Raw genomic sequence first — 142,404 nt, 5'->3', positions numbered from 1 at the left:
TGCAGTTCCACTAGTATTTCACAGAAATATCTGGAAGATAATTTCCTTTAAAAAAAAAAAGTGTTTGGGTTGTAAAAGCCTGCGGTTGATTTCACAAATAAAACCCGGAGATCCCTCAGAGAGGCGTCGTACTTCGTGCAAAAAAATAAACAAACAAAAATCCTTCGCGTTTTCCGACACATCGGGCGGCGGCAGTCAGAGCGGCAACCTCTGTTCCAGCGGCAGACTGTCCAGCAGGCACTTCAGCTGCTCCTCGCCCAGCTTGATCTTGTCCTCCAGCTTGCGCTGCTCGATGATCAGGGCCGACTTCATCTTCACGAAGTGGCGGTAGTCGTCCAGGCTCGCCGCGTCCAGGTGGGTCTCCATGATGCCGGAGACCAGGCGCTCCCGCCGGTCCAGGTTCTCCTTCAGTTCCTTGGCGTCCTCGTGCTGACGCATCAGCAGCTTGCGTTTCTCCGTCAGGGTGCGCTGAAGATGTTAGGATGAAGGGAGTTTAGTGAGAAGGTACACTGCTAGATTTGGTGTGTTTGTATTTTCTTTAGCGAATACATTAAAATTGGTATCGGTATGTTGAAAAATAGCAATGTCAATTGGTAAGAAATTATAATGAATAAGAGAAAGAATAAAAACACAGCAAGAAATGTCTGAGAAATTTAGCAGGTTTGCAAAAAAATTTTTTTTCTTTGGGCTTTTCCCTTCAGGGTCTCCACAGCAAGTCACCTTCTCCATCGAACCCTCTTCTCTGGATCCTCCTCTCTCACATCAGCTACCTTCATATCCTCTCTCGCCAGGTCCATCAATCTTCTCTCTGGTCTTCCTCTAGACCTCCAATTCCAGCATCCATCTACCAATATATTTATTATCCCTCTTCTGTCCATGACCCAACCATCTCTGACCTTCTCTCCAAAACATCTACCATGTGTCGTCCTTCTGATGGACTCATTCCTGATCCTCTCCATCCTGGTCGCTCCCAAAGAGAACCTCGACATCTTCATCTCTGTGACCTCCAGCTCTGCCTCCTGTCTTTTGGACGTGGTCAGTGTTTGTGGAACATCTCACCAGTGCACCAGTGCTCTCCACCTTTCCTTTCCTTCTGGCTGATGTTCTTCCATCTCTTCGTACCTCTGACACTTTTCTCCACTCCTTGAACTCCCACCTCTACCTTGAGCTTCTCTGTTACCCCTACAGCACACCTCACCACTGTCTCACGGCGAGCATACATGTCTTGCACCAGTCTAACGTACTTCTCTACCACTCCAGACTTCCTCATACAAGACCAGAGTTCCTCTCTTGCCACCCTGTCATATGTTTTCTAAAAGAATAAATTGCGAAAAATCTGTATCAAACTAAAACCAAAGTTTGAAACAAAAAATCTCTGAAATTGGTTGCAAAGAAATGAATCAAATCCCGCAGAATGATCTCAAGGTCCGGAGTAAACAACAAATTTAATGAATCATAAATGGTTGAAACACCTACAAATTTTTTTTTTTTTTTTTTTTTAAATTCTGCAAAAAGTTGTGAAATATTTACAATAAATGTTTTTGGGGGGGGGGTTAAAAAAAAAATCTGCAAACCATGAGGGCTCCAAAGTAACAAATTTATTTTAGCAAATAAATTATCTTGGAACCCTCTTGGTGTGCAATTTTCATTTTTTCCCCAAACCTTTGCTTCGTTCAGATTTTTGATCCAGCACCAATCACCGAGTAGCAGATGTGCTTTTTTTTTGTTTTTTTTAATATTTGCAAAAAAAAATCACCAAAATCCAAGCATTCATACTGAATTACCACAAAAACAAATCCTAGCCTACGGCAACCGGTACTTTCACTGAAGTTGAAAATATAAGAGTATTTGTTTGTCATGAGCGCATCAGTCGGAGGTTTGTCTTTCCTCACCTTCTCCTCGGGCGGCGCTTGCTCCTCCAGGCTGTCGAGGGCGTTCTCCACCCGGGCGAGTCGTCCGGACAGCGACAGCAGAAGACTCACCACCTTGTCCAGGTCGCCGACAAACATGCGGAACTTGTCCAGCTGGTTGGGCCGGCAGAGACGCTGCACGGTGGCCTCCACCTCCCGGCCGAGGGCCTCGTTGTCCTCCACGTCCTCCTGCAGGCTCTGGCGGGCGTCGCGCAGAACCTCCAGCTTCCTGGCCAGGCTGGAGATCAACTCTTGCTGGAGACGCGAGAAACAAGCAAAGGGGAAAAAAAGAGGTTGGAGAGAAGAATCGTCGGCCTGATGTTTGTCCTCACTGGAGACGCTGATGGAGAAGACCAGATTTATATATATACTGCTCAAAAAAATAAAGGGAACACTTGAACAACACAATGTAACTCCAAGTCAATCACACTTGTGTGAAATCATAGTGTCCTCTCAGGAAGCAACACAGATTCATTTTGACTTGTTTTAAGGACATTACATCAAAGTTGGATCAGCCTGGAGTTTGTTTTTACACTTTAATTTGGAGTGTGATTCCTAATCCAGACCTCCATGGGTTGATACAACTGATTTTCATTGATCATTTTTGTGTGATTTTGTTGTCAGCACATTCAACTGTGTAAAGAGCAAAGTATTTCATAAGAATATTTCATTCATTTAGATCTAGGATGTGTTTAAGTGTTCCCTTTATTTTTTTGAGCAGTGTATATACATGCATACATATAGGCACACACACACACACACACACACACATATATATATATACACATATACATATATATACATATACATATATATATACATATATATACATATACATATATATATACATATATATACACATATATATACATACATATATATACATACATATACACACACAGACACACACATACATATACACACACACACACACACACACACACATATATACACATGCATACATATAGACACACACACACACACACATATATATATACATACACAGACACACATGTATACACAGACACATATCCACACATACAGACAAGCGCATATATACAGGCACACACACATATTCACAAGCATACACATATACACAGAGACACAAACACGTATATACGCAGACACACATATAAACAAACACACAAATACACACACATATATATACACAGACACAAACACGCGCACGCACACACATATATATACACAGGCACACACACGTACATACACAAACACACAAATATACACACAAACACACACATATATACAGACACACACATACACAAGCGCACACATATACACAGACACACAAACATGTATATACGCAGACACACATATACATGAACACACACAAATACACAAACATACACACATATACACCAACACACACATACATATACAAAGACACATGCACACACATATACACAAACACATGCACGTACACACACTAACACACATATACACAGACACACACACACCCATGCTAGAGATGACCTTAAAATGCACTTTCTATTTGATCCACACACACACACTGGTCCTCACAACCATCAGTAGCTTCTGACAACAACGATGAGGCTTTGCTTCTGCAAACCTTCTTCCCGGCCAGGTCCACGTCCAGCTCGTCGTCAGACTCGTCCTCCTCCAGCTGCTCCTGCATGTCCTTCATCTTGATGAGGAGCTCTGCTTTGGGGGCTGAGGTGTGGTAGTAGGAGGAGCTGGGGACCAGGGAGGCCACCGCCGCCAAACACACATCCTCCTCCTCACGCCTAACACACACACACACACAAAAAAGATAATTTTTAACACTTTTCCAGGACCATTGAAGCTCTGGTGTAATCCAGCTAATGGCCAGCAGAGGCCAGGCTGAAGGCCGCCCTTTGACCTTCATCACTCGTCCAGGAGCTCCATCAACTCAACATGAAACTTCCATAAACTTAAGTTAAATGGGTTTGTTTGTTTGATCAGACTATTTCAGTGGTGTTTCTGCAGAAGTTCTTGTCGAAGCAACTGGACTTGAATTTCTTCACTTGAAGACGTTTCACCCTCATCTAAGAGGCGTCTTCAGTGAAGTTCACCAAGACCAGGACGACCGACTGAGAACCTCCACAGACATGCTTCTAAAGGAGGAACCCGGTTGGATTCCCACAGGGGGGGCCTTTCCGTGTGGAGTCTCCATGTTCTCCCCGGGTTCCTCGGGGTTCCCACCACAGTCTGAATCCAACCATTGGAGAGAAGGTCCTCCAACTGCTGGGCTGCTCGTTTGCATTGGCAGTGTTTTCTGGACCCTCGCTCTTCCAGGAACAGCAAGTTGAGCTACGGTGAAATCGATTCTCAGCCCCACCTGGCGGTCGGCAGCCTGCAGCCCGCTGAGGCCCTCCTGCGCTGGTGGGCCCCCTCCAGGATCCGGTCCTCGGGGGGGAACAGCCCCTCCATCAGATCCATGGTGGTCTTCCTCCCGCTCTGGTCCAGGATGTCCACCAAGGACTTGTCTCTGCCCATGATGTCCCTCGCGAGCTCCTCTCTCTTGGCGTCCTCGTCCGAGGTCCGAGCCGAGCTCGGCGGCGGCTCGGACTCTTGACCCTGATCCTGATCCTGATCGGCAGGGCGGCTGTAGGCGCTGAAGAGGGACTGCGACGAGTTTTCCGGAGCTCCCAGATTGACGACGTGTGGAGGCGGCCTGAAGATACTGCCGGCGTCGCCGTTCGGCGGCAGGTAAGCTCGACCTTCTCGCTCGGTGGCCGTCTCCGTGTGGACGATCCTTACGGGGACTTTCCTTGGCGAGCCGCTCGCTTCCATGGTTTCTGCCTGCTTCGACTCGCTTCCAGACCTGAAATTGGAAATACCTCAGCCTGAGCAACTCGAATACCTCCCGCTGGAAAGCTCCCCGCCCGACATTTGAAGGTTTCTTCAAATAACAACATAACCTTTGCTTGCAAGAAGACTATTGGTTTTGGAAACCTTTGAAGACTTTCTGGAGATCATGTTAAGGGCACTGGAGCGCTGATGGGGTAGAACCCCCTGCGAGCATCGGCTGGGGGTATTGTTACCTCCGAGCTTAATTTGTTGTCATAAATAAATAAGAGACTCATCCAACAGGACTTTGAGTGATTTTACCAACGTGGAGACCAGAGATGGACACCTTTTACCAATTCTTTGACGTTGCCAAAAGAAACAAACAGATGATTCAATCAAAACACAGAGATGCACAGTGAACTGATGACCTGAGAGTTCATGGACAATCAACATGGACAAGCTTGACTCAGGAGTTTAGGTCCTTTTTGAAGGCCTTATCAGCTAAAACATGCTAGCTGCAAGCTAGCTGCAAGCTACTGCTAGCATCTAGCCTAGAAGGAACCTTTTGTAACACTTCCTGTTTCAAGTACAAAGAAAACTTGACTCAAGAGTGAATCAGCTTCCGAATTTTCCGAACTACAAGCTGTCACTCGGTCCATTTCTTTTTGCGAGCCTGGATGTGATCAAGAGCTAGGTACCGTAGCGGAAATTACAGTTAAGCGCCGCCATTCACCGTGTTGCTAAATTATATTTACCACTAAAGTGTAGTGTACAAGTTAAATTCAGCAATAAATTGCAGCATTAACTGCATATCTTAAAGGGTCTTTCAGGGTGTTCTAATTCAAGCCTGAGCTCCAGAGACTGAATTTTCAGGTTTTGTGAACAGTGTGCAATTCTTAGCATCTAAAATCCTCTCAGCCAAACATCTCATCTTGCCCCAGCAGAAAGAGCCTGTTATAATGTATTCATGCTTTTACAACTGCTTCTTGCACAACACAAATCCGGTGGACTGAGTTCATCTGAGCTCTCTTTGACAGTTAAACACTCGGACTGGAAACAACTAAAAATCACTGAAAAGGAAAAAATATTTATATGCATATATCAATGAAAGGACTGTAATTAGCCACTATTTTTTTTCCACATGCTTTGAACACTGTGGCTTAAACAACGATGCGGCTAATTTGGGGATTTTTTGGGGCTAATGACTTTCACGCTGCCAAATCTTCATCAAGAAGACGATGACTTTACTGGTTTTAGCGCGCAGGAGGAAGACCAAGATAGCGATCAGCTGGGGATAGAAAATGGATTGATGGATGGAGTTTTCCTTTCCCATCAGCCGTTGTACAGGCAATTAAAAGTTCAAAAAAATGTTTCTGTGTACAGGAACATCTTTCTGTGTAAATCACAATACAACGCGGACACCTGCGGCTTACAGACAAGTGCAGGCCATATATGTACACATAGGTTTGTTTTGTTATTTCGAGCCGGTGCGGCTAATATTCAGGTACGCTCAATAGTCTGGAAATTACAGTAATAGAACGTGTGTAAAATTAACTGCAGTTTGCAAAACCAAACAATATCCGCAGGGCTCAGGTGACCACCCAGGGTGGTATTGGTACGACTCAAAAGTCAAATAAAGTACTAGAGTAAGTTGTAACTTAAGACAACAAGCATATAGAGCAATGACAACAAACCAGCACCAGTGAAAACAAAGTGATTTGTAAAATCTATCCAGGTTGGAATGTCTCCACAGTCAAACACACCGTTTCTGCAAAAAAAAAATTTGCTCCATACAAACAATGGCAAAAGATTTGTATCCGTTAAATATAAAGCTTTAAAAAGGAACAGTTGGATGGATTCAATTCCTGACGTGCATGGTTTTGGTGACCACTAGGGGGCGCCACTGAGCCAACTGCAGATTTTATTTGAATTAAACGCCCCTTCCAATTCACCTGACGTGGTCTTTAATAACAGAAATTACCTTCACTATCATTCAGTATGTTTAGAAATGCCAAATGATGCAACAATATGGGACTTTTGGCTTCCAGATACCTGATATTTTACGAGGAAAAGGCTTTCCTTGCACAATGAGGTTCTGTCTTTGCGGCCTGCAGTGAGTACTGGATAGTGTTATGCAAGTATTCAGCTGAAAACGAAAACAATTTGGAAGTTATGAGGTTTAAGCTGCTTCAAGAGAGACTCGGCCGTGAGAAACCGGAATCGGAGTAAAAAGGACTAAAATAGCTCGGCTGAAAAACAGGAACGCACAAAGAAGCAGATAGGGGCGAGTAAGAAAAGAGTTTGGTTTTTCATAACCAGCAGTGACACGGTCAACCGTTTCTAATTAGAGGATGAATCAGTGAGTGGAAATGCAGCGGGGATCAGAGGTCACGGCAGCAGCGTGGCTTCCAGAAAATTACAGCCTCCGCTTCCATTTGTTTTGGGCAGAAGGAGGAAATCTGCTCCGAACAGAATCTGCTCTCTGCCGCCGTCGGCTCGTTACCGACATTTCCTAGCTTGTAATTAACGTTGTCGAACACATGGAGCGATTTGTAAATCTTCCTTTTCTGGCTTTGCCGTTGACATGCCGGTCTGATGTCCCCTCCTAAGCTGGCGATGAGAAGACCTTTACGTAACGAAGATCCTGAAGGGCTTCCAGATAAGCCGCTTACCTGAGCGTTGAGTCATTCTGCTCGGACACGGCCGGCGGTCTGTCGGTCAGCCTGAGCGGCGAAAACTGCGGGGAGGGGGAGCGCGCCGGTTCGGCGGCGGGGGGACCCAGCGACGGGGACGGCGAGCAGGACGGACGCTTCTCGTACTGGATCTCGCCGCCTCCCGGGCTCATGTCCGGCCCCGGCGTCCCGCAGGGGCGAGGCGAGCCGGCCGGGGTGGGGCCCCGGGTCGCGGCTCGGCGCTGGGTGTCCGGGCCGGACGCGGGCTGCGGATCCGACGCGTCCGCCTGGGCGCCGCATCGGAATTCCCGGAAGGAGGATGTGGTTTCGGGGCCTAAATGGGGCCTGGGTGGCGGCTGGAGGCCCTTGGTTTGCGGAGGCTGGGGGGGCGGCGAGGAGCCGGGCTCGGGACCGAGGCTACGGGAGGGATCCGGTTTGGTCCTGTGGTCAGGGAGGCCTGCCGGGGCCGGGCCCTGGTTCCCGGGGGCCGACTCCGGGTTGTGGTCGGCCTGGAGCCGCAGCCTGGTGTCCAGCTTTCCTCTGGAGGTCAAAGTCAAGACAAAGTTTAAGACATTTGTTTTCTGCAGCAGGGGGTCACAAAAACTCTGTTTACAAACTCCTAAAATAAAAGACTCGGAACCTTCTGAACCCCCTGGATGCATGGACGGGGGAGGCGCACACACACACACACACACACACTTGAGCGGTTTGTCTTGTTTATTTCGATTCCTGTCATTTGAAAAAAATTCAAGCTAACAGCTTCTTCAATTTGGCATTGCTATTATTATATATTACTTTTTATCATCGTAGAAGCAGTATCTTGCAGATTTATGTGATTTAGATTGTCTTGATAATGCCTCATTGCTTTTTGTCTTCCTTCAGGAAATATTGGGCAAATTTGACCAAGGTTTGATATTTTTTTTTATCAAATTATGAAAATAACTGAATCATACAAACAAGTGTTTATCACTTAAGATCATTAAGTCAATTACAGATTTACTGTATTACAATCTATGTCTATATTTATCTCTAAATATATCAATAAAAGAAAAAAAAAAAAATATATATATATATATATATATATATATATATATATATACACACACACACACACACACACACACACACACATATATATATGTATAAATAATAATAAAAAAAAACACTACGTATGAGATTTCAGGGATTCAGGGTCTAGAATAAGGCCAGAAAAAAAAAGTAGAAGAAATTTAAATATCTCACAGAAGTACCCAAACTTTATTTTTAACATATCTTGTCAAAGACATGTTAAAAATAAAGTAAAATGTAAATAAATCCTGTCACCATAATGTAGCAGCAAAAAAGTGTTCACTCTGAAAAGGGACCGAAAACGGGTTATCAAATTTTCTGCACATTTTCACAAATTTGGATGAATTCTTGAGTGATTTGGCAGAAATGAGCTTGTAATTCCAGAGCCTGCGGGTGGTCCTGGTCGGCTCCAACCACCGCTGGGAAGAAAAACACGTCTGTGTTTGGAAGAACAGTCATATCAGTGTTTCAGAGGAGCAGTTGATGTTTGTCCTCCTGACATGTTGTGCGATTGTTTCTCCGGCGCTGCCTGTTGACTCCTGGCGGTTTCAAAGGTGTGTCCACTTAAGTGTGTGTGTGACATTCAGGACAACCCAGAGGCTGGATTACATGTGTGAAGCGGCGGGGCAAGGCAGGTTTTAAATTTGGAATTCAAATTATTTTTCTTCACATTCCTTAAACACTTTCATTTAATCAACGTTATTATGAATTGTGACGAAACTCTCACACCTCCTGATTTGATTTGTTTACTGTCCTTTTTTGCACCCTACAGACAAGACAAACTACCTGGAAATAATATTCTACATATTTCTTAGAAATTGAAAATTAATACATTTGTCAAGGGTAGAGTGTTTTGTTTATTTTTCTTTGCAGTAATATCTCTCAAATGGCACAATTTCACGGGAGGCTAACGAATCTGATGTCCTTATGTAGCATCCATTCGGCGTTTCGAGAAGAACCTCAAAACTTTCAAAACTCCTGCAGTATTGAAAATGATCAATCTCTGCATCGCAACCCCCCTGTTATTTTATTGGTAATCGACAGTTAAACACATACAGCACACTTATGAGTCATAAAAACTCTTACCAAAGGTATCCTGCCTTATTTTGCTGGTCAGTCTAACTAGTCTAACTCAGGAGTCGGCAACCCGCCGCTCTTTCATCTTTACACTGCGGCTCCGAGTGGCTTGGGAAAATAAATGATTAATATTCAATTGTAGTGTATTTCATTTGTGTTAATTCCTTTTTTTGATCTTGAAATATTAAATAAAATTATTTTAATTATTTTGCGCCGCTCAAAATAAACGTCACACTCGCGGAAGCCGGTGTACCCGCCAGCCGGTAAAGTCCCGATTTGCCGATGCTGTGCGCAGAAGTTCGGGAGCAGAAGTCCCATAAACCACGTGAAATAATTATTTCTGAAAATATTTTGCAAATATTTATTTTTTATTGTTTACTGACTTTGTGATTTTTTTCCCAGTTTATTTCCAAAATTCAGGTCAAGGCTCCGCTACACACTCTGAAAGCCCAAAGCTCAAAATGAGTTCATGACATAAATAAAATGTAATTTTCTCTGTAATACTTTGTGAATTTCAGAAGCAACACACTACACACTTGTTTATACAAAGTGTAAAGGTAATAAAAAACAATATATACAGTGGTACCTTTATTTTAGACGTCAAAAAGTAATTGCAGCTCCCGGTGTTTTCTTTTCCAAGGAAACCGGGTCCAAATGGCTCTTTGGGTGTTACGGGTTGCCGACCCCTGATCTAACTGCACAATTGTTGTTCAAACATTGAAAGGAGCGACTGGAGTAACACTGGAGGAGGAATTCAAGCAGCGACCAAGTGTTTGCTGACACTTGCGGTTGAATGCGGCGCCTCCCGAAGGGTGTTTATGTTCCACGCGGCCCACGAGCCCGCGGCAACAAAAGGAGCGAAGGCATCGCAGTGAATACAGCTTGTGGATACGATGACCCTCGTTCCACCCGCCGTAAATCATCTACAATTGCAAGGGCTTTTGTACATTTCTGGGCGTAGTTGTTCCACCGGAGCCCGGGAGATAATATTCAACCTGGACGCGAAGAGAAACGATCGGGAAAGCAAAGGGATTTCCCTTCAGCTCGAGGAACCTGAGAGCGGAATGGGATATCTGCTCCCCGGAATCACAGCGAGAAGCTACATTCCACATTTGGATGAAACCTGACAGCAACTTCTTCCTGACGGACAATGACGACAGGAGTCGACACGTCAAACACGCTAGCTTCTGACCCAAGACCTCCACATTTGTTTTAACCAAATATCAACTTCCTTCCCACACAGAGTCTACGTTGAACCTCAGAGCTGCACGAGAACTCTGGGTATTCTTTAACACCGGCCAGTTACTAGCAAACGGCTGATTATGAAACAGTGAAATCTTATCCCCTTGTTTGTCCATACAATGAGTGGTAATATTTGCTCTGATTGAAGGTGCCAACTATCGGACGAAGAGAAGTGGAACAGTGGCGAAAGGAACAAAACAAGGAAAAATGTACATCGGATCATTCAGAATCAATTCATATGAACTCATCGTTTGTGTGTGAAAGAACCAAACCAGACAAATTCACAAGAAGTGATCAAACTTATTTATCCAGTAATGTCCGGAGAAATATTTCCATTCTTTAACAAGCAGAAAGCCACCTCGGACCAATAAAATCCATCACGCCTCCAAGTGATCGAAAGCCGACACTTGGCTATCTCTGCGTTGATTTGACAACAAAAACTCCACGATAAGCAAAAATGCGACAATACTAGCAGCCAAGAAAAGGACAATACATGTCTGCAGATTATCCGGCTGCTAGATATTACACAGATATTAATCTTGCTTGATAATCACAGGCTAGCAATCACAGATCAGGGCTAGTTGCATTAGCATTAACAGAACGGTACCACTGGAGAGGCATGAGATGTTCTTCATATCTGTGCTTCTGTCGTCGAAAGCCAGTCTGTTTGGCAGAATCTTTGCGTAAAATTGATCGGATCGGCTTATAAATACAAGATAATTTGTTTAAATCACTCACCATAGAGACATTGTTCATACAAGGAGAATGTAACTGGTTGAAAGGACAACTGGGAAAACTGAGGTACTGAAATGGCTGGCCTCTTGATTTGGGGAACCCGAATAAATAAACATTAATACTCTATATAAAACTCAAATGCCTTTGCTTAATTTTAAATTTTGGTTTTGCTGTTGGTTGGTTTTGTGCCGTCTTACCCGGTCGCTCTCTTGGATTTCATGAGAATGTCACCTTCGAATACAAGCATCTCACCTGGAGGCTTCACTGCTGGGCCGGGCTTTGGGGTCCCTCCAAGACGAAGGAAGATTCTGGAATCACACGAAGAGTTTCTTTCAGAGAACACGCCGGTGTTTCACAACATGAAACGTGTCGGCTTTTGGAAGAATCCCTGGATGCGAGAAAGGCATCTTCTACAGCTGTAAAACAGAACATGGGGTCACCTGGGAGTAGAAGTCCGCAGAAGGGGATGATCTGGATCTCTCATGGAGGCACACCGCCTTCTCCTCCACATCTGCATCCAAGATGTTTTCCGCCGAGTGATATCTCCCTTGCGTCTTGGCGTCCGACGACTTTTTCTGTTTGTTCCACGTGGCCTGGTACTCTGCGAAGGTGCCAAGCCTCTGCTGGTCCGGTAAGCCCTGCTGGCATCCAGCAGTCGGCTGGATGGGATCCACGGGTGCGAGAGCCTCCTTGGGCTCTGCCAGGGGAGTGGTGTCTTTGGATTGTCCTGTTTCACCGAGACCTCGGTTTAAATCTGTGGACTGGTTGGACTTTGGCACAGGCCTGGAAAACGCTGGTTTGCCCTCAAAGAACTTCTTTCGGTCTCCGAAAGACCCGGTCTGAAGCTCACCCTCCACACCGACTTTATCTATTTTATCAGGCTCTGAGAAGGAGTGCATCCTCTTGGCCAAGGGGAGGCGCTTTCGCCCTCGAATACGTCCGTTAGAGGTTTTCACAACAGATGGGTCGGGTCCGAGGGGCTCGAGGTCACGTCTCTGGAAGGACGTGGCCTGGAGGACTCGGGCCTGCGCCTCCTTCAGGTGGTCCTTGTAGGTGTTAGAGGAGGAGACCGAAGACGTAGAAGTCGACCTCCAGTCCTCGGTCTCCTCATCCTCTGTATCGCAGGTCAGAGTTGCAGCACTGCGGCTCTTTTGCAGCTGAGCTCTTTTCTCCTTGATCTCATTGCGCAGGGTGGTGGCGTATCGGTCACTGCGGCGATTCGCTTTCCCACTGCCAGAGGCCACGGTGTCGCTCAGGTCTTGGGTCGAGGCAGAGCCGCTGTTTAATGCCGGCGGCTGCCTCTCGACCAGAGTCCTATTCTCCTGGGCCAGGGAGTGGAGAAGAGGGGTTTTAAATGCGGATATCCGCTGGTCGTCCTGGAGTACCCACAGATCAGGCTGCCTCAGGAGACCGACTTTATGATCGTTATTTTGATGATTTGGAAACTGTTTTTTCATATCGTTAGTCTGTCCTTCACCTCTCTTGCCAACATTTTCTGGGCTACGACTTCGAACAGAGCTCTCTGAAGGTTGCTGGTCACAGTGAAGCCCATTACCCAGATGGGAATGCCCGTTGCGTTCTTTATTTTCATTGTAAGGCATCTGGCACTGAGGTAGGGAATACTTTGCCTTCGTGTTGGTCTTCAATGAAGCGGAGAAGCCTTGATCACCGCTGTTGACATAATGGGGCTTTTCTACTTCCCCCCTCCAGCCTTCTGCCGTGCTCTGCCTGGTCTGGTTCTCCAACGTCTGAACCGAGTGCTTGCTTGCCAGGCTGTGATACCTGTTGCGCCCCCCAGTGTCCAGGTTTTGGTTTGTGACAGTAGTGGACACGGAGGCCGTGGAATGCCGCACCTGTTTGCGGTTGTTGTACGCCTTCAAGGGCAGATCCTGCAGGCTGCGGTAGTAACTTCCCACACTCTGGGTCTTGATGGGAGGGGCCGACTTGGTCTGCAGATAAAAGGGGCTTTCATCACTGTATTGCCTCTGGTGGGCAGGGAGGTGGGTGTAATGAGACTGTCTGACGTCAGTGCTGGACAAGGAGAAGTGTTTGTTGGAGTGCAGCTGGTTGAGGTTATGGTCGGCGGCTGAACTCAGGTGGAGGAAGTCTTTGGAAGGCGGAGGGTTGAAGCTACGTCGCACTTCCGAGTTCATGCCATTTTGGTTGGTACCCTCCGCAGGCTTTTCAACTGATCTGCCAAGGCTCCTTACGGGTGCATCAGGGCCTTCGGAGTACGGGAACACTTTTGTGGCCGCGAAGCTGTCACTGCGCAGAGGGGGAGGCGGAGGAGGAGGCGACTGGGACTTCTTCTTGTCCGGAACCTGCCACACCAAGCCGACGCTCGGCCGAACTAAACTAGAAACCCGGGAGGGGACCTGTTCCTCCGCCCGCGTCGCCTCCCATCCACCGTTCCCCAGCAGTGGCTGCAGGTACCTGGGTCGATCAGCCAGATAAGCCCCCTCGTTCTGAAGGCCCTTGAAGAAGATGTTTTCCACGCTGGTGCCCTTCCTGCCTAGAGCGCTGGCATCATGAATGGGAGGGCTGGAGCCACTGGAGAAACAACTGAACCCAGAGTCCCCTTTGGCTCCTGGTCCGCAGACCCCTGCTTCGGCGATGCTGGTGTATTTGGTAGGGGAGATGTGACCCGTCGGGTAGGGATGGACCGGCCGCTCCAGTTTCTCCATGGTTTTTACTGAGCTGGGCTTGCTTGCTGTCCGGGGCTGGTTGTCGTGGTCTCCTTGAAACGAGGATTCCTTGGGCCTGGAACAAAAGATCAGGTGAAATCGTAAGCATGGTTTATTAGCACTTGACATATTACAACATTTCAACACAATCACCTGTCGCCATAAATCCATATTTTAAGTAGGTCTCCTGGTATTGTCTGTTAAATGCAGCTTTCTTTTTCTAAGTGGTCACAAGCTCTTTTCTCCACACTGGGCTTTTTCCCTTTTAATCTTTCCAAAACGTCTGTTTTTCCACTCAATTTTGCTAGCTTGTGGGTTTAATATTAACATTAACGTGACATGCGTCGAGAAGGAGTCAGACGGATGTTACGGGAGAGAATTCGGTCATTTTTCTAAATCAAACTTTCAGATTCCGATCATAAATAAAATGGAAATAATGTAAGTTACACTCTTTCTCCCAAACGGCCCCCGGACCGGCACTGGTCTGCAGCCCGGGGCTTTGGGGTCCGCTGGATTTGCTGACCCGGGTCCAGGATGTGGAGTTTAAGTAAATCCTTAACTTGTGTTTATTCATAGGATTGTACGATGATCTTGGATACAATTGATTGAATCCCGTAAATTAAGGTGGAAACAAACGATCAAAAATACCGACCGAATTCTCCTAAACCGAAAAGACTCCGAGTCACCGGCATTTGTTTGGTGGTTGTGTGTTTTCTGAAGATCATCTCACAAACCCGCGGGTTGACCTCTGCCTCAGGAATGTTTAAAGCGGCCAAATCGAGCCTCATCCCTTTTTTCAGACGATCGCCCGTCCCGTTTAAACGCACATACCGACCTCGCTTCATGTTTTGGCTGCCAGACGGGTGGCGGGGCGGCTTCTCCCCTGGTGGGCTCCGACTCCTCTTCTGTCAGCTTGGAGGAGTGCCAGGAATGGGGCCGCAAGCTTGGATCATTCTTCCTACAGACCAGTGGGGCGGCTATTCTGTTACACAATCCACGGCAAGGCAGCATTGTTTTGTTTTTGTTTCTCATTGGAATTACATTTAATGCGTGTTTATGGAACGTTTCCTCAGGGATGAGAAGTTATTATACTTTATCAATCCCTTGCGGGAAATTCGTTCTCTGCATTTTACCCATCATGGATGTAACGTAAGCAGTCGGCTTGCCGTCTCGCAGCGCCAGGGGAGCAGTTAGAGGTTTAGTGTCTTGTTCAACACACTAGGAGGCGGGAATCGAACCAGGAACGTTCGGTTCCAAGGACGATCGCCACTCAAACAGCCATTTGGTCTGTTTCGCCACAGTTAAGGACATTTTTGAAACTTTTGAAATTTGAAAGGAACAAAAATGATGGCATAGAACTTTTTTTTTTTGCCCTTAAGCTATGTATAAACAAAATGTGTTTTTTTTTATAGCTTTTTTTTAATATAAAATCAATAAACAGCAGAGGAAATGACATTTCTGCATGCAACAAAACATTATGAGGTCTTGGGAAAAAAAAAAAAAAAAAAAAAAAAAAGACAGGTTGAAGGTTACTTTTAAGCAAAATGAACAAAAATGATGGCATAGAACTTTTTTTTTTGCCCTTATGCTATGTATGAACAAAATGTGTTTTAGCTAATAACTTTTTTTTTTTTAATATAAAATCAATAAACTGCAGAGGAAATGACATTTCTGCATGCAACAAAACATTATGAGGTCTTGGGGAAAAAAAAAAAAAGACGGGTTGAAGGTTACTTTTAAGCTAAATACTCATCTATTTAAGTCCTTGTATTTATGAAAAAAAATAAAAATCTGAACTTAAAAAAACAAAAAAAGCCATCCTCTTTCTGTGTGCTGTCATCCTTTTACTGGCGCGTGCAGAAAGAGTGACAAAAATATTCCAACATTTAATTTAGATGTTACAAGATCACCATAATCTTCAAATTTAAAATGGCTTTTTAAAAACGAACAAACTAAAATAAAATACATTTCAATTAAATACTCCTTATGTTATTCGAAAGCCACGTGGAGCTGCATCAGGTGGGTCAAAGAGCCGCGGGTTGCCGACCTCTGGTTCAACGGTTTCCATGCAGTCGAGTCAATAAGTATTCAATCCCCCTCTGATTTTGCAAGTCGTCTCACTTAGAAATCATGGAGGGATCTAAAATTTTCATCGTCGGTGCATTTCCACTGAGAGAGACGGAATCTACAATCTGCTCATTATTCCAATTGAGAAGCATCAATTTGAGGTTGTTAGCTTCGCTAAAGACACCTGTGCACCCCAAAATCTGTCAAAAGTGTAGCAGCCAACATGAGTGAAACCAAAGAGCTGTCAAGACAAGAGACAAAATTGTTTACCTTCTCAAAGCTAGAAAGGGCGACAGACCAATCGCCAAGTAAGTGGTGAAACTGTTGGAGCCATTGTCAGAAAATGGAAGAGGCGAATGACGACGGTTGCTTAGCAACAGGCCTGAAACCTGAGAGATCTGGAGAAGATCCGTATGGAGGAGTGGGACTAAATCCCTGATGCAGAAGACCTACAGGACCCCTTTCACCCTTTGCACCAAATATTTAAATTGTTTGAATCAAGGGATCAAATACTTATTTGACACAGTAATTTACAAATAAATTGTTAAAAAAAAAATTAAAAAATCATACGTGATTACTGTTTTTTTTTTTAAAGATTTTGTCTCTCAGTGGAAATACACCAATCAGGATGCGGGAAGCCAAACTAATTTCAATCAATGAAGCTAAACTGAGAAAAGTTTTGATGGTATTTCACCTTTCAATGACTGTTCCATTCGAATACTTGAGATGATAAACAACAACAAAACTACAGACCACTAAGTTCAGACACTTACCCTTTGAAGCGGTTCTTCCTGGAAAGCATGATGGAAAAAAAAAGATATATGAATATTCAAAAATAGAGATTTACTGGACCGCGCTAAAGGACCGCCTCTTTTTTCCTTTGTTTTTTAAACTCCTACAACTAGACTTGCTTGGATGTGACATGAAACTTGACAAAGCTAGCAAACTGGGGCGAACAAGGAGGCTGAACATCACAGGACTGAATGAAACTTTAAGAATCAAAAAGCAAACAAAAGGAAATAAAGCTGCCACCACAAGGACGATACGACTAAGGGAGCACAAATGTAGGAACGTGACGGAGCACAGGGCACTATGTTCAGAAGGGTTCAAACTGGAGCCACGGCAGCTGGACGTCGGTACCTCATCGAACTTCGCAAAATCTTGGTGAGGAAGCTCCTCGCCACGTGAACCTCGCTTTCTGACGGCATTGTGTGTGGTGACACAACTTCGACCATTTTAGCCCTGACGGGTGGCGAGAGAGGAACGTGGGTGTCAGGAAACGAGCATCTACATTGCGAGAACTCCAAATTACGCAAGGTCATCGGTCAAAACCCAAGTCTTGTTCAGACCGAAGACAGTTGTAATTGGATAGTTAGTAGATAATGACTAGTAGATAGTAGATAACGCCTGTTAATTACTAGACCAGGTCGTTCTTTTTCTAAGTCCGTCCGACCCTCAGAAAAACAGGAGCCTAAAGTTGGGCAGGTGTCTGCTTTCAAATGTTTTAGATAAGGACCGCATGAAAAGGGCAGTCTTTTTGGAAAAAAAAAAAAAAAAAAAAAAAAAAAAAGACGCTATTTAGACAAAATAAAAACTCCCTTTACTCTGGGAATAATCACGAGAATGAATCAAATGCAAAACAAAAACCTATATTTGTCAGTAAATCTGTTGCTCAGAGGGGGATTAGGATATTTTACATTACATTGAACGGACTAAAGAGATCTGAGATTTCACTTAGACTAATCTCCATTTGCTGTTGGCGGGATACAACTGTTTTACAACAGGAGCGGCCACTAAATGTCTCGGCCATATGGACCAGACCTGGGCTAATGGCTGCAGAGCTTTGAGAAAACAAAACAGTGCCCCTTTAAGTCCTTTCAGCAGGGACGTCGAGGCCGAGGCGGGGACGGAGCGTGACAAAAATAAGCAGGGGATTTAATTCCAAATTATAGGGCTTGTTCCTTTTCAGATAAAACCGCAGGTTTAAGGAGGTTTGTAGTGCAACGGGAAGTTCAAAGGTCAAGCAGCGATCACAGAAAGCAGTACCGCAGGTTGCCCTCTATGACCTGATGGATGGAGATGGTTGGCTCTGGATGTTCTCCAGAGGATTAAAAGTTCTCCGACCGGCTGACGTAGCAATTTCAATTTATCACCGGCGACATTCTGGTTTGTTCCCGTGAAAGGAGTCAGCTCTAAAGTAGAATTAAGCTTATATTTTTGAAAATTGAATCCGCGTCGCCATGAACAAATTGGCCTACTAACAGTTTTTGATCAGACGAGCACAAAAACTCACAGGCTTTTCGCGGTGTTGTATTGTAGCGTACAACACCGGTTGTACGAAGTACTCTCGGTTCATCGTTCTCCGATTTTAACACTTTCCCCCCCCGTTCGTTAGCCTCACTATGGCTCCCATATTAAAAGCGCCAGATATATGTGAATTACAGTTGAACTGAAGGAGGAAATAATAGCTGAATGTGAGAGCGGTGTTGGTGCTACAACGACCGTCGATGCAATTCTGAAGAACAAAGATGCACTAAAGACGGCCAATGTAGCTAAGCAAAGATCTCCAGTCCTAGAAGTAAAAAAGTGATTAATTTGGATGGATGAAAGGTTATTGGAGATAGCGTTTGCAAGAGTTTCATATTCGAGAAGGCTTAGCTTTAGCGTGAAGGAAAGAAACACCAGAAATAGTAAAACTAAAGGTGATCTTTAATTCCTTTCTGCATTTTTTTGCCACAAATCAACTCATTAAAAACTTTGTTTTTAGGGGCCGAAGAACAAACGTCGATTTGGTTCACGGACGTAGTCAAAGAACGAATTAAATATGGAAGCTGAGGTTCTACTCTATTTCTCTCGTCATGCAGACCAAAGAAATTCATTAATTGGAATAAAATCGGAGATGGGCCAAATGACATCATTGTTCTTTTAATTGGCGCTTTTCCAGGCCGGAAGTTGGTTCCAACTCAGTTCTTTTCAGGGAAACAAAAACATGATGGGTCTCTAATTTGTGTTCGAGTCTGACAGTCGGATGCAGTTAGAACATTTTTTTAAAGCTGTTAGACCACATCAATCCTGACACTGTAAATGTAACCAGCAATGCTTTTTGTAATTTTGAGGAATTTCATTTTGTTGCTAAAAGGACCAACAGGAACAATAAGCTCCACTTCATGATTTTACAAATAATAATGCAAACATGTACGATAAAATATGTCAGTGATTATCGCGCCGGGCCCCACCGCTTCCCTGCACCAAAGGTCTTTTTAAATGACAGCTTTTGTCATCTGCCAGGAATTAACCTATAAAGTTTCATGATTGTCAGTTTGACTGCCTGGATCGTGGTCATGTTGTTGACCGAGCCCAACTGGGAGGTTACAAATGAACCTGTGTATGAAACGACATTCAGTTTGGAAAAACCCAATTATTTCGCCAAACACACCAACAATGGAGACCGTTGGTCACTGTTGTCTGGTGATGCCGTCCAATCGTTTTCACATCAGGTGTGCAAAGTTGTAGGTATCGGGGAAAAAGTAGATGGATCAGGAAAAAGAGATGTCTTCTACAGCTTCATGTGCTTTCTCCACTGCCCTTCTATATCGGATAAAGCTCTCACGTGTACAGGCTAAACGCAAAAGCGAGCTCTCAAACCAATAATCAAATCTACTTAATTCCACACTTTATTAACCTTTAAACTAAATCAAGCGTCTAGGTCAGCAGTCCCCAATCTTTTTTGTACTTGGGACCACTTATATGCATGAAAATGTTCACGCAGACTGAGACAGGGGGATTCAAATACAACGAATGACACCTTCACCGCAGATAACGCATAGTGCGCGGAGCTTGTGCGTCATGAACCCCTAACTTAGGTAGGAATCTTGATTTTTTTTTCTTTGAAATGCAGTTTTCTTCTGCTGGTCTCATCGTTTGCCCACTGGAATGTGTTAAATGCTTGCTGGATTCGGCTTCTTCACCTGACACCGGCCTCCCTGCTTTCTGAGAAACCACATCAAGTGAGGGTTGTGTTGCTGCTCACCCCCCGTCCCCTCATGGAAATGCAAATGTGGTGTTTTTTGCGACGGGGCCCACGCTCTATTGTCAGGAGATCTGGCTGCTCGGACGGGGAAATGTCCGGTTGTTGGACACCACGGACGAGGGTGAAGGTAGAGTCCATCAAAACATTACTACTCATGCCGTTAGATCACTTTTTCGCCTGAGATTTAAAAAAAAAAAAATGTTGTCGCTCTGATAAGATCATTAATTCTGGAAACAGGTGAAACACAAATGGGAAACATGCCTTTTTCTTATGAGGAAAAAAAAAATTATGGGAAGAAGTCATTACCCTTTGGGATAGAGGTGATCTATTTTTTTTTTTGGTACAAGTTATCTTTCTGCGCAAATAAGCTACCTGTCACGGGGGAACAAAGATATCGCTTTGTGGGAACAAATAAATCAGCTTGCGGGATCACTTTAATTCACCTTATGGAAACAAACTAGTGACATACTAATTACTTTAAGCAAACAAATCTTCTTGCGGCCACAAGGAATTGTTGTCAAAGAAAATATATGTAAGCTGTAATAATAAGCAGTTCTTTTGTAGCACTTACACAAGAACTGACAGATAACAATTGCAGTGTCAATGTTTTTTCCTCATTTCTTTGCAAACATTAGCCATGTCTTCTTCTGTGTGTTTGTTGATGGGTTTTTTTTGTATATTGTGTGTTTGTTGTCGTTCTGCTTCATTGTCTTAACCAGCCAAAGGGCCAGAGATTAGCCGGCAGCTAATCTGCCACGATGCAATCAATTTAGAAGAAATCAAACAATGTACCTTGAACCTTTTAAATACAATGACATGATAAAAGGTCTACAATATTATCAGCTTTTAAGGCAGTACTTCTTGGCAGATTTGCACAAAGTCAGGTTTCTACCCAAAAGTAGCATAAATTTGACCCATTTATGAAAATCATTAGAGTTGTATTAAGTATTTAATATGAGGCCTTTTTTGGGTCCACATTCAAGAATTGCGTTATTGAATTTAAATGTGAGAAATATGCAGAATAATCCACAAGTTCATTGATCAGAATGGACCAGAACTACAGCACCCTCTTCAGTTCTGCCTGTCATAAACTCTGCCTATTTTTTTTCTTTTTTAGCAAAATCAGAAAATCGTACAACCATGCTTTTTGTTACCTCCCGAGACCCAAAGATTAACTCCTGACTAAAAAACAGAAAGGCGCTGTTTAAAATCGTAAGCTGAAGCGCTAGTACAATGAATTTGCTAAAAAAAAGACAACAAATTGGGCTCTTTAAAAAAAGTGATGGGAACAGCAGGTGGACACTGAAATGGGAAACTTACCAACTGAATGCAATTGGAGATACCGCGCCGTCTGAGCCCGAGGACGGTCGAGGTGAGGAAAACTCAACCGCAGGGTCTTAAAAACAAAAACAAGCAAAAAAAAAAAAAACACCCCCAAACTGTTCACGTCAGCAATAAGAAGCACTCTTGACGCCCAAAACTCCCAACCGCCTGTCGGAGACCGACTCCGAGGAATCCGAGTTCCCTCGCCTCCCCCCTCCCGGCGTGAACACACAAACCCTCCCACCTTGCGGCGTGGAGCAGATCTCCTCGGGGATTAGACGGGAGGGAGGGGGATTTGAGACGAGGGGAGGGCTTATTGTCCCGCTCGGCGTCCTTGCCGTAATCTATGTTTGTGCTGAGACACTGCTGGGAAAATAACACAACACGGTGGTAAAAGGTTGGATAAATGTCACGCAAACTGTATTTGGAGAGTGTATTTTGGATTTCCGGGGGCTGAATATTCAGATTAAAACGGTTCCTATAAGTCTCAGGTAATTTGCTGATGTTTTACAGCTTTTTCCATTGGTTTTCCGAAAGGTTTCTAGGCTGTTCTCCCTAATTCTGAAAGCTGTATTACTAATATTTCATTGTTTGCAAATTCTAAATCACCTTTGGATCTCAAGTATTTTACAAATTCCTGATTTCTTCCAAATTCCCTGGCCAGCTCATAGGAACTCCGCTTTAATGACTCGTCACCAACATATGATTACACCTGCATTTTCGCTCATTTCCGATCACCGCATTCACTTCCGAAGCACTGAAGCTTTTTCAAACGCAAGTTTTACACCCCTCCCCTCCTATTTTTAAAATAAAGTCATTTTTATTTCGGTTTCATGTCCTTTTTTTTTTTTTAAGTTAGACTTTCAGTTAATTTTCATCACCACGGTTACAATGATCTGACCTGGAGGGAGAGAACATTGTACCTGCCAAAACATCCCCACGGTATGTTGTCCAGACCTTTGCAGTGAATCTCTGGATCAACTAGGGTTGGGTTTTGATCGCCTCATCGTGCCCGACTCGCCTGATATCGCAGGCCGACGACTTTAGCGGTAAATTCCAGCGCGACTTGACGTTTCACAACCCGGGTGTTGTGTGGAGGGTCTGATCGAGTGTCCTTGTCAGGAAACTGAGCGCAGACAGGAATGTTTGGCCCGAACCCACGTCTGTTTGGAGAAATACCAGGCTGAGAGGGAGGAGACGCTCCGGCACAAATCACCCTCCGCTCTTTTCCTTTGTGCATGCTGTTATTTTAACCTTTGTATATTTTCAGTGTCTGACAGTGATTCAGTGAGCCTTTCGCTAATTTGTTCAGCAAAGTTACTCCCCCTACGCTTCAGCACGAGAAGCATCTAGCAAGACATTACTCTGATGATTTCAGATTTATCTATTTTTACACTAAGAAAAACTAAGAACTTGTAAAAAAAAAAAAAAAAAAAACAAGCGCACAAGGAGTTTTTAGTCCTGTATATATTACTGATGGATTAGCGCTATGGCAAGGAGTTTTGTTCCTTTAAATCAAAGTTATGTACTAATTCCAGAATTTGTAAAAAGGAAGCCAGCATTGTGATTATATACATAAACAGCTGAGATAAATCAAATCTGTAAGAAATGTAGGGTTTTTAAAGTTCCTCTCTGTTTGAGGCCAGTCTGACAGATCACATACAGGCAATCTTTGTACTTTAAGACCTTAAAACACTTTATAGCCATGACTTTGACACTTTATAGTTTTATTTGTATTTCTTATTCTCCCTGCTTCCTACTACTTATTACTGTTATGTTTTACTTGAAACTCTGGCACAACAATTTCCTTCGGGATAAATAAAGTTGTTATTCTTATTTTGACAGAATCTGCTTTAGTTTGAGACTTGTGCAAAAATGGCAAAAAAAAAAAAGAGGCAATTTTTAAACAGTAAATAAATACATATCGCTTGCTGGAGCCATTTTATCCAACGTGGCGAGAATGGAAAAAAAAGAGAAAAAAAAAAAAAGATTTGAGGAAATAACTGCATGTATAATACAAAAATAAAAAAAAAAAAAAACTTTCACTCTGTAAAATTAAAATTTGAGCTTTATTTCAAATTTGATCTCTCCCTGCTTTGCCGACTTAAAGGGCGCTGAACACCGCGATTCACGGGTTTTGCCCCGGACTTGCTGATTCACCAGCTTGCTGCCGCCGGGTCCAAACGGCGGCAGCAGCAGCAGCAGCAGCAGCAGCAGGGCGGCGGGAGGCCGAGCTCGACCCGCTGAGCTCTCGACTCAGACGCACAAAAGAAAGTGCCGGCGTCATCACAGCTGGGCTTATCGGAGCGTCACCGCCCTCAGCGGGAACACAAAGCCCGCAGGAGAAGGAATGAAAGGCGGCGAACGCACCGAGGCCGCAACCTGAAGACCGGATCGCTGCGAGCTGACAGCCGTCGCTCGGCAGATGGGAAGTCCACATCTGCTCGGACCAGAACTTTAACACGCAGAGTATTCAAGGAGAATTGGGATATGAAACCATATCACAGTACCTGCTAGTCTGGACTGACTATACAAAAGAATCATTTCACGTACATACCACTTCCACTAATCCCATTTCTTTATTAGCTATTTTGTTTCCATTGATGGTAGGATTGTTGGAAATTATTTTCAAATGTATTTCTACCAGTTTATAGGGAATTTCTTAGGGATTAAGTCAAGATTTCTAGGTACTTTCTGAACTCTACTGCTCCTTTTGAGATCATTTTTCACACCTGACTATTTAAAGATCTTTGATTTCTTGATGTTAGAACAAATTCAGGCCAACCTCAGATATTTTGGGGATTGTTCTATTTCTGCTAATTTTTTTTTTTTTATAAATTCATTCTTGCCCGGTTTTGAATGAAAAGTTTTGAGGGTTTTTTTTTTTGGAAAGGTGACAAATTTACTAATGCATCCCTGATTTAAAATCAAAAGTGTATTAATTTTTGTTCTTTTTATACAAAAAGGCAAAGAGCAGAGAAAAACACAACCGTAAATGAAAAAGATACCAGTATAATAACACTAACGCTGGTTCTGTCTAATTACCTGCTCAGACGCGGTCATAAATCCTCCATCCCCTGTCCCAACTTCTCCAGGTCCCACCTAAACTTTCAGCTGATCCTCGGCGGCTTCATGAGCCAGTTATCTGGGATCTAATCCGTCTTCAGATGGAATCAAGAGCTCCCCGCCGCAGGAAAGCACGACCTGAGAGCAGCTATCTGCAGAACCCAGTCCGTCCGGGAGGAGGGAACAAATGTGCCACTAAGCACCGTCAACTCACCTAGGCAACATGGACCGTACCACTGCCGGCGCGGGGTTGGGGGGGGGGGGGGGGTCACCGGCCTCGGGTCAGGCCGAGGACCGCCTCACCGTGTCTGGGGAGGGGCGGTGGCTTGAGCCCCTGGTTTCCCCAGGTGACGGTTTCGCTGTTTTTACAAAGTGTTTAGCGGGAAGAAAGGGGAGGTTAAACACGGGAAGGACGCGCTTCACCCTGCCGGGGTTCTGACGGTCGAGCCGGGCTGAGCGCCGGGCCGTGGCTTTGCGGTCGCTAATTGGATTCAGCCTTAAAGAGACGAGGGTTTGCTTGTGACAGCAGCAGGGGCTCAACAAGCCCTTGACTAGCTATGGTTTGCAAATCAAACTCTCATCCCACTTTAATTGAATTCAGACAGTAGCTTTTTGTGCAGGAAACATTAAGTTGGATTTACACAATCTATTTACAGGTTGACCGTTTCCAACCAGCGACTCATTGAAGCACCTTAAGTCTGTGCAATTTCTAAGTTATATTTTATGTTCTGGTCTTTCAACCTTCGGGGAATCTTAATTTCCAGGACCCATTTTAAAATTTGAGGTAAATTATCTGATAATTGCATTGCCATTCATTTCATTAAATTACAGGTTGTTTGTTCAGGAACTTTGACTACCATATGGGGAAAAAATATCTTATGGACTACTTACACTTTAAACTGATGAACTACCTTTTTCCTTTTAATTCTACAATTGTTATACTCTGAAAGGATTTAAAAGATTTAATTCAGGAGAAAAACCCTCAAGAAGCTTTTCCCCTTGAATGCAGAACATTGAATTTCAGGGTGACTAAAAGGTCAGAGAGGCCAAAATGGGGAGCCTACAGCTCCCTCTGGTGTCACGACAGAAACTACTTGGTTCTGGAATTATTTCTGCATCACAAAGCTTATTGGATCACTTTTCCCATCTGGACTTGTAACACGCTGACGACACAGCTTTGAACAACATTAGCACAATCTGTTTGGAAACATTAAAAGGTTTGTTTTTGTTGATAAGCATGGGTTCACCTCTTAACTTGCATTAATCACTGAATAGGGGGTTGGGGGGAAAAAAAAAAAAAAAAAAAAAAAAAAAAAAAATCTGCACACCAAAAAAAAAAAAAAAAAAAGCTCCAAAAATAAAGAATTTACTCTACATGTAGTACAAAAAAAACATAAAAAAATAAAATTCACCACTGGAAATGGGGGACAGGACATAAACCAGTCCAGTTCAAACAAGACACATGAACCCACAAGGGTTAAATGAGGAATGTGATATTAAACGTTGTCAAAAGGCATGTGTGATTGTTGTCCATACCATGTTTTCTGTCTGTATGATATTGTTTTATTCTGTTGGTCTAATTCTTCCTCCCATGTATTTACTAGATATTTCATAGTGTATGCTGAAACCCCTCGATTGAGAACATTTTAGTTTCCATATTTGTAAGCAGGTGAAAAAGTATACATTTCTAGGGTCTGGTCTCGAAAATGGTGAACGACATGATATCTAACAAGGAAAAGGAGAATTAATCACACGATCATTTAACATGTTTAACACATTTCTTGTAAGCATCTAAGGAAGAGTGTTTGCCTGAAACATCATGCAAGAATAAGATTTTTTTTTCTATATGTTGAATAAATTCTCTTTACTTTTAGCGCATTTTTTGGTGTGCAAATTTTTTTCCAAACTTCTATTCAGTTGACTTTTTTGATCTAGAACCCATCTCTTACTGGGCAGCGGATGTGTGTGTTTTTGCCTTATTCTAGAACAATGGAACAAGTGTGACAGAGGAAAGGTCCAAATGTAATTTAAAAAAATAAAACATAAGTACTCCATAGGAGGTGAAACTATCAACCAGAACCAACTTCCTTGTACATGTGAACACTTTATTAAAGCAAATTTTGGGAAAAAAAAAAAAAATCAGTCAAACAGAAAACAATGCGAGGATTTTCCCCAAAATGACTAAAAATGACCAGGAATCCAGTCAGCAAATGGGAGCCCGCATCAGTGGAGCTGAACTGAACAGCTTTCAGACGGCGATGGTGTCATTTTGGAGGCATTATTTGTTCTCCAATCAGCCGTCTGATCCAACAGTACGGCCTTTTGTTTTAGCGGTAGACGAGCAGCGAGGGGCCCCTGATCAGGACCAAGATTCTTCCGAGTCTGGGGCCGAGCGCCGCCTCACTCCCTCCCGTCCTCCTACATGTCATGTGGTGAAATGTGTAGCTAAGGTAACTAGTTGTCTTGGCATTGCAGCTGTGACCTTTGACCTCATCAGGACTAAAACAGCCAAGCAAAACAGCACGACTACAAGGGTGCGCCATAATAAAACTTCAGTGTGTTTGAAGCGTACATGTTTCTGCCAAACAGGACTCTGCTTCACTTTTTACTTCACGCTTTTAATCATTTATCTCCACACCAAAAGAAAAAAGACAATTTAAGACTTAAATTCAAACATCTCGTTAGACTGTGGGGGAAAAAAAAAAAAGCAGAGGAGAATAAATGGGTTCCATTAAGCCACTAAGCTTTTACATTCAGGATAAATAGTACAGAGACAAAAACTTCATTATTTCATTCCTTATGATTTTCTGCTGACAAGTATTAATACCCACTAGTCAAAGAAAAAAAAGATTAAAAGATGTTTAAAGCCCACTAGCCTAAAACGGGTTAAAAAAAAAATCTAAATGAATAACAGAAAAAAATCCCAGAGATTTCCCATAAAAATAAATTACCCATGGACTTAAAAATGTTCAAAAAAATTAAAGGAACACTTGAATCAGAGTATCGCATCAAGGCAATTAAACTTCTTGGATTGAACTTGACAATTACTTTAATTCTCTTTTGGAAAGTGGGGGCTTTGCCCTTCCAAATGTAGAAACAATTTATCTTTGGAAATTGATGAGGCCTTGAAGGAACTATGATTCTCAACCAGATTGGGTGAAGATAGAAACGTCACGGTAGCTCCCTGCTAACACCAACCGTCATTGGTATGGTCATAGATAAATACGCATTGTTGGCATCTTTTGCAGAAGAAGGGTATGTGTGATGGAGGATCTTTACAAGGATGCAGTTTAAGTCATATTGGGAGTTAGCAATTAATTTCAATTGGAGGAAAAAGGGAATTTTAGAAATATGTACAACTAAGGAGCAGTGTGTGAAGTGTAAGAGAGAAAAAGGAGTACGGAGGAATCTAACCGGTGACAAAACCTTTGACTTGCCAAGAGGGATGTTTGTAATTCATTAATTTAGTGAAATATTGACCACCAAAGTGTGACTAATGTCTTCAATTAACATGGTAAAGAGATTTAAAAGATGAAATAAAGGAGAAATCATGTAGTTTCCAAAGTCGGGTGGGCCACGAGGGGTAGGAGAGGTAAATTTACCTATTACAAAATCACACAGATACAACTCCTACTTTTTTCTTTAATCTTTTCCAGAATTTCCCTGTATTTGACTCCTCGTGGATGAACCATGAGCAGTTGGCAGCCATTTAGGGGCTCCAGGGGTGCAATTAGGGGTTCAGTGTCTTGCCGAAGACTCGGCAGGTGAGGGGGGAGCGTGGCAATCCAACCAGAAATGTTTGGTTCCAAAGGACAAATGCTCTAAAGCCCTGAGCCACACTGTGCTGTTGGAATGAGCTTAGAAGAAGAGAAAAGATGTTTGAAGTGTACGAGAGAAAATGGTTCATTTTTGCATGCCTTTTGGGAATGGTCCGTGGTATAACCTTTCCGGAAAGAAGTATTGAAGAAAATGGGAGATCGGTTGGGACAAAGGTTACTGGAATCCCCAGTTTTGTCACCTGGGAGGTATCGTACTTTAGCCACAAGGAGGCAGGAAAACACAGCGTGCACAAATAACTGCAGGCCTCTTCACTTTAGCGAAGCAGGAACTGGAAGCGCATGTGCCACAATTTCAATCATCATTCAGCAAAACAAGACATGCTACACAGGATCCAGGAAAGTCATCTCGCTTTTGAAAAATGAAAGGATGAGTAGGACAGTATTGTGGCCTGGAAACGGATGTGAAATATGTCAGAAACAGATGCTGCAGCAGCACTGTGGCACAAAGTGGGAATGGAATTGTCTCCTCTAAAAGGGAAAGACTGAGTGGTCATTGCCTACTTCTCAACCTCCCCGGAAATTGCACTTTTCTCAAACACATGAGCCTGTGTCATAACAAACGTGAAATCCATTTTAGCCAGACACAGCATACCAAACTCAGTGGTGACTGACAATGGACCATGGTTCAGCAGCAGAGCACAGTATGACCTCAGGTATGTGACTGAGTCTTCTGTACGCACCGTCAAATTGGAAAGCTGAGGAGGGAGGAAATTAAAACTGAAGATCTTTTTAAGACGCGCATGCAGCCTGTTGCGCTCACTCCTGCTCGTTTTCACCTTTTCTTTTTATCTACTGTATTTTCACGACTATAGGGCGTGTTGAGCCGCATTTTGTAATAACGGTGCATTTTGTAATAAACGTCCAAAATGTAATAACTTTTTCATTTCATTTTGTAATAAACTGCCGCATTTTGTAATAAATTTTGTCCCATTATGTAATAATTTATTACATTTTGAGAAGATTACAAAATGCACTTGCAACTTCTTTATTCTCTAGGAAATGTAATAACACGGTGCATTATGTGATAATACCTATTGTTTGTTAAACAATGAATCTATACAAGAGTGACTTTTGTTGTGTTTTATGCTATTTCCCTTAGAGCTATCTATGTCAGGGTATCACACCTGGGTCCAATTCGTAATCGGCGCCAGCTGCAGCAGATGCCGCTAATCAAGAGCCCTATAAAGGGCAGCGGCATGCTCTGCCTGGCGCCGGGGGATTGTGGTTATCCCAGACCACTGCGGATCCCTGTCACGACCAGACCCCTACCCTGCCATGACCCAGTCTGAGATCCTGCCTTCCCCCTTCACCCTGCCCGGGGCCCGTCCTGGTGAGACCCAGCCCTGTGCAACTCTGTCTCGAGGCCAGGGGCTTACCAGCGACACCCTACCTGCCGTTCTACTCAAATAAAGCGCTTCAACCCAGATTCCTGGTCTGAGGTGTGGTTCCCTACCTGAGTCTACCCCCGTGACAGAATCCCCCGGCCAATATGGACCCGGGGAGCCCACCACCGGGGCCCGATCCCAGCCCCGAGGACAATCTGGTAGCAGCCCTGACCATGCGAGACTAGAGGCTTGGACAACCCGAGAGGACAATATGCGACCTAGCCTACTCTCTACACCAAAATCAAAACCAGATCCAGAACATCAACGCTCAGTTGGGCCAGATCTCCTCAATTCTAGCCCAGCTGGCGCAGCGACAGAACCCCCGGCCATAATGGACTCGGGGAACCACACCCACCCAATTTCATCGATGAAACGGTCAAATATAAAGCGACACTTTGACACACACCATGCCACATTTGCAGAGAAATATCCAGCGGGAGACGACAGAAAGAAGGCCTGTCGAGAACTAGTGTCCAGAGTGCAGCTAGTCAGCAGCAGCTCCGTGTCTGGACCAAACAAGGTGATTACAATTCGGCTAGCTTTGCTGGTTCTTTGACAATTCTAAGAAGCGGGAAGCCGTTTACAGATGGCGAATACGCCAAATCATTCATGCTTGATGTGGCCAACGAGCTTTTTGACGATTTTAAGGATAAAGACAAGATAGTCAAACGGATAAAAGATATGCCTTTCTCAGCAAGAACTGTGCATGATCGTACCATTATGATGTCAAATCAAGTGGAGAAACAACAGGTGAATGACAAATGCAGCAAAGTACACTGCTCACAAAAATTAAAGGAACACTTTTTTATTGGGCCTGGCATGAATTGAATTAAACCTGTCTGATAATTTTCTGGTTGGTTAAGCAGCTGAGGGCCTCGTGAATCGATTTCAGCTGTATTGGTGTTCATGGAATTAACAACAGGTGCACTTCTGTGGCAACAATTAGAAAACCCTCAAAACAGGACTGGTTTTAAATGTGGAGGTAATTTCAAGTTTCTCCCTCTTGATCTTTTTTGGCTGGTTTTCCACTCTTGCTGATTTTGGCTTGCGTAATTATCTCTACTGGCAGTATGAGGAGATTCCTTAACCCTACAGAAGTTGCACAGGTTGTCCAACTTCTCCAGGATGGCACATCCACACGTGCTGCAGCAATAAGGTTTAATGTGTCTCCCAGCACAATCTCCACAACATGGAGATTTCAGGAGACTGGTGGTTATTCTCGGAGAGCTGGAAAGGGCCGTAGAAGGTCCTCAACCCCTCAGCAGGACCGATACCTGCTCCTTTGTGCAAGGCAGAACAGGCTGAGCACTGCTCGTGCCCTACAGAATGACCTCCAGAGGGCCACTGGTGTGAATGTGTCTACCCAAACAGTCAGGAACAGACTTCATGAAGGTGGCCTGAGGGCCCGACGTCCTGTAGTGGGCCCTGTGCTCACTGCCCAGCACAGTGGAGCTCCACTAGCATTTGCTCAAGACCACCACAATTCGCAAGTCCACCACTGGCGCCTTGTACTTTTCACAGATGAGAGCAGGTTCACCCTGAGCACCTGTGATAGACGGGAAAGAGTCTAGAGAAGACAAGGAGAACGTTATGCTGCCTGCAACGTCGTTCAACATGACAGGTTTGGTGGTGGGTCAGTGATGGTCTGGGGAGGCGTATCCATGGAGGGACGCACAGACCTCTACTGCCTAGGAAATGGTGCTCTGACTGCCATAAGGTATCGACATTGTCAGACCCTACGCTGGTGCAGTAGGTCCTGGTTTCCTCCTAATGCACGACAATGCCCGGCCTCACATGGCAAGAGTATGCAGGCAGTACCTGGAGGATGAAGGAATTGAAACAATTGAATGGCCTTCACGATCCCCTGACTTAAACCCAATAGAACATCTCTGGGACATTATGTTTCGGTCCATTAGGCGCCGCCAGGTTGCTCCTCAGACTGTACAACAGCTCAGGGATGCCCTCACACAGATCTGGGAGGAAATGCCACAAGACACCATCCGTCATCTCATTAAGAGCATGCCTAGATGTTGTCAAGCATGCATACAAGCTCGTGGGGGCCACACAAGATACTGAAAAGCATTTGGAGTTGCAGAAATTAAGTTTTGCAAAAAATGGACTAGCCTGCCACATCTTCATTTAACTGATTTTATGGTGTCTACACAATTGCGCCCTCTGTAGGCTGAAAACTTTTATTTCCATTAAAAGACTTGGCAGACTTGGGTTCCTAAGACACTGCCCTGTCATTATTTGTATAGATATCCAACTTCATATTGAGATCTGATGTATCTAATGTGTTTCTTTAAAGTGCTCCTTTAATTTTTGTGAGCAGTGTATATGACAGCACACTTTCGCCACTGCAGCCTACCTCACCAGATTGAGTTTGACCCACCTATCCAGCCTGAGGACCCTGTTCTGACTACACCCCCTGTTCAGCCTGTCCTACTGTCATGACTCCCAAGGCCAGAGGCAAGGCGATCAAGAACTATCCTCCGCACCTGGTGACCACGCCGCACCTGGGAGCAATCCCAGTGATTAAGTGGAAGCACATAAAGCGCACCCGGATGTTCAGTCGTCGTCCGGTTTCGTTTGTAAGAGCTTGAATAAACCGCCCAGCAATCCTACGCCACTGTGTCTGTCCTCCTGGGGAGCCAAGCGTAACACCTTCCAACTGAAATGTTTCAGTCTATTATCAAAATGACCCTTGAGGATGACATGTCAATGCTTGGGACGTTTAACAGAGTGTCTCAACATTTTAAAGACATTGCAGACCGATTCCATCCATCCATCTATCTATCTATCTAAGGGAAACATTTAGCCGAAGCCTTAGGTTGGACATTGTTGGAAAGCACACAATTAGTGTGCAAAGGTGGACCTTGTGGACCAGGCCCCCCCTGGACCTTCGGACCCTGACCTTGTGAGACCCCCTGGTGGACCACCGGACCCCGACCCTGCGAGAACCCCGTTACGACCAGACCCAGCCGGCCGGTGTGACGTCGGACCCCGACCCTGCAAAGACCCCACATCCCATGGTTAAAAATAAAACATCCGAACATATTCTAGCCCTGGTGTGGTTCCCTGCTCGAGTCCGCCTCCCGACCCGTGACATCCGTGGGCTGAGAATATTAACCTCAATGAAAGTAAAGCTAAATTGAATATAGAGCTGCAAAAGGATTTGTCAATATTAGGCAGGATACATTTGATCAAAATGAAATGTTTATCTAGAAGTACAGGCGTATGAAAAAGTTTGGGCACCCTGATCATTTTCAACATTTTCCTTTATAAATCATTGGTTGTTCAAATCAGCAATTTCAGTTAAATATATTATATAGCAGACAAACAGTGATATTTGAGAGCTGAAATGAAGTTTCTAGGATTTACAGAAAGGGAGCAATAATTACTTAAAAGTAAGCAGGTGCATAAATTTGGGCACCCTTGTTTTATCGATTTGAATACCTTTAGCACTAATTATTGGAACACAAAATTTGTTTGAGCTCACTGACCCTTGACCTACATACACATCATGAGAAAGGGTATTTAAGGGGGCCCGTTGCAAGTTGTTCTCTGTGCGTCTTCTCTGAAGAGTGGCAACATGGGAGCCTCAAAACTACTTATGAACAATGTTCAAGAATCAGTGACAAAGTTGAAGTTGCGCCGGGGCTGGATACTTCAACAAGACAACGACCCTAAACACGGCTCAAATTCTACAAAGGCATTCATGCAGAGGAACAAATTCAACGTTCTGGAATGGCCATCTCAGTCCCCAGACCTGAATATTATTGAAAATCTGTGGTGTGATTTAAAGTGGGCTTTCCATGCTCGGAAACCATCAAACCTGACCGAACTGGAGATGTTTTGTAAAGAAGAATGGTAAAAAATACCTTCAACCAGAATCCAGACCCTCATTGGAAACTATAGGAGGCGCTTAGAGGCTGTTATTTCTGCAAAAGGAGGATCTACTAAATATTTATGTAATTTTTCTGTTGGGGTGCCCAAATTTACGCACCTGCCTACTTTTGTTTAAGTAATTATTGTACACTTTCTGTAAATCCTTGGTAACCCCTGGGAAATTTGGTATTTCTTTAATCATATATTTTGTTTTAAGGAATTTCAGTACTTTTAAACTTTACTGTTTTGTTCATGTTAAAAGTAATTTTGCTGTAGAGATTTGCATTCTATTTTTTGTACCAATCAAAGCGTCTTGTGGTGGAGTATGCAACTAGCAGTGTTTCTTTTGCAAACTGTGATTGGGCATTAAATCGTCTCGTCAGTTTTTCTGTTTTCCCAGTCGGCAGGAGGTCTGCAAGTGAGGTTCTGGCTGCAGCTGCACCTGCAGGACTTTCTGGACTGAAAAAGTGCAGGTTCTGCTTGATGTAAAGTGCCGGGCAGTCAAGCACTTTACCTGCGACAGTGACTGGACTGCGGCACGACAAGAAAAAAAAAAAAAAAAAAACTGTGACGACGCCAAAGAAGGACTTTGCGGTCGTGTTTGTCACGATCTCCTCTTGGCAGCCGAGAGGAGACACGGCTGGGTCAAATTCAGAATCTGCGCCAGCTACAGCAGCGGCCAGCTGCCGCTAATCAAGATCCCTATAAAGCAGACCTGGGCATTGTACGGCCCACGGGCCACATCCGGCCCGCGGGATGGCACTGACTGGCCCGTATGACAGACCTGGGCATTGTATGGCCCGGGCCACATACCTTTGGTTGACTCTGACCGCCAGTGTAAGGTTAATTGGAAATTACAAAATAAACACACTTTCTAATTTCACCTCATTCATGGGCTAAAGCTGCACTGCTTTTATTCTGAAGTCGTTTTTTTTTTTCCCCAATTCACCCACATTATGACGTAATGCGTTTGTCAAGACATGCGATTGAATCACAAGACGACGACTTTCGCCCTCAAAAACGTCCGCTCAGGCTAAAAAAAGAAAGGTAGATGCCAAATGTAGGATTTTCAACAAAAATTCGACAGCAAAGTATTTATTTACTGAAGTTGGAGGTAAAGCTGTGTGTTTAGTTTGCGGGGAGCAGATCGCTGTGTTTAAGGACTACAATTTGAGTCGGCATTACCAGACGAAACATGCAGAGAAATATAAAAACCTGACTGATGATGAAAGAGCGCGGACATCGGAAGCTTTGCTAGCTAAGCTGCAAACGCAGCAAGGCTTTTTTACCAAGCTTCATACATCCAAGGATGCAGCAACCAAGACCAGCTTTGTGATATCCCACAAAATAGTCAAAAACAGCAAGCCATTCTGTTAGAGTAATTTACCTTATGTGGCAAAACTGTCTGTATTATATTATCATGTGTGAGAACCATATTCTGTTTTTGCGAGCTGTACAAGCTGTAATCTTCAACCGTAAAGAAGAGTGAAAAATTGTTATGAGAGATAACAATACGGTCATGGATTCTAGACCCTGTTGACCGAATAGAAAAAGGTGGATTAGTAAACAGTGAGTTTTGGGAGGATGTTAGGAAGAAAAAATTGGTCCTAAAATTATTTTAAATCGCTGTACCACAAAGTATCTGTGTATACAAAATAGTGATTTTGTAGGACACAGATAGAAACTATTCCAAGATGGGAATAGGAAAGAGTACAAATAAATCAGGTCCAAGAGACGGACTTGCTAACAATGATTGGAAGTTAGTGGATTGGCAAAAACCCAAACATGTGGTGCCATTAGACAAATGGATAATACATTTTGGGTTCAAAGGTGAACTGAAAGTCAAGCCATTGTTAGAGTTAAGAGAACAGATAATGAAGAAATGTAAAAACAACGCAGGAAAAGCAGAAAAATGGGGAATGAGCAGTGTAGAATACTGGATCCAAATTGCACAAAAACGAGCAGATGGTATGCGGAGAGCGCAGTCGGGGAAACAGGCCAATAAGAAAGATAAAGGGGGGGTTAAAAGAGGAAGAAAAACTGTCAAATGATGAAAAGACAGATGTGATGTATCACAGGAAGGAAGATGACGATCCAGTGGTCAGAAGAAGGACCACTGGACCAAAGCCGTGGAAATGAGAAAGTAGATCAAAGCCGGGGGAACGAGGAAGTGATAGTGAGGAGGACAGTGAAGGTGATAAGCGTAGGAGTCGTAATCCAAAAACAACAGAGAAATATATATCCAGATCTTGGGAATCTGTATGAAACAGGGGAGGATGAGAAACAAAATAGAGTGCAAACTAGAAGTACAGACCCAGGTAAAAACGACCGGTCTAAAACATTTGGGAAGGTTTTAAGTCCAAAAGTACAAGATATGAAAAATGACAGAGAATTGTGCGCAGTTAAATGCGACGAAAAAGGTTTGTTTCCCATGGTAGAAGTAGCAAATCCTAATGTAGGAGTAAAAGGGGAAAGACGTACTATTCTAGTGTTCAGAACATGGACGCTGGATGATGTCAAAGCTGCCTTAAAAGGCATAACACCTCACAAAGATATAGAACGATGTGAGGAGGAACTGAGGTGTCTGATAACAATGTATCATCTAAACGGACAAGAAGTTCAAACAGTATTCATGCAACATTTTGGCCTAGATTGGCAGAAAATCAGAGGCGATTGGTCATGTCTCAGGAATATCACTCTGGATGGTTATTACGAACCACTTACACATGATTCCACGGTATTCCGTGATCCAGACATGTCAAACTCAGGCCCGCGGGCCAATTTTGGCCCGCACTACAATTATATTTGGCCCGCGAGATGATTTCAAATACGTATTACATCTGGCCCGCCAGCCCGTTATACAGCGCACGTACCGCTAAAGGTGCCTACACATTGGACGCGTCAAGCGCTGGGTGGCGTCAGCGCAGCCATTCATTGTGTATGTGCGACGTCAGCGACAGAGCGCAAGTCCGCGCTGAGGCGCAGAGCGTCACGCAAGGGTGGCGTTTGGCGCCTTGACAATAAAGGCTAGCTTTATTGTGGCACAGGAGATCGCCAAATCAGCCCGGCCCTTTAATGAGGGAGTTTGTAAAAATGTGCATGGTCAAAATTTATGAGGTCGTTTGCCTGGGAAAAAAAAAAAAAAAAAAAGGCATTTTTAAATGTTAGCCTGAGCAGAAATACTGTAGCTGAGCGTGCATGTGAACTTGCCACCAATCTACAAGAACAGCTGATGAGAAAGGGAGAAGATTTTGTCGCATACTCATTTGCTGTGGACGAGAGCAGCGACACCTCCGATACAGGCCAGCTGTCAATTTTTATTCGTGGAGTGGACAAGAATCTTTGCGTTACAGAGGAACTTTTAGGACTAAAATCAATACATGGCACAACGACAGGAAAAGACATCTTTGAGGAGGTATCCAAATGTATCGATGAAATGAAGCTGCCTTGGGATAAGCTTGTGGGACTGACCACTGACGGAGCACCCGCGATGTGTGGTCAAAAGAGTGGATTGGGCGGCAGGATGCGAGACAAGATGCGGGAAAAGCTGGCAGGTGAGCTTACAGTTTACTACTGCATCATACACCAAGAGGCCTTGTGTGGAAAAGCCTTGAAAATGGATCACATTATGAACACTAACGCAAGTGGTCAACTTCATAAAAGCAAAAGGTTTGAATCACAGTCAGTTCAAGTCTTTCCTTGAGGAGTTGGGTGCAGACCATAGCGACATGCCCTATCACACAGAGGTGAGGTGGCTGAGCCGAGGAAAAGTTGCGAAGAGATGTTTTGGGCTGCGTGAGGAAATTTGTCTTTTCATGGAAAGCAAAGGGAAAGACACAACAGAGTTCAGGGATGAAAAGTTTCAATGTGAGCTTGCATTTCTATGTGACATCATGAATCATCTCGACGCGCTCAATCTGAAGCTTCAGGGGCGTGCGCATGTCATCACAGACATGTACAACGCCGTGAGGGCTTTTAGAACCAAGTTGCGCTTGTGGGAGATGCAGCAGGGAAACCTGGCTCTTTTTTTGTCCTGCCAAGTCATGAAAGAGCAGTCCGTTACCGCCGTGATGCCTTTTGCACAGTTCGCTGAAAAACTCAATTCTACTTGGCACTGAGTTTGCCCGACGATTTGCCGACTTTGAAGCCCAAAAATGTAGATTTGAACTCTTTAGCAACCCCTTTGCGTTTGATGTGAATAACGCACCAAGCAATCTCCAAATGGAGCTTATTGAGCTGCAGTGTCATGACACGCTCAAGTCAAAATATGACTGTCGGTGCTACGCAATTTCCACCTTACCTCCCTGACACGCTGCCCGAACTCCATGCCCAAGCTGCGCAAATGCTCTCTGTTCGGGAGCACATATCTGTGCGAGCAACTGTTTTCGTTAATGAAGATGAACAAACCACATAGGAGTCGTCTCACCGATGAACACCTTTATTCAGTCCTGAGGATTTCCTCTGCGCAGAGCCTGACTCCAGAAATTGATGCACTTGCATGTAAAAAGCGATGCCAAGTATCTGGCTTGGACCCATGTGAATCAGAGTAAATGAACAGTGAAAAAAACTAAAATGGATAAATATTTTATTTACCGATGGCATGGTCTGTTCAAAGTTGAAAGAGATATTTTTTTTTTAGGTGTTGGCCTTGATGGTCTGTGATGAAAAGATTTAGGTTACAATTAAAATGAATAAAAAAAGATAGAAGCCTGATATTTTTTTCAGTTTTTGTTTTTATTATTTTCTTAAACCTGTTCTGGTTTCAGTATTTAAGCAAAAATTCAATTGTAATATTAGGATGGTTAATACAGTAGTTTACTGTATCTTAAAGATAATAAAAACATAAATAAATTAATAAAAAGTATGTTGTTCAAAATAAATTCAGTCTTATTGTACTCTAAAATTGTTGGTCTTTCTCTTCCATTTAGCTGTTTTTGGTATTAAAATATACATATGGCGCTCTTAGGATCAGATTTTAAAATATGTGGGTTTTTTGGCTCTCAGTCAAAAAGGTTCCCGACCCCTGCTTTATGCGGTTCTCCATCTGCCGTTCGTAAGGAGTCTGTGAGGAATCAACATTCAACTTTACCGTCCTTGAGACAGAGAAAAATTTGATATTAAACGAAAAAGGGTGAGAAGAATGGCACGGAAGGCCTCTGAGCACTGTGCTAAGCTAATGATCAAGCGTGCATTCAAACAAAACCTGTCACAACACTACAATGTTAAGGACGCTGTTTTGGTCAGAATGAGGGATGGTGCCCATCGAGTCTCCAAAAAGTATTACGTAACACGTGGTACAATTGTGGGGGGGGGGGGAAAAAAAAAAAAAAAAAAAAAAAAAAAAAAAAAAAAAAATCGAAAGCTCTCAAAATACAAAGTGAGTTTTAGGGACCCAAAGACCCTCTGACAAACACAAGAATGGTTCTTCGTGTCGGATATAACTAGTGCGACCCAGCTGCGAAAAAAGACACTCTTAAAAAAACCCAAGACAGCGCCATCAAAGAGAGGCCTAAACCCACTTTTGTTTCAGTACACACACATACACAGACAGACTAGAGGATTTTATGTCCATGGAGTTAAGCATTCGCTATGACCCTGACCCAGATGGAAATTGTTAGTTTGCAGCCATGGGTGACCAGCTATCCACCCTTGGAATATTTAGATCACCAGAAAGCTTAAGAGATGAAATTGTCCAAGACCTCAGGAATTATCCATACAATAGAAATGGAACGCTCTTGTTCAACTTTGTCGAGGGCAATGACTGGGATGGATACTTGGAAAGAATGGCCCAAACTGGAACCTAGGGTGACCACATTACATTGCAAAGAGCATCTGAAATTTTCCAGGTCCTTGTAATTTCCTCTCTGGGAATCTATGCCTCAACTATTGTATCAGAGTCAAACACATTGTCACAACAATCCAGTGCTAGTACTTGGTCATGTGGCAGAGGGGCATGGAAAACATTATCTGAGTCTGGAGGGACCAGTCACACCATTTATAGAGCATGTTTTGGATGCTCAAGCAGGACAGTTATATGACAACACCACACTTTCGCCACTGCAGCCTACCTCACCAGATGAGTTTGACCCACCTATCCAGCCTGATGAGCCTGAGGACCCTGTTCTGACTACACCCCCTGTTCAGCCTGTCCTACTGTCATGACTCCCAAGGCCAGAGGCGAGGCGATCAAGAACTATCCCGTCCTGGTGAGACCCAGCCCTGTGCGACTCTGTCCCGGGGCCAGGGAATCACCCTACCTGCCTGTCTACCCAAATAAAGCGCTTCAACCCTGATTCCTACCTCAAGGTGTGGTTCCCTGCCCAAGTCCGCCCCCGCGCCCCGTGACAGAATCCCCCGGCCACCATGGACTCCCCACACCCACCCAGGCCGGCTCCGGGGGGCGCCAGGAGGCACCCATTGGGGGGGGGGGGGGGGGTACTGTCAGGATCTCCTCTCAGCAGCCAAGAGGAGACACTGCTGGGATCAATTTGTAATCGGCGCCAGCTGCAGCAGCGGCCGCTAATCAAGAGCCCGATAAAGGGCAGCGGCATGCGCTGCCTGGGCCGGGGGATTGTCCCTGACCACTGCGGATCCCTGCCATGACCGGACCCCTACCCTACCCTGACCCCTACCCTGTTCGAGATCCTGCCTTGGCCCCGCCTGGGGCCCGTCCTGGTGAGACCCAGCCCTGTGCGACTCTCTCAGTGCCAGGGACTTGCCAGAGACACCCTACCTGCCTGGATACCCAAATAAAGCGCTTCAACCCTGATTCCTACCTCAAGGTGTGGTTCCCTGCCCAAGTCCTTCCTCGCGCCCCGTGACAATTCTTCCTCCTTTCTTCTATTATCTATTACTGTTATGTTTTTACTTGAAACTCTGGCACAACAATTTCCTTCGGGATAAATAAAGTTCTCATCTCTCATGTCAAATGTTCAGTAGGATTGCAGTGATAAATATGGCAGATCACCTATAATTTGGATGTAAAATGCAACCTGTCGGGGTACAAGTCAGCGTCCAGTCCCAAGCTCTGATAGATGTAGAGGATTGTGTCTGAAGGACGTTCAACGTAAAACTTTTGCCAAAACCAAATATGCAAATCGAACTGAGGACACTCGCTCTGGTCAAGGCCCAGGATAATAGCCGCCATTGGTGCCGGTAACCTACGGGGTACCAGTGGAAAACTTGGGCTACTGTGGGTCGAAGGAGAGGAGGAAGGCATGTTCTGAAGCAAAGCGGAGGAAAGGCAAGAGTCTAGGACAGAGCAGGGACGATATTGGGACAATGGCACGAAAACCGAGAGGTAACTTCCTCATCTGCAGATTCGACTGGACGCGTCTAGAGGGTGAACGATCATCTCGAGGTGAAATTCATTCTGAAGGGGATATCTCGTAAGTGTATCGAAGGCTCGGAGATATTCACGGATGGGAATCATCGATTCCAAACAGCCTGTACAGCGAAAGGTAACCAGTTTCCTTTTCTAAAAATCTGCAATCAGTTACTATAAATTTCTGGAATCGACGAGTGACCATAATCTGATGCAGAAAAGAGCCTGAAATTGGTAAAGAAATAGAATGAAGTCGGGAAATTCATCAGGTAAAAGACAAAGTGACGGGGGGGGGGGGTCGAACAAAGTGGAAAGCCCTTGTGTTGGATCCGAGCATATAGAAATAAGTCGACGTTACGAGAACCTATCAAGGAGTAGAGGACTCCAGAGAACGAGGATAAATCTGTAATCAGTTGAGGTTAGGAAAACCTCTGACACATTGTGAAAGAAGACAGTGGGAGTTGAGAACTCCACCTAAAGGGTCAACGGAAGTGATAACACCGTGTTGACCGTTAGTGTTCAAGATACTGCAAGACTAGAGACAATAAAACTCTGGACCTGCTGTATGCCAATGCCAAGGACGCATACAGCTGCACAGCTCTCCCTGCTCTGGGCAGATCAGACCACAATCTGGTCCACTTGAAGCCTCGCTATGTTCCTGAAGTCCAGCGGCAACCTGTGATCACCAGAACTGTCCTGAGGTGGTCACAGGAGGCTGAACTGACTCTTCAGGGATGCGCTCTGCGAAGACCAGGGAGACAATATTGGAAAACTCTCCGACTGCATAACTGACTACGTCAACTTCTGCACGGACAACATCATCCCCACCAAGACTGTGCGTTGTTTCTCAAACAACAAACCCTGGGTGACTAAGGACATTAAGGACACGCTGAACAGGAAGAAGGCGGCATTTAGGAGCGGAGACAAAGAGGAGCTAAAGAAGGTGCAGACTGAGCTGAGGGAGAAGATCGCAGAGGGAAAGGACAGTTACAGGAGGAAGCTGGAGAGCAAACTCCAGCAGAACAACATGAGGGAGGTGTGGAGTGGGTTGAGAACCATCACTGGTCATGGTAAAAAAGGAAGCCAGATGATGGAAGGAGACCTGCAGGAGGGAAACGAACTAAACCTGTTTTTTTAACAGATTTGATGAAGGTGCCTCTGCCCACCCTCCCCCCAGCTCCTCTCAAGACTTTCCTTCCCCGGTGCCCTCACCCCTCACCTCAAGGAGCTTTCCCCCTCCCCCACACACCTCTTCTGCTCCCCTGTACGACGTCTCGTCGACACCTCAGCCCTCCTGCCCCCCACTGGGACTCTCTCCACCCCCTCCTGTCACCTTCACCGCTGAGGAGGTGAGAAGAGAGTTCAGCCGCCTTCGTCCCAGGAAAGCCACCGGCCCTGACGGCCTTAGCCCCCGAGTGCTGAAAGGATGTGCCTCTCAGCTGTGTGGGATCTTTTCACATCTCTTCAACCTGAGCCTGACCCAGATGGTTGTCCCCGACCGGTGGAAAACCTCATGCCTGGTTCCAGTGCCCAAGATGAAGCATCCCAGCACACACAGCGACTACAGACCAGCGGCCCTGACATCACACGTCATGAAGTCGCTGGAGAGGCTCGTCCTGAGGCACCTTCGCACAGTCGTCGGACCTTCGCTGGACCCCCTGCAGTTCGCATACCAGCCCCGGATAGGAGTGGAAGACGCCATCATCTTCCTGCTGCACAGAATCTACACACACCTGGAGGAGGCAGGAAGCACTGTGAGTCATGTTCTTTGACTTCTCCAGTGCTTTTAACACCATTCGACCTGCCCTGCTGAACAGGAAGCTTCTGGACATCTGGACATGCAGGTAGATGCTCCACTCGCGGCCTGGATCAACAACTACTTCACAAGCCGGCCGCAGTACGTGAGGCAGGGAAACATCGCATCGGACACCATTGTGAGCAGCACTGGGGCCCCACAGGGGACGGTCCTGTCTCCCTTCCTGTTCACGCTCTACACCTCAGACTTCAGGTTCTCTTCGCAGTCCTGCCACCTGCAGAAATTCTCAGATGACTCTGCCATCGTGGGCTGTATCAACAGAGGCCAGGAGGAGGAGGAGTACAGGAGCGTGGTGGAAAGGTTTGTGGAGTGGTGGACTGAACCACCTGCAGCTCAATGTCACAAAGACAAAGGAGCTGGTGGTGGATTTCGGAAACAGAGGACCCATCCGACCCCAGTCACCATCAGGGGTACAGAGGTGGACATTGTGGACAGTTATAAGTACCTAGGTGTCCACTTGGACAATAAACTGGACTGGACTATTAACACCAACGCCAGCTTCAAGAAGGGTCAGAGCCGCCTGTTCTTCCTCAGGAGGCTCAGATCTTTCAACGTCTGCAGGACCATGCTGCAGATGTTCTACCACTCGGTGGTGTCCAGCGTCATCTTCTACGCTGTTGTGTGCTGAGGCAGCAGGCTCAAGACAGCTGATGCGAACAGACTCAACAAGCTCATCAGGAGAGCTGGGTCTGTCCTGGGCGTGGAGCTGGAGTCTGTTGTGCAGGTGTCAGAGAGGAGGATGCTGAAGAAGCTCCTCAGCATCATGGACAACATCCATCACCCCCTGCATGCCACACTGACGTCCTGTCAGAGCTCTTTCAGCCGTAGACTGATACCACCGAGGAGCTCCACTGAACGCCACAGGAGGTCTTTCCTCCCTGAGGCGATCAGACTTTTTAATTCCTCTCCATTCAGCCGCCAGCAACCATAACAACCTATCTTTAACTTAAAAACAAACAAAAATGTGCAATATCTCATTTCTGTGCAATATTTCATCTCATAACAGCTACACTGTGCAAAATTTCATCTCATCTGATAACAGCTACACTATAATGTTCCCTTCTATCATACTATTGTGCACTCCTTACCTCACTTGTTACTAAGACACTTATAGTTTTATCACTGCTTACTAAGACACTTTATAGTTTCACTGAAACACTTTAGTTTATTTTTATTTCTAATTCTGCCTCTCTTTTATTATTTATTACTGTTATATTTTCTGTAACTCTGGCACTGCAATTTCCTTCGGGATTAATAAAGTTGCTCTTATTCTTATTCTCTTATAAACAACCATACATCTTCCACCACCCCCGTCCGACACGGAGTTCCACAAAGTTCAGTTCTTGGTCCCGTACTTTTCACCCTCTACATACTGCCACTTGGACACATCATCCGCCGCCATGGACTCCATTTCCACTGCTATGCTGAGGACACTCAGCTCTACATAAACACCAAAACAATCACTCCCGAAATCCTTTCCACCCTCACAGACTGCATCACAGACATAAAAACCTGGATGAGCCAAAATTTCCTCAAACTCAACAGCAACAAAACAGAAATCATATTCTGCCCAAAATCCTTGCTCAATTCCTGTCACAATCTCGCACTCTCCATTGATGGTCACTCTGTTACCCCCTCCCCCCGGTAAGAAATCTTGGAATCTACATGGACCCTGCACTCTCTTTTAGGCCACACATAAACCACATCACCAAAACATCTTTTTTCCACCTCCGAAACATAGCACGCCTCCGACCCACTCTTTCACCCTCTGCTGCTGAAACACTAATCCATGCATTTATCACCTCCAGACTCGACCACTGCAATAGTATCCTACATGGCCTCCCCTCTAATGCCCTTCAAAAACTGCAATATGTCCAAAACTCTGCTGCCCGACTACTTACCTGCTCCCCTTCCAGAGAACACATCACCCCCATCCTCCGTCAACTTCATTGGCTGCCCATCAAACAACGCATCCACTTCAAGATCCTCCTCACCACCTACAAAGCCCTCAACAACCTCGCCCCCCCCATATCTCACCGACCTTCTACATCACCACTCTCCAGCGCGTCGTCTTCGCTCCTCGGATGCAAACCTCCTCACTCCAATCTCTAAGTCCAAGTACCGCACCCTGGGAGACCGAGCCTTCGCCATCGCCGCCCCCACCCTCTGGAACTCCCTCCCCCCAGCCATCCGAGAGTCAAACTCACTGGGTTCCTTTAAACACAACCTCAAGACCCACCTCTTCCAAACCACCTACAGCTCTTCCCATTAACTATGTGTATGTTCTAGGTCTTCTGTCGTCAACTTGTAAAGCATCTTTGTGTACCTTGAAAAGCGCTATACAAATCTTATGTATTATTATTATTATTGAGGAATACCTTGATGCTTTAATTGGTGTATTTCTTCTTGCTGGAGTGTACAAATCTTGCAAGGAGACCACGGATAGTCTCTTGGACACGTCGACAGGCAGAAATATTTTCTGGGCAACAATGTCACTTCAGACCTTTCAAATGAAATCAAGAGTCCTCAGATTTGACAACAGAGAGACCAGAGCAAGATCTGACAAGCTTGCTCCCATCAGGGATGTCTGGGAGAGATGAGTGCGCCTCCTTCCCCTGATGCTCAACCCAGGTCCAGAGGTGAGGGTGGATGAATGCCTTGTCCCTTTCCAGGGAAAATGTCCTTCCGGCAATACATGCCCAGTAAGCCAGGGAAGTTGGACCCAGCATGTCACGAACAAGACCCTAAGAGATCAAACCCAGCAGCCCCCAGCATCTCGCCTCGCAGCAATGCGGCGAGTTCGATGGTACAGCCACATCATCCGCATGCCCGCCAAACATCCCACAAGCACCATCTTGGCATTTAATCCCCAGCTAGCCGGATGGTTAAGACCCAGAGGTGCCCTCTGCACCCGCTGGCTTGATGTTGTGGCCCAGGACGTCAAGGCCTGCAGTGTGAGCCTGGCACAGGCACAACAACTTGCCAACGATCGACCCAGATGGAGAAACCTGGTAGCCATGGTTGGCTCTACGCATCCCGTTGTGCAAGAGGACTAACTAACTAACCCAGGGAAGTATGTCATAAAAATCTGGGCCGCCTGCGATGCAAAAATAAGCGACGCCTGGAATCTACAGATTTACAAAGACAAAGGCGCAAGTGGCATCCCAGAGAAAAACCAAGGAAAACGTGTGGTCCTCAACATGACCACTGGACTGCAGGGTCACAATATCACTTGTGACCATTTTTTTATTTTTTTTTTACCAGCTATGACCTTGGACAAGAACTTCAAGAGGAAACTTACCATGGTGGGCACAGTGAAGAAAAATAAACCAGAGTTGCCTGCTGAAATCGTGCAGCTGAAGGACAAGGCTCCACCAATTTTGTAGTGTGTTTTATGTTGTTAAAGTAATCGCTAACTGGCGCAAGCCAAAGCTACCGTTAGCTCTAGTTCAGAACACGGTGAAAGAAAAGGTTTGTCTATATGTGATTAGCTGGTCTCAGACTCCGATTTTGTGTAGCTCTGGTCCATTTATGTAATTTGTTTGTGAAAATATATATTGTTTGCCATTGTTTTGATAAGTAGATAAGTTCATTGTGTAACATATCTTTCTGACCTTGTTCCGGTTATAAGTGGTAACCACAGTAGATGCTTGGGGCTCTTATTGTGAAACCCTAACAGAGAGTGGAAGGGTGGCATGCTGGGTGGTTGGGAAGTGGACTGTGTGGAAGGGAGTGTGGGGGAAAAAAAAAAAAAAAAAAAAAGACTGGAACGTTACCTGGAAAATACTGAAATCTTCACATTTATTATTTTGTAGTTTCCTTGAGTCAGGCGACTTTACACAATAACTTGGCTAAATTGGTGGCAGCGGTGGGATACTGTACTCCCTCTGTTGAGAGGCAAGGACCTAATTCCGGAGTGTTGCAATGTTTGTCGCCATAGACACGAAACTGGGCCCACTCCGTGAGGTGCTGGTACCTGTGAGGTTCTCCCCACCTGGACTTGTTGACCAGCTCCCTAACTTTGTGGGCTTCTCATCAAACCCCAAAAGCCAAAGTGATTGTGTCATAGCTCACACTGTGACATTGGTGTAAGATGGGGTTTCCATAGCCCAGGTGTTGAACCCTACCAACCAGGACCTTATCATAAGAGAAGCCGTGCACCTGGGAGAGGTGTTCGCAGTGGGTGAGTCAGACTTTGTGTCGCTCCCGCAAGACTACGGCCTCTGCCTCCCCGTCCAGTTCTGTGCCTGTCGTGTCCCTGAAGGAATCTCCAGCTAGTCAGCGGCAGAAAGCGCAACTGACCGCACTGCTGGTGGAACATCATGAGATATTCAGCGGAACGGGAGGAAGACCAGGCAAGTGCACCCTTATCCAACACCGGGAACCATCCTCCCCTCCGGAAACGCGTTTACCGGACCTCACCTGAAAAGAGGGAGGAAATAGACTGACAGGTGGCTGCCCTGCTGGCGGACAGGGTATTTGAGGAAAGCTGCAGCCCCTGGACCTTGCTTGTTGTCCCCGTAAAGAAGACTGTTGAGTGGAGATTCTGCCTGGATTATCATCGTCTGACCAGCAGAACGGTGAAAGACTGTCACCCCGTCCCCAGAGTGGACAAGACTCTGGATGCACTGGCGGGCTCCTTGTGGCTCAGCACGTTGGACTTCTCTAATGGCTACTGGCAAATTGAGGTTGCTGAAGACGACAGGGAGAAAACTACATTCAAAGGGCCGGGGCCTTTACCAGTGGCAGTTGATGCCCATGGCCCTCACAAACGCACCAGCAACATTCCAACGCATGATGGAACTTGTGCGCAGAGGGCTTCCATGGCAGATATGCATGTGTATCTTGACAATGTCCTGATATATAGCCCCTTCTCCGAGGACTCTCTCTCCAATTTGCATGAAGTCTTCTCCAGAATTCAAGCAGCCGGTCTCAGGCTGAATCCTTAAGGCCACCTGGCTCGGGATCATGTAGTGTTCCTGGGGCATGTTGTCTCACGCCATGGTTTACAGCCTGATCCCCGAAACACTGACAAGGTCAGAATTTGCTTACACCACAGAAGTGAGAGCATTTGTGGGCCTATGCTCTTGCTACAGACTGTCAAGGATTTTGCTCAGCGTGGAGCTCCGCTGCACCGCCTCACCAGTAAGGACACCCCATTCAGGTGGACGGCTGAATGTAACCCGGCCTTCGAATACCTGAAGGGGGTGCTCTCGTCAGCCCCGATAGTCACCATGCCGGACTTTAACGTTCCCTTCAAAGTATACGCGGACGCCTCCACAGACACAGTTGGGGCTGTGTTGGCTCAGGACAAGGACGGGCTAAAGCGAGTGGTGTATACGCTAGCCAGGCGCTCACTTCCACAGAGAAGCGTCGGTCCATATTCGACAGGGAGCTGTGGGCGATAGTGTGGGCTGTCAGTCAGTTTAGGCATTATGTTGGGTCAGCTGCATTTACCATCGTCACTGACCACAAGCCTCTGCTCGGTCTGCGTGGCATGTCCATTGACAAGGATCCCACAGGATGCAGAGCAAGATGGGTGTTGAAGCTTGATCCATTTAACTGGGTTCTAATGCACAAGGACAGGTGACACCATACTAATGCGGATGCACATTGCGGCGTCCACTTGACCCTAAACCCAATGTGGTAAAGGCTACCTCAGTGGCAGCACAGTTATATACCATTGACTCTGAGAACAGAGTACTCCACAAAGAGACACTCAACTGATTCAGCCTCTCACCGTGCACCCTCCTACCTCTGACCCCAACCCCAGGGAACACCATGAAGGGGGTGAACTGCAAGGCGTGGGACTCGTCCTTCCTTCAGGCACAGAGACTTTGAGGCTGGGTAGTCACTGGCTATGGGAGGATCCAGGACTAATGTTGGGTTTCAGACACTGGTGAGCCATAACACGAGGTTTCTCGTGCTGGAAGGACTGTGCAACCCCCAAGTCATTGGAAGGATTTTGTCATGTTTAGTTAGTTTGGGGGAAAAGAGACAATAGAACGTAAATGGGACTGGTGTGTTCTTGAGGTGTTGGGGACCATGCAGCGGGATTGTTGCTGTTATTGGGGTATCATCACCATTATTATTATATTTTTGAGTGTGTTTATTTGTTCGGTTTTGTTGCTTTTTTGAAATGGGGATGTTTTTTTTTTTAAGAGGGGGGGGAGGAATGTAACATATCTTTCTGATCTTGTTCCGGTTATAAGTGGTAACCACAGTAGATGCTTGGGGCTCTTATTGTGAAACCCTTACAGAGAGCGGAAGGGTGGCATGCTGGATGGTTGGGAAGTGGACAGTGTGAAAAAATAATAAAGATGAGAACGTTACCCAGAAACACTGGAATCTTTGCGTGTTATTATTTTGTAGTTTCATTCAGTCAGGCGACTTTACACAATAACTCTGCTACACTGGCGCTAGCCAAAGCTACAGTTAGCTCTATTACTACCACATGCAGTAGATGTTGTCCTGCTGCAAGCTAAATTGTCATTTCTCTCTCCAGCTAGACAACTCCATTTCACAGCAGTGCTGTTAAGTCAACCACATCTTACCATCAAACGATGTACACACCTCAATCCAGCTACATTTTTACCTGTACCAACACATGGCAGACCTCATGATTCCATAACAGAAACATCACAAGTAAGTCTACTGAGACCAGACTTGCAAGACACACCACTACCTAATGGTAGTGTATGGTTTGTAGACTGATCACACATATAGGCTGTGCTGTGGTAGAACTCCCAAACCAGGTCATAGCCTCAAGGGCACTTCCAACGTCACTATCAGCTCAAGCAGCAGAAATTGTAGCATTGTCAGAAGCCTGCAAGGCAGCAGAAGGGACTGATGTAACAATCTACACTGGGCCAATATGCCTACCCCACACTTTGTATTTGCAAAAATGTGGCAACAGTGAGGCATGGTGACGACTACAGGAAAAACAGTGACGCATGCTGGACTCTTAACAGTACTAGAAGCTATTCTGCTCCCACATAAATTAGCAGTAATAAAATGCAGAGTACATCAATCAGAAACAGATGATATTCCAAAAGGAATTGCCTTTTCCAACAAAATAGCAAAAGCAGAAAAACAAAAATACAGCATGCACCCTTACAGACCACCTACCACACTATCATTAATTGACAATGACGTACTAAAAGATGCTCAGGAGAATGATTCAGCTGCTGAAAGTAGGGGTGGGCAGATCGATCCAAATATTGATACTAAACAAGTACTTGGAGCTGATCGATCCTATTGTCCTGAGATCGATACTTTGTTCCTCCACCAATTTCCTCAAAGCGCCGCTTCTCTGCGCAAATAGCGCAACCCCCTATCTCTCTCGCCCAGCACCGGCCACTACTCTTAGTCTCTGCCTGAGTGAGGGACTCAGGCACACTTTTAGCTCCTCCACCTCTGCCAACATTAGCTGGGACTAATGGCAACATCAGTGCCTGCAGAAAGGATTCTCAAAAGCGGGACAGTTAGTGGCTCGAAGAAGTGCAATAAAAGGGAAAAATGTAAACAGGTTACTGTTCCTGAACAAAAACCTGTAAATCCTTTGTCACTATGGCAAAGGAGCCAAAAGGGAGTCTTCCTTGGAGCAGAGAGCCAAGGGCTGGGAATGAGAGCCGATTGTGTTTACACTTATTTGCACTACTATTTTCAAAATATTGTTGCAATGGAAGTTATTATAGTTGTCATGTTGACCTTGTTATATTTGTATTTTCGTCACATTGCTGCTATTTTTGGTTTGACTTGACTTTTGTTCTGCAACAGTTGTAGAAGTATTTTATCTTTTTATACTGTTAAAGTTTGCATTGTAATTTCATAAAAAAATTTAACATTTTTATTGCCTAAAATTCTTGTGCCGTGTTTATCATAATTATAATAAACTAACCCAAGAAGGTGTCAATTATTCAATGATCATGACATTTCCAAGCAAAACGTATATGTTTTGTAATCTGCAGATACTACCCTGTATTTACTTGGTATCTGATCGATACCAAAATTCTCAGTATCGCCCACCCCTAGCTGGAAGACAACCATGGCTCAGGAGGAGCAACAGATTTCAATGGATTTTTGATAAATGAAAATCCCATCCTACCGAAATCATTATTTAAAGCAGCAGCTCATGGGCCTTGCATGTATCAACAGGAGTGATGTAGGTACTTCTATCACAACACTTCCCTACCATTAACCTAAATTCCTACTTTAAAAAAAAAAAAAAAAAATTGTGCACAACATATAACATGCATGAAACCTAATGGTCAAGGAAACTTAAGACCAAAATAGAGGAAGGTTTCCAGATCCACAATATCCTTTTGAAGTGATGCACATGGACTTTACTGAATTAAATTCTGTAGGAAAATACAGATGTTTGGTAATGATCGACAGCTTCAGCAAATGGGTGGAAATTGCACTCCGTACAAAAGCTGATTCAGAAGCTGTAGTTAAAGCTATTTGTAAATACATTCTGCCAACCCATGGCATACTGCAGAGAATCTACAGTGATAATGGCCCAAATTTCATAGATGAAGTTGCAAATAAAATGGGTCAAGTTATGGACATCGACTTAAAGAAACATTGTTATTATCCACAAAGTGCAGGGCTAGTGCAAAAAATAAATGGAACAGTGTCACGATCTCCTCTAGGCTGCCGAGAGGAGACATGGCTGGGTCCAACTAAGAATCGGCGCCAGCTGCAGCAGTGGCTGCTAACCAAGATCCCTATAAAGGGCAGCGGCACGCTCTGCCTGGTGCCGGGGGATTGTGGATCCCCACGACCCCTGTCACAACCGGACCTAGCCGTGGTGCCTGGACTTCCCCTTTGCACAACGACCCCCGTTACGACCGGACCCAGCCGGCCGGTGTAACATCGGACCCTGACCCTGCGAAGACCCCGCATCCCATGGTTAAAAATAAAACATCCGAACATATTCTAGCCTTGGTGTGGTTCCCTGCTCGAGTCCACCTCCCGACCCGTGACAGAACAGTAAAAACACTTAGAAAATGTATGGTGCATACAGGAAAGACATGGCTAAAGTGCATAGATATGGCAAAAATGTACATTCCCACCACAAATGGATTGACACCATTCGAAATAACAAATGGTAGACCATTCAGGTTACCAATGACACATCCAGATCTAGAAGGCCCACACAGAAGAAACCTTCGTGGTATACATGAGAAAAACACTAAGACAACGAGATGTAACAGACGCAAATGATCTCCCCGAATCGCTATCTGCTCCACAGGTGAAGGTCCAAGTGGCTGATTGGATCTTCGTGAAAGTCATAAAGAGAAGCTGTTGGGAGTTCATCATGCCGGGAAGGACCGTTCCAAGTACTTCTGACCACATCGACCGCAGTGAAAATTGCGGAACGATCCACTTGGATTCATCAATCACACTAAGGTACTCCCTGTTGATCCTACTGACACTGGCTGGTGGGGAAGGTTGACTACAAAGGGAAGTAAGAAGGACAGTCTTACTCGTCTCAAGACATCGGCTGTGTCAGTGAAGAAACCACCAGATCCCTAGCAGTTTAGGTTGGAAGGACCCAGGATGAGCCCACCAAAACAAGAGAACCCAAACCAGCAGGAGAAGGCAGAGACAAACAATGACAAGTCTGACGATAGAAGAAGGGCCTATCTCAAAATGATGAAGAACTATGAAATGAGAACAATGATGGGTGCTGTAACCACTACAACAGTTATGTTAATAATGTTATGGGTTTGGTTGTATGTAAACGACACATTGAACAGATCACGGAGAAATGAAATTGACCATGCTCCACACTGTGACAGTCTGGTGGCGATTGATATATAACAGCAGGAGACCAAACCGATTGTTATGTTTGTACTGTAATGCCAATATCAGGGTTTCATAACCCAACTATGCAGCCTCATCCAAGTAATGGAAGTGGAACCTTGTCTATGATGTGTGTATTCCGCTTTTCTGTATCTGCCCCAACACTGGTGTGGCGTGTGATTTGGCCCTATTAGGAAGCGCCATGACTTTCATACCAGAGCATAACATGACCCACAGCATACAACCCATTAGGCCTACAAGACATGAACATAGTCCAAGAGCCTTAATCGGTGACTCTAGAGGAACATTTATGACAATATTCCCTAACTATGGTGTAGCCTACCTGGGACATCAAATGAAAGAGGTCTGGGCAACCTAAGAGAATTTAACTTAAACCATTCTAGAATTGAATGGACTGATATAAATAAACCCAGACACTACGGCTATGAAAGAAATGCTTCTACAAAATCGTATGGCCTTAGACATTGTCCTAGCCAAGGAAGGTGGCATGTGTGCAATGATAGGACAACGATGTTGCACATATATCCCAGACTTCTGGTTCATTATTTGACTCAACAGGAGCTACTTCTGTTCCTCAAGATACAAAAACTCAAATATTTTCAGGAGAACCCTTTGCATTTGTGCCTTCTACTGTGCAGCAAGTTCATAAGGCTCTAAAAAGTTTGAACCCCAGAAAGACCCCTGGGCCAGAACTAATTTAGCCTTATTTTTTTGAAAATGGCTGATTTTATTGCACAGCTTCTTGCAGTGCTTTTAAATTTGTCAATTGAAAACAAACAAATTCCTTTAGATTGGAAGTCTGCTTTTGTTGTCCCTCTCTTAAAAGGAGGTGATCCAACAATTTTAACAAATTATAGACCCATTTCAAATTTGTGCATTTTGTCCAAAGTTCTTTAATCTCTTGTGTGTGATCAACTTAAAGAGTTTCTATACTCGAATGAGCTTCTACCTAAGCTGCGATCAGGCTTTAGGAAAAAAACACAGCACTATTACTGCTGCAACAAAAGTGATTGATGTACTTGTTGCTCTTGATAAAAAAAACAGTACCGTGGTGCAGTCTTTATTAATTTGTCAAAGGCGTTTGACACTGTGGACCACACGGTCTTAAAACAAAGGCTCACCAGTTTTGGTCTTTCAGAGCACGTCATCTCCTGGTTCACAAATTATTTGAGTGACAGGACCCGGTGTATTAAATACAATGACCTTTGTTCTAATTTCTTGAGCATCTACAAGGGAGTCCCACAGGGCTCTGTATTGGGGCCACTCCTATTCATTATGTACATAAATGATTTAGGACAAAATGTCTCCAACGCTGCATGCATTTTTATGCAGATGACACCGTAATTTACCGCTTTGGCTCATCCCCTGCTGCTGCTATTGAATCTCTGCAGAAAGCTTTTAATGTGGTGCAGCACACACTTTTGCAACTAAAAGTAGTCCTTAATCTATAGTCCTTAATCTCTATAGTCCAGAAAATACAGTATTCACTGGTGCACTTTCATTTACAAGACTATGCTGGGACTGTTGCCCTCTTACATTTGTAACATAATCACAGAGAAGTGTTGATTCTTATAGTTTATGTTCTAATGATCAGCTGTTTCTTTCTGTTCCATTTGTCCGCACGGAACTGGGAAAAAATGCTTTTGTCTTTTCTGCCCCCTCTACATGGAACATGTTGCAAAAGGACTGGAAACTCACGGAACTTGTTTCATTGAACTGCTTTAAGTCCAGATTGAGAGCACTTGAGACGACTTCACAGATTTGTAACTGTTTTATATGATTTGGATGGCATTTTAAATGTAATTGTATTCTTTTGCTGCCTCTTGGCCAGCACTCCCTTGAAAGAGGTTTTTAATCTCAATGGGACTTTCCTGGTTAAATAAAGGAGAGAAAAAAAAAAAAAAAAAAAAAAAGACATTCGAGACAATTTCACAGCTATTCATGGCAAATTTACCACGCTGAAGAACCAGCTAGAGCAGGGGTCGGCAACCTGCGGCTCTTCAGCGCTGCCCAAGTGGCTCCTGCAGCTTTTTCATAAATATTTGAAAATATTTAATTTTAAAATGGTTTCTGTAGGACGACAAATATGACAAACATCCTTAACGTTTTCCAATGCTGTAAAAATGTGTTGAATGAATATTAAATTAACATTTCTGTCAACTAAGATTTGAGTCAGCCTGCAACACACGTTTCTATCAATAGGGCGGGATGCCATGGAGGGGGCTGTTGTAAACACACCGGCTGCTGTGTGATGGGCCATGGATCCCAAAGGTAAAAAGAGAAAAAAAAATAACTGAGAACAGAGGATTCAACGTTTCTTGGACTGACTCACTTGCATTCATTGCCAATGCGGAAGGATTGCCAGAATGTTTGCTCTGTAGCGAGAAGTCGTCAAATAACCCTCCGGCGGTGAGGGATGCCAACAAACTGAAGGAGTCCTATCAGGCCTTTCTGCCCTGTGGGGCTCCAGAGGCAGCCAACAGGTACCGGCAGGCTAAGTGGCATGCGGCTTTGGTGGTTGCCGAGGCCAAAACTCAGGCATGGGAGTAGTTTGGGGAGACTATGGAGAGGGACTTCCAGTGGGCAAAGGAGATTCTGGTCCCCCATCCGGCGGCTCAGGTGGGGGAGGCAGTGCTCAGTCTACACGGTGTACAGTGGGAGCGGGGCGCTGCTGACCTCAACTCGAACTATTGTAGATCGGTGGCAGGAATACTTCCGAGACTTCCTCAATCTCATTGAAAAGCCATCCAGTGAGGAAGCAGAGCCGGGAGACTGGAGCGGGGACACTTATTTCCGGGGCTGAAATTGCTAAAAAAGTCAAAAAGCTCTTCAGTCGTGGGGTCTCAGGGATGGATGAGATCTGCCCTGGGTTTCACAAGGCTCTGGATGCTGTAGCGCTGTCCTGGCTGACATGCTTCTGCCACATTGTGTGGATGTCAGGGACAGGAGACCTAAGTGGAGGGAGCTGAGCCAAAAGGCAAGAATGAGTTTCCTCCGCAGGGTGGCCGGACTCTCCCTTAGAGATAGGGTGAGAAGTTCGGGGGCAGCTTAGAGTTCAGCCACTGCTCCTCCGCATAGAAAGGAGCCAGATAAGGTGACTCGGGCATCTGGTTAGGATGCTTTGTTGACACGAAAAGGTGGATGGAAGAGAGCCTGATGAAAGAATGGTTGACAGAGTGTTTTGGCAAGCGACCAGGAGGATTTTTTTCATAGAAAAAAAAGCGTTACTCGTTTTGGACAGCATGAGGGTCCATATTACAGATTCTGTGAAAGCAGCCATCAAGAGGACAAACTCCATTCCAGCTGTGATTCCTGGGGGCACAACAAAGTATTTGCTGCCACTTGACATTAGTGTGAATTGTGCATTTAAAATGGTCCTCCGAGCTGAATGGGAGGCCTGGATGACCAGCGGCAGGAAATTGTTTATCAAAACTGACTGCATGCGAAGAGCAACTTTTGAACAAGTCTACTAGTGGATCCTGACAGCGTGGAACAGTGAGAAAAAATCCACCATCACCAACGGGTTTCAAAAAGCCGGTCTGCCAGTCACCATTCGACCTGCCCTGCTGAACAGGAAGCTTCTGGACATGCAGGTGGATGCTCCACTCGCGGCCTGGATCAACAACTACCTCACAGGTCGGCCGCAGTACGTGAGGCTGGGGAACATCACATCGGACAATCCGGTCTCCTTTCCTGCTCATGCTCTACACCTCAGACTTCAGGTTCTCCTCGCAGTCCTGCCACCTGCAGAAATTCTCAGATGACTCTGCCATCGTGGGCTGCATCAACGGAGGCCAGGAGGAGGTGTACAGGAGCGTGGTGGAAAGGTTTGTGGAGTGGTGTGGACTGGACCACCTGCAGCTCAATGTGCCTAAGACAAGGGAGCTAGTGGTGGATTTCAGGAAACAAAGGACCCACCTGAATCCGGTCACCATCAGGGGTACTGATGTGGACACCTATAAAAACCTGGGTGTCCACTTGGACAATAAACTGGACCTTTAACACCAATGCCATCATCAAGAAGGGTCAGAGCCGCCTGTTCTTCCTCAGGAGGCTCAGATCTTTCAACATCTGCAGGACCATGCTGCAGATGTTTTACCACTCGGTGGTGTCCAGCGCCATCTTCTACGGTGTTGTGTGCTGGGGCAGCAGGATCAAGACAGCTGACGCTAACTGACTAAACAAGCTCATCAGGAGAGCTACATCTGTCCTGGGAGTGGAGCTGGAGACTGTTGTGCAGGTGTCAGAGGAGGATGATGAGGAAGCTCCTCAGCATCATGGACAATGTCCATCACCCCCTGCATGCCACACTGACGTCCTGTCAGAGCTCTTTCAGTCGTAGACTGATACCACCAAGGAGCTCCACAGGAGGTCTTTCCTACCTGAGGCTATCAGACTTTTTAATTCCTCTTCCCTCAGCCGCAGGGAATCTTCAAATCTTTGTACTTAAGACCTTAAAACACTTGATAGCCTTAACAATTTATATTTCATTGTATTTCTTAGTCTCCCTCCTCCCTACTATTATCTATTACTGTCATGTCTTTGCTTGAAACTCTGGCACAACAATTTCCTTCGGGATAAATAAAGTTGTTCTCATCTCATCTGCATGACGAGAGGACAGCACAAGCTCAGGAGTGAATTTGAGTGACACTGACATCAACAATGAAAAAGAGACAGAGACTGTGTGGCGAAAAATATCTGACTCCATTCTAATCAGACACTGAGAGGGAAGATGAAGACGGCTCTCAGTGACTTTTACCGGTATGTTTTTTTAACCAGCCCTGTTAGTGCTGTGTTACTGCTGCGTCACAGGCACTGTTTGGAAAGAAAACCTAAGGTATATTAAAACTGAGAACTCTGTGTGCTGGGTGAGGCTTGTAATCAGGTGCGCTCTATAGTCCAGAAATTATGGTAGTCCTCAAAAAAAAAAAAAAGGGGGGAAATGTAACTACATTTCTAAAAACTGCACTTGTGAGGCTGCCAGATATAAACCCCATTGTACTGTTGCATGTTCTATAATCAACAGTGGAGGGACAGTTTCAAAATCAGACGTTTAGGACTGTTTTATCAAATAAAAAAACAAATCCATTCAAACCAGGAAGCAAACCAGGAACCTTGAAGCAGTAAGTTTAGCATGAGGGCAGAATGAGATAAAACCAAAAGGTAGGAAGTTTTACCAAGCAGCGGGAAGATAAAACCAGGACCCCATTTGAATTTGGTTTTGTTTAACAAAAAGGTAGGGAGAGCCAATTACTGGCAAGTAAAAAGCCACTCCCTTCAGCATGAGAACGGAGGAAAAAGGGCATGGCGAAACATACCCGTATACACCCACGTCTTGCATTATCAAATGCAATATTCAGTCCTGCTGGACAGCTCAGCCTTTGTTCTTTAAAATGAAAAATAAAGCACTCCGACCTCAACTCCAGGTCTTGATCGACTCTGCATTTCTCAGAAGATAACATCCAGAAAGTTTTTAAGAATTAGCTAATGATAGAGCAAGGTGTCGAGGATTAGGCAAGACCCTACCACTTCTCCATCTGGCCCTTAACTGGGCCCACAGTCTGGCCAGAAAATCCATAAACACAGCATGGACAAGGCAGCATTGGAAGCATTCAAGTCCATGACAACATTCAAACGGACAATACATTTGAATCAGCCACATAAACATGGAATTTTGTCATGTAATCTGTGTAAGAGCTTCAACTCTGTCATTCACATTTTTTAAGCTTTAAAATGGCATCATTCAGAGGTGGTGTCTCAATAGTGTCAGAAATAACAAACAAACCTGAACCACCAGCAATTGGGTAATTTCTCCACAGAAAAGAGTACGAAAATGTAACATGGAAAACAAAAAATTAATAAGTTCTGTTGAACCAAGACATTCAATTTGTGTGGCACCGCTCATGTTACATATTGGAGAAATGAGCACTACCACACAAATTCCTTCCTAATTTTGAATCATGTTGATTCAATTATTTTACCTGAAACTGTATCTTCAAAGTGGAGCAAGTGAACGCTCTGGACTTTGACCTTCTTAGGTGTCCCCATTCCGACACAAAGTAGCTCGTCCAGTGTTTTTCAAAATGTCTTTTAAATCAGCCCTCTGACACATGATTGTTAATTTCCACCAAACTAGGTAACTTCTTTAGTTCCTAATCATCACCCAGGCCATATCACAACAGTTTCTCTGCGTGAAATTGTTATGAGTTCGGATGTGATTTAGTGATCCTTTAATTTTTCTGAGAAGTGTATTCTGCCTTTTTTAAAAAAAAAAAAAAGCAACTTAAGAAATTAAATTTAGCTAGAAATCATTTGAAAACCTTGATAAAACTTTTACCATGCAATAAACATGGTAAAATATTTCAGACCATTTGGAGTCATTTCTTTCATGTGAGGTCCTAACCCCCGGTCAGGAGATCCTACCTCCGGACTACTAGGCTGAGCGAGGCTTGACAGCTCTTCACCAGACTGATGGCCTCCTGCCGGGAACCACTCAGGTGGATGGAGTTCACCTTCACCATCTTGTCTCCAGCCTGCAGACGGACAGATGCTGCCACGCTGCCCTCCTCCACCTGAGGACGCACACAAGCGCACAGAGCTTAAACTCTGATCAGGTTGCAGCTTAATTTTTAATCAGAGATCATGTTTCTGGATGCAAAGGGAAATATCAGCCGCACACTGTCAACAGTATGGCAATGATCTCAAAATAGTCTCGAAAAAACAAATAGGTATGTTAAAAGTGGCAGATGCCTGTTTTATAGAAAAAAACCTGTAGCTTCTTTCTCTCTAATTCTTCTGATGATTTCAATTGTACAGTTGGAATTTTCAGTAAGTTTGCGCCAGGAAATGGCAAGAATCCAAATATGCACATCCAAAGAAAGCCTGAGTGCATCAGAACAAAGCACATAAATGTGTTTTGACCTCAAGGTCAGCAGCAACGTTACCTTGGTGATGATGAGAGGTTCACAGTGCTCGCTGCCCCCCCTCAGAGAGAAGCCCCATGGGGCTTTGCCTCGGAGCAGAACCTCCACCAGCTCATCATCCTCCTCCTCCCTTCCAGAGTCCCCACAATGCTGCTTCACTGTCCACCGCATCTTTCGCACCGCCGGCGCTCTCAGGTGGCGTCGGACGTCCATGATGGCGGTTCAGCAGGTTCCATCCAGATAGGAGCTGCAACCTCATGTGATCAGCCCTGCTGGATAACAAAGATGTACAACGGTCAAAAATGAGTTGAGCTCCAACATCTAGACAACGTCTTAGAAATGTTATCGTAGATACTGGCGTTCACATTTGGTTGTTTCAGTGGTTATTTAAATAATCACCAAAATGAGAATTTAATTTGCTGTGGCATTTAAATAATGAAAAGTCCCCCGCTGACAAGGTCTGACAGTGTAGAGTTAACATTTAACAAAGGTCAAGTGCAGTTGGTTGGTGCAAATGTTCAACAGCTCATGTGCTAAAGCAGCACAGCAATAGGACTAATCAGATATTCATATTCAAACAAAACCCGAGGGTCAACAATCAAGAGCATAGAAGAGTGTGTAAAAGAGGTAAAGAAACAGGCTCAAGCAGGTTGTAATGGGTGAAGAAAAGTGTCAGGGGTACAATGAGATAGAAGAACATCAGCCTGAAGGGAATGAAAGGTGGAGGAGACAGTGGTGAGATGATCTACAAACAGTGACAATGACCAAAGGACAGGAGGCAGAGCTGGAGGTTGCACAGATGAAGATGTTGAGGTTCTCTTTGGGAGTGACCAGGATGGAGAGGATCAGGAATGAGTCCAGAGGAACAGCACATGAAGCCAGACTGAGATGGTTGGGTCATGTACAGTGGAGGAATATTGGTAGACAGAGGCTTGAATTGGAGGTCAGGAGCAAGACCAAGGAGAAGATTTATGGACATGGTGAGAGAGAATATGAAGTTAGTTGTGAGAGAGGAGGATACAGAGAATAGGCTTAGAAGGTTTATTCGCTGTGGTGACCCCTGAAGGGAAAAGCCCAAAGGAAGAGATGGTCATATTCAAAACTAATTGTTCAGGTTTCACTTTTTATATTTATACTATATTTATATAGGTTATTCTATATATATATGAACATTCTGTATATAAGAATAACAACTTTATTTATCCCGAAGGAAATTGTTGTGCCAGAGTTTCAAGTAAAACATAATAATAAATAGTAGGAAGGAGAAGAAGAAATACAAATAAAACTATAGTGTCAAAGTCAAGGCTACAAGTGTTTTTAGGTCTTAAAACACATACACATACATATATATACACATATATATATATATATATATATATATATATATATATATATAGTTATACCAAGTAGATATGATCAAGACATTGCGGGCTATTTTCATCGAGTACTTTTGTTTATTAAGCATTGTATATTTTTAGTCAGGCAAAACCATTTAAAAAACCCTCATCACTGTTTTCTTGAACAGATCGTTTTTACTTGAATCAAGCAGAACAATTACTTTTATTTATCTCTTATTTTCCACTGCCGGTTACCTCGCAAAGTACAAGGCGTTTCTCACGCAGAAACACCACTTAGTTTGCAACAAGTGAGGCCAAAAAAAGACTTAAAATATTTCATCTCACCTCTAAATGTCCCAACGGATAGCCGGTGAACTCCTCGCTTGGAACTGATCGATAACTCTCGCCGTTTCGGACTGATCGATAGCGTTGATCAGATCCGTCTCAAGCGTATCTGTGACGGGACACCAGATCTGACATCAACAACGCCGCCGATGGCGTCATCACGTCGTCCCACGGGGCAGGACAGCGCCACCTAGCGGCAGCGAACGGAAACTCCGACGTCAATTCGAACGGGTAATTCTACAAAAAAACAATTAAGTTACATTCAGAATATATAGAAAATGTACATGATAATGGTGTTTTAAGAGCGGGACTAGAGTAAATTATCTCTCCCTTCAAGGAAAAAAAAATTTAAAGCAAACGCGAATGCCTTCTGAAGATGTTATGCTAATTTTTATCTAGAACCTTCTGTCAAGCGTGTCAGAACTACCAGTCACTTATAAGACCGTACTATCAAGCTACGGTTTAAAAAGCTTCAAAATATACTTAATAAAGTCCGCTTTTTTCCACGTACCTTCAGTCAGTTACTTTCTACCCGCGTCTTCTCCTCTTTATGAGCTTCGTCAATTTGGTTTGTTTCTCCATTTCCGTTGTCTTGACACCTGCGCCTTGTTAGTGCAATCACTCGCGCGTCTCTTGTCCAATCAGCGCCCCTCATTGCGCTCACGCGTTCGGATTTCAGTACCACCATCCGCCGCTAGGTGTCGCTGTAAACCAACACTATGTTTGTGTAAATAATGTAATAAAATAATGTAAATAATAATAATATTTTAACTATGATGACGGAAAAATATCAGTTTCAAGGCTTGCTGGTTTTCAATAAATCAAAACACTCATGATCTGTATTTTTAAATTGAGGAAATGACCTTATTGAGTAAGACAGTTTTTAATGAACAGTTAGCTCAGACAATACTCATGACAAGATTTTAAGATGACAACATTTTTTTTTTTTTTTTTTAATGTCACTGAATGTTGACAGTCTCAATCTGTGAAACGAATTGCAACATAAAAGCCAATTCACATTTTCCAAATTGAAAAATTCTAATTATTTCCCCTTACCTTCAAGAATGATTTCAGTAAGAATTTTTAAAATCCCAATATTTTAAAATCACTTGTTAAAATAAAATCGCAAAGTTTCTTTTCTATATTTATTCTTTTTCAGAAAATATAAAATTTACCTTGATTGGTTGAAGTATCATTAGCTCAATAAAGGGTGTGTTTCATGCATCAACTGTCATAAACAAATAAATGTGTTTTGATTAAACAAAGATAAATACAAAATTATCACTGGTATTAATTTTCTCTATTATTAATTAGATGACTTGAATTAAATAATTGGTAAAATACAAGTAATATAGATATACCAAGCCTCTGTTAAATATATGAAGTTAAAATAAATACTTTTGTAAATATACCTTGAATGTTTCGCAGCTGTTTCTGGATCAGTAACACCTAAATTTATATATAGAAGTTAATCACTGCCTCATAAAGTACAAAGTGTAGAGAACTCAGACACAAAAGAGAACGGCGTAATGTCATTGTATGAGGAATAAAAGGCTCACAGGAGCTAAAATAAAAGCTAATGAGACGTGACAGGTGATGTGTTCCAGCGCAGCAATAACTAAATATAACAGCTTTGATCGACCATGAAGTCACGGAAGCCTCTAAACAGTCCAGGTCATCGAGATGAAGGCTGTGTTTGCATCCGGGTATTTGCAGCCAGGAGATCTGCGCCGCCTCTTCCTGCTCTCTGGGTCACAGGTCTGTGTGAATATTAAAAGATTTGGGTAATCACAAGCTTTATGATCTCCTAACCCGCGGGACGTGCTAATGTTATTTTGCTTCCAATTTCATGACCATTCTCATCTCCTTCAGGTTACACACAAAATATTCTGGCTCATTATTCCTGCTGACAGATTAACACTGTTTCAGAAACCTTTATATTTTGACACTGAAGTTGTTTTTTTTTTAAATACATGAATAAATTGTTTGTAAGTAAATATGTCTGTTTCTTAAATTTGATCATTTCTACACGGTTCCAGCTAAAATGCTTACAGGGATGCAGGTATCACTGTCCAAGTGGCACAGCCGGACTCTGCAGTGCACGTAGAAGTTGTCTTCTCCGGAGAACTTGAACAAGTTGAAAGAGAAGTAGTTGGACAGTCCCAGTCCATTTCCCACCACAGTCGCCTTGGAGGGGTTAGGAACTGCACAGCTGCTCACAAACAGGAAATGACATCATCACGCGCTCACACCGATAGAGGAAAAAAAAACGAGACCTTCTCTACTAGTGGGTTCATATTATTCTTTTCTAAATATATTTTGTATTTAAAACATATGAATCGTCTGTGCCCAGAAAAGGACTGCATTGTCAGTGAGATGGTTCTTCTCTTGTTGGCATTTTCAGATAAAGTCTTCTCAGGTGGCAGGGAGGGATTTCTTTTTTCTCTTTAAATTGTTGTGTTTTCAAAGAGGGCCACCAATTCATTTCAATTAGCGGCATCTTTAAATGGAATTACCGTTAAATATGTCAGCTTTTTTTGTTCCCTGCTCTCTCTACAGATCATAATTGTCATCTGTTAACGATTGACGAGTATTTCATGAAAATGTATTTTATTTTAGTTAATTCAATTTTCAAATGTCATTTTAAATTTGAAGATGATGGCGATCTTGTAACATCTAAATAAAATGCGTTTAAATATTTTTGTCACTCTTAATAAGTGCCAGTAAAAGGATGACAGGACAGAAAGAGAGGAAGCCATTTTTGGTTTGCTGCCGCCAGATAATTTAATTCCGGCTTTTTTTTTTTCACAACTACAAGAAGAACTCAAATAGACATTGAGTGTTTTGCTTCAAAATAACCTTCAATCCAACGTCTTCAGAGTTCAGTGTTCAAAATGAACATGCAGAAATGTCATTACATTTTCTCTGCAGTTGTTCATTGATTCAAAAAAATGCAACACCTATTTTTTTCATACCTAGCATAAAGACAAAAACAAAAAAAAACATTATATGCCGTGTTAATTCATTTTAAATTTCAAAACGGTTGTGTGGCTCCCGGTGTTTTCTTTACTGTGGGCAAACGGGTCTAAATGGCTCTTTGAGTGGTAAAAAAAAAAAAATATATGATCAGCAATTAACAGGGTTTTTTTAAACCAGAAAACCATCGAGATAAAATTATATACATGCGGTCACATAAGAATCGTCTGGATATTTTGTCGATGGGCATTTCTCACCCGTCACGGATGAGGGGATGGGACACACCCTCATCAGGTGTTGGCTGGTTGGATGCTTTGCAGGAGTCAGTCACTACGGCAACGAACCGATGGTCCAAACCCTCCGTCGTCACCTCCAGCCAAACCCTTTGGCTGACAATGACGTCGGTGGTGGGTGTGACCGGGTTTGTGCGTCCGGAGTCGAGGTAGGCGTCCATCTTCAGGGTATAGTTCCAGATTCCAGCGGTGACCTCGTGCTTCACAGAACTGAAGGACAAAGACACGGAAGTCACGTCCGAGTCCAACCGAGAGACCATGACAGCGCCTCACCTGTCGAACATCCTGAGCGTCATGTCCATCATCTCCCGAGGGAAGAAGCAGGAGAAGTCGATCTGCACGGGGTCGTGGTGGACGTTGTTGCTGGATAAAACGGCATTCTTGTAGTAAGTGCCTCTGCTGTCCGTCTGCATTTGGATATTCATGCAGAAAGAAACATCGTCACAAAAGGGATCGAAACCATGGAAAATGGATCTGACGTGATCAAAATGATGATTCTGGAACACAAGGGGGCGCTGTTGACATCACGGCTTTGCTCAGCTGATCCGCTATCAAGAGATTCAGTGGTTTGCATTCACATCAATAAATGCCTTGATAATTATATTAAAATTTCACAGAAAAACAAAAAAAAAGTGATCCAAAAGCCTGCATTACAAGTTGAAAATATATGATTATGAATGCTAGAATTCAGTTTATAGACGGGAAAAAAGAAAGAAGCGGTTTCTAAATGATTTCATTCATCACATCGACCCCACCGTGATTTCTGTCCCACAGAGCCTGTCCAGGTCAAAGCTGAAGGTCAACATGTTGGTGGTGGAGTCCAGCTTACCCGAGCACGTCTGGTCCTTCAGGTGCAGGTCGCCGTATTGGAGGCCGTCCTCCTGCAGAAGACATCCCACCAGCGTGATGGAAGCGGAGCCATTCCCGCAGGCCGTGAGTTGACCTGGAGATGATAGAAAATTACATCACGGCAAAAAACAAATTTTCTTCTTGTGAAGCTGTTTTTCGATCCTCATTTAAAGTTTGTTTGTTTGTTTAGAAGTTTATTAGGACAGTGTACAAATACATTAAGCACAGAGGCAGAGATGTTTGTACCAGATTGTAGCTCATAGCTAATTTCCATCTGTAGTCCTGGACATTACAAATATAAAACTGTATAAAATAGACAATATATATAAAATATACAGATAGGCAATAAAATAACTGTACAATATATAAACAGGCAATAAAATATGTATTTTGCAAGTTGAAAGTGCTATTGTTGTGATATTGTTACTTTGGTCATCTGGGGGCCATCAGATACCCAGAAGGGAAACATCTGATGGCAAAATACCTGTCTGGCATTGCTAGCGTTAGCATGTTTGGTGCTCCTGAATCCAATATTTAACGGCCCGTGTAAAGGTGTGAAAATCAGTCATGTTCTTATGATTGTCTGGAAGCCCATTCCATTCTTTTATGGCTTTCCAGGAAAAGGCAGATTGTGAAAAGGCAGACTTTCTTTTAGGAACATTACAGTCTCCTCTGGACACCGACCTTAGCACTGGACTTGTGAGTCGGGAGCGAGGCTTGATGGAGGTCTTAAGAGGAGGTGGGGCGGCGTTATGGAAGATTTTGTGGACCAGACGGATATCAGAGTACCTGATCAAGTTGTCAAAACTTAATAATTTATATTTTCCCAAAATATGGCAATGATGATAGTGCCTTGGTTTTTTTATCAAGAATTTTTAGGGCTTGATTATGTAAAGATCTCAGAGATTTTAGGGTTGTTAGGTTAGCCTGCGACCAGGATGATATGCAATATAAAATGTGGGATATGATCATGGCATCAAGGTAGGACTTTGCAGCTTCTAGTGATAGCGCGTTCCTGATATGTCGAAAGTTAGAAATGTTGAACTTCAGGGCATTACAGGTCTTTTTAATACGATTTTAGTTAAGGCACCAATATGACACCTAGATGTTTGACCTCTTCAGCGCTTTTGATCATATGGTTATTCACTTGAATATTTGGGAGGACATTCTGAGTTCTTTATGGAAGGAACAGAAAAAATAAATCTCATGATCTACTGCATGCCTGGCCTGATCTACTGTAAGAAAATAAAGTTTAAAAATACGTAAAAAGGGATCCTGGTATTTTTTTAAGCCAAGTCTGGATGAAAAGTAAAGACTAGTAGAGAGACTATTATTGAAACCTTGTTCAAAACCACAAAATCATGTTAAGAATAATTTAACTAACGCTTTCCATAAATTCATCTCTACAATCATGGCCAAAAGTTTTGAGAATGACACTTTCACAAAGTCTGTTCCTTCAGGGTTTTTAGGTGTTTGCCAGATGTTTCTATGGCTGTGTCATTCTCAAAACTTTTGGCCATGACGGTATAAAAAAAAAAAATCCATGCAGACGTCCTTAAAATTTTAAATACAAAATCTTTTTTCCCCCTCCTGACTCATCAAAAAAAAATAAAAAAAAATCTCCCATTTCTTTCCTAGCTGGAGCGCCAAACACACAGAAACAGAAATAATAATTAGCAAACACAGATTTAGAAATACACTCTCCGTACCGTATCTGTTCTCCCTTTTCCTGAACTTGGAGGCAAAGATGGCCCTGCAGAAGCAGCGTGTTTCTCCAGGGCCGACCTCAGCGCAGAACTCATGGTCCGCACACTGCTTGTTCTGACAGAGATCTCCAGACTCTGGGGCTAGACAAGAACAAATGAAACCATCATTCTGCACCACATGCAAAATACAGCAGATCCAGATGAAGGAGAAGCACTTGACTAGGGGGTTGCTAAACTTTTCCACTCAAAGAGCCATTTGGATGAATATATATGTGTGAATGAGAGGAACCAAGGAGGAACGGTGAGGATGCAGGGAGTGGAGATCAAGAAGGTGGAGGATTTCAAGTGCTTCAAGAACATCAGCCAGAAGGAAAGGAAAGGTGGAGGGGATGGTGGTGAGATGATGTACAAACAGTAGAGTTTTGAAAAATGTGCACCCCTAAAGTGCTCCAAAAAGAAAAGATGATTTATTTTACATACAACAAAACACTTCTCGCATGTATGAGGTTTCGAGCAAAAAATAGGTAGACGCTTATCCACATGTCTGCGGTATGCATTTGAGGAAGAGGCTACTCTTTGCTCGAAAGGTCTTGCATGCAAGAAGAAGTGTGATCCAGCATCCATCCTGAACTAGGCAGAGGCTATATGCATGTGATCTTCTGTTCCAACTCCTGGTCTACAAACAGTAACAATGACCAAAAGACAAGAGGCAGAGTTGGAGGTCACAGAGATGAAGATGTTGAGGTTCTCTTTGGAAGTGACCAGGATGGAGAGGATCAAGAGTCCATCAGAGGGACGGCACTTGTTAGAAGTTTTGTAGAGAAGGTCAGAGATGGTTGGGTCATGGACAGAGGAGGGAAGAGTGAATATATTGGTAGACCAATGTTGGAATTGGGGGTCTAGAGGAAGACCAAAGAGAAGATTGATGGATGTCATTGAGAGAGGATATGAAGGTTGTTAGTGTGAGAGAGAAGGATACAGAGAATAGGGTTAGATGGAGAAGGTTGATTGGCTGTGGAGACCCCTGAAGGGAAAAGCCCAAAGGAGAGGAAGAATTTGTCACAGGGGTGCAGGACATGTATGACCGAGACAAAGTGATGACTGAGATGGTTTGGACATGAACAGTCTCTGTTCATGTCCAAACTTGTTATTTACTTGTTTGGTAAATAACGTAATACTTGTTATTTTCAAAAGTCATAAGGAGCCGCATTGGAGAGCCGCGGGTTTGCTGGACTAGTCCAAATAATGACATACGTCAGAGATTATAATCTACATATCTGTAAGACTGGATAAATTACAGCATTCATTATGATTATTTCCATTCCGGGCGAAACAGTTTTACTGTTTCTTGGTGATGGATTTGAGTATTGCCCGTTCCTCCTCGTAAAACGCTGCAGGATACATTCAGCTGAAGGCTGATGATTTCACTCCAGCCCTTCACTTACAGCAGCCGGCCTTTGACCTCCAGTCCTCCATCCTGGTGCTGACGTTCATGGCGCAAGCCTTTTCGTACGCCTCTAGCATCTGACACCGCAGGCCGTCGGCCGCCGGGTATTGACACAAAGTGTTGACGCAGGCCTGGACGTAGGGCGCTGGGTCGGTGCTGCTGTGGCAGGCGGCGAAGGGATCCTGGTTCAGGAGTTTGCAGCTGAGAGAGGACAAATAAGGTGAGTTGCGACTTCAATCATGACATGTTTTAGGGTATTCGGATAAACCGAGCTTAAACATGGCCAGTGTTGGAGTGTACGCAGTCTTTTGGTGTGTGTTCTTACTGAGCAGTCATGGCATCACAATCCACAGTATCGTCCGGCTCCTGGGTGTATTCTCTGTCACAGCTAGAGGGAGGGAAACAGCCAAGTAAATTCAAAAAAGCCCGAGGAGCAGCGGGAAGCTCTGGTTGTGAGCGGAGGTATACTCAGGGGGGCTGTAGTCCAAGTCGGGAGTCAAATCGGGGATGTTGGTGGGATCGGAGAGGCTTCCGCACAGGCCTGATGCTGCTGTTCCACCCAGAGCTGCAGGGAAGGTGGAGGAAAATAAACATCTATCAGTCTGAGCTGCTGAGCTGCAGGGAACTCGGGGTTTTAAACTCACCTCGACCCATGAGGAACAAAATAATTCAGTAATATACAACATATATCGTCATTTCTGGGATTATGAGCTAGTATTTTTTTCCCCACGCTTTGAGCACTGCTGGTTCAACAACAACGCAGCTAATTTATGGATTTTTTTGGACGAACAAGCTTCACGCCGCCAAAACATTTATCCAGGTCACATCGGGCCGATAAAACGAGCGTAAAATTCTGAGGCCGTTCAACTCCGACTGCGAAGAAGACGACTTTATCGCTTTAGTGCGCAGGAGGAAGACCAAGATAGCCAGGAGTTGGACAAAGTGGGGATAGAAAATGGATGGATGGATGGACTTTACCTCATAACTGGTACTATTTGGAAAAAAGCATTTATAGCACACATTTGTGGATGTTACCGGCATGTATTCAATTAATGTAAAAAAAAATGTTTCTATAACACCTGCGGCTTAAAGACAAGTGCAGCCTATTTATGTACACATAGATTTATTTAGTAATTTTTAGCCGGCGCAACTTATATTCAGGTTATGATATAAATATCAACCTTGAAAGTGTCAACAGGTTAGCATTTTATTTAAAATCATCAATAAATTTAGGTATATTCAACAAGAGGTCCCCTTCTTTGGTGCGAAAATAAGCCTTTAGAGGCTTATTAAAATATAATAGCTCTGCATTGACAATATCGTATGTTTTTGTCACAGCGCATTGAATTTCTTTCAGTACAGTTTATTTTGTCCCAATTGAGCAGAACTTTACCAACACCCTTGGATGATGGTGAAACAAGAGCCCAACTAGCAGACAATTAACATTTTTTTAAACATATTATCACTGTAAAGATGTGACACTTGTTTTTCAGGCGTTATTTTCTGTCTCTCAACGACAAGGATTTGGAAAAGTGTGAGAGTTGGTTGAAAATGTTAACCTTTTTTAAAAAAAAGACTCTTGTCTACCTGATACATGGGCTGACCGGCCGTCGAAGACGACGGTGATCTTTTGAGACGATATAGGACGGTTTATCTCCAGGACGACTCCGGCCCGGTCCGTCCTGAGCGACAGACCTGGGATCAGCCGACTGGCTTCGGTGAAGGTTGTTACGTCGTCGCCTGTCTGTAACTGAGCACAGGAAACAGATACAGAACATGCTAATTCAGTATATTTTGATGAAAAAAAAAAACAGGCATATGATACCGGAGGCATTTTAAACGTGCTTTTTTTTTTTTCGCATAACAGGTTTAACAATAGCATGACAACAGTCAAAAAAAAAAAAAAAAACATAATGGCTGCTCTTGCAAGAGTATTATTCCTGCCTGAGGCTATCAGAGTTTTTAATTCCTCTTCCTTCAGCTGCGGGGAATCTTTAAATCTTTGCACTTAAGACCTTAATTTGATGTATATTGAAATAAAATCCAATTATTTAATGTACTTAAAGTAATTATATATATATACACACACACACAAACATACCATGTTTGTGTCGAGGCTTTTTATCAGACTATTTAATTCCTCTTCCTTAAGCCGAAGGGAATATTCAAATCTTTGTACTTTTTAAGACCTTAAAACACTTTATAGCCTTGACTTTGACACTTTATAGTGTTATTTGTATTTCTTATTCTCCCCCCCCTTTTTTTCTTTTTTTTTTTTTTACTGTTTATACAAATTCCTACTATTATTTATTATTGTTATGTTTTACTCGAAACTCTGGCACAACAATTTCCTTCAGGATGAATAAAGGTGTTCTTATTCTCAGTTGTTCTTATTTTACGACTTATTACAAATCAGTACTTTTAAATGCAGTCATTAAACCATATTAATTTCAAATTTTTAAGGCAGTGTTTGCGTCTTATTTTATTTTCCCCTCGCGCTAACGCACCTGGACTCTCCCTCCTTGCTCCAAGAAGACAGTAGTTTTTGACTCTGGCACCGAGAGAATCAAGTGATCCAAAAGCGCCACGTCTGTCCGTCGTCTTTCCCGGAATCCAGCCAGCAGCTCAAACTGCGAGCCGGCGTCCGGCCTCAACAGGCTGTAGACGCAGCGGGTGGAGACGGAGGAAAGCTCGCCGGAGAAGCTTATGACCGAGCTGCCGACGACGGAGCACAGCTGAGGAGCCACGCAACTGGCGGACACATCAAGACAAAGTGTGATTTTTCAGTGACATCATCCACTGTAAAATATAGAATGATACAAAACATAGATGATTACTATATTGCATTCAAATCAGTGATGTGCGGTGAGGGTCATGGCTCAACAGCGCCCCCTACCATGAGGCAGGAGAACTGCGTGCCTCACTTGGTGGCTCCTGGCAGTCGCTCAGCATAAAAAACTAGTAACACACTGACTTCATCTCAATTAGAGAATTATATTACTATATGAACAACTATACAACTACACAACTATATGAAACCTACAGAGTAGCTTCTTTGACCATTGGACTGGCAGATTAGCTCTGGCATTGGTCGGCCTTTAATAACTTCCTGCTTCGATATAATGTCCAATTTAGAAAGTGGTCTAAATTTGGATATGTAATCCTCCATTTTGAAAGTGAGGGGAGGACAAAAAATAAATGGACGGCTGCATTTGACTTGCTAACTCCCTGGAATTACAAGCGCCCCCTACCATGAGGCAGGAGAACTGCATGCCTCACTTAGTGGCCCTTCGCAGCTGTTTTATGGTCGCTCAGCACAAGAAACTGGTAGCACGAATATAGTTGTTGACAAATTGGAAATGTAGTTCATAAAGCAAAAGTGTTTAGACATTTTAATAGCGACATACAGAGAGACAACAGTACGGTCTTAGTTCAGAGGATCCCAGCTGTCGTCCGTCATTGCACGATTCACGTTGAGGCTCAACAGTCGGTGGCCTCACCGCACGTCTCTTCTCGATATTTGAACAGTTAATGTGAAAATCCAGCCGTTTTGAAACAAAAACAATTTAAAAGTGGTGAAGTTCAATGAAAAATATCACTGATAAATATAACCATTTCATTTTTTTTCTTTTCATGCTGAAGTTCTTGTTTTTGAGTTATATACCATGATTTTGCCAGTCTGGCCCACTTGGGAATACAGTGATCCCTCGCTATAACGCGGTTTACTTTTCACGGTTTCGCTTCTTCACGGATTAGCATCGTGCATTGTGTTCTGCATTCTGATTGGCTAAAAAGTCACTCCGCTTCTTCTCTACCTGTGCGTCAATAACGTCGCAGTTTAATATGTACACGTACGGAAAACAGCTTGCCGAATTTACATGACGTACGTGCAAATTCTCTCGCAATTTCGAGTTTCTCTAAAACCCATAATGTTGACAAAACGCTCTGGAGCGACAAAAGGGCCCAAAAGGCAGCGGAAGATGCTATCTATCGCAGATAAAGTTAAACTTCTGGACATGCTAAAGGAAGGTAAAAGCTACGCGGCTGTAGGTCGGCATTACGGAATGAATGAATCATCCGTTCGTTCCATAAAGAAGGAAGAAAAAAACATAAGGACGACAGCAGCAATGTATAATAGAGTATTTAATTAAAAAAAAAGGTTTCTACTTCACGGATTTTGCCTATCACGGGTTCTTTTTGGAACGTAACCCCCGCGAAAAACAAGGGTATACTGTAGATTATTTTGACCTCTGACCCGAACCTCTGAATCATTTCGTCAAAGCACATGTATGTAGACTTGTTTTCAGGACGACCTGCTCACCTGTTGTTGCCTTGGCAAACCCCTCCAGGGGGACAGTTGGAGGTCCGGCTGAATTGCAGGTCTTTGCTGCAGGACAGCGTGGCGCAGGAGTCCCTGTCCTCCTCAGAACGTCCAGCGTGGAGAACTTGTCCTGGAAGGAAGAAGACGTCCACGGTCGGGCACGAAACTTCCTCTGCCGTCGCTGCCGGCGGTTGGGTTGAACTCACCTTCACCTCTGCATCCGCTGATGTCATAATAAACTCCTTTTCTGGCTTTTTTCGTAGATGCTGTGCGATGCAAGAACTTCTCACCCGCGACAAAGTACTTCAGCGACTGCGGGGAAACAAGACCAGGAAAAATATGAGTTCAAGTGTGTTCACATTTATGTTACACGTTAGAAGTGAAATGCAACTTATGTTTGTTATAATTGTAAGTCGCTTTGGATAAAAGCGTCTGCCAAATGCAATGTAATGTAATGTAATGTAATATAATATTTCATGCAAAAATGCATCATCTCATTTTTCACACGGGATAAAACATAAATACAGAGATGCGTGGTTTTTTTTTGGATGCGCGTCTGAATTTGTATATTATGTTATGTAAACTAGCTAGAAAAAATATAATTCCCTGTTATGAAATTATATTTGGCTGATTTTTTTTTTCATTAAATCTTCCGGATGTTTTTCCCCGAGTGTGATAGAAAAATTCAGTGTGTGAAATAAAACAATAATAAAACAAATCAAGGGTAAAACAAAATAAAGAAAATAAAAAATAAAAAGTAAAATATATTTGTGAGACAATAGTAATACACAAGAAAAGAATTCTAGCATCAGCAAAAAAAAAAAAAATTCGGTTAATTCGGTTCTCGTGAGTCCTTTTGCGTTTTTTTTTTTTTTTTTCAGTATATTTTTGGGATGAACTCCATATTCTTGCCTAAGAAGAAAAAAACTGTAGAAAATATAGGAAAATGTAACTAAAATTAATTTTATAAAATAAATAAAGTAAGAGATCTCCTTTACTGCCCCTTTACTCCTTTAGAAATCCAGACACCTACATTTGATCTCCATTGATCATTTTTGGGTAATTTTGTTGTCAACAATGTAAAGAACAAAGTATTTCATAAGAATATTTCATTCATTTACAACCAGGATGTGTTATTTTAGTGCTCCCTTTATTTTTTCATATCTCTAATCATAAATATCATTTATAATAATGTTTATACTCTTGTACCTGCACATATCCCAATGCACTGCGGACAGCACAGTACAGGGAACCACCTTTCTACACTGTACATGCGACGATAAACGTTTTGAATCTTGAATCTTTTTTGAGCAGTGTAAGTCGCAAGATTGGGACGACGATACAGATCGGTTCTGTTACTTGATGCCCATCGCAGTTTATGAAACCATTTTCAACCAGGTTAAAAAAGCAGAGGCAGCAATTGTTGCCTAGAGCGCTAAAAAACGGCAGCAAAGCATACGTGCAGGGAGGTTGGTAAAAGGTTCGTTGAGGGTAAATATATCTGTAAATACCACGTCTACTTGGGGATATCGGAACGTAACAGCCGCTAAAAGTAAGGGTTCACTATGAAAATGTCAATATTGAAAAAGATTTGTCCGAGCTGGTGTTCAGAATCCAAACAGAAAATAAAATAAATAGTCGAGAGCCCCAAGATCCAAGATCCGGGGAGTACTTACGATTTTTTGTGTCTGGTAGTGAGCTGTGGTTTTTATGCCAAGGGCCGAGTGTTTGCCGTAGTTTTCTAAATAAATCGAGGCCTGGAGATGCGGAAAAGAGGCAGTCTGTCAGAAAAAAGAGCTTCTAGAGGATTCCGAGTCAAACCAACGAACCGATGGTGACTCACGTGCGCTCGCCGCCTGGCGTCCCGCAGGGTAACCGCCACCCCGCAGGGAGAATCGACTTCATAATGCTGAAAAAGCCGGCGGATTTCAGCATTCCTGCGGGTCTGACGTGCATCGACATGGACGGCGGTGGCGCCGATCTGCCCTCCGAGCTGCACGCAGTCTCCTGGTCCTTCTTCCGGAGAGTTCTGGAAACACACCCTGAGCTTGGCGTCGGCTAAGGTGACCTGCGAACACGGACCGGCGCCGAAAATTGAGTTTTATTTAGATATCCTCTAGATCAGGGGTGGGCAAACTTTTTGGCATTGACTTTTAAAATTTGACAGATGGAATACATCTGTCGATACATATCTGAAGATACGATATATATATAAGAAAAAAAAGGATTTGACATTTGCTTCAAAAATAAAACCAGCTCGCTTTTGAAGGCTCAGATGTTTGCTGCATTTTATGCACAAACCAGTTTTTTCCCTTGTAGCTTCACGTCCAGCTCATTTATGTGTCAGTTTGTCCACAGTAAAGGCTAAATCACAAAGCTAATCTGTGTCATTCGGCCCAAAAATGAAATATTCTCCTGTTTGAGCTCCCATATTCATTGATCCAATCATCCAATCATTCACATCAAGTATGACTTCTGTACCAATCTTTGACGGGCCGGATTAAAAAGACCAACGGGCCGGCTTTGGCCCGCGGGCCGTAGTTTGCCCACCCCTGCTCTGGATTGTCAGGACGTTCAAAAGAAGACAGAGATGCTTATTGTTTTGTTTTCATGCTAGAATTAATTTTTGAGGATCCGAGACTTTTAATGTCATTACACAGAGTATCTGTGGAGGTTCTCAGGAACGTCCAACAACAAACGAAAGAACGTGATCGTACCGTATGTTGCCGGTGTTTCGGCAAAACTGTTCAACAAACAGTACATTTCAAACCCACAACACCCAGAGGCAATAAGCGGTGCACCCCAAGGACAAAACCCCCAGGCACAAGATGGAGAACGTGGTGTCACTTGCACTGAGGATTGTGATGACGTCTACGTTTGGAGACCAGAAAACCTCTGCACGAACGGACGGCCCGACACAGGAGAGCCGCCGCTTCAGGACAGGACTCTGCGGTCCACCTAGACCTGAAGGACAAGGGCCTTTACGTATTCTCCATTGGTCTCTTTTTACCAGGCGCCCTGTTTTCTGTCTGGATATTTTGGTTTATTTAAGTTTGCAATTCATTTTCATGTGTGTTTTAAAGGTTTCTAGTAATTTATTGTAGTAGATTTTCAAACTGAGTTCTCAGTCATCCAGGTCTTGGTGAATTCTTGTCCAAATCTTCTTGTCTTGGCAACTGGACTTGCATTTCTTCGCTTGAAGACGTTACAGCCCCTCGTCCGATCGGCTTCTTCAGCCCTAATGACCGACAGGGAGTTTCCCAATGTGATGACGTCTACATTGGAGTGACCAAAAAACTTCTGCACAAAAATTTGGTCCAACAGAGGAAAGCCACTTCTTCAGGACAGGACTCTGCAGTCCACCTCCATCTGAAGGACAAGGGCCATTCGTTTGAAGACGGCAAATATCCGAATTCTGTCCAGAGAAGACAGAAGGTTCGAGAGAAGAGAAGAAATCGAGAAAGCCGTCTTAGGCATCTAAAACATCTCTGAGCAGAGGAGGAGCCTCAGACACGACCTTTCACAAAGGTACAACCCCTTACTGGGATCAGTACCAAGATGGACCAGGACCTTCTGCGCCCTCCAAACAACCAGGAAAGAGCCTCCACCAGAAGCAGCCCCTGCTGACGTCCACATGAGCCTCAGTTCATGTCATCCAACAGGTTTCACTCTTTTGTTTAGCTTTACTTTTTCACATTCCAGTCCAGATCGTCCCACCAAGTTGCTCTTTCGTTCCAATACGTCCCCATCGTTAGCATAACAACCCTCAACGCTCCCATTTACGTAACAAACCGCCATAATCTAGACCCGCCCAAAAACCTGGCAGTTCTATTTGTGAACTCCCGACAGGTCATTAGAACTGAAGAACCCTCTTGGACGAGGGTCTGGTTGCTGAGACAAGAAGATTTCGAATATTCTAACCCTAAATTAGGAAATTTAGGGTTAGCAGCTCTCAGGTTCAGTGGAATCAAACCAGACAAAAACCACCTTAAAAAGCAGGAGCGACACAACAGTTGCAGCATCTCTGGGTCAGAGGTATAAGACAGAAAATATACAAATGTACAAATTTATTAATGTTTTATTTATAATTATTATTGTTATATTTTTCTTGTAACTCTAGCACAACAATTTCCTTCGGGCTAAATACAGTTGTTCTTATTCTTATTCTGAAAAAATATAAAGACCAATATATATATTTAAAAATATAAATATAAATATTTGAAAATATAAGATATATAAATATATATAATAAATATAGATATAAATATAATAAATATAAAAAATATATATATATATATATATATATGAAAAAGAAGTAAAAAAAATCATAAATAGCATTTCATGACTCAAATCCAGAATTTACAAGATAATCCAGCCTTTGCTCTTTGATTTCTTTCCATATTTTACTTTTTTACACCCGCCCTGCAGATGTGAAAAATTATAAAGACCAATTTATATATTTAAAAATATAAATATAAATATTTAAAAATATAAGACATATAAATATATATATATATACTAAATATAAATATAATAAATATAAAATATATATATATATATATATATATATATATATATGAAAAAGAAATAAAAAAAATCATAAATAGCATTTCATGACTCAAATCCAGAATTTACAAGATAATCCATCCTTTGCTCTTTGATTTCTTTCCATATTTTACGTTTCTGCACCCGCCCAGCAGATGTGAATGGGATCGGGATGGAAAAATGGCATTTTGGTGAAATCGCTCATCGGAATTTATCGAGTTTCAACCGGCGGGAAATGAACAAACTCAATTATCGACAGAGTTAACCAACCCACCTCCAGCCGCTGGTACGTTTGTCCGAAAACTGTCAGCGGGCAGGAACTGATGTCAAAGACGTCGCCGCTCCGGAAGGACCGAGCGACGCCATGTTGGCCGGAAATGACTGTCGAGTTCCAGCGAGAAGGAGAAGATTAGTGGACGTTATCAAGCAGAAAATCCAATCTGTCGTTCTTTCTTCTACATCCTGAGCGTCCGTTTACAAAAATGGCCAAACTGATCTTTTCCAATGTGCTGCTTCAAGATATGTCAGAATAAAATATAACAAGGAGGATTATAAACACAGTATCTCCCGATACATAAGTGGATCCTTAAAGAAATCTTAGGGGTTTTTTTTTGTTGTTTTTTTTCCAAAAGTTTGTCACGTTTTTGTGATTTACAGACATTTTCAAGTGGTTTCCTGGTAAATTATTTCTGAATATATACATTTTTTGTGCAATTTTTGCAGGTCCTTTGTTAATTTCAGCAAATGTCCAAGGATTTTTCACTGACACCCCAGTGAACTAAAGCATTTTCATCCCGTTTTTGATCATTGATCTTGATTTTAAAGCATATTTTTTTATCGTTAGACTTTAATTTTTCCATTTCTTGCAATTGAATGCAAATATTAAATGAGTACGATAGCGATTCCTGCCTCCCCAAAAACCCAAACAACGAATTCAATCCCACATTCGAAAATAGATTTAACCACCGGTTTTAGAAAATATGTGATTTTATTTTCTTTATATTTATATATGTATAAATAACAGTGTTGTCAGGAGGTGGGAAACGTACTGATCAGTAACAGCAGCAGAGCAGCGGACGTCTCCATCAGGCTGAACTCCAACCTGCCGGAAAAGGTTATAAGATCTGAGGATGAAAAGGGTAACAAAGTTAAGTTAGCCGAAAACGAGATGATAATGTTGACGATGTGAATATTTCTCAGCTATCTGGAAATACAAGTTTTAGCTTTGCGACGCACACAATGGTTGGAATGCACAGGCGAATGTACAGAATGCTCCAGCTGCAAAACCTCCCAGCGCAATCCAGTTTAACCAGATGATGATGTGGAATATAGCCTGAGAGAAAATCACATCACATTTCTTTTTCATTTTTTTCTTCCCATTTTCTTTCCATTATTATTTTCTCAGCGAGTGTGTTTGTTACGTTTTAATTATCATACTATATTATCATACTATTGTGCACTCCTTACCTCACTTGTTACTAAGACACTTATAGTTTTATCACTTGTTTACTAAGACACTTCATAGTTTCACCGAGACACTTTATAGTTTATTTTTATTTCTTATTCTGCCTTTTTCTTTTTATTATTTATTACTGTTATTTTTTCTATAACTCTGGCACAACAATTTCCTTCGGGATTAATAAAGTTGTTCTTATCTTATCTTATCTTATCTTATCTTATATCATCTCATCTCATCTTATCTTATCTTATCTTATCTTATCTTATCTTATCTTATCTTATCTTATCTTATCTTATCTTATCTTATCTTATCTTATCTTATCTTTTTCATTGGTTTGAATTTGTTCCCCCAAGAGCCAAAGTCACTCTTGACTAATGAAAAACTTCTTTTGGACTGATTTTTATTCCCTTCCCCTGTTAAACCAGACATTTTACAACAAACTACAACTAGGTTGACAGACACGTAATTGAAATAAAAATTAAAAAAAATTGTTTGTCTGGATCAGTCAAATTTTTATTATTTTGACTTTCGAGATAATTTGGTTTCTAAATCAATTCACCTGCTAAATCGTCCTCATCACATTTTGCCGGAATCAGCGTTTTCTTTCCTAATCGTCACATTTTGAGGTCATTTGGAAGTAAATTTTGGTTTTGGAGATGTTTTAAGAAACGCAGGGGTCGTCTTACCGTCTGAGCTCCTGCCGGGGCGACGAGGGAGTGTGGAAGCTCGTTGTTGAGCAGAAAATCAGCAGAAGATGCTCGAATTGTTCTGACGCACAAAACTGGTTATTGGTTTTGTCTTTTTTTTTTTTTGCTGAAAGAGGCGGATCCGTGGCGTCATTTTCTAACAATGCAGACGGCTTGAGTCAAAGAGCTTCACCTGAGTACATTTGCCCGCTGAAGTTGCATTTTTCAGATGAATACCGAGGTTATCTGCCGGTTAGAATTATATTTTTTGACAAAATATTAAGATTCCAAAGAGGGTATCATTCGGTTTGACTTAAAAGTATGTCCGCCGAGGAGTTGCATTGAGAAACAATCCATTCCACCAAAAAGGACAGTTTGGTCGGATACTTTAAAAGCCTCAGGGTATCTACGCAGGGCCAGAGGTTTTAGCTATCGATAGAACATTGCTAACCTTCCATTCCTCACGAAGATTCTTGAGCCAGCGATATTGTCATTTATGTAAAGTTCTGTGTGGTAAACCCTTGTTTTTCAAGGGTTTACGTTCCAAAAAGAAGCCGTGAAAGGCAAAATCCGTGAAGTAGAAACCTTCTTTTTTTTTTTACAATTATTATACAATTAAATACTCTATTATACATTGAAAAGAAAGAACAAACCATTTTACAGGCTCAATCATTTGTTTCACAAATAAAAGTACTGTACTTTAGAAACGTTTTTTTCAACAAATAACTTCTGTACTGTACTGTCAAATAATAATTTTAATCCTCAATGTGAACAGAAGGCTTCAAATTGCAGAGATTAGCTCCGCCCACCGCGACCCCAGTCATTGGATTAAACGGGAGAAAATTAAAAATGATGATGAATAAAAAATTGCGGACAGTTGCAACCCTTTTTGCATCCTTATTAAAACTTCTTGCTGCTGTCGTACTTATGTTTTTTTCTTCCTTCTTTAGTGAACGAACGGAAGATTCATTCATTCTGTAATGCCGACCTACAGCCGCATAGCTTTTACCTTCCCTTAGCATGTCCAGAAGTTTAACTTTATCTGCGATAGATAGCATCTTCCGCTGCCTTTTGGGCCCTTTTGTCGCTCCAGAGCGTTTTGTCAACATTATGGGCTTTAGAGAAACTCGAAATCGCAAGAGAATTTGCACGTACGTCATGTAAATTCGGCAAGCTGTTTTCCGTACGTGTACATATTAAACTGCAACGTTATTGACGCACAGGTAGAGAAGAAGCGGAGTGACTTTTGCAAATCCGTGAAGAGGCGAAACCGTGAAAAGTAAACCGCGTTATAGTGAGTGATCACTGTATAACAAAGGGATATTCCAAGTTTTCCAGTCAGGCTCCAGAAGGCGTAGCAACACGGAAGCAGCAGAGGTCAAAGTTACAAACGACCTTTTACTCGCATCAGATCAGGGTTGAATCTCTGTACCGCCCCTTTTAGATCTCAGTGCCAAATTCTAAACCGTCCCTGATCAAATCTGATTAATGAAACCGAAGTATTTGATAGGTGTTGGATGCTTGCAGATGACATGGTGATCTGTAGTGAGAGCATGGAACAGGTTGAGGAACATCTAGAGAGGTGGAGGTATGCTCTGGAAAGGAGAGAAATGAAGGTTAGTCACAACAAGACAGAATAAATGTGTGTGAATGAGAGTAATCAATCAATTGATGAATCGATTGATGACTGTGGTGGAGTTAAATAAATGTTCAAAATAAAAAGTACAAGTTACCAAAAAAAGATAATAGGGCAATAGAAGCTACCAAAAAAACCAACCCAAAAACAAACATGAACCGGTTTCAAATCCATCTTGGGAGTTTGTCTGTAACCCGGCTCCTTCAACCAGTTCGGCCACTTCGTGTTGTTGTTTCTGAAAATTTCACCAGGAAGTCAATGGAGCAGAAAAATATGCAATTTGGCTCCAAACTCGAAAAATACTCGAGAGCACGTAGACATTTTGTCCGGTATGGCTTTGTCGGGTGTCCTCCTTCCAGTGGCCATACTGGGGGCCGGGGGGGTGGAGTGCAAACATCTTGAAATGTTACTGTCTGCAGGATGGATTGTCCTTTTGACGTCACCAGCCTTAAAACAGCAGCCACCAGGATGTGGCAGAAGCAGGAGTGGCAGCGGAGGTTGAACGTCTGAGGCCTCGCTTTGGGTTGACTCGTCCTCGCCGTCTTCTAAAGCTACGTGGATTGAAGCACTTCTGTGTTTCCTTTGAGTCCTCAAGTGTATCATAGCAGATTAGAATCAATATTCTCCTGTCTGTTAGGATTGGCTTTGCTTTTAGTTTTTTATTCGTGCACCTAATTATTGTAAGGTGAGACTATAATACTAACTTCTAATACTAATGTTTGTATATACCGCATATTATTATAGTATTCTCTAAAGTACCTTTTTTGTAAACTACTATTATAGTAATTCTTGTCATTTTCAGCCGGAGGCGACGAACTGCTGCAGAGGAAATGTGTCACAGGTTTTGATTATTTTCCTCTTTATTTTTTTATTTCATTAAATTAAATTAACATAGAAAGTCACTGATTACTCCTTGGTCATTGTGCAGAACCTGGGTGCACATTTATATGTGTATTATATTTATATTTAATTAGTCAGTTGATTCTGGGAGTTCTATTTTAATTGAAAACCATTCTGTCGGATTTTTTCTTCAACATGTTATGACTTAAAACCTCTCCCTTAACTCTGTCTTTTTTTCTTTTAACAAAATTTGACGAAGCAAAAGAAATAATACAACTGACAAAAACGTTTCTCAAATGAGACAATTTTTGGTTAATTTAGTTTCCTCAAGCACTGTTGAGAACGACATTCATTCATTTCAAGTATTGATTAGAAATCTTCATAAATGTTTCTTGCCGGGTTGCTGCTTTTATACAAAAAAAAACAAAACACATTGACAAAAGGTAGCAGAGCACAGATCATAATATGGTGATAGTGATGCAAAAAGTCCCTAAATGCATCACCGCAGCCCAAACCAACATCAAAACCTATTTGTTGCGGTAATTTTGGTAACAACTAGTAATTCTCCTGGGAGATTTAGCGCAAAGTCAAGTGTTGACTTGCTCTTCGTTGCAGGTGCAGCTGTCGATTTGCTTGATTCCTTCATCGAACTTAAATGACGGCATCGAAGCGCACTTTGAATAGAAAAGCATTACAATTCTTAAAAGCGCTGCATCCACGGTACGGATATCCATGTAAATCCAAAGAAAATGCAGCCATGCAAGCAGTTTTGACTCGTGCGCGCGAGCGTCTGCCTCGATGTATAGAAATATTTTGGGAAGTCTAACGAAGCCGATTCGATGCTCCTTCACGCCCTCCAACCCTCTGCCAGCCGAGAGCCGTCAGGCAGGATTTACGAGTGTCGCCACATGCAGACGCTCCAAACCCGGGAGAGCGGCGACAACCGCCTCACTCAGATTTAGTAAGAAAACAATGCACGTAGACGGCTAATAATGAATATTTTAACCGACTTTACAACTTCACACCTTCTGCAACCGCGTTTCTTTCACGTCTGCTCCTCCCAAAGAACCTAAAAGATAAAACTGAAAGTCTGGTCTCGCTCGCAAACGTCTTGGGAGTTGGATGCCTTGAAAGAGGTAAGTTAACCTGATTGATTTGGCCGAACGCTGAGAAGTAATGGCACGAGGAGATTAAAAACAAGGGATTGTTCAAAACCAAATGATTAAGATGCGGTAACAATTTGTGTTAAGAAAAAAAAAAAAAAAAAAGGCAGTGGAGCATATTTATCATATCTTTTATCTAAACAAAAAACATTGTGGTAAAAATAAGAACAACTTTGATAATCCCAAAGGAAATTGTTGTGCCTGAGTTACAAGAGAAATATAGCAATACTAAATAATAGTAGAAAATTGTATAAACAGTAAAAAAAAAAAAAAAAAAAAAAAAAGGCAGTGGAGCATATTTATCATATCTTTTATCTAAACAAAAAACATTGTGATGAGATAAGACCAACTTTATTTATCCCAAAGGAAATTGTTGTGCCTGATTTACAAGAAAAATAATATAATAATAGTAATAGTAGAATAATAAATAATAGTAATAAATAATAATAATAATATTAGTAATAATAATAAATAATAGTAGAAAATTGTATGAACAGTAAAAAAAAAAAAAAGTCCGTGGAGTATATTTATCATATCTTTTATCCAAATAAAAAACATTGTGATGAGATAAGACCAACTTTTTTCATCCCAAAGGAAATTGCTGTGCCTGAGTTACAAGAAAAATAGACGATAATAAATAATAGTAGAAAATTGTATAGACAGTAAAAAAAAAAAAAAAAAAAAAGCATATATTATTATATTATCTACATATTATTATTTTTTAAAATATTATTTACCTGCAATGTCGGGAAATGAAGTGTTACAAAGCTGGTTTGCGTTGGATGATCCTGGTCTGTCCTTTCCATTCAGATATGACGCTCGACTGGATGCCCGTCAGAAAGAAACCCCTGGGAATCCTGGTGTCCGTGTGGACGCTGCTGTCCGTGGGCTTCTTCTTGTATCCCGACTCCTTTCTGGCCCCATGGTGGCCCCGGGAAGCTGCCCAGGTGCGCTCTTTCGGTCTCGTGCATGAAAACATGAAAACATGTTTGTTCCCGTCATCGATTTGTGGAAAAAAAACTTTTTTTTTTTTTATGATCAATATTGAGAATCGTCTTCCAGATCGGCAAAGCGTGTCTCAGAAATGTCCAATTGGCTTGGAAATGTCGTGGCTAATTTCAGAAAATTTCCTCTCATTTATAAACAAAATTTCCTTGCTAAATTTAAGATTTTATCTTCCAACAGCTTTTTTTTGTTGTCCTTTTTTTTAAATCTACATCATCATAAAAACTGCTTTGACAACATTCTTGGGTGCCTGAGGGTAAAGTTCACGTAGAATGTGATGCACCTACTTTTTTAAATTTCCCTCCGCAGAGAACGACCACAACCGGCGTCCTCGCTCTGGATATGGCGGCGGACGCCATCGACGACATGTACGAGGGCTGCCGGTCGGAGGCGGCGGCCGTTATCAATCTGTTCGGCGCCTTTGAGTGGAATTTTAACAGCAACCTGAGTTGGGTTTGGGCTTCGGTTAAGAAGGAAGCGAAGAAGCCGATCCACTGGCACCTGAAGGAAGATCACGCCATCGTTCTGTACATGTACACCAAAGAACACGGACTGCGGCGGGAGTTCAACGCGGCGATCAGAACGGGGAAACTCAACTACGGCACCTACGGATTTAAGTTTCACTACCTTTACTTCTACTTGACGCGCGCCATTCAAATTCTCCATCAGAACCAGTCTTCCTGCAGTACCGTGTATCTCCGAACCCGACAACGTTATCGCTCCGATGTCGCCGGCGCAAACATGCGATTCGGCGCTTTTACTTTGGCGTCGTCGACCAACCAGCTTGAGTCCGACCCCGAACTTTCCTGCTTCGAGATCTACACCTGCACCGGTGCCGACATCTCCTACTACTCCGCCGCGAACCGAAAGGGTCAGGTGCTCATTCCTCCTTACGAAACCTTCAAAATAGTCCACGTGGAGAAGGACGTCCAGGAGTGCGGCGTGGTCTACAAGCTCTGGAGCAGCAAAACGCAGAAGGGGGATTTAAACTGCAAACTGAATCAGATACCCGTGGAGACCTATCTGAAGACCATGTTGAGTCACTGGTCTGCCAGGAGCAACGTCCAGATTTTTCTGTGCCTTCTGATGCTGAGCATAAGCTCGTTGGTTCTTGTCAGATGCCGGCAGAGGAGCTTCGTGGTGGTGGTTCTCGGAGCGCTGCTGGTGCTGATCACCCTGCTGCTCGTCGCCAGGCTCCTGCACGTAGAGGTATGGTGAGGGTTGTCGTGAAGGACTTGAATATTTGGTTTTCTATCGGTACAAGAGCACATTGAGCTTTAAAAAAAAAAAAGCTAATCAGCCATAAACTGGGTTTCTTCAAAAAAGGCAGATGTTTTGGGAGACCCTCATTGTTTTGGTTTTCGCTGTTTGGATTCACCCGCACCTATTGTTGAATATTAAACACAGCAGGTCGCATTTCAAACCCAAATGATGGATTAATGGCGGTCGAATTCAGCTTTGGTTGAAGTAGCTCAGATGCGCAATATTTGTAAACAAGAAAAACTCAATCAGGAGCATTTTGAAACCAAACATACAACCATGTTCAGACAGCATTTGCATCATTTCTTACGGGAACACTTGGTCAATTCCTGATAGCTTGTAGACGATGTCTTCTTCTTCTTCTTCTTCTTCTTCTTCTTCTTCTTCCGGCTTTTCCCTTCAGGTGTCGCCACAGCGAGTCAACTTTCTCCATCTAACCTTATTCTCTGGATCCTCCTCAGTCATCACTTTGTCTCGGTCATACGTGTCCTGCACCCCTGTGACAAATTCTTCTTTTCCTTTGGGCTTTTCTCTTCAGGGGTCTCCACAGTGAATCCACCTTCTCCATCTCACCCTATTCTCTGGATCCTCCTCTCTCACACCAACTACCTTCATATCTTCTCTCACCACGTCCATAAATCTTCTCTTTGGTCTTCCTCCAGACCTCTTGCCTGGCAGCTCCGACTCTAGCATCCGTCTACCAATATATTCTCTATCCCTCCTCTGTCCATGACCCGACCATCTCAGTCTGGCTTCTCTGACCTTCTCTCCAGAACATCTAGCATGTGTCGTCCCTCTGATAGACTCATTCCTGATCCTCTCCATCCTGGTCACTCCCAAAGAGAACCTCAACATCTTCATCTCTGCAACCTCTAGTTCTGCCTGCTGTCTTTTGGTCATTGCTTGTAGATGATGGAGTGGACAAACAATCAGGTGTCTGCCTCTTCGTCAGAGTGTGGCGGCTAAAGCTGATTTGAGGTTTTAAGCTGATTTGAGGTTTTCTGGTTTATGCTGATAGCGTCGGTTCCTTCGGCGCATGCAGCCGGAGAGCAAGGCCGTCCAAAATCAAGATATATGTGGCTCTTTCATCTTTACACTGCGGCTCCGAGTGGCTTGGGAGAATAAATTATAAATATTTAATTGAAGTGTATTTCATTTGTGTTGATTCCTTTTTTTAACTTTTAGTTCTAAGTTGGAAGATTATTGTGATCTTGAAATAGTAAATAAAATTATATTTATTATTTTTCGTCGCTCAAAATAACGTCACACTGGCGGAAGCCGGTATACCCGCCGGCCGGTAAAGTCCTGATTTGCAGATGCTGTGCGCAGAAGTTCAGGAGCAGAAGTCCCATCAACCAGGTAAAATAAATATTTCTGAAAATATTTTGCAAATATTTATTTTTTAATGATTGAGTGATTTTTTCCTGATTTATTTTTAAAATTCAGGTCACGGCTCCGCTACACGCTCTGAAAGCCCAAAGCTCAAAATGAGTTCATTACATAAATACAATTTAATTTTCTCTGTAATACTTTGAGAATTTCAGAAGCAACACACTTGTTTATACAAAGTGTAAAGGTAATAAAAAGCAATATATACAGTGGTACCTTTATTTTAGACGTCAAAAAGTAATTGCGGCTCCCAGTGTTTTCTTTTCCGAGGAAACCGGGTCCAAAATGGCTCTTTGGGTGTTAAAGGTTGCCGACCCCTGATCTAGTGGCAAAGTTAGGATATTAAGATGGTAAAATATATTCCTCGTTGGGAATAGTTTTGCACGACTTTGATTCAAAAGTAACTTTATCCGCCCGGTAGAAATGAAAAAAAATGTCACCTCAAGGCATGTGGCGGGTTTTCCTTGTGGGTAAAAACAAGCTCCTGTGAACAAGCCTCAGTGTAAACACTGCTAAGCACTAACTCGGAAAAACTATTCAAATAATTTTTTTGTTTTTGATTCGCCACAGACGGCAGCGCTTTCCAAAAACATAAACGAAGGCGCGCAGCCGATCGTTCAATGAACACCGTGGAAAAAAAAAAAAAGTAACAATATTGTAAAATCTATCCTTTTTTTTTTTTTTTCAAAGCACATTTCCTGCTGTTCCTTCTGTAAATAAATTTAAAATATTACCTTTGTGTTGATCAGTTATTTAAGACCTTTACGCCCTTCTAACACACATTAATAAGTTATAGGTAGCAGATGTAACCAGGGAAAAATGAGCAAACTCATATTTTCTCAAACTTTTAAAGTCAAAATAATCCAAGTCTAAAGTCTTTGGTAAATGCAGTCTTTTGTGTGCAAAAATCAGCTATAACTTGCGTATAAATATAAACCTATAATTCTTCTGACACGCAGTGCACTGATGTCCACGTTGACTGAATGATTGTGATTGACACAAGATTCAAAAACCTATTTTTTAATCATTTTGATCAAACACTTCATGAGGTGGATCTCAGTAAGACTCAGATAGCTGACGGTCAAACGTACGGCCCGCGGGCCAGAACCGGCCCGCAAGGAGGTTCAATCAGGCCCGCGGGATAATTTGGAAAAAAAGCATAAAAGACATGGATTTATTATTTTTTTTTAATTAAGGGTTGGTTGAAGTAGCAATAAAATGCAATTCAAGACTGATGCGCACCGAGACGGACCAAACAACGGTATCCATCCGCCGTCTGCTGCTTGTTACCACGTTTCTACCCTGTTCTCCACCTCCTCGCTACGCCCTCATCAACTAAAATGTCGTTATCAAAACAGAGAAAAGTTGATAAAGAGTGTAGAATTTTCAAAGAAAAATGAACTATTTATTTACGGAAACTTTTGGATTTAAGGAATATAATATTCGGCGCCACAACGAGACTCATCACAGCGAAAACTTTTTCAGTGTGTATTGTAAGCATTTGCATGTTTTATGTATGAAGTTTACACATTTACAGGACAGTTCAGTTTTTTTTATATGCAGATGTGTAAAGAGTTTAAAAATCCCTTTCTTTATAAGTCTAATTTAATCAAAGTGCATTACCATATTTTTCAATACCAATTACTTGTTAAAGTTTTGTGCCTTTGTACGATCCGGTTGCAATGCAAACGTGTGAACGATAAAAGTAAATTACACGTTTTTCTAAGGAAATATGAGGTGTTTCATGACATGTTTTGTAAAAGGATTGTTCATTAAATTGCAAGATTTTCCTCACGTTCTTGTCCGTTTTTACACCAAAACAAAGGAAAGACATGATATTTTGGTTATTTATGAGTTTGACACCCCTGCTATATGGATTACGGTAATGATCTTTCGGGGATGTGTCAGCTGTGATTATCTTTAAGACGTGCACAGAGGATGGAGAAGGTGTGGTTGACACCAGATACAAGGGAGGGTCGGGAGTTTTGTGCGGGTTGCCGTGGGTTACGGACATAACATTCGCCGTTGTCGTCAAGCCTGTTCTTGTCAAACGTTACTAAGGAGTCCCAATCGGAACACAGTGACAACGACCAAAAGACAGGAGGCAGAGCTGGAGGTCGTAGAGATGAAGATGTTGAGGTTCCCTTCGGGAGCGACCAGGATGGAGAGGATCAGGAATGAGTCCAATCAGAGGGACGACACATGGTAGATGTTTTTGGAAACACATGTTAGCCAGTGTAAGACTTGTATTTGTCAAGCTATAATAAATGTCACCGTTATTAATCCCCAGCGGGAGATTCGTTCTCTAAAACTAAGCCATCATGGATGAACCATGAGCAGTAGGCTGCCGTCCACCAGCGCCAGGGGAGCAGAAAGGGGTTCAGCGTCTTCCTCAACAAAACTCGGACACACAAGGAGGAGACGATTGCTCTGCCTCTGGGCTACACTGCCCCGAAATGTGTTTTGTACAAACCAGAGTCTTCTAAGTGGCAGGTGGAGATATTGTCCACTAACTTCTAACCGAGGCTCACATCCGGCAGGTGTCGCTATGAAGGGAATGAAGCATGTGGACATGGACCTACCACCACAGACCCCTACACCGCCTTTTGGGGGGGCTGTACAGCAGCTTAAATTTGAAGCTGGTTTCACCCCTGGTTGGACATATTAATAGGACTCTGGATCCAAAAATGCAGTTTGGGCAGGATGGAAATGAGGTCACCTGACAGGTGGCGCAGTGTCTGCTCCAGCTTCACCAGGAGGGGAGACGATGCAGCTTTTTGTTTGGGGTAATCCACAGATGTTTTGGACAACATGACCACCAGTCTGTGCTGTTGCACTCTGAATCCCACACCAGAACAACCTGTGGCGCCCCAGCGCATCTGCTGAGTAACTCCACCTTTGCAAGCATACATGTAGCAACATGCCTTCAGCTCCCAGTAGACCAGTTTTGGACACTCAGCCCTGAAAAGCAGCAAGTCCAGACATAACTCGCCCCCTCAACCAAATTGAGTGAAGCCCCAAAAAGCAAGATTATAAGCGGAGGTTAAAGTTAGACCTGTTGTGAGAGAGCTTTTGGCATGTGGTGGGCGGATTGGGGGCTCAGAGAGGCTGCAGGATATGATCCAATCAGCTGCCTTCAGGTGCTCGCCCACACCTTCACTCGGAGCAGCCGGGGGAAGATTCACTGCGATGCAGAGAAACACCCTGAATACAAACCCACCAGTACCAGGCCCAGGAACACTAGTACACTGGATTCAAGCAAGTGGCTTTTAAAAAAAAAAAAAACATGTTCCAGTGATAAACAGGTCAGCCCTTGGGGATGCAGAGTTGATTGCAACCCAATATTGTCCCTGCCGGGATTGTCGTGGAGGCTACTGCGGTGCAACTGTGATCAAGATCTGAGGGGTGGGAAGCTGAAGCCCAGGATGCCGGTATGCTCTGGTTGGAGTCTTGGCATGCCATTGACTATGTCCTTGTACATCTGTGTAACCCTTCCCTGGAAGAGGATGCATGCAATAAAAGCAACACCTCAGAAAAACCAAACTCCTACGAATCACCACAATGACCCACTGCACAAATTCCTGCTGAGCATCAGTGGGTGGATGGAGAATCACGCAGCGAGCAAAAGGCACCCCGTCCAGGAATGGTGAAAAGAGGAAGTATGACCTCACAACAAATGGAGGGCACTTCCTTTGTGAGGAATTGGTTTGATTTACAGTTGAAAGACGGTTTCGCAAGTCGGATAGTAATTGGGTTGGGCCCTGCAAGGTCATTGGGAGGCGCTGGTCTACAGAAAGTGGTCCTACAAAAGGGACAGATTGACACCAAATAGACGAAACTCCCTTCTCCCATTCCCGGTGGAACAAGTGCAACTCCAAATTTTTCTTGGGCACACACTGCTCCCAGTGAAGCATACATAAACAGTATACAAGGGCAGCTATTGAAAGCAGAATGTAAATATAGATAGGACGATGGTTTTTTGTTTGAGTGCAGACACTCAATGAATACCCTGAGGTATATTCGTACCCTAAAACTATGGAGGCAGATCAAACTGAAATATTGCTCTCGACAAGCGGATTCAGTCCATTTAACTGAAAGGAACTGTCCTTCATATGTGAAGGATCAAACAAACCATCAACTTCAGGTTTCATGGCAACAACGAAAGAAAGCTAAATTCTTTCGCTTTCGGTGTCATTTCATGCATGACTAAGAAAATACCTGAATCTCAAACATGTGTGCAAACAGTTTGACACAGTAATGACCTGAGAGAGAACTTGTTGATAAAATAACAAAAGATGCACTCAAGCAGGAGCAGGAATTCTCTCCACCCTGGTCAAGGGTTCACCTGTCACTTCAGGCCACTCCACAGAGGAGCTTAGTCACTGGAACAAACACTCTGGGATTGGAGGAGCATTCGCTAACAGGTTCTGAGAAACTGTTAAGTGACTCTTGGCTCAGAGAACAACCTGCTTCTGTGAGCGCACCCAAATGCTACAGCAGATACTGCACTAACAAAGACCACAAAAAAAAAAAAAAGGTTACTTGAGGTCCAACGGTAGTTAAACACAAGTGAGGGTGAGAACAGGAGGTCATGTAGGACGGCGTGGACATACACAGACAGGGAACTCTGGGAGGAGCGCCGCAGGTACCCTGAGACCAGACAGGAGAACGCTGAGGTTCAGAAGGTCCAGCAACTGTAGGGTCTCACAGATGAAATTCTGCCACTGGCCCTGAGAAGGGAAGGACGACCGCAAAAAGCAACACTGTGAACCAACGGATGCAGACCTGGAGAGGCCGAGGGGATGAGCCCCTGTACCGACTTGGACGGGAACAGCAAAAGGGGCAACTCCCATGAACAAACTCAGACCTACAGACAAGAGGAGAATGAGTGGTACAACCCAGCCAGCCACGGACACAGCAACACCACGCCCCACAAGCCTCCATCGACAACAGGATCGACTCCAAGTTCAAATTGGCTGAGTCCCCAAGCTCCCATTTTTGGCCCCTCAGCCCCCCCACCTCCAAGCCAGGATCATTGGATCTTTTTGATCTGTCAAAACGAAAAAACTTAAGTCCAGCAACAGGTGAGAACTTACTCAAAAAACAGATGAAGGCGGTAACGTGAGGCCAGGCAGGACAGCGCTAGCTTGCACCGATGGCGCAGGGAACTTGAAGAGGCAAGGTTGGTGTCAGGAGGCCAGCACCGGCCCCAACAACAGTACATGGAACTAGAAGCAACAGGAGAACAGTGGAAAGTCTCAAATGGCAAGGAACAATGTGATCAAGGGGTGAGCGTGGAGCTGGGACTTATCAAGGAGAGTTGATTTCCAGGGATGAGCTGCAGCGACGAGTCCGGTGACGTGGGCAACCATCAGGTGCTCAGATTGAACTTTGACTTCGTCTCCATCGCGGATTGTAAACATGTATCACTCTGTGAGTCTGGCAAACTTGGCATGGTTGTGCAATACATGCGTCTTTGCTGACCAGCTGCAGGAAAGATATATCATATGACAAACTTCCTGGTGACAAATCAGGGGAAGTGAAAGTTCTATTTATTGTCTCAACAGTTGTAAAGATAGCTGTTTTGCTGGAGGTGCTTTTGTCTGAGATGTTCTTTGAAAGTCTTTCGGATGATGGGTATCGCCATCAAATGATCCAGATGAGCATACGTTAGATCTAGACGACAATAATCACAAAGGAGAAAGTGAGAATGATTGATCGTTTGAGGACAATCTTATCCGGCGTCGTCTCCGGCTTGGTTCTGAGACGTCCATCAAAATTTTGCGTTCCACTTCTTCCTCGCTTTGTTTCTGAATTCTTCTGGAAACGACTCCCTCCGTCGGTCGCACCGTTGCTGCAGCTTCTTCCAACCAAGCATCGTGCTACAGGACAGGCGCGATTAGAAAAAAAAAAAACAAAACAACATGAAAACCCCCTGACTGAAGTCAAAGGTCAAAAGTCCAGGCAACTCGGGCAGACATTGGACTCAAGATGCCTCTGAAGATCAGGAAGCTGTCGCCGCCTACGTCACTGTTTAACCAGCCTGACCCCACAGGGAGTGCTGTGTAAGACTATATGCACGAATGCAGTCACATGACTGCTAAATTCATAGTTACTGAGGCGCCGCAGATTACACTTTCTATGGACACAAGGGCGCTAGTTGCAGGTTCTCCGACACACAGAAAGGAGACTGATCTGCCCTGTCTCCGAAATGCAGAACAAGGTGTGTTGCTTTTATAACTGTCTGTTCTCTATTTGTTTTCTTTAGAGAAACACCTGATAGGAATGCTTATCTGATGCAAAAGATGGATGCTTTGGCGCGGCTAGAAATGCCTGTTTTACCGTAGAGTCCACAACTCCACTGAAGCAGTACGACCCCAGTCACCAGTCGAGGGTGTCGTTCCTGTTTTTATCACGGTGAGGAAACGGACAAATCTATGATTCCAGCAACCGCGAGCTTATGAGGCCCTGCACCTGAACGCTTTCCCCGATCCGACTGCTGCTTGTTTAAAATACAACTGAAGATACCTGGATCAGGTGTGGCTGTTACTTGCCGTACACCAGGGTCCCCTTTTGTTCAGCGCGTGGATGCCGCCGCAAATGTAAACAAAAGGGGTTTTTCTAACGCTTTGTCACCATTGTGCTTGCACAAAGATATCACATCTTTGCGCCGCGTACCTGGATGCCAGCAGCAGCAGTAGTATTTGTCCAGCCGTTGCACAACCTTGACTGGCTAATCCCTCTGGAGGGAACTGCAAGCACGTTGTTGAAGCTCATCAGGGTACGATGGGTCCCCTCCTGAGAGGAGGAGGCAACATATCAAAAAACCCCATCTTGCTTCATCTATTGAGCGGGATAAGGGGGGTGAAGTGAAAACACAAAAACATATACATATACATAACATGTAAACTCTCATCCTTTTGGTTTTGTTTTGGTGCCCAACAGGATTATCTAGAAGGACAAAAGCTTAATGTGCCGTCAGGAATCCAGGGTAAGGTCATGTCCTTGGAGGTTTTCAGTCATCCGGGTCGTGGTGAATTCTTGTCGAAATCTTCTTGTCGTGGCAACTGGACTTGAATTTCTTCACTTGAAGACATTTCACCCCATTGTTTACATTGTTATATAAACAAACAAGGTGAACCCCTAACTCCCGCTGGCGCCGGTGGACGGTAGCCTACCGCTCATGGCTCATCCGTGACGGGCTCATTGCAGAGAACGAACTTCCGCATAGGGATTAATAAAGCATAAATTATTCTTAAACATGCAATTATGAGTTGATCAAGTCTTACAATTACACAACGAACCGTCGTAAACTAGACCCGCCCAAAAACTGGTTATATTAGGAAACTCCTCACAGGTCTTCAGAATTGAAGAAGCCTCTTGAATGAGGGGGTGAAACGTCTTCAAGAGAAGAAATACAAGTCCAGTTCTCACGACAATAAAATTTTGCAGAGAATCCAAGGTAAGGTCGCAACTGATCAGCTCAGATGCTCGCGTGATCGTGACTGATCGGACTGACGACGGTGCGTTACTTGCTGAAAAAGGTTTATTTGATGCTGCACTTGTGTGAGAATAATTATTCACGCACGTCTGTACTAGTTGTCAATGCAATGTGTGCGATTGATTCATCCCATAATTTATTAAAAGTTGTGTATTTACATGAAGAGTACACTACCTACACCCTTTGGTTTTATATACATTTTTATCAGAATTAAACATTCAGCAACATCAGCTGTTCGGCGGCTTAAAGAACTTCCTTCCTTCAAAATTGCCATCATGTTACCACGGCAACCGGCGTTACCCGCCCCTACGTTTTACCCGCTTACCTCAATCCAGCATCACCTGGAATCCGGAATCATCTCACAGCTTTAACGTTCTTTACAACCTGTCTGTGAGGGATGCGCTCGAGTTGCGCTGCAAGAATCCGATTGGCCGAGAAGGATAAGCCGTTGCTGAGCAGCAGAACTTGAAAGGCTGAGCTTTCGATCATCGTGAACACGCTGATCGCTGGCTCGAAACTTTTGGGAAAATATCGAAAGGTAAGACAAATTCAAACTTTTTGAGTTGAATGATTTCCGTTAACTTCACATTTGGTGATTAAAAGTTGAAGAAGAAAATCTGGATAGTTTTTTTTTTTTTCTTCATCGTGACGTGAATTGTCGAAAACTTCTTTTTGCTGCAACTGGATTTGAGTTTTTTCACTTGAAGATGTTTCACCTCTTATCCCAAGAAGAAGTTGTGACACTTTTCTTTCTGTGCCAAACCTCATATTTGACAGAGGCTCCTGATCAGATTTAGAGGGTTCGCTGTCATATGCGCAGAAAGGAAACTGGTTTCCCCACTTAACGAAATCCTCACTATTATGTCTGCAGTGAATGCCAGACAATACAAAGATGGTGTTTGATGATACCTAAGTAACTTGATCAGGACTAAGACTGGCGAACTCCGGAGTCTGACGGCAATGGGATAGAACAGGATACCGAGTCCCGAGGTTCTATATCTGACATTTCTGTCATGGTTTTCACCAATTGCCTGACTCAAACGCAAGGGTACTCTGAGAAGGCGTTGGAGGGGTTTATTTACATTATGAATTTAAGGCTGTGCTGGGTTCGGGAGTCTCAGGGACTTGCAAGGAAGGAGGTGGCGTAGGTTTCTGGACTTGGGAACGAGGAAAGCTGGAGGGGTCGAACTCTGGAATGAGGACCTTGCGAGTAAACTGGTGAGAAGTAGATTTTCGGACTCAGGAACGAAAAGGAGACAATTGATCTCACTGTGGAGATGAAGATCCCTGAGCTTGGGAACGAAATAGGTCACGGGAGTCTCAGGAACTTGCGAGGAAAGACATACAACTCTGGAACAAGGGCCTTGCAAGTCGCAGACCAATAATCTGGTACTGCTGGGCTGGCAGCAGGCTCCTCTTATTCTTCACCTGATGAGCTGCAGGTTTCCACTGCCCACAGCTGAAATCCATCATCCTGCAGGGCTGCTGCTCAATCGGGCTCTTTGGTAAAGAACTGAGAGGTGAAGGGAAATGCACATCCTGCCCTCGGATCCCACCAACTTCCTGATCTCCATACTGAGAGTAGGAGTGTGTTTCGAGTGTCCAGGTGAGGTCCACATTGATGTGGACGGTTGTGTCGCTCACCATTTTCCTGGGAAACCCGTGCGGTTGTGTTCTTGAAACAGAAGGGAACGGTCCTCTTGCTTGGGGATGTTTTCTGGTCCTGCTGTCTTGTGGGTGTTGAGCCTCCCAGCACGTCGGTACCATCATTGAACGTCTCATTGCCACTACGCAGCATGTTGCGTACCAGGACTTCTGGTCGGGGAACTTCCTGACTCGTAGAGTGGGCAGTATGTTGTCCACACAAGTACTTCTGTGCCTAGTCACATCGTGCACCAAGCATAGTCCTTTATGCTAACAGATCCCCGATGTTGTCATTGTGGTAACACATCCCAGTCTGTCTGAGCAGAACCGCCCTGCAGGGTTCCCTCGGCGTCTGCGGGGTTCAGTTTAATTTGCGTGTGATTTGCTCGTTTCAGTCTTTGGGGGGTACAGAAGCAGAGATGCAGTCCAGTCCGGGGATACCGTCCGTAAATTGCACATGTTGAAGTCGCCAGGGGCGATAAGAGCGCCATCAGAACTACCTGTCGGCAACAAACTGAATACACTGATCACAGAGTTTGAGCCACAAGAGGCTGGCAAGGCTGTCCACCAGAGTGGGCGCCTTGTTTCTCACTTGACCTGCATCTTGAAAACACTTCCTTTTTTTTTGGGTCATTTTTTGATTTAAGTAAGATGTTAAACTCTCACCCCCTGCAGACAGCCATGCTTCTGGTGGTGACGCTCCTCTGCCTGGCGAGCCTCGCTCAGGGCTTCAATCCACTCCTCAATTTGGACGGGAAGTCGCTTAGTCACAGGACCATCACGCAGCGAGCCATCCTCAAGAAGACGGCTGAGGTCTGCAAGGACATCGCCGCCTCAGAGGGGTCCGACTTCAGCCTGGTTGTACGTTGGACACACGAAACCACGTGCACTTAAATACCTGAATATGTGAGAGTATGTGTGTGTGTTTGAATATATAGGAGTACCGATACCTTTTTTTTTTTTCATAAAAGTATACCTTAACAATCATGGGAAATTTGCTTAAAAAACAAAAAATTTGCTCAGGATATGTTTTAACCTTTTCATTTCATGGCAATGCGACAGTCCATTTAATCTTGAATTTCAAATTGCCTAAATTGAACACACCCAGCATCATCATGTGACCCATGGTTTGTTAGCAGCCATGAAGTTACGCAGAACAGCACCTCCTCCACTGAGAGATGGTCTTTCTGGTTTGACTTGCAAATCAAATCATTGCTTTCAACCCTAAAGATGACTATCTTCGTTTCACATCAGATCAGTTCCGAGATAACTCAACACAAACTTGACACCGGAAGAAATGTTCTCCAGGAGTTAGCGAAGCTCAGCTGTCAAAACTTCATCAGCCCCCATGACCATGATGTTCAAGAATCATCACAGATATGTAGTCAGGGTGATCCATCAGATGCTACTAGTTAATTCATGTGTGTGAGAGACCTGATTGTTTGCCGTTGCACGGTAGTGATTCTCGAGTTTTAAGGTTATTTGCATGTTGTGTCCAGATTAGCGACAACCTGTCAGTGAACAAGGTCCTACAGGCTTGTTCCTCTCGAGCTTCCTCCTCAATCATCTCCTCCATCCGATTCCTGGCGTCCATTTTCGTCATACACAGCAGCAACGCCGTGGTAGACTACACCTCCCTCCTGAGTGCCAAGCACCATTTTGACGATGAGACCTTCCAGATGGGGAAAGAGGTCATCACAGATGGTACACTTCCTGTTTTGCTTTGCCAGAGATTTTTACATCCAAGTATGCGTGGGATTCCAAATGAAAACAGAAACCATCGAGAAATACTTTTCAATCTCTGGGACAATAAGGATCTGTTTTGGAGACGTCCTGGTGCACTTAACTAGTGTATAACCAGGTGCTACAAGGTACAATGTACATTTTTGGAGTGAAAAAACCCTGAAGTTTGATTGAAAAACGAAAAAAGTTGACATGTTTAACACTAATTCCATGTAAAGATGCCGCTAATTGAAACGAATCGGTAGTCCGGTTCGAAAAAAGAGAAAAAAACGATTTTAAAAGAAAAATAAAAGTCCTTCCCTCAAATCCCAGATCAGACTCCAAAACAGTCTTAAGGAAAAAAAACATTTCTTTTTTAAAGATTTGGATGATCATCCAGTTGCGGTTGATGTTTGCAGATGACATTGTGATCTGTTGTGAGAGCAGGGAACAGGTTGAGGAACATCTAGAGAGGTAGAGGTATGCTCTGGAAAAGAGAGGAATGAAGGTGAGCCACAGCAAAACATAATATATGTGTGTGAATGAGAGGAACCCTGGAGGAACGCTGAGGATGCAGGGAGTGGAGATCAAGAAGGTGGAGGATTTCAAATAGTTAGGGTCAACAGACCAGAGCGTAGGAGAGTGTGGAAAAGAGGTGAGGTGACGGGTTCAAGCAGGTTGGAATGGGTGGAGAAAAGTGTCAGGGGTACGAAGAGATGGAAGAACATCAGCCAGAAGGAAAGGAAAGGTGGAGGAGACGGTGGTGAGATGATCTACAAACACTGACAACGACCAAAAGACAGGAGGTAATACGGTAAATATGGTAATTTATTGCGGTATTTTCATGACCATAAGGCGCACCGTGCTAGAAGGCGCAGTCTCAGTTATGTGTGCCATTACTGTATTTAACACACATACAAGGCACACCTGATTATAAGGCGCGCCTGATTATAAGGCGCGGGTTTTACATACAATCCACGCCCACACTTCCCACTTTAACGTTCTCACGGTGTCCTCTACTACGTCAACAACACACACAGGCCCGCACTGCACTATAGGGCACGCCGCACATTTTGAAGAAAATCTAAGACTTTTGTGTGCGCCTTATAGTCGTGAAAATATGGTAAAATGTAAATTGGGTGATATGTTATCTTATTAATTAATACAACGCTATTCGAATACTTCTGTGAGCATACGCAAATTGCTGATGGACAGCAAGACAAAATATACAGTATGTGTGCGAATGAGGGGAAGGGTGAGGCTACAGGGAGTGGAGATCAAGAAGTTGAAGGATTTCAAGTACTTGGGGTCAACAGTCCAGAGTGTAGGAGAGTGTAGAAAAGAGGTAAACAAACGGGTTCAAGCAGGTTGGAATGGGTGGAGAAAAGTGTCCGGGGTATGAAGAGATAGAAGAACACCAGCCAGAAGGAAAGGTGGAGGAGACGGTGGTGAGATGATCTACAAACACTGACAACGACCAAAAGACAGGGCGCAGAGCTGGAGGTCGCAGAGATGAAGATGTTGAGGTTCTCTTTGGGAGCGACCAGGATGGAGAGGATCAGGAATGAGTCCAACAGAAGGACAGCATGTGTTAGATGTTTTGGAGAGAAGGTCAGAGATGGTTGGGTCATGTAGAGGAGGGAGAGTGAAGATATTGGTCGATGGAACTGGAGGTCTAGAGGAAGACCAAGGAGAAGATTAATGGACGTAGTGAGGGAGGATATGAAGTAAGTTGGTTTGAGAGAGGAGGACACAGAATAGGATTTCGATGGAGAAGGTTCCCCTGAAGGGAAAAGCCCAAAGGAAAAGAAGAAGCCAGTTGCGGTTGAAGGTGTTGGTGGACCAGCAGATATTCACATCCACCCGACCCCTGGACCTCAGCATGGTCTTGAACGTGTCTGAAATTTTGTCGTCCAGGTGTGGCCGCCGTGAAGGCCAGCGCCAAGATGGGGAACTTCATCGCAGGACGCTGGTCTCTTGGACGAGTCTGTCACACCCTTCAGGTCGGCTCGTGTCCAGGATCTCCAGATGAACGGACAGAAAAGTTGTCAGTGAATTAAAATATCCTGTTTTCCCATTTTTAAGGACTTCTACAGCCACAGTAACTGGGTGGAGCTGAAGAACACTGCTCCTTACAGCACGCTGATCAGACCTGAGGAACCTCTGAAGAACCTGGCAGGTGAAGAGCTCGTCTGTGCAGAACAGTTGAAGGATCCGTTCACTATTCAACTCATTCTCAGGCAAAAGAATCGAGAAAGAAAAGAGTAGACAAAGAAACTATCTGATAGTTTGCTTTCAGAAGAGATATTGATCTGCATGTTCACGCAGACCTGTAATTCTCACAGCCAACCTGGGTTTTGTTTGATACCTTAGTTGCAGGACAAAGAATGTGGTATTTCAAGGTAATAGGTTGTGACGTAAACATACCGGTCAACGGTACCTCTGGTTTAAAGCCGCATAGAATCTGCTTCATTTCTGCACCACTTTGCAGGTCCAGAGTTGCCGACCTGCAGATCCTGCACAGAGGGAAACTGCACCGATAACCTCCTACCCGAGCTGATGCAGCAGGGCCTCCTCACCTCTGGTTACTTTTCATTCTTGTCGTCAGAAAAGCCCGCAGGTAACGCCGACTGGTTTATTATCTGTATTACTCTCGGTCATCTGTAATCTGGTTGTCACCTTCTCTGCTCCAAGGGAAATGCAGCCACGGAGGGGTCGTCGACCTGACGAGCACACAGGACCCAGTTGGAGGCATCAACAAGGATACGGTCGAGTCCAGCCATGGCCCTCTTCACGAGAAAGCAGCCATGGTGGCAGTGAACGCCACTCTGGAGCTTCTGGAGGACATCAGAGCAGCAACTGGGGACATTAACTTCCTGCGGTAAAGATGGGTTGACCTCGATTCGGTGGTCCGAGGGGCTTTGCGAGGTGGGGATACAACAGTTCACATGATGACAGACATACGAGTCATTAATACACAGGACTAGGAGTTACCGTCCCTTGTGCCTCGGTAAAAACACATCTAGAAGCCACATCCAGGCTGTAGAGAAGCTCTCTGAAACAAACAAGCCAGCTACCAGTAGACTACCAACCCACCAACCAGACACCACTCAACTACATTAGTCAACAACAACCTGAAGCATATCATCTGGGTTTTTGGGTTTTCAAGTGGGTACCCTCCATTATCGGTGCTTCGTTAGATCATCGACGCCTCAAGAAGGCTTGACAGTGGACTCCAGCGTCCTGGAAACATCCCCCCTTCATGTTACATAGCTGTTCCAAAAACTAACAACCCTTCTTTAGCAACCTCCCCAGCGACAACACCGCCTCCTTAGTCACAAGCATTCACTTGCACATCCTGATGCCCGAGACATGTTACTGACCTCAAGTTTCAGGCTCCGTCCGCGAATGCCCAACTCAGTCAGTAGGGCAGTACCAGCAGCTGCTTGTTCAGATCAGCCATAAACTCCCAGGCCCTGCCTACACTTAGCTGCGCCATGTGGTGCCTGGTCCTAAATGATCTAACCTTTTCCCCCTTGCGTGCAATTTTAATCTGCCTCACCTCCCTATTACCAACTACAGAATTCATTTCGATCCGCTTTTCTTCCACTGCTGCGACCAAACATTTCAAGACCTGGTTATGACACCGAGTGTGTCGAAAGACGAATCTTACACCCTGTTAATGTATGTCTCAGCGTGGCCAACCCAGAATAGGTTGGGCAGGCAGCGTCCCTGCCCAACCATTGCTTTAAGTTGTGGGGAGATGGCAACACATCATACGTAGCCTGGGTACGTAACTGGGTACGATGCGCTGCCTTCATGCCTGAGGGGAACATGCAAAAACAAATAAAGTTCAGATTTGATTTATCGAGAGCCAAATCACAACCCAACCGTCTCCTGTCGGGCAAGTCCGGACCGGAATCTTTTCAACTGAAGGAAACTCAACAGAGTGTGTCTGACGGCTAGGAGGGGCCGCATACTCAAGGAAACAGTAGTGTTGACAGTTCACAGAAATAGTTGAGATGATAAAATAATAGCTTGAAAAGAAACAACAATGGTAGACGCCTGGCAAACCTGGCGAAATGAGAGTGCCCAAGGACTCGAGAAACGATACGAGAGAACACGAGCGCAGACAAGATAGGAAGATTGGAAGTAACGAGAGATATGCATCACGATGATATCCTTCATCAGAGTAAGCCTGTGGCAGCATAACTAGGGGTTAGCCTGATGCTAACCGTAGGCTTTCTCAAAAAGGAGGGTCTTAAACCTATTCTTGCCGCCCCGGATGGAAACTGGAAGATGGTTCGGCAATTTGGGACTTTTCTGGCTGAAGCAAAGATTTTCAATCCTACTCAAAACCGTGCGGCAAACCAAAAAAATGTGATACCCTAAAAATCCAGCCGAGATGCCTGTGGTCTCTGCTCTCGTCCCCGCAGGCTGATGGGTCTCTCCCAGTCCCCCGTGCTTTGCTTCGTCATCGACACGACAGGCAGCATGGCCGATGACATCGCGGAGGCCAAGAGAGTCTCCTTCAAAATCATCGACAGTAAGAGGGGAAGCTTGCAGGAACCATCGTCCTACATCCTGGTACCTTTCAATGACCCCGGTAGGTAACTCACCGGGATGTGTTGGTGAATACTCTTCTTAAGTTCCTCTTCGGAAACCAGAGCCGGCTGTTTATTCGGCACTCTAGGCAAGTGGTAAGAAAGGGTTCACCTTGAATATAACTAAATTAAATCTAGTCATACAATAGAAACGCTCACATTGATTCAAAGTTCAAGCGATGCCCAATAAATATCACTAAAAACAATAATCTCAAGGTGCCCCCACCACTACCGAAAGGGATATTGTATTAAATGGTAATTTATTACAGTATTTTCATGACCATAAGGCGCACCGTACTAGAAGGCACGGTCTCAGTTATGTGTGCCATTACTGTATTTAACATACATATAAGGCGCACCTGATTATAAGGCGCACCTGATTATAAGGCGCGGGTTTTACATACAATCCACGCCCACACTTCCCACTTTAACGTTCTCACGGTGTCCTCTACTACGTCAACAACACACACAGGCCGCACTGCACTATAGGGCACGCCGCACATTTTGAAGAAAATCTAAGACTTTTGTGTGCGCCTTATAGTCGTGAAAATATGGTAAAATGTAAATTGGGTGATATGTTATCTTATTAATTAATACAACGCTATTCGAATACTTCTGTGAGCATACGCAAATTGCTGATGGACAGCAAGACAAAATATACAGTATGTGTGCAAATGAGAGGAAGGGTGAGGCTACAGGGAGTGGAGATCAAGAAGTTGAAGGATTTCAAGTACTTGGGGTCAACAGTCCAGAGCGTAGGAGAGTGTAGAAAAGAGGTAAACAAACGGGTTCAAGCAGGTTGGAATGGGTGGAGAAAAGTGTCCGGGGTACGAAGAGATAGAAGAACATCAGCCAGAAGGAAAGGAAAGGTGGAGGAGACGGTGGTGAGATGATCTACAAACACTGACAATGATCAAAAGACAGGGGGCAGAGCTGGAGGTCCAAGAGATGAAGATGTTGAGGTTGTCTTGTGATGTTCGCTGGAACTGGAGGTCTAGAGGAAGACCAAAGAGGGGATTGATGGACATAGTGGCAGTGGATATGAGGGTAGTTGGTGTGAGAGAGGAGGATCCAGAGAATAGGGTTGGATGGAGAAGGCTGATTCGCCGTGGCGACCCCTGAAGGGAAAAGAAGAAGGTGCAAATTGGCGATGGAGATCGGGGATTGGATGGGGCCTCCTCTGTTACGACCGGTCACGAAACGCACAACGTCTCCTGTCTCTTCCGACCGCAGGTTTCGGACCTCTGTTCAAGACGACCGATGCCGATTTGTTCAAGGACAGTATCAGCAGACTGACTGCTAGTGGAGGAGGAGACACCCCAGAGCTATCCATGTCCGGACTCCTGGTGCGGAAAGCACAGTCGACTGTTCCGCTTTGCACATTCATTCGTGTCACCATAACTCTCCGTCTTGTCCGACAGCTTGCTTTGACCGGGGCTCCGCCCTCCTCCGAGATCTTTGTCTTCACTGATGCTCCGGCCAAGGATGCCAACCTGGGTGACACCGTCATCGCTCTGATCGAGAGCACCAAGTCTGTGGTATGCGGTTATTACCTGTTACGCTTTGTTGGTTCTCATGACCGTCGTGACAATGAAAATGCGAAGAGGACATAAAATTGGTCCAAAAAGAAATAAGAGAAATGACAGACGGGGGGGGGGACAGCATGAGCGATTAGCAACACGGCAGCGAACGGGTTGAAGACACAGGCAAGGAGTAGTAGAATGGTCGACAAGGTGGGAAAGCCCTTCCAAAATCAAGCTGTGAAGTCACCCAAAAAATTATCTGGTCCATTCCGAAACATCCAGGTAACGTTCATGTTGACGGACGTCATCAGCAGCAAGCGCCGCCGCCGAAACGTGTCCAACGGACGAGCGGCGGCGAGGCGATCGGAATTCCAGCTGTACCACGACCTCGCCCGGGCCTCCGGAGGTCAGACCATCGAGGTTACCAAGTCTGACCTCTCTGCTGCCACCAGCATCATCGAAGACCTGTCTTCCAGCGCGGTGGTGAGAAACCCGCCAGGACTGACGGATAAGATACGGAAACCTGAGCGGGTTCGAACGTCACCGTCCGCTTCCTCCCTCAGGTGACTGTTCTTCAGGTGGTGAAAAACCCCGGAGCGCCTGACAGCTTTAGCTTCACCGCCGACGAATCTCTCCAGAACTTGACCATTTATATCACCGGAACGTCGCTCAACTTCACCATCGTCGATCCAACCGGTAGAATCACCAGTTCCCTTTTGAGAAACCAGAGTTTGACTTCCTTGACTTGCTGTATGACTTTCTTTAACTTCTCTCTGACACAAACGTCCGACGTGACTCTTCTTTCTCCGCTCAGGTGCGTCACAGACGTCCAATGAGATCGACGGTCCTCTTGGCTCATTGTCCGTTGCCGGGAACCTCCATCGTTTGAGCCTCCACTCTGGCAATCAAACGGGATCTTGGGAAATCAGCGTTGCGTCGAATAACTCTTACTCCATTCGGGTCACAGGTCAGGCGGTGTCGAGCTGTGTCTTGGGTGGCCGACGCCATGGTAGCCGTTCTCACCCGCTTTTGTTTATCTTCACGACTCGCAGGTCTAAGTCCGATTAACTTCCTTTTTCAACTCCTGGAAGAAAACGAGGGAGGCCTCAGGGATTTCTTCATGATGGAGGGTCGTCTCCTCTCAGGTGGAACCTCTTCCAAAACTGGTATCTCCTCCACACCTGCCGTCTGAAAGGCATCTTTTCACTTTCTCTCTTCCTGACTCCCAGGGGGCAACGCCACCATGATGGTGACCATGACAGAAAGCGAAAGTGTGAGGATCACAGAGGTGAACCTGGCTGACGACTCGGGTCGGACGCGGCTCAACGGATCTCTGCAGGCACGTCACGACTTCAACCCTGCCAGTAAACTCTCAGGGAGTGAAATTGGTGGACTTTGACTTCCCCCAAAAGCGCCCCGGTACATGTTTCTATGTATAACTTCCTCCTGGGGCCACTGTTTTGAAGACCGACCGGCTCCGCCTACAGTGGCCGTCGAGGCTTTTTAACAAAGCCACAGCTCCGAAGTCAATGCAGCCAGACCAGAATGACTTAATATGCTGATGATGATGTAATCATACAAGGCTACCGTAGCGACGGAGCCTTTGCGATTTGTTGTTTTTCACTCCTCTCTGCTTCCCGCAGCCCTTGGGCGATGGTAATTTCTTGGTAAGATTCAGTGCCGTCCCAGCGGGCGAGTACGTGGTTCGACTGAAAGGCGAGTACGGCGACGCCGCCTCCAGGTCCACGCCGGTCCCCTTTGAGAGGCAGGCGCTCACGCGGCTCAAGACCTCCAGCATCTCCCTCACCGTGAGCTCAAGTTGTTTTTAAAAGTAAAAAAAAAAAAAAAAGATACTGAGCCTCCGAGGGAACCGTCTACCTTTTCTCTTCTTATGTAGACCCAAGGCATCAACACCGACATAGAACCGGGCTCCAACAGCTCCGTCCCCTTCCTGGTCACTGTGATCACCAACGGGACGGTCGACGACTCGGCCACCGGGAACTTCACAGTGCGAGCCAACAACGACCGCGGCTTCAATCTCAACTCGCCCAGCAGCGTGGAGCTGGGCGAAGGGGGCGTGGCCAACGGCACGGTAATCTTAGAAGTGCCGGCCGACGCAGTGTCGGGGACGGACGTGACTCTTACCATCGAGGTGGAAAAGGAGGGCGACCTCAACTACGCCGTCCTCAGGTTGTCCGTCACCGCCAAGGTAGGAAGGTGGTTTCGTAATCTGAAAGAGCATAACGGGATGTTAGGAATCCTCAGCTGCCAAAATGTTTATTTTGAAACCAGGGACGAAAATAGTAGTTTGAGCCCGTCGGCTGACACCATGTTTGTAGTTCCTTGTATCTGACTTAGAAGCAGGCAGAGGCCTCTTTGGCCAAGAGTCCAAAGAGTCCAATTATTTGCAGATTTTCCACTACTTGTATGCTCAGTGGTCAGCTAACTCCAAATAGTACGATTATGAATTGCGCATTACTACGTTCATTCGTATTCTTCTCATCTGACGGTTTGGACCATGCGATCCTGCCCTCGCGACTCAAGAGATCCCTTTGCTGGATCCTTGCGGTTTATCAGCACCAAATCTCACATGGAGGTCATTACGCAGTAAAAGGAAGATAGAGGAGTTTCCAAACAAGGTCACAGTGGACTTTTCATCACCTTATCGGTTGTTTTTGTCTCCAGGTGACTGATATCAGCCCTCCGGTCTGCGCCGTCGTCAGCACGTCGGGCAACTGTCCTTCCTCTGGGTCGTCTTGCGCCTCCTCCCGATGGGAGCTCACCGCCAACGTCACCGACGGCAGCAACGGAACCGGCGTCGAGAGGATCGCCGTCCGTCAGGGGAACGGAACCCTCAACACCAGCGTGGAGACGGGAATCGACGGCGAGAACGTCACCGTGGTGACGTACGAGGCCTCCTGCTGCTCGCAGAGCGTGGAGATGCTGATGGTGGACGGCGTCGGGAATGTGGGGAAGTGCGAGGCGGAGGCGCCGCGAGCAGCGACCACGGAAACACCTGTGGTTCAGACGACATCCAGCGGAGGGCGCGGGTTGAGAATCGTCCCCTTCCTGTGGGTCGGCCCTGCAGCCGCTCTCCTCACACACCTTCGCTGATGACCGATCTCGGGTTCCACCGGCTGCTTCGGGGGGATTTAGCGCCACCTAGTGGTCAAATGGGAGAACTACAAGAAGCTACGGCGGCTTGCAAATTCTTGCGTCTGTCGGCACTTTCAACTTTTTCCTTCAATCATATTCTAGCCACATGAAATCCAGTATGGAGGACGGGACAAATAAAGGTGTGTGTGTGTGTGTGTGTGTGTAGGGGGTGGTGATTCTCCTTTTCAAAATCACATTTTATCAAATCCGGGACTGTTAAATCAAACAACTTGATCTTACAATGAAACCATCCCTTAAAAAAAAAAAAAGGATGTAAATCTAAACTTCAAAAGTAAGTATAAAATGCTCTTTCGATTGTCAACATTTACTTTTTTTATGCTGATTATTGTGATTGAAAATGTTACTGCTGGATCCATGAGATCTACATATAAATATATTTTTACTTGGATTATTACAATCATCAACTTGCCTGTTTATATATAGCAAGAAAATGGTGATCAACTCTTAAAATTCAGTGAAAAGGCACTTAAAAAAAAAAGTCCTGATGATCCTCCTCCCTGAACAAGAGGTTATAATCACTTACAAAAATAAAAAAAAAAAGCTCCCACAGCTCAGAAACAAAGACGGGTGAATCATACAAAGGAGACAAATATATATTATTACCTGGATGACCTGCGTTACTGATGCTGTCCTCATAAAAACACAGAAATCGTCTGCAGGTTCTGGATAAAATCAGCCTTTAAGAAAGTGTCGCTTTCATATCTTCCTCCCCATTCAATGCAATTTTTTCAAAAATATTTTTTCAGGTTTTTGCAAATGTGGCTCCCTGGCTGGGTTTATGTAACAGCAGAGTGTTTCAAATCATAAAAAATCAAGGAAAAAAAACAAAAACACAGCAGCTCCACAACACGATTTAATCATTTAGATATTTTATACAATTACTCTGGAGTAGAAGGTAAGGGTTGTTTCTTCTGCAGAGGATCCAATATATTTGCAGGACCTTATTTTTTTTCCGGTTTCTCTAAAAACCCAACGTGCGATCCATCCAAAGTGCACGTGTTGTGCGCGGATTTGAACTAGATCAATAATGAAGGCTGTCCATGGAAACCGAAAAGAAAAAGTAGGGTATAAAACGGTTTAAGGAAAAATAAAACAACACAATAGAGTTTTTTTTTTTAAATTATAACTGCTAGGAAATACTGGCAAAGAAATATGTTTATATATATCACTTAAAATAATGAAAAACATAAACAAGTATATAATATGAGGCATCAAAACTCCTCAAAAGTGAAATACTGATTGTGAATGAATGTATTCATCTTTTATTGACAGTTAAATAAAATATACTGAGAGCTACAGAAGGCAGGCCTGTTCCAAAGGAAACGTCTCATTGTAATGGAAAACCAAAAACAACTTCTTTCACATGCAATCACAAAGCAGTAGAAGACGTTTGCGTTTAAAACAAGCAGAGTCCACCGTCACCTTGGACGTCACATTAACGCAGGTCGTTTCCCGTCGGCGTCTCAGTTCGGACCCTCGATCTCCGCGCACATCTGGGGAAAAGAGGGAAGGCGGCGTCAGGGCGTCTCGAGAGACACGGGGAGAGAACCCGTCGGCTGATGTTCACGTGCACTATCACTAACCCACTAACCCACTAAAGCATGAGGCGCTTTCCTAGGGATCTAGCTTTCGAGAACCGTAATGATAAAATGGATGGGATTGGTTGGTCGGGAACGCGCGGGTCGTATTTCACCCGGGGGAAACTCCACTACGGCATGCTGGGGGCGGTTAAAAAATACAAAATGAGTGTGTTAGTGAGTCACGGACAGGGGAACGGGAGGGAACGGGAGGGAACGGGAGGGAACGGGAGGGGCGGCGACGTCATGCAGACCAGGAGAGGAAACTCAGTACCTGGAAATTGTACTCATCAAGTCCCAGCAGATTGTTGGTCTGAAGGCAGAGCAGCAGGGAAGACGACACACACAGATAAGGATTTATTACGTCCGACGCACTTCATTTCCTCTCAATTTGAACAAACACAGAGTGAAATAACGCGTCGCCGGGTTTCATTCTTTAGCGTCTGGGTGCAACCGCGGAACTCAAAACAGAACTCAATTACATTCAAAGTGTGACCGTAAAGTAATAAAAGTGTGAGTTTTTCATCCCCGAAGGTCAAACCGGGCTGGAAACCGTCACACCGATCGACTGATGGCGGTTGTTATTTTAAAAAAATCCATACGGCTACTAAACTGGTCTTCTTTAAAATAAATACAAAGGTAAACCGTCACCTGAAATCTTCCACTTATTTAATGCAGTGTAACATCTTCCTGTTGTGGATCTTTCTATGAAAACAGTATACGGAGTGAATCAGCAGGACGCTTTGGAAATCAGCAGGACGCTTTACTCGCCGTGAACTCCAAGCAAAGCCGTGACGAGGAAGGGACGGCGGCGGCGGCGAAAGGCTGCGACCCGACGGCGGTGACGGCGTGGCGAAGCGGGACTCACAGCAGCTGCGATGTCTCTGGTGCTGACGATGTCCTCCAGGGCTCGGTAGTCTTCGGGCGACAGCGGCATCATGTTGTCCTGCATCGTGGACGGGTGCCTGGGGCCGAGGAACGTGACCTTTAACCCCCGCGACAATCGGCAAATCCGGTAAACGTTTAATTGGCGGGCGACCTCCAGCAGATCGGAGCCGTTTCGCCACAGTAAACGCACGACCTTTTTGAAATTTAAAATGAATTAACATGGCATACCGTATTTTCCAGACTATAAGTCGCGTTTTTTTTCATAGTTTGGTGGGGGGTGCGACTTATACTCTGGAGCGACTTATGTGTGAAATTTTTAACACATTATTAGCGGTACCGGTATATCATTTCACATGTTATTTTCACATTGAACCACAAGAGGGCGCTATAGGCCTGTGATAATAATTCCAACATTAGCGAAGAACTTAACAAAAACGGCACCGGAAAGGAAATCGTATTCTGCTGATTACAAGCTGCAAGTAGTAAAATATGCGGCCGAAAACAGTAATCGAGCCGCAAGAAAGTTTGGAGTTAGCGAGACGCTTGTAAGAGACGGGCGAAAAGCGGAGGTAACTCGAACTGAAATGAAGACAACAAAAAAAGCCAATCGCGGGCTAAAAGCTAGGCGGCCACAGCTGGAGGAACGAATGCGCCGTGCAACTTTGGTGGAAGTTATTGAACGGATGGAAAAAGCATGGGCTTCGGTGACGACCGAAACCGTTCTGGCAGGATTCAGAAAGGCTGGAATAGTTGGAACCGGAAGTGACGATGAGTCTGACGGAAGTGACGTAGAAGAAGAAGCGCCGCATCTTCTGCCTCCGGAGTTAGCGGAGTTCATTTAATCCCCGGTGGGGAAATTCCTTCCCTGCCGTTATTTCACCTGATTGGATCCCTGAATACGATCAATACCGATCAGCAGTGACTTCCTCACATCTCCTCTCTCTTTCTGATTCAAACGGCAGTGAAGTGCTGACGATTCTGAAAGGCGGACTTACACTTCAGAGACGGATATGAGCTCGGTCTTCAGGTATTCGTGTTTCTCGATGTTCTCCACGTCCATGGGCTCGGAGGCTGAACGGCAGAAGCGGGCGGGTTAAAGAAGTCGTCGTGAAAAGCGTCTGACCATCCGGCGGCGGCGGCGGCGTTTCTTACTCTCGGCGGGCTTGGTGTAGTACTTCCCGAAGGCCGTGTCTTTGGGGACGTTGGGGTAGAGGAAGCGCAGCGGGTTCTCGGGGATGTTGTCGGCCGCCATGATCTTGTACGAGCGGATGATGTCGGGCAGCAAGATGGCGCTCAGCTCTTTCTTGGTGTACGGCTCCACCGAGTGGAAGATGGGATTCTCTGCGAGCGGAAGGACCGGGACGTGAATGGCGGCGACCTACGTATTTACGCCACGCTTCGGGCCGCCGCCGCTCTCACCGTGTACGTCGTGCTCGACCCAGGTGAAGGTGATGGCTCCTTCCTTGCTGCTCTCGCTGAACCTGAGCAGGAAGGTCCCCGGACACCTGTTGCTGAGCAGAGCCCTCTCCCTCTCCTTGCTGATGAAGCCCATGATGGCGCTGCGAGGAACACGGGACGGTCGGAAGGGTTTCTAAAACGTCCGCGGGGTGGACGCAGAACGGCCTTCACGAGACTTACCCATCATTCCAGTGGGGGAGCAGGTGTCTCTTGATGAGGTCCATGATGCCTTCGATCCACAACCAGAAGGGGAAGGATTTCTCGTTGGTGCTTTGCTGCAGAGCAGAACACACGACTCTCACCATGACCAAAACCACAGCCGCAACCGCCAAACTCCGTCGGCGTCACGACTTAAAAAAAAAAAAATCGCTCCGGAAAATGTCAGAAATAAAATGGAAAGTCAAGATTGTGATGGACTGTGCTTTCACTTTCACTTTCACTTTCGCTTTCACTTTATCAGTCACGGCACCGACACCTGTGACCCCGTGACAAAAACAACACAGGCTGGAATCGAAGAAAGGGAAACTAAGCCCCGAGTTTGGCTCAAACATCTTGGATCATAACGTCCTCGTCACGGCCCGTTGCTGTTGTTTATGATTCGAATCAAAATAGAAGAGGAAATGTTTAGAATTAAATAAACGGTAAAGACAAAAATAAGTACAGCATACCCTTGTTTTTCGCGGGGGTTACGTTCCAAAAAGAAGCCGTGATAGGCAAAATCCGTGAAGTAGAAACCTTTTTTTTTTTCTACAATTATTATACAATTAAATACTCTATTATACATTGGAAAGAAAGGACAAACCATTTTACAGGCTCAATCATTTGTTTCACAAATAAAAGTGCTGTAATTTAGAAACGTTTTTTTCAACAAATAACTTCTGTACTGTCAAATAATAATTTTAATCATCAATGTGAACAGAAGGCTTCAAATGGCGGAGATTAGCTCCGCCCACCGCGAGCCAAGTAATTGGATTAAACGGGAGAAAATTAAAAATGATTTAAAAAAAAAAAATTGCGGACAGTTGCAACCCTTTTTGCATCCTTATTAAAACTTATTGCTGCTGTCGTCCTTATGTTTTTTTCTTCCTTCTTTAGTGAACAAACGGAAGATTCATTCATTCCGTAATGCCGACCTACAGCCGCATAGCTTTTACCTTCCCTTAGCATGTCCAGAAGTTTAACTTTATCTGCCATAGATAGCATCTTCCGCTGCCTTTTGGGCCCTTTTGTCGCTCCGGAGCATTTTGTCAACATTATGGGTTTTAGAGAAACTGGAAATTGCGAGAGAATTTGCTCGTACGTCATGTAAATTCGGCAAGCTGTTTTACGTACGTGTACATATTAAACTGCAACGTTATTGACGCACAGGTAGAGAAGAAGCGGAGTGACTTTTTTAGCCAATCAGAATGCAGAACACAATGCGCCATGCAAAATCTGTGAAGTAGCGAAACCGTGAAAAGTAAACCGCGTTATAGCGAAGCAGTTACAGGTATGTAAAAATATATTTGACATATATACATTTGTATTTACAAGTGCGGGTATACGATTGCATTATCTATGTGTATAAATCGGGGTCATCGAGACAATGGAACTATGACAATTACGGAGAATTATCGCACTTTTTTATTGCACATTAACTGGAGCGGCTGAACATAAGAACGTCTCGCTCACCTTGCAGAATTTAGTCCAGGGAATCAGTCCTTCTTGGTCCCTCTGCGCTTTGGCTCCTGCGAAGAATTAAAGACACGGCCTTGTAATTAAGTCTACGGTTCACCGTTCGTTGCCTTATCACCGTTTTCACCATTTGGTGAGTTCTTTCTCGTCTACCGCTGGTGAAACGCTCGGAACGGGGTCATTCCTTCCTACTATTATTCATTATTGTTATGTTTTACTTGAAACTCTGGCTTCGGGATAAATAAAGTTGTTCTTATTCTTATTCCGATCAGTAAACTACAGTCCGGTTTGAATCGGCCGCCGAGTTTTGTCTCCGAAGCTGCGGTTCTGACCCAGCAGTTTGTCGGCCAGCATGTTGAGCTGCTCCTGGTTCAGGCCTCGCTGGGTGATGGAGGAGAACTGCCAGCTCAGGACCTCGGACAGCTGGGACCACTTGGCCGGCGGGGGCGTCAGGAAGAACTTCAGGTTCTGCGGAGAGAGAGCGGCCGGCGGAGCGTGAGCGCCGGGAGCGGACGCTTTCCCCGCCAATCCATCGGAAGCGAAGCGTGAGGAGGCACCTTGGGCTCGGAGGACAGCATGTTGTACCAGAGGATGGAGGCCCAGCCGCTGGGCAGCTGGCAGACGTTTGAGATCACCACCACCGGCAGAGACAGGGCCTGCAGCGGCGCCACGACAACACACACACACACACACAATTGATGACTCCGGCGAGGCGTGGGGTTGGCGTTCTCTCGCACGCCGCCTCCGGCAGCTCACCTCCAGTTTCACCTTGAGACCCGTCTGGCTGACCTGCAGCTCCGACTCGAAGCTGAGCGAGTGAAGCTCCTCGGTGACTATCAGGGGACCCTGAGCACACACAGGCGTGCACTGTGAAGGGGGTATTGCACACACACACACACACACACACACACAAACACACACACACACTCCTGATCTCCACCCATGACCTTTTCTGTCTCCAGCCAGGTTAGCGAAACCCTCGGCTTCAGCGAATTAAAAGTATCCTGCGCTTTATAACTGAGATTTAAGATAAAAAAAATCCCTTCCAATCAAAAGATGGGAAAAAAAAAATGGGTTTAGTAAAAAGATAATGTAATAAATAATAAAAATATAATACAAATACAATTAAAAAAACGGTAAAGATCAAATATGAAAATAATTGCACTATGTGGTTAATCAGGTTTGTACTGGAAAAAATTATCTTTCAATAGAAATATTGAAAGGAATGGGTTAGTAAGAAATAGATAATATAATAAAGAATAATAATGTCATAAATTAAAATAAAAAACGGGAAAGATCAAAATAAAATAATAACCGCATTTTGCAATTGATCAGCCTGATGTTGAAAAAAACTCTTTCATTTAAAAGATTGAAAAAAATGGGTAAGTAATTTTATCATTCATGATAAAGGAATAGATAATATAATAATCATATGATAAAATAAAATGAAAAAAAACAGTAAAGATCAAAGGGAAATAAATAAAAGCTACTGTAATTTGCAATTCATCAACTTTATATTAAAAAAAAATCCCTTTCGATCAAAAGATTGAAAAAAATGGGTTAGTTATCGTTCTCAAGAAATAGATTATTTTTGGTGTCCAAGTTTTCCCGGTTCAAGAACCATTCAGCAAAAACAGTACAAAATAAAATAAATAGAATTCAATCAATAATCTTTTTGTAGTCATGATGGTAAAATACAAGAAACCTTTATGTTTTTTCACAAAGGCTAACTTGCATCATCCATTTCTTGTATTTTCCCATCAATTCTTTTTTCTTTTCTGTTTGTATCTAAAGGTGCATTCTATTCTAGAAAAGCTCTTCATGAATTTGTTTTTTTTTTTGCCCAAATATGAGCTAAATGCAAATACATATCCGGTCTGGAGGAGGACGATGTGTTACATAATTGCTCCGTATTCTTATGTTTGTTTTGGACGGTTCATGATCCTGTTTCCTGTTATTTGGGAAAACAAGCAGCGTCTATTTTCTCACCGTGGAAAAGCAAACATTCTGAATCGTTTAGTCGTTGTTCTTACCTCGTTCGCTCGGTTCCCGGCAATTTTCTGCTCTTTCAGTTGCTGCGTGGAAATGAACAGATGAGGTCAGCGGTGACTTCAGCCCGGTCGTCCAAAACCTTTCTCTCATCGAAATGTGATTTATATCGATATCGCTGCCATCGAGGCGACCGATTGTCGGAAAACCTGGCGCTAAAGCCTCGTTTTGAGACGTTCAATCCAAACATTCACCAGATGTCGGAACTCCGCCGCCAGGCTTCCGTTGGACTCTTCCATGTTCATCACTTTGGTGTTTGTTCCCAGAATGTTGAACTTTCGATACCTGCCCGAATCAGCGAAATAACGGCCGTCAAATGTTGCATCCCGGAAATTGGAGATTGTCGTCTGAAAAACCTACGTGTTGTTTTGGAGAAATAAACATGATCGTACCCTTTCTTTTCGGTGACGTCCCTGAGGAGACAAAGGTGGCGTCAGAACCTATCGCAATGTCCGAGGGGAAAAAAAAAACAGGAGCGACGAAAAAGCCTTACTTGTCGAACAAGGCCTTGACTTTGAGCTGGAAGTTGAACTCCTGCAGCTTCACCAGGAACCTGAACGCGGAGCAGAACCGAACACCCGAGCGTCAGTGCTGCTCGGCTCTTTCAACGTCGCCGGGCGTCATTTAGTTTCGGGTGAAATGAAATTGAAATTTCCTCTTCAGACGCGATGAGAGACGTTCTTACCGAAGCTTGACGGTGAACTGGACGGCTGTTTTCAGGACCAGCGGTCTCTGTGGGTGGGTGGGCATGCAGGGCTGACGCTCCACGACCAGCGAACTACACACACACACACACACACACACACACACACACACACACACACACACACACACACACACACACACACACACGGGGGTTTGGTCACGTGATAAGTTCCACCTGCTGCTTCTGACGGTCAAACAGATCACGTGACCCAAACTAAAGCGTCTGGACTGCAAACAGATACGACAGCCAGCACGTTTCTCCAATTAGCATCTCGATTGACGTGGATTTAAAACGTAGATTCAGAGAATTATCTGTCTGATTTAAAAAAAAAAAAAAAAGACTCGGTTTTTGGGGTGACTTTAAGATATTACGAAGAGTCGAAATACAGAAAAAGGACACAAAAAAATAAAAATTTGAGATCACCCAGCCCACATCTGGCTAATAATGTCAGAAGTGGCTGCGACACGATGCACGGGGGCTCTTGTTTATTTCCCAGGATGATCTGGGACTTTAAGTCAACATAGCATTGAAATAACGTCACGGTGCAAAATGATAAATAATTTGTCAAAGGGAACAAATCACAGCGATGTTATGCCAAGGTAGATATAGGATAGGAGGTCTGAGGTGCAAAAAGCGATCGCAGTATCAAAGTGTGTGAAATTAGATTGTACGGGTGAAAAACTGATCTTTCTGCAGAATACAGTATATTCTTGTTTTTCGCGGGGGTTACGTTCCAAAAAAGAACCCTGATAGGCAAAATCCGTGAAGTAGAAACCTTTTTTTTTTTTTACAATTATTATACAATTAAATACTCTATTATACATTGGAAAGAAAGAACAAACCATTTTACAGGCTCAATCATTTGTTTCACAAATAAAAGTGCTGTAATTTAGAAACGTTTTTTTCAACAAATAACTTCTGTACTGTACTGTCAAATAATAATTTTAATCATCAATGTGAACAGAAGGCTTCAAATTGCAGAGATTAGCTCCGCCCACCGCGAGCCGAGTAATTGGATTAAATGGGAGAAAATTAAAAATGATTATGAAAAAAATTGCAGACAGTTGCAACCCTTTTTGCATCCTTGTTAACCTTCTCCAGGCAGATGTTGCAGATTTGCGACAGCCAAATATCAGATTTTTCCTGCAACTACAACTTAATTTGAGCCTGAGAGGGTTAAAACTTATTGCTGCTGTCGTCCTTATGTTTTTTTCTTCCTTCTTTATGGAACGAACGGAAGATTTATTCATTCCGTAATGCCGACCTACAGCCGCATAGCTTTTAGCTTCCCTTAGCATGTCCAGAAGTTTAACTTTATCTGCCATAGATAGCATCTTCCGCTGCCTTTTGGGCCCTTTTGTCGCTCCAGAGCGTTTTGTCAACATTATGGGTTTTAGAGAAACTCAAAATTGCAAGAGAATTTGCTCGTACGTCATGTAAATTTGGCAAGCTGTTTTACGTACGTGTACATATTAAACTGCGACGTTATTGACGCACAGGTAGAGAAGAAGCGGAGTGACTTTTTAGCCAATCAGAATGCAGAACACAATGCACGATGCTAATCCGTGAAGTAGCGAAACCGTGAAAAGTAAACCGCGTTAAAGCGAGGGATCACTGTACATGGAATTCCACTGTAATTATCAACATCTGCATCTCCGCGCGGCTCTACCTGAACACCACCTGGCTTTTCTTGAAATAATCCCTGGCGGTGGATTGCTTCGGAGGTCGGGGAGGCGGGTACGTACTTGGAGAGCAGGATCTTGAGCAGCTCCAGGGTTTTGGCCTCCAGGAAGGCTCTGCTCCCGGTGATGGGATCGTTATCATAGGTGAACTTCTGCTGCAGCTCCTGCAGCTTCTTCTGGTGCTGCAGGACCTGCAGGAGCGTCTCCGCCGCCGTCGTGAACCTGCGGGAGGTAGAAGAGGAGCCGGATGGCGGAAGTCCTGATGCTTTCCGGCGTGAGAAAGAGCGGCCGGGCGCCGGTTCTTACCAGTTCTGCAGCTGGTCCATGCAGGCGTTGGGCGGCCCGCCGATGCAGGCGATCTTCTGCCGCTGCTTCCACTCGGGCAGCTCCTCGCCGATCAGGTCCTCCAGTAACAAGCTGGTGGCGTTCAGGAGGGAGGTCAGCTGGGCCACCATGTCCTGAGAGAAAAGGGACAGACATCATGCCTTCACTGGCTTTCCCATCCAGGAATCATCATATTTTATTTCAGCTTGTTCATTTTTAAAATGTAATTTTTAATTTGAATATTATGGCCATCTTGTAGCATCTAAATAAAACGTGTTAAAATATTTTTGTCGCTCTTAATAAGCGACTGCAGGCGTCAATAAAAGGATGACAGCAGAGAGTGCGGGGTCTTGGCAGGCTTTTATTTTTATTTTGGTATTTTCCCTAATCCATTGAATTCTTACTGAATCCTATTTTTTCTAAATGGGGAATAATTTTTGCACATTTTCTGATTTTTTTTCTTTTTATTTCTTTTCTTTTTTTTTTTTATTTTCACGGCATGATGCTGCAAATAAAAATCAATCTTCCAGGAGTCGGCAACCCGCGGCTCTGATGCTGCTCCCTGTGGCTTTTGAAAATAATCAAGTTTTTAATTTCTAATCAAGTATTTTATTTCAGCCGAGCTTATTTTAATTTTGAATTTGAATATTATGGCCATTTTGTAGCATCTAAATAAAAAGTGTTAAAATATTTTTGTCGCTCTTAATAAGCGACTGCAGGCGTCAATAAAAGGATGACAGCAGAGAGTGCGGGGTCTTGGCGGGCTTTTATTTATATTTTGGTATTTTCCCTAATCCACATCCTCCTGGATGACGTTTGAATCAATATTTAAGGTTTATTTTTCTAATTTCTGTTTATTTTGAATTCTTACTGAATCCTATTTTTCTAAATGGGGAATAATTTTTGCACATTTTCTGAATTTTTTTTCTTTTTTTTTTCTTTTCATGGCATGATGCTGCAAATAAAAATCAATCGTCCAGGAGTCGGCAACCCGCGGCTCTGATGCTGCTCCCTGTGGCTTTTGAAAATATCGATGAGTAATTGAAATGTATTTTATTTTAGTTTTTCATTTTTAAAATATAATTCTAAATTCTGGCGATCTTGTTACATCTAAATGAAACATGTTGAAATATTTTTGTCGCTTTTTTAATAAATGACTGCACAAGCCAGTAAAAGGATATTTTTCATAAAAAAAATAGAGTATTTTGCGTCAAAGTAACTTTCAATCCAACTTCTTTTTTTCCGAGTTCAAAATGTTTTGTTGCACGTTTAAAAAAAAAAATGCATCACAAAATATTCAAACAAAAAAAAAAAACACCTTTAAACCAAACCAGAAGAATAGACTGGCGTCGAAATTAGCGAGAGATTAAAGCAAAAAAAAGCAGGATATAATTATTAGAAACAAAATGTTAAGATATCACTGCACTCAAATAGAAGAAATAAAGCTTTCAACCTCATCTCAAAAATTATGAGAATTTTTTTTTTTTACCATTTGACCTGTTGCGGAAGAGTAAAGGAAAAAAAACAAACTCAAAATGCAATGAAAATTACGCGCTTTCACCGACCTTTCGTTTGTCCTTGAGTTCAAATTCCATCTTCCTGATCATCAGCTTCTCCTCCTCCAGCTGCTTCGCCGTCAAACTGTTCACGTCGTTCTCTGTGGAAAAATGAACGGCGCCGTGCTTCCGTGAAACAAGACGAGGGCGTCGGTGTTCTGTGGGCGAACGGGAGATCGGAGACGAACGCTCTGACCTCTGTTCTTCAGCGTGTTGACCTTGAAGTCGTACTCGTCCTGGCAGTCCTCCAGATTTTTAATCTCTACGTCTGCGACCTGAGAGGGAAGTTTCACACATCAGCTTAACGGCAAAAATCTGACTTGACTCGGACGCGGGTGATGGATGGTACTTTTTTTTTTTTTTACTTTTTGCATTACATCACAACCTTCATCTCTACTTGCCGATATTTATATTATATTTATACACTCTCCAGGACACTTGAGTAATTATTTCATTTTTACTCCCCACATCCCCTGCTGATACTTCAAAAAACGTTCCCTGCACAGGACATTTCTTTTGTTTCTGTTACGCATTTTTACATTTTGTTTTCTATTGAATACAGTATCTTGCAAATTGTTTATTTGTATCTTTTTCTTAAAATGTGCCTATTTTTATCTTATTATTTCATTTCTTTTGTATCCGTTTCATATTTTACATATTATTATCTATTGAATATCTTGCAAATTGTACATTAGTATCTATATCCTGAATTAGCATATTTTTTGTTTTATTACTAATTGCAGGCTTTTCTAGCCTGTACCGCTGCTGTGACAGCTGAATATTGATGGTGGGATCGATAAAGTCTGTCTTATCTTACTTTACCTGCACCCTGTCCTTTATCTCCTTAATCTTGTCGTCCAGTTTCTGCTTCCCCAACACCATGGTGGAATCCGGGCTCTGCCGTTCCTGCAAAGGGGCAAAAATCATTTCACCCTCGTTCACCTGGACGTCTCCATTCCGCTCGAGCGTCACATTCAAAGAAAAGCTGAACGGACTGCGGCGTTGACGATTTTGGTAACAAATGTGGCAAAAGTAGGTGTCAGAAAACGATACCTTTAGCACACCTCTGGTTTCCTAACAAGATCGTCACCTTTCAAAAACCACCGTTTCAGTCACAGCTCTTGTCCTACACGGCTCACCTTGGCATTATTTGCATTCTCCAGGATCCGCTGCTCTTCGCTTAGGTTTCTGGCAATGATCATGGCCATGTGGAGCGGATCTTCCTGAAACCGATCCTGGAAAAACCGGCGAGGATTTAACGCGGCTTCAAATCAAAGAAGTGGAAACCGCGAGCGCGGAGAGCGGGACCGACCTGCAGGTTCCTCTTGATCTTGCGGATGTTGTGCTGCAACAAGAAGTTGTTCTCCAGGGCGAAGCGGCTGTGTTGGTCGTCCAGCTGGGCCAGGAGGTCGTAGAAACGAATGGTGGCCAGGGATTCTTGGTGACTCACCGTGTCCCTGTGGACGGGAACCAGTTCAGCTGATCCGAGCCGGGGACAAATGCCTCATTTTGTAGAATCAAAATAGATAAAATATTTTAAACAGCGTAACATACAACTTCACCCTCCTTTGCTTCATCTGTTTCGGTATTTCAGAATCACTTGGAAAAAAAATTGAAAATTACATAAAAACTGTCGTAAGTCAGCATGACAGTAAGGAATGATTTTTTTTTTTTTTCAAATGAGCAAAAATTAAAATTTGCTATAAATCAATGTAGAAATCAGCGAGGTACCATGCTGAAGTGAGTCAAATAATCTAAAGCAGATTGCGGATCAGTATAAATTGCATTTCAAATTGAAACAAAAAAATGAAAAATACACATATCCCTTGGAATCGTAAGATAACGACATACATTGAACAATGGAACTCCAATACATTCTGGACTCGAAACAATATTTTGGATCTGGGGAAGGGATAAAACAAATGACAAGCAGGAGCATGTCAGTCTGCTGTATCATCGCACCCGATTTAGCTGCGTACTCCCTCATACGCCCGCTAATCTTGTCAAAAATGTTAATGAAGGTGGAACAAATGAAAAGAGGCGGAGGTCAGAGGTCACCAGTCCGCCACGGTGCGCGGCCTCACCAATCCACGCTCTCGATCCAGCGGCAAAGGTACTGTCTGATGTCCATGGGAAAGGAGTCGTCATACAGCTGGTCCACCTGCTCCAGGTATTTGCTGTCTAGCATTTGCAGCTGCCCCCACTGCGTCATCTGCGGATTGGTTTTTTTAATACAAAAAAAGAACATTTAGATGAACAAATAGAGCCTTTTTGTTACCAAAATGCAACCTTTCATTGTCATAGTTTTGTAGTCGGCACCAAATTCCCGGACATCGGCGAGGACTTGGATCAGCAACAACGCATCGCTGATGTGAAGGCACAGCGGCGCCTCTACCTCTTTCGCAAACACCTTCTGCCAGGGAACCATCCAGAACATCCGGATCACTGTGTGGGGCGGGAGTCGCACCGACTACGACAGCTGCAGCGGGAAGGATGATCGGTGCCCCACTCCGCTCCCCGAAAGACATTATTCCCCAAACAAAAGACTCTGACAATTTGCGCTATTGCTATTTTTTCACAGTGACAGTAAAATCCATCATGCTGCTGTTGTATCATATATACTACTCTATACCGGTGGTTCGATGGAACCCCAGGGGTTTGGCGGAGGTCAAGACATACACCCGACTCCTCTAATAGGTGATGACCCGCCCCGCTTGGCCATCAGCGGCTGCAGGTGATCCCAATACAGGGGATTTTGGCGTGTTCGGTCTTCATCTTGTGACTGTCGTGATGGTACGCCGCGTGATTTCTTTCTTAATATTTGAATGCCTTCATACTAATTATGTCGAGCAATAAAAGAAAGTGGTCGGACAAAATGTACAATATGGATTCGCATGTATAATGGAATGTGATGGGAGTCGGCGTGATTTGCAATGCCGAGTTGAGTCTAGTCTAGCAGCTGCGAAATCTTTGCAAGCCATCTTTTTCAACGAAGCTGCACATAAAAAGGAAGGAAAGGACAGCAGCAGAAATCACATTGATTTGCAGTAAGTATTCATTCTTGTTTTTGAGTGAAAATCATGTTTTGCTGGTTTTGCTCTTTGAACACAGTGATGTTGATGCACGGTTTATTTTGTATACCGGTAAAATATATATTTGTCTTGAATTTAAGCTTTATTTTTCCAATAAAGAAGGATTGGGTGAAACAGGTGAGCTTCAGTACCTCCGACAAGGTTAAGAACCACTGCTCTATTTTGTACACACATCTCTGCCACTATTCTCCACAATAAATATATATTTATCAATTCTGTTTTTTCTTTTTATGCTCTGAAATCCATTTCATCACGCTGCTGCAGTGTGCTTTTACTTACTGACTGGTGTTTGCACCCAAACCTTCTCATCTTTACATTCCAATGACACATATTTATACATACAAAAACCTATAATCAATATTGTGATTTTAATATGGCAACTTAGTGTTCGTCTAAACTGGAAGATGTTATAATTTGCTAGACTCCAGTTATTCAGGCTGGAAATCCTAAGTTTCACTTTCCTGTAAGATCCCGGTCTTTCACTGCTAACCTCGACTGTGCCAATGACATCCCAGTGACTCCGAGAAAAGTTCACAAGCTGGGATGGAAAATAAGCAGCATTTAACTGTAAACTAATCTAAACTACGTTCTCCAATTTATTGTAGTTTTATAAGTGTTTGATTTTTCTTCAAGAGATCTCCGCTCATGTTCACTCGATGTTGCGTTGTTGCGGCAAATATTTAATCTGATTTAATTCTGATTAAAACGATTGCCTAAAAGATATATTAGCGATAAAATTAGCGACATTATTATTAAAAGTCTATGACTTTTACATGTCTACCTATAAATTCATGTATTATATTGTAAACATAAATTTCATTGGAACAAACTTAGCTTTAGGCGGAAACTCAAACCGGAGCGGCGTAACTACAACCTCTGAGTGGTTGAAACAACAAATAAATGAACAAAACTTACCGTTGTGATTTTAAGGATCAATTGTAGTTAAAAATGTTGATTTAAATGTTGAACTTTATTTCCCCAAACTGGGTCGACGCTTCCCTGTCACGACAGTATGTCTGCCAGCAACACACAGCTAGCAAGAAGACTAGCAAGAAGTCTTACGGGCAGCCAATCAGCTCTCAGAATAGATAATAATGTCCCGCCTTTGTGATCGCTCAGCCAATCAGATGGACGAACATAGGCTGTTCCGTCGATTAGCAAAGTAAGAGTATAACATCATTGTACTGAGACATTCAGTAAAGTCATTAGTTACGCTTGTGAAAAAATTCGAATAGATGATTTTCTTAAATGCGAAATAGCGAAGAATAATCGCAGGTGTTGTCCTTAAGTGCTTGAAAATGAAATAAATATAGGGTTTCTGTGGAGGGAAGCTACGTACCGTGACCCTGAAGTGGTCACGTGTTTTCAGAGAAAGCGAAAGTACTGTGAGCGGCAATCGAAACCTAAACCAGTCCCACATTATATTTAGAAATAATCATAATAAACGGGAATCTTCTCATTGTAAATTTTTCATAGCAAGTATGTTATGATCAGTAAACATTTCTATTTTGAATCACAACGAGGATTCAAGGAGCTTTTATTTCCATTACAGTATATGGTATGATATTTGGCAGAAGCCATAAAAAATAAAGAAATGGAAGAGGCGACCCCTAACGGGAAAAGCCGAAAGAAGAAGAAGAAGAAGAAGAGCAAAAATAAAAACAAGGAAAATGTGAACATGGAAACGAGTAAGAGAGACAATTTAGAGAGGCTGAAGTCAGACCTGCTGGCACTAAACTTACCTGTGAAGCAAGGAGGTAATTTGTATTATTATTGCACATATGATAGTGAAATATTGCATTTTGATGTTTTTAAAGAAGTGTCTGTAGAGCAGGTTCAAAGTGTGTGTGTGTGTGTGTGTGTGTGTGTGTGTGTGTGTGTGTGTGTGTGTGTGTGTGTGTAAATTGTTACCTAGAAGTAACACTAAGTCCAAATTTTTCCTTTGTTTTAGTGTAAACAGTAAATAATAAAAATCTTTTTATGTCATGAACTGTTCATCCAAAAAATACATGAATTAATATTGAAAATGAATATTAAAAAGAATTAATGAAATTACAAAATTGCACCTGAAAAATTATGTTGAGCTAAAAGAGAAAATCTTGTCAAAGATGGAAAATTTGCCACTAGATTTTATTAGAAAATGGATTGGTAGCATGTATAAGAGGAGGTATAATGTTTACAAGGCTATTCTGGTTATTAAATCAATCTTTTTAATTTTGCTGTTTTTTTTTTTTTTTGGTATTGTTTTTGTATCTTTTATAGAAATAAGTATAGAAAAGATAATTTTATTGATGTCACTGAACCTTTTTTGAGCAAAAAATCTTTTTTTTTTTTTCAAATTTTGAAGCAAAAAATACATTTCAAAGTTACTTTTTCATTTTTTCCTCTCCTTTTTTTTTAAAACCCACTGTATAAAACCCCCAGATGCATGTGAGAAAAGTCACACGGGCCGCACTAAGGCAGGGGGCCACAAAATATTGATCCGAGGGCCACAATTGGCCCGCGGCCCGCAAGTCTGGGGCCCCTTTGCTAGAAGATGCTAACAACTGTCAACAACCAATCGAACAGCAGTCTGTTGCTTTTCAGGGAACGTAAGATAAGATAAGATAAGATAAGATATGATAAGGTAAGATAAGATAAGATAAGATAAGATAAACTTTATTGAGGGAAAATTGGGGGAAAAATCCTTTGTCGCAGCAGCTTAACAGTTATGTCAGAGAAAAAAAAAAGGAAATAAATATTAATATAAATGTAAATAGAAGGCAGAAGACAGGAAGTAGCAGACAACGACGACAACAAACAACAACATCATCATCGGGGATGACAAACAAACAGTGAAGGTGAAAAGTATACAACTAGAACTAAACAACAATATAAATAGAGTGACAAAAATAAATAGTAATGAATAAAATAAATAAAAATAGGCAGGATGTGTGCCGGCTGGGTTAAACAAGGAGTGGGTGAGGAAGTGAGATTGTGGATTTGTGGAAGCGGTTCAGCAGGTGCACTCGGGCCGGTCAGAGTTGCAGATCAGATCCAGAGCTCTGGATGCTTTATTTTGAATTATTCTGAATTAACACTGATTGACGCCTAAATATCTTCTCCGATTGGTTCTTCAGCGAACACGCAGGATCCACACACACATAGAACGGGACAGGATCCAACACTATCTAACCCTCTTTTGCTTTTTTTTTTTTTTTTTTTATTTGTAAATTTTAAAAGTCAATGCGGCCCCTGAGCCAAAAACTTTACCCACCCCTGGTCTAGACCTCTAATTCCAGCATCCGTCTTCCAATATCCTCCAGAGGTTCTTACCTTTTTCTGGAAATCTTATCGACGCGGGATGGTCATGTTTTCCGTCCTGGGTTCTCAGTCCTCCTCCCGCTGTTCAAACACGTGCAGGAAGAGGAAAGAAAATGAAAAAGCAAATCATCTGTGGCTGGGGTCGGGAGGAAAAAAACAAACAGTGGATCATCAGCTTCCTCAGCAACAGATCCCAGAAGATTCTGGCGAAAAATGACAGTCAAATATTAAAAAAAACAGCCAAAAAGATCCTGTTTTTGAGCTTCAATGTTGTACAGAAATTTATATTTATATAAAATTCTCTCTTTTTTTTTTTTTCTTTTTTTTTTTTTGATTTTATGCTTGATATTTACAATTTTGATGCTGCTACCCCATGTGCCCCCATATTCATCCATCTGGGATGAATAAAGTTTTTCTGATTCTGATTATAAATTCCCTTAAATCCTCAGTCCGCAGAGGCTTTGCAATGTTTTGGATTTAGACGTGAACGTTTAAGGCAGACGTGCCTGTGGGCGTCTCTGCCCGGCCAGCAGGACGTCAATCAGAATATGAACTTTAAACACATTTATGCCCTTACTGTTATACAAGTGTGTTGCTTAAATTTACAAAACAGTGGGTTTTGTTGGGTTTTTTTTGTATGTTATGTTTTTATATACATATATATGTATATATAGATACATCTATATATATTTATATACATACATATATACACTACGACATACATATATTTATAGATAAATACATATAAACGTTTATACATATGTATCTATGTATACATACATATATATGCATATATACAAATGTATATATATACATACATATATATACACGACTACATATATTTATATATGAATACATATATATACATACATATACACGTATATACATATAAACATATATATACACATACGTATCTATATATACAGACATATATACACATATACAGATATACATATATGCATGTATATATATACACACATACGTAAATACATATGTATATATATACACATACATACATACATACATACGTACATATATATGCATGCCTATATATACATATATATGTATATATATATATGTGTGTGTGTGTGTGTATATATGGGTATATATATATATATATATATATATATACATACATATATAGATATGCACATATTTACATACACACACACGGACCACTAAATATTTCTTTACAGAATCCACAGGTAAAGCAGTATGTAATAAAAAACACTCTTTGCATAAAGCTGATCCATTTCATATATTTGACATTTTGTTATACATCTCTTTTTTAGTGTTCTGAAGGTCAACACTTTAGACCTCCTGGGAACACAGATGGAATGATTGATTTTGTTTGTTTATTACTTTATCATTCTTAATATGTCCTCTTGGGTTCACAAAGCCGGTTTGTATCGTCATGTACTGTTAATATTTTTTTTTTTTCATTCGGTACGACAATCGAAATAAAAATCATACGAAACTTTGATATAAACATACGCCGACCATAACCATTTTTTTATCGTCTGTGTAGCACTAATTCATTGATCCGATATTCCCAAAGAGACAAATATCGACTGATAAAATAAACCGGGCTTTTCACCAGCAGATAATCATCTTTATTCATCATGCACTTTTTGACAAGACATACAGTGCTTCACTGAGCGCATGAAAAAAGATTTTTAAAAAAGCCCTAAATCAGCTAAAATACATTCGAGAAGCAACTTAAAAAAATAAACATTTCATTGCTGAAAACTTGAGTTGAAAGTTATCCCCTCCTCTACATGCACCTTGTTTATAATTATAGCTTATATGGTGGAATCATGTTTAATTAATTGTTATTTAACAGTTTTTTGATTGGATCGGTGCTCATGCTGTTTTCTTACTTATTATAGAAAGTCCTCGTTTTTGTTTCAGAAACCTTTATTACCCTCTAAAAAAACAAAATAAAATAAAACAACAAATGCGCCGGGATTTCTGAGAAATCGACCCGGAGTAAAGGTGCTTTTTAAAAGACAAGTCAAGAATATATTTCGCTTTTGTTGTTCGTGAAGAAGTTTTACCCCGTCGAGGGAATTTACCAAAGACAGTGAGACAGCGGTGACCCGCGGGGCGATGATTCACAGGGAACAAAAAAAAATAAATAAAAGCAATGTAACCCTCAAACAAAGTTAACTCAAGTTCAGTTAAATACTGTGTCTTTTTTGGACGTTCTGTTCCAACAAGACTTGTGGGTCACAAACCCCCCATGAAGCGCAATAACAGCCAGGACATCTGCTGCAAATCCACACAAAACTCAGGCCACAGTTTAGCCTCCTCCTAAAAAAAAAAATAGGAAAAAATATCAGCGACATTGGCGCAAAGTCTTGCTTTAGCTTCGGCTCAAATAATTGACCTTTCCTGACCCCTCATATGGAGATTTAACATCTGAAAGTTTCTGTTTCTCATATTTGTTGTCCTGATAGAGACAATGTAGTGCCTGCTAGCAGCAGCTAAAACAAATAGGCAATTGGTGTAAAATTAAATGTGATGAAATATGAGGCGGAAATGTAGCTGGGTAAACATATGTGATTTGAAATATTCTTAATTTTTTTTTTTTTTGTGAATTTTCTCAAGTCCTTTTAGCCTTTTTTTTTCTTTTTCTGTGCCACAAGACTGCTTTAGCACTATTTTTAGTTTTTATTTTGGATATTAAAATGGTTCCACACACCTGTTGAAGCCAGATTGATTAGCGACGAGCGCTGCGCAAACACACACACACACACACACACACACACACACACACACACACACACACACACACACACACACACTATGAACCAACGGTTTTCTGGTCAGCGAGTGAGGCGGTAAGATATGCTTGTAAATGCTGCCCAATGCTAGCATGCTAATTGGTTCAAAAATGATCTAAAACTGGCATGAATGTGTACAAATAAATGCTGGAGTTCTGTGTATCATCTGTGAGATTCAAATTGAACCAGATTAATCCATTTCAATAAATTAGGCTTTATTTTGATGAGTTTTTTTAGATTTCCATATGTGGCCTGATGCAGGGTGGGGTGACTTAGCATGTACGTGCTAGCAGTTGCGTTCTTCTGACTTTTTTCACAGTAAATGTGCAGAAGCCGGCAAACTCTGACTTGGTGTTCACCGTCTTGGCTCTGCTACACCAAAGCCTGGCGGTTTATGCTTTTTTTTTTTAATGTCATTTGGTTTCATTTTTAAACGAAATCGCAGGAGTGCGTGGCGAGCTAGCCGCCGGCCGGACAGCTAGTAAAAAACACCGGCCGTTAAAAGATAATCTTCAGTTCCCCTCGGCTCCACTAGATGTCGCTCTCGTCAAACCAGAACTGAATCCGCGAAACGGACTCAGAATATACAAAGTCACCCGGATAAAAGCTTTATATGACGGAAATAAAATCATAATTTAGGACTTCTCGGATGAAACCGCGGCGACGTCTGAGTCCAAGGCTTTTGTTTTATGCCATATCATGAATTTGTTTTTGTTATTTCAGAACAGAAAGCGTCTTTGGACTCCGGTCGGGGTCCCGTCCGAAATTGCCAACAAATATCGTGCTTTCCAACTCCAATTTCATCCAAATCCAAAAGCATATTCGGAAAAAAAAAAAAAGCAGACGAGAAGGAGACATTGTTAAGACGAACTCTCACACTTCCGCGTCATTTTGTTTTTGCGACATGTTCCCTTTCGTTCCTGCTCAGAAACCCCGAGAAAAAAAATCAGACAATGGCAGCGACCCGAGGTGCAGCGAACACATCTGCGGCCGCCTCGAGTTGGTTAGCGGGGGAGGGACGATCGACTCCGAGTCATCCGGTTCATGTTTTCGACAGCGAGGACATGTGGAGGCGCCACGCAGAGTCTGCTCTGGTCAAGGCTCAAGTCAGGACACGTTTTTTTTCCTTTTTTTTTTGTGCCTGTTCCTCTATATCAGCTTCAGGCAGGATCCGGAGGACGTGAGCACGAGTTGGGATATGGCGAATGCTTAACACGTCGTAAAAATCGGGGTGTAAATTGGTTAAACGCAAAAAGTATTTCAACAGTCGGGTTCTGATGCCTGTTTCGAAGTGCAACTCTTATGATACAGTGAAATCGGACTGTAACTCTAATATGAAAACAGCCTAAAAGAGAAAAAATATTCCTAACAATTGGCTTCCACGCTGGAAGGTGAGCTGGATTGCTTTTTCAGTTTTCGGTGAAATTAACTTGACGCTTCGAATGTGGCGCTAAGTTTAAGAAATCGAACTGCTTTGCGGCTCTTTGGCTCGTTTCTCCCTTCATTTGAGGGGAGTCGTTGGTAAGTTTCGTTAAATTTCCGATTTTTAACAAACCGCTAGCTCATTTTCAGGAAAATACTCTGGTTTTCCACTGATTTTAAAAAAACAGTGTGCAGCGGCACATTGAAAATACGGTCAATTGAATGTATATTCAGCAAATATAGGACGAGTTGTTTTGAATTAAAATTGTTGAAAGGTTCAGGCGCTATTCTCTCGCGATAACGTTAAAATCTGATCTCTGTCAGCTTTTTACGGTCATCTTTTCTTTGGCTGCTTCCAGATTCACCTTCAGATGGGGAAAGTTGGGTCATGAAGCTCTTGAACGTCATTTTGAGACTCGATGGAGAACTTAGTTCTCCGAAGGCGGAGGGGACAAAGAACGGAGCTGGAAGACTTTAAGCTTTTGTAACTATTTCATTGAAATTGATATGTCTAAACTGCTTGATGACTGTTTTTCCATGTTATTTGGAAAGATAATGCAAAAAAGTGCTCGGGTTCTTTCGCTGGGTGGAACCACCAAAGGAGGCCGGAAAGGCTTATTCATACCCAACGGTAAATGTGCATCCAGATGGAGCGTTCTCTTCGTCTTCTGCGGACGTTTTCGGGGAGCTAGTGGATTTGTGGTACCATCGGAGTACCATCGGAAGTGCTGGAGGGCAGTGTTGCGCGGTATGCTCAAGTGCTACCAGCGAAAGGAAAAGGGAACAAGAGGACAACATGGCATGGGTAACCAGGGTGTATTTGCTGGCTGCCATCACTGCGCTACTTCTTTTTGCGTCCCTTTCTTGGAATTACGATTAAATTATCAGCAGCTCCTTCCCCCGCTGGGAAATAGAACTCGGAAGTGACCTCTGAAGTGGGCTCTAAGTGAGCCCTTACATATTTGTCAGATCTATTAAATGTAGCTTTAAACAAAAAAAAGGAAGATATTTTTGAAGAATTAGCTTAAGATGGTTTTCATGAGCCCTGGAGGAAAGTTGGGGCGGCCAGTCACATCGTCAGGATCCCCGAGAATTACATTTTATTTACATATGTGACGTCTTTCTTTTTTTTTTCTCTTCCTACGGTGGCCTGCGAGTCCTGCGCTACGTTGTCGTTTATCTCGGTCCGAATAAATGGTTCTTGCGTTTTAAAAACACAAAAGGGTTTTGCCGTTTTTTTTTTTGAATCCCTTCTCTTTCCCCAGATGCTCCTCCAGCATCTGTCTGGTTGTTTCTGCTTCTCCCACAAGTGGCGTCCAAGCCTTCAGAAATGGTTCAAACGCATCCGTGACATTTGCCGCCGCCAATTTTTTGAGGTTCTCAGGAGCAGCCGCAGTGGTCCACCACCATGGACGGGATCTTCCCGTAGATGATCTGCTCCTTGCGATTGAAGTACAGCATGTTGATGGGCGACATCTTGGTCGGGGTGCAGCAGGGCCCGGCGGTGCCGCGAGGGTTAGCCTTGTTGACGAGGTGGGCGTGAGGATACTGCTGCAGGTGCAGGAACTCGCACTCCCCGGAGCAGTAGTTGGCCCGGTAGCGCTTGGGGGCGATGATCCAGTCCCAGCCGAACTCCTCGAAGTCGACGGTGAGCGGGTAGCGGCAGCAGCGCGTTTCCGCGGACTCTTCATCGCAGTTTAGCCCAGAGTCCCGACGGGATCTTTTCGGGCTGTCCAGGATCTTCACCTCGATGAACGGTTGCTGCAGGGGAAGGAACAGTGGACCCTCACAAGTGTGCACAGCTGTGGAACTTAAACATGAGCTAAAAAGACATTATTGGGTCCCTCCCGGTACTCCGTTGGCCCTGGCAATTGCAGTGGCTGATTTGTAATTCTACACCGATGTAGATGAAGGCGGATATACCCTAATCACCTTCTCTCTTCTTTACCTTTGGGCTCATTCACATACATATATTCTGTCTTGCTGCGACTAATTTTCAATCCTCTCCTTTCCAGCGCACACCTCCATCTCTCTAGATGTTCATCTAGATCAGGGGTTGCCAACCCGCGGCTCCGGAGCAGATCAGAAGTCCCATAAACCGGGTGAAATAAATATTTCTGAAAATATTTTGCAAATATTCATTTTTTATTGTTTACTGACACAGTTATTTTTTTCCCGATTTATTTTTAAAATTCAGGTCAAGGCTCCACTACACGCTCTGAAAGCCCAAAGCTCAAAATGGGTTCATTACATCAATAAAATTTAATTTTCTCCGTAATACTTTGTGAATTTCAGAAGCAACACACTACACACTTGTTTGTACAAAGTGTAAAGGTAATAAAAAGCAATGTATAGAGTGGTACCTTTATTTTGGATGTCAAAAAGTAATTGCCGCTCCCAGTGTTTTCATTCCGAGGAAACCGGGTCCAATTGGCTCTTTGGGTGTTAAGGGTTGCCGACCCCTGATCTAGATGCTCTCAACACTGGTCACAATGTCATCTGCAAACATCATGGTCCATGGAGATTCCTGTCTAACCTCATCTGTGAGTCTGTCCATCACCACTGCAAACAAGAAGGGGCTCAGAGTCGATCCCTGATGAAGGGATCCACCTTGAACTTCTCTTTTACGCCTACAGCACACCTCACCACTGTTTCACAGCAAGCATACATGTCCTGCACCAGCTTAACATATACCCTTATATGCCTCCCTAAATCTACCCTTCCTCCTGATTCATACTTTTCAGTTTCAAGAATAAATTCACCCCAGCTCAGCTGCTGTGTGTTGGGACCACATGAAGGACCTTGACATGAAACGCCTACGCTGCAGCGCCAACTAGTGTTTAGTAGGCATCATCGCAGTTTGTCAAAGAGACGCACTCCAAGGGAAGATGTCTGTGGAGCTTCTACGTCATCCAGGTCACGGTGAATTCTTGTCAAAATCTTGTTGACATGGCAATTTCTTCAACAAATTCCCTATACGATCTATATACGATCTCGTGTAAGATGATGAGCCCTGATTGATCGATGGTAACAATGGCCTGATTTGAGTGACAGCGGTCAAAACCATGTCCGGATAAAAGTAAATCCCGTTTTGTTGTTTTCATTAAAAAACATCCCGTGTGGATTACATTTTGGCAAAAGACAACTCTGCCAGACCACTTTTTATCCCTAATGATGCCAACTTGTCCTTTTAAAACCCTTCAACCCTTTGAGACGCGGGGTCAAGTTCAAGCCTTGAAAATCTATGCCATCTGCAAAATGTGTTAAAATAAATTCAAATGTAATAAAATGTCATACATTCTGATAACCATAACTTATGACTTTAGCATTAAAAACTATTATCATGAACCTAGCATGCATGTGGCTGGTGATCATGATGGATTCAGTACACGTTAAAGTGAACCCTCACTTTTTGCTGGAATTCAGTCCCAAGATCATGTCAAGAGAGACATGATCATTTTGATGGTATTTCCAGATATATTAACCCTCAATGAACCTCACTCAACCCTTTACCAACCTCCTGCAAACTGTTATCGAACCACCGTCGACTGAATTACGCTTCCTACACTCTTATACAGAACAATAAACACCTTTAGATCATTGTAACGTACAATAAACATTGATATATAAGACAAAAACAATACAAATAGCACCACGTTTACGCGAATGGCAGCGAAGTGGAACAGGACATGTATGCTGGGCACAACCTACAAGGAGATCAGCCGCTTCTCTCCATGAACCAATCAACATCAGGAACGGAACAACATGCTCAATCAGCCAATCGCATGCCAAGTATGGATCTGATCAGCCAATCACATGCCGTATGAGATCTGGCATGGTTACAATCGGAGTTCCCGATGCTGGGTATCTTTGTGTCACCAATGAGATCTTGTATTGATGATGAATTTTGAATTTTGAATAAATTTTAGTTTAATTTGGCAACCCGCGGCTCCGAGTGGCTTGGGAAAATAAATTATAAGTATTTAATTGAAGTGTATTTTATTTGTTTTAGTTTTTTTTTTTTTAATTTTAGTTCTAATTCGGAAGATAATCGTGATCTTGAAATATTACAATAAAATTATGTTTATTATTTTCAGACGCTCAAAATAAACGTCACACTCGCGGAAGCCGGTATACTTGCCAGATTTGCAGATGCTGCACGTAGAAGTTCCATTAACCAGGGTAAATTAATATTTATGAAGAAATGTTGCAAATATATATTTCCTATTGTTTACTGACACAGTGATTTTTTTTCCCCAATTTATTTTTAAAATTCAGGTCAAGGCTCCGCTACACGCTCTGAAAGCCCAAGGCTCAAAATATTCAAAATGTGTTCATTACATCAATAAAATTTAATTTTCTCTGGAGCACTTCATGGATTTCATAAGCAAACACACTGCATGCTTGTTTATACAAAGTGTAAAGGTAATAAAAAGCAATATATACAGTGGTACCTTTATTTTAGACGTCAAACTCCCAAAGTGGCTCTTTGGGAGTAAAAGGTTGCTAGAATATGGCTATTTCATCACGGAATTTTTTTTTTCGAATACAGCGAAAAAACGATAAATCGTGAGAACCGAATAACAAAAAACAAAACACAAAGTAGCGAGGGTCCACTGTATGTACACTGCTAAAAAAAAAAATAGATAAAGGGAACACTAAAATAACACATCTTAGATGTGAATGAATGAAATATTTCTATGAAATACTTTGTTCTTGACATTGTTGAATGTGCTGACAAAAAAAAAAAAAAAAAAATCACCCAAAAATAATCAATGGAAATCCAACGTCTGAACCCATGGAGGTTGATATCATGTCCTTAAAACAAGTCCAAATAAATCCGTGTTGCTTCCAAAGTGGGATTGACTTGGAGTTACATTGTGTTATTAAAGTGTTCTCTTTATTTTTTGGAGCTGTACAGTGATCCCTCGCTATAACGCGGTTTACTTTTCACGGTTTCGCTACTTCACGGATTAGCATCGTGCATTGTGTTCTGCATTCTGATTGGCTAAAAAGTCACTCCGCTTCTTCTCTACCTGTGCGTCAATAACGTCGCAGTTTAATATGTACACGTACGTAAAACAGCTTGCTGAATTTACACGTATGTGCAAATTCTCTTGCGATTTCGAGTTTCTCCAAAACCCATCATGTTGACAAAACGCTCTGGAGCGACAAAAGGGCCCAAAAGGCAGCGGAAGATGCTATCTATGGCAGATAAAGTTAAACTTCTGGACATGCTAAGGGAAGCTAAAAGCTATGCGGCTGTAGGTCGGCATTACGGAATGAATGAATCTTCCGTTCGTTCCATCAAGAAGGAAGAAAAAAACATAAGGACGACAGCAGCAAGAAGTTTTAACAAGGATGCAAAAAGGGTTGCAACTGTCTGCAATTTTTTTCATAATCATTTTTAATTTTCTCCCGTTTAATCCAGTTACTCAGGTCGCGGTGGGCGGAGCTAATCTCTGCAATTTGAAGCCTTCTGTTCACATTGATGATTAAAATTATTATTTGACAGTACAGTACAGAAGTTATTTGTTGAAAAAAACGTTTCTAAATTACAGCACTTTTATTTGTGAAACAAATGATTGAGCCTGTAAAATGGTTTGTTCTTTCTTTCCAATGTATAATAGAGTATTTAATTGTATAATAATTGTGGAAAAAAAAAAAAAAAAGGTTTCTACTTCACGGATTTTGCCTATCACGGGTTCTTCTTGGAACGTAAACCCTGCGAAAAACAAGGGTTTACTGTATATTTAAATCAAGGGTCAAAGGTGTGTGTGTGTGTGTGTGTGTGTGTGTGACCCACCAGCCCTTCCTCTCCAGGCTCGGCGGAGGTGACGGCCAGGTCCTCCCCTCTGGGGTCGTAGGCGTTGATCTCGATGCCGTAGTTGGTCTCGGGGTTTCGCAGCCACGCCTGCAGGAGGGACTTGATATCGATGCTCTGCCAGGAACTGGCGCCGGCGTCGGTGTCTATTTTCAAGGATCGCACCCGGATGCGGGTGTTGTTCCCCTCTCTGCCCGGTTTGAGGCGCGAGATCTGAAGGAAAACGGTGGTGACGGCCTCGGCCGGGCGCAGGTGGACCCACAGCTGGGCGCTCAGGATGTTCTCCGGCTGGATCTTTGGACTGAGGCTGAACAGGCAGAAGGAGGACAGACGCTCGTGGGAGGCCGGGTTGGCTGGAGGGACGAAAAAATAAAAATAAAAATCAACACGGAATGGATTAGCTCCATTTTCATGTAGGGATGATAATAATTATTATTATGATTAGTAGTAGTAGTGGTAATTCATTCATTCATGCATTCATTCATTCGCTCATGCTTAGAATTCATGCTAATGCCGTCGTTTCTGGACGATAATACGCGACTTTTTCCGCGCTTTGAACGACGATCTGGCTTATTTATGGTTTTAACGGGTTTAAAACGTTGGTTTATGCACTGGTTTGACACACTGGTTTTACTAACAGGTTTCTATACACTGGTTTTAGGCACCAGTTTTACTGAGAAGTTTCTACACACTAGTTAACACACTGGTTTTACTCAGGGGTTTGCACACTGGTTTTTACTAACAGGTTTTATGCACTGGTTTTAGCCATTGATTTTACTAACGGGTATTACTAACCAGTTTTAAGCACTGGTTTCACGCGCTGGTTTTACTAACAGGTTTCTATACACTGGTTTCACACACTAGTTTACACACTGGTTTTACTAACATGCCTCACTAACTGGTTTTACAAATGGTTTTCTACAAACTGGTTTTACTCACAGGTTTGCACACTGGTTTTTACTAACAGGTTTTATGCACTGGTTTTAGCCATTGTTTTTGCGAACGGGTATTACTAACCAGTTTCATGCACTGGTTTCATGCGCTGGTTTTACTGACACACACTGGTTTTAGGCACCAGTTTTACTGACAGGTTTCTAAACACTAGTTTACTCACTGGTTTTTACTAACAGGTTTTATGCACTGGTTTTAGCCAATGTTTTTACTAACGGGTTTTACTAACCAGTTTTACACACTGGTTTCATGCGCTGGTTTTACTTACATACTGGTCTTCACATAGGTTTTACACACGGGTTGAACACACTGGTTTACGCACGGGTTTTATGAACAGGTATTACTAACCAGTTTTATGCAATGGTTTTACTAACAGATTTACACACTGGTTTTGACTACCAGGTTTCTCCACACTGGTTTTATACACTGGTCTTCACATGGGTTTCACGCACAGGTTGTACACACTAGTTTACACACAGGTATGACTAACCGGCTTGACGCACTGGTTTTTACTGACGGGTTTCCACAAACTACTTTAACTGATGGGTTGAACTCATGGTTTTACACGCTGGTTTTTATTAACAGCTGTCAACACATTGGTTTTCGCACACTGGTTTCCACAAACCACTTTCACCCACTGGTTTTATGCACTGGTTTTACAAACGGGTATTACTAACCGGTTTTACACACTGTTTTTTCATCAATGGGTTTCTACTCACAGGTTTTACACACAGGTTGTACACACTGTTTTATTTTTTTTATTAACGGGTTTATTGAGACGCATTTTGAAAATGTAGTAACTTTTTCATTTCATTTTGTAATAAACTGCCGCATTTTGGAATAAATTTTGCCGCATTATGTAATAAATGATTGCATATTGAGAAGATTATTACAAAATGCACTTGCAACTTTTTTATTCTCTAGGAAATGTAATAACACGGTGCATTATGTAATAACAATTCTAAAGCGTAGTTTATTTGTTTGTTGATTGTATTTCATTTTACTTTAAAGTATTTGTAAAAGCTAGGCCTATTATTAGCATCACTGTATTAGCCTAGTAGCAGTGCTTAGCAATTACTATCAGTACACTATTCAAAGGTTGCATTAACAGAGAATATTCTATAAATTCCATGTTAACACATTTCCCAGAGAATAAAAAAATTGCAGTTGCATTTTGTAATAATCTTCTCAAAATGTAATAACTTATTACATCATGCGGCAACATTTATTACAAAATGCGTTGATCCAGTTTATTACAAAATGCGGCTTTATTACAAAATGAAATGAAAAAGTTATTAAATTTTGGACGTTTATTGTAAAATGCTCTGTTATTACAAAATGCGTCTCAACAAACCCGTTAATAAAAAAAAAAAAAAAAAAAAAAAAAAACCAGTGCGTAAAACCGGTGCGTAAAAACCCACGGTGTAAAAACCAGTGTGTAAAACCAGTGTTATTGTTGCACTGTTATTCCAAAACGCGTCTCAACAGGGTTTCTACGCACAGGTTTTACGCAATTCGGGGGTTTCGCTCACGTTTGGTCGCCATGGTGATGATGGTCTCGGTGGTGGCGCGGTCCTCGTCCTCCACCCGCGGGTCGTACTGGTCCAGGAGCTGCGTCAGCGGCGGCGCTTTGGGCAGCAGTTGGCGGATCATGTCCCGGCTGATGTTGGGCGCCTGCTCCAGCCGCAGGATGGTCAGGATGGTGGACTTGATGCCGATGATCCGCAGCTGCTTGCTGTGCTCCCGGTAGTCGCAGGCCGAGCACTGCTCCCCGCCCTCCGCCAGGAGCCTGGAGGTCCGGTTGAGCTCCGCGCAGGAGCCCGCCGAGGCGAGGAGCCCGGTGAGGCCGAGCAAGAGGAGCATCTTGGAGTTGAAGAGGTTCCTCGCCTGATGTGACTTTGTCTCCTGCACGCAGGACTTTATGATTGGCTGCGAGGAGCCGTCCGACCCTCCGTCCGACCCTCCGTCCGACCCCCGGAGGGGACCCTTAAAGAGGCAGGGCTCTCCGGCCTTCACTTCCAGACTCTCTCCACTTTTGCAGTCTGTCGAAATGTCCAAAAAAACAGGGTTTGTTTTGCAAAGATAACTGATGAGATAAGACTTTTTTGATCCCCATAGGAGAAATTATTTTGTCACAGCAGCGCAACAATGACAATATCAATAAATATGACAATAAATGTGAATAAAAGAAGCAATTAAAAGATAGAAAAAGACATCCACAAAACAACAAGGATAAAAATAGACCAGAATGGGAAAGAAAAACAGCAGCAAGATCAGGAGCTAGATCCTAGATGAGCGTCATTTCTCCACAAATAAACTTTTGGACTGATAGGATAAGATATTTAAGAGAAGATATTTACTTCTTTATTGACCCCCGTCTGTGAAATTCTTTGGTCAAAGCAGCAAAAAAATGACTATGTTAATAAATATGAGAAAAATATAAACAAAAGACAATGAATAGATAGAAAAAGACATCCATAAAAAATTGACAACAATATGAACAACAACAAGGATAAAAACAGAGACAAAAAACAACAGCAAGGGTGAGAATAGTGCAGAGCTAGATCCCAGTTGAGAGTCATTTCTCCACAAACAAACTGTTTGCAAACATTTGTTGCTGTCTCACCTCATCTGTCAGCCTGTCAAAACAAGAAGGGGCTCAGAGCTGATCCCTGATGAAGTCCCACCTCCACCTTGAACTTCTCTTTTACGCCTACAGCACACCGCACCACTGTCTCACGGCGAGCATACAAGTCCTGCACCGGTCAAACATACTTCTCTGCCACTCCATACCTCCTCACTCATATGCTTTTTCTAGGCCTACAAAAGAGCAATGCAGCTCCTTCTGGCCTTCTCTGTGCTTCCTGAAAAAAAAAACGAGACAGGTTCAGAATTGATATTGATGACTCTTGTGATTTCTGTTGAATAAATGAAGACTCTATGGTGCTTTTATTTCATTTTTGCTTGTACTCACAAATATTCTGGTTAAATGGACAAGCCTTGATCGAGGGGAGAACTGGATTCTCTCTTTAGCCTTTTTCATTAGTATGAAGGCCAAGCCAAGGAAAAGGACTTCATTTTCTTGTACAAATTGTTCTACTTTTGGGAAAATTTCACATTCACAAATTAAAAATAGACAAACAGCAAAGAAAACTTCACCGGCGTTCAACAGGAAACATATCAATACAGCATCGTTTTAAATGGATCTCAAAACCCAAAAGCAGTAAAAACTACCTTTATTTTGGAAACATGTATTAAATATTTGCGTGTATGTGTATAACTGCATAGAAAGTATTTTAGTTATACTCTTTTTTTATGTCTGTGATTGTTATATATATTGTGCTACTACTGGCCAAACGGATTTGGTGTGTATATATTTGTTAATAATAAAAAAATATGGTAAACTGAGATACAGGAGGTTTAAAATGGAAAGAGGCTGTCAAAGTTGTAAAATAACATAAAGAACAAATAAAGTGACAACGGCGGCAGAAACACCAAGGAGTGAAGAGGAAAAAAAAACTCAAACCCTGCAGGAGCTGACTTAAAATTTAAAGTCAGTGATGTTTAGATGTGATCTTGTCATAAAGGCTGAATTTTTCAGGGTAATGGATCATCGAAAGATGTCATTTGAATATTATTACATTCCTTCTCATGTTTAATCAGCCACATGTTCAAGCAATGACATCATCCCTCTATATATGATACTACGTACTTTAAAGTGTATTTCCTGTTTTTCTTGCAAAGGAGCCTTTTCTGGTCTCTCGGTTTCTTCAGGGTTCTCCAGTTTCCACCCACAGACAAAAACATGCAGGAGGTTTACTGGAGAACCTCAGTTGCCCTGCTGTGTGAATGAAGGAGTGAGTGAATAACAACGACTCTTCTCAGTGGATCCATCTTGACTCCAGGTCACCTCAACTCCTCACCTGAAACTGCGATTTGTCGCCACCTAGTGGTTATTTATGTGCATTGCATGTCGAAGTCTTGGAATCTCTTGTTAAAATTGATTTCATACTAATTTACTTCATTTGGAATTTATGGGACACGTTAATTTACATGGCCTTACTTTATTTTTTCTAATTTTACACAACGTAACCATCTGGCCTTTTTTTAAAACTGCATGCCATTATATCTATCATTATATCTTATATTCTATGACGGCGACCATAATACGCAGAAAGTTTCTTTTCAGTTTTACGCAACATTTTTCGGGCAAACAGTGAGCAAATTGGGAAAACAAAGGAAGACAAAAAAATATCCAGGAGATAGTAGGGAAGAAAAGTCAAAGCAAGCAAAGAAAACAGGTTTAAAAGCTGTATATAAGCATATATAAGGGTTCAATGACATCCTTCTGCTCACAGCGACATTAAAAGCCATCATTATCAGCCTGTAGTGTGTTTTTCAACTTTCATTTGGGGTTTGACTCCAAATCTAGACCTCCATTTGATTTCCTTTGTCTCATTTTTGTGTGATTTTGCTGTCAGCACATACAACTATGTACAGATCAAATTATTTCATAAGAATATTTCATTCATTCACATCTAGGATGTGCTATTTTGTGTTTGCATCATTTTTTTTGAGTGTACATAGATCCAAAAAGTAGGGGACATTTACTAGATACAGCAAATTACGTATTTATTCAGACTTCAGAAGCCTATTTTTACTAAATGATGGGCACCTGTCATGTCTTTACGCCTCTAATAAGGTTGGTTTCAATGAGTTTTGGACTTAAACATCACATGTTTTTTGATTACCAACGTGGAGTGGATTTTTTAATTGTTTTTTTTCCGCCCCTCAACCCCAGTACGTCTGTTACGATTTCATATCATCTCATTGTATGTGCTAGTTGTACCCGTCGTGTTGATGTCTCCATGACGACGGGGACGACGGCTGTCAAGGCGACGGAAGCCTCTTCACCCCGACTGCGATGATCATCGTCTCCATGGTGATCGTCACCATAGCGATGGCCATCTTCCCTAGGGTATTCATCGTTACCATGGCGATCTCTCATCTTCTACGGCGATAATCACCATCTTAAAGACTGTCATCACCACCATGGTCGTCATGGCGACCTCCTCCCTGGAGGCCGGGGGTTCCGAGTCGCCGGCTGCGACGGGAAGACCCAAGAGGAAGTCGACTCCAAATGTTTTCAAGTTGCCGGATCCACCAGAGGATTCCTGTGAAAACGGGCGGCGATTGTTTGTTTACGACGAGAAAAACACGGAGAACTTTTTCCAGATTCTTCAAGAAACGTTCTAATGTTAGATGACGGAAGTCCTGAGGGAAGCGATTTTCTTCTTCTTCTTCTCTACAATAACGGAGCGGTTTTATTTACGACTGCTTTGCCTCCTTATTGTCAGATCCCAAAGAGACAACAAAAAGGTTAATATGTGCAGCTTTAAACAGCAGCAGTCAGAACGGCAAAGGAACATTATATGTGAATAAAATATACGACTTAAATGGTGTAAAAGAGTGTGTAAAGCGGTGAGGTGCAGTCAGGGGAGGCAGGAGAGGCCGTGCCTCACTTGCCAATCTTGAAAGAAAAATGTCAAATGAAAAAAAAAGAATTAAATGATTATATTTATCAGTGATTTGCACTATAAATGTACTTTTCATTTAACTTGACCACTTTTAGATTGTTTTTGATTCAACATTGCTTGATTACTTTTCAAATACTGAGAAGAGACGTGCGCTGAGGCTGCGGACTGTTGAGCCTCAGCGCAGACTGACTTCCGGCATGCTCTGCAGCAGGTGGCTGTCTCTCTGTATGTCGCCATTAAAATGTTTAAAGACTTTTGCTATATAAATTACATTTCCAATTCGTCATCAACTGTATGTGTGTTACTAGTTTCTTGTGTTGAGCGATCATAAATCGGCTGCAAAGAGCCACTGAGTGAGGCACGGGGTTCTCCTGCCTCACGGTAGGGGGCGCTTGTGATTCCAGAATCTCTTCCTGCGACTCGCCGGCTATTTTCTAAATTGGAATCACAATTTGCAATTTTCAATTTGCAAAA

General features: G+C 43.3%; 6 protein-coding genes and 2 long non-coding RNA genes across 15 annotated transcripts in view; 3 read left to right on the top strand and 5 right to left on the bottom strand.

Moving 5' to 3' along the window:
• Nucleotides 1–24,041, bottom strand: part of LOC147233595 (protein Shroom2-like) — a 26,557-nt gene extending 2,516 nt beyond the window's left edge. The window contains exons 1-13 of the mRNA XM_086147415.1: nucleotides 23,972–24,041; nucleotides 23,750–23,856; nucleotides 21,838–21,964; nucleotides 21,599–21,674; nucleotides 17,022–17,039; nucleotides 15,017–15,139; nucleotides 11,938–14,257; nucleotides 11,756–11,805; nucleotides 7,376–7,921; nucleotides 4,252–4,737; nucleotides 3,502–3,676; nucleotides 1,893–2,165; nucleotides 1–468 (exon numbers count right to left, since the gene is read on the bottom strand). The exon at nucleotides 1–468 is cut by the window's left edge and continues 2,516 nt beyond it. Of these exons, the coding sequence (XP_086003541.1) occupies nucleotides 196–468; nucleotides 1,893–2,165; nucleotides 3,502–3,676; nucleotides 4,252–4,737; nucleotides 7,376–7,921; nucleotides 11,756–11,805; nucleotides 11,938–14,257; nucleotides 15,017–15,139; nucleotides 17,022–17,039; nucleotides 21,599–21,674; nucleotides 21,838–21,964; nucleotides 23,750–23,856; nucleotides 23,972–24,041 (4,644 nt within the window). The 3' untranslated portion in view covers nucleotides 1–195. The remainder of the gene's footprint in view (nucleotides 469–1,892; nucleotides 2,166–3,501; nucleotides 3,677–4,251; nucleotides 4,738–7,375; nucleotides 7,922–11,755; nucleotides 11,806–11,937; nucleotides 14,258–15,016; nucleotides 15,140–17,021; nucleotides 17,040–21,598; nucleotides 21,675–21,837; nucleotides 21,965–23,749; nucleotides 23,857–23,971) is intronic.
• Nucleotides 24,042–62,323: 38,282 nt separating this feature from the next.
• LOC147233594 (uncharacterized) lies at nucleotides 62,324–79,649 on the bottom strand. The gene is made up of 18 exons (XM_086148562.1): nucleotides 79,638–79,649; nucleotides 78,542–78,616; nucleotides 77,767–77,873; nucleotides 74,791–75,015; nucleotides 74,624–74,704; nucleotides 73,154–73,259; nucleotides 72,948–73,077; nucleotides 71,134–71,377; nucleotides 70,214–70,376; nucleotides 69,095–69,191; nucleotides 68,952–69,014; nucleotides 68,625–68,827; nucleotides 67,183–67,320; nucleotides 65,380–65,567; nucleotides 64,898–65,031; nucleotides 64,589–64,834; nucleotides 63,408–63,567; nucleotides 62,324–63,115 (listed from the first exon to the last, which is right to left on the bottom strand). Exons 2-18 carry the CDS (start codon nucleotides 78,576–78,578, stop codon nucleotides 63,017–63,019), a joined length of 2,421 nt encoding a protein of 806 aa, XP_086004688.1. The 5' UTR covers nucleotides 78,579–78,616; nucleotides 79,638–79,649; the 3' UTR covers nucleotides 62,324–63,016.
• Nucleotides 79,650–83,044: 3,395 nt separating this feature from the next.
• LOC147233593 (T-cell ecto-ADP-ribosyltransferase 2-like) lies at nucleotides 83,045–87,632 on the top strand. Of its 3 annotated transcripts, XM_086148567.1 has the most exons (4): nucleotides 83,045–83,249; nucleotides 84,087–84,223; nucleotides 84,591–85,490; nucleotides 86,858–87,632. In XM_086148567.1, the coding sequence occupies exons 2-4, from the start codon at nucleotides 84,089–84,091 to the stop codon at nucleotides 86,945–86,947; spliced, it is 1,125 nt and encodes a 374-aa protein (XP_086004693.1). In that variant the 5' UTR covers nucleotides 83,045–83,249; nucleotides 84,087–84,088; the 3' UTR covers nucleotides 86,948–87,632. The 3 variants fall into 3 exon arrangements, with proteins under 3 accessions (XP_086004693.1, XP_086004692.1, XP_086004694.1); XM_086148566.1 differs by lacking the exon at nucleotides 83,045–83,249 and having other exon boundaries at nucleotides 84,032–84,223; XM_086148568.1 differs by lacking the exons at nucleotides 83,045–83,249; nucleotides 86,858–87,632 and having other exon boundaries at nucleotides 84,032–84,223; nucleotides 84,591–85,966.
• A 4,169-nt stretch (nucleotides 87,633–91,801) lies between these two features.
• On the top strand, nucleotides 91,802–107,235 carry vwa10.2 (von Willebrand factor A domain containing 10, tandem duplicate 2). 4 transcript variants are annotated; one of them, XM_086148560.1, is made up of 19 exons: nucleotides 91,802–92,014; nucleotides 93,199–93,347; nucleotides 96,751–96,936; nucleotides 97,575–97,779; nucleotides 99,715–99,800; nucleotides 99,883–99,976; nucleotides 100,289–100,417; nucleotides 100,492–100,678; nucleotides 102,234–102,403; nucleotides 103,635–103,747; nucleotides 103,823–103,939; nucleotides 104,207–104,407; nucleotides 104,488–104,620; nucleotides 104,739–104,891; nucleotides 104,977–105,069; nucleotides 105,154–105,263; nucleotides 105,568–105,732; nucleotides 105,822–106,133; nucleotides 106,610–107,235. In XM_086148560.1, exons 3-19 carry the CDS (start codon nucleotides 96,757–96,759, stop codon nucleotides 107,036–107,038), a joined length of 2,877 nt encoding a protein of 958 aa, XP_086004686.1. In that variant the 5' UTR covers nucleotides 91,802–92,014; nucleotides 93,199–93,347; nucleotides 96,751–96,756; the 3' UTR covers nucleotides 107,039–107,235. The 4 variants fall into 4 exon arrangements, with proteins under 4 accessions (XP_086004686.1, XP_086004684.1, XP_086004687.1 ...); XM_086148558.1 differs by lacking the exons at nucleotides 91,802–92,014; nucleotides 93,199–93,347 and adding an exon at nucleotides 93,060–93,153; XM_086148561.1 differs by lacking the exons at nucleotides 91,802–92,014; nucleotides 93,199–93,347 and adding an exon at nucleotides 94,296–94,392.
• Nucleotides 92,408–97,723, bottom strand: LOC147233592 (uncharacterized). The gene is made up of 4 exons (XR_015106297.1): nucleotides 97,587–97,723; nucleotides 96,742–96,930; nucleotides 93,609–93,728; nucleotides 92,408–92,812 (listed from the first exon to the last, which is right to left on the bottom strand). It is a non-coding gene; the product is annotated as an uncharacterized LOC147233592 (long non-coding RNA).
• A 708-nt stretch (nucleotides 107,236–107,943) lies between the features above and the next one.
• stat1a (signal transducer and activator of transcription 1a) lies at nucleotides 107,944–123,172 on the bottom strand. Of its 3 annotated transcripts, XR_015106296.1 has the most exons (26): nucleotides 123,023–123,172; nucleotides 121,100–121,227; nucleotides 120,328–120,472; nucleotides 120,155–120,250; nucleotides 119,838–119,921; nucleotides 119,212–119,290; nucleotides 119,025–119,116; nucleotides 117,442–117,593; nucleotides 117,199–117,357; nucleotides 115,433–115,525; nucleotides 115,241–115,300; nucleotides 115,140–115,160; nucleotides 114,942–115,032; nucleotides 114,732–114,773; nucleotides 113,455–113,544; nucleotides 113,256–113,354; nucleotides 113,031–113,166; nucleotides 112,696–112,751; nucleotides 111,205–111,299; nucleotides 110,986–111,125; nucleotides 110,719–110,907; nucleotides 110,562–110,637; nucleotides 109,547–109,643; nucleotides 109,330–109,383; nucleotides 108,953–108,991; nucleotides 107,944–108,594 (listed from the first exon to the last, which is right to left on the bottom strand). XR_015106296.1 is itself a non-coding variant. In XM_086148563.1 (25 exons), exons 2-25 carry the CDS (start codon nucleotides 121,225–121,227, stop codon nucleotides 108,565–108,567), a joined length of 2,289 nt encoding a protein of 762 aa, XP_086004689.1. In that variant the 5' UTR covers nucleotides 123,023–123,172; the 3' UTR covers nucleotides 107,944–108,564. The 3 variants fall into 3 exon arrangements, 2 of the variants coding, with proteins under 2 accessions (XP_086004689.1, XP_086004690.1); XM_086148563.1 differs by lacking the exon at nucleotides 109,330–109,383; XM_086148564.1 differs by lacking the exons at nucleotides 108,953–108,991; nucleotides 109,330–109,383.
• Nucleotides 123,173–123,508: 336 nt separating this feature from the next.
• Nucleotides 123,509–131,952, top strand: LOC147233589 (uncharacterized). Its single transcript, XR_015106295.1, has 3 exons — nucleotides 123,509–123,864; nucleotides 131,634–131,720; nucleotides 131,816–131,952. It is a non-coding gene; the product is annotated as an uncharacterized LOC147233589 (long non-coding RNA).
• Nucleotides 130,739–138,290, bottom strand: LOC147233588 (growth/differentiation factor 8-like). The gene is made up of 3 exons (XM_086148557.1): nucleotides 137,926–138,290; nucleotides 135,425–135,795; nucleotides 130,739–131,379 (listed from the first exon to the last, which is right to left on the bottom strand). The coding sequence occupies exons 1-3, from the start codon at nucleotides 138,254–138,256 to the stop codon at nucleotides 130,999–131,001; spliced, it is 1,083 nt and encodes a 360-aa protein (XP_086004683.1). The 5' UTR covers nucleotides 138,257–138,290; the 3' UTR covers nucleotides 130,739–130,998.
• Between the last annotated feature and the right edge of the window lie 4,114 nt (nucleotides 138,291–142,404).

Source organism: Fistularia commersonii, chromosome 6, assembly GCF_037954325.1.
Source record: "Fistularia commersonii isolate RoL2024-O1a breed Wild chromosome 6, RoL_Fcom_v1.0, whole genome shotgun sequence".
In the NCBI taxonomy this organism is placed as follows: domain Eukaryota; kingdom Metazoa; phylum Chordata; class Actinopteri; order Syngnathiformes; family Fistulariidae; genus Fistularia; species Fistularia commersonii.
Note: the sequence above shows the minus strand (reverse complement) of the source record. Positions and strands in the feature narration are given on the sequence as shown.

Bases quoted from the DNA above. Each gene is read 5' to 3' on its own strand.
- LOC147233594 (XM_086148562.1), bottom strand. From the start codon at position 78,578: ATGGAGACGTCCGCTGCTCTGCTGCTGTTACTGATCA. The intron at 74,705-74,790 runs GTGAGTCACCAT...CCGCATCTCCAG, and splicing joins ACGCCAGGCGGCGAGCGCAC to GCCTCGATTTATTTAGAAAA. The intron at 70,377-71,133 runs GTGCGTTAGCGC...TCCTGTGCTCAG, and splicing joins AGCAAGGAGGGAGAGTCCAG to TTACAGACAGGCGACGACGT.
- LOC147233593 (XM_086148566.1), top strand. From the start codon at position 84,059: ATGATCCTGGTCTGTCCTTTCCATTCAGATATGACGCTCGACTGGATG. The intron at 84,224-84,590 runs GTGCGCTCTTTC...TTCCCTCCGCAG, and splicing joins GGCCCCGGGAAGCTGCCCAG to AGAACGACCACAACCGGCGT. The intron at 85,491-86,857 runs GTATGGTGAGGG...CCTGATTTGCAG, and splicing joins CCAGGCTCCTGCACGTAGAG to ATGCTGTGCGCAGAAGTTCA.
- vwa10.2 (XM_086148558.1), top strand. The intron at 103,748-103,822 runs GTGCGGAAAGCA...CTTGTCCGACAG, and splicing joins TATCCATGTCCGGACTCCTG to CTTGCTTTGACCGGGGCTCC. The intron at 103,940-104,206 runs GTATGCGGTTAT...CGAAACATCCAG, and splicing joins TCGAGAGCACCAAGTCTGTG to GTAACGTTCATGTTGACGGA.
- stat1a (XM_086148563.1), bottom strand. From the start codon at position 121,227: ATGACGCAGTGGGGGCAGCTGCAAATGCTAGACAGCAAATACCTGGAG. The intron at 112,752-113,030 runs GTCAGAACCGCA...AATTCTTCGCAG, and splicing joins GCTGGCCGACAAACTGCTGG to GAGCCAAAGCGCAGAGGGAC. The intron at 110,908-110,985 runs GTGAGAGCGGCG...TTCCGCTCGCAG, and splicing joins GGTCGAGCACGACGTACACG to AGAATCCCATCTTCCACTCG.
- LOC147233588 (XM_086148557.1), bottom strand. From the start codon at position 138,256: ATGCTCCTCTTGCTCGGCCTCACCGGGCTCCTCGCCTCGGCGGGCTCC. The intron at 135,796-137,925 runs GTGAGCGAAACC...TCGTCCCTCCAG, and splicing joins CATCACCATGGCGACCAAAC to CCAACCCGGCCTCCCACGAG. The intron at 131,380-135,424 runs GTGGGTCACACA...CTTCCCCTGCAG, and splicing joins AGCCTGGAGAGGAAGGGCTG to CAACCGTTCATCGAGGTGAA.